This window comes from Eulemur rufifrons, chromosome 15, assembly GCF_041146395.1.
Source record: "Eulemur rufifrons isolate Redbay chromosome 15, OSU_ERuf_1, whole genome shotgun sequence".
Classification (NCBI taxonomy): Eukaryota; Metazoa; Chordata; class Mammalia; order Primates; family Lemuridae; genus Eulemur; species Eulemur rufifrons.
Genome location: NC_090997.1, coordinates 100,904,155 through 101,047,966, shown reverse-complemented (window position 1 = coordinate 101,047,966; position 143,812 = coordinate 100,904,155). Strand labels below are relative to the sequence as shown.

General features: G+C 47.3%; 2 protein-coding genes across 5 annotated transcripts in view; one reads left to right on the top strand and one right to left on the bottom strand.

Moving 5' to 3' along the window:
* SERAC1 (serine active site containing 1) overlaps nt 1-45,257 on the top strand; it is a 55,226-nt gene extending 9,969 nt beyond the window's left edge. The window contains exons 2-17 of one of the 3 annotated variants that reach the window (XM_069487274.1): nt 3,291-3,382; nt 5,105-5,141; nt 9,117-9,253; nt 10,464-10,553; nt 11,617-11,748; nt 13,229-13,350; nt 14,955-15,083; nt 24,312-24,425; nt 26,193-26,355; nt 35,908-36,058; nt 37,302-37,443; nt 38,494-38,588; nt 40,141-40,238; nt 41,480-41,662; nt 43,072-43,215; nt 44,783-45,257. In XM_069487274.1, coding sequence (XP_069343375.1) covers nt 3,292-3,382; nt 5,105-5,141; nt 9,117-9,253; nt 10,464-10,553; nt 11,617-11,748; nt 13,229-13,350; nt 14,955-15,083; nt 24,312-24,425; nt 26,193-26,355; nt 35,908-36,058; nt 37,302-37,443; nt 38,494-38,588; nt 40,141-40,238; nt 41,480-41,662; nt 43,072-43,215; nt 44,783-44,919 — 1,965 coding nt within the window. In that variant the 5' untranslated portion in view covers nt 3,291 and the 3' untranslated portion in view covers nt 44,920-45,257. Of the gene's footprint in view, nt 1-3,290; nt 3,383-5,104; nt 5,142-9,116; nt 9,254-10,463; nt 10,554-11,616; nt 11,749-13,228; nt 13,351-14,954; nt 15,084-24,311; nt 24,426-26,192; nt 26,356-35,907; nt 36,059-37,301; nt 37,444-38,493; nt 38,589-40,140; nt 40,239-41,479; nt 41,663-43,071; nt 43,216-44,782 lie in introns of those variants that run through there. The other 2 variants (XM_069487275.1, XM_069487276.1) reach the window with 2 other exon arrangements.
* Nucleotides 45,258-56,303: 11,046 nt separating this feature from the next.
* SYNJ2 (synaptojanin 2) lies at nt 56,304-142,767 on the bottom strand. 2 transcript variants are annotated; one of them, XM_069487487.1, is made up of 27 exons: nt 142,639-142,767; nt 119,041-119,127; nt 109,227-109,497; nt 105,573-105,798; nt 99,216-99,299; nt 91,246-91,307; nt 88,102-88,198; nt 85,778-85,950; nt 84,157-84,238; nt 83,327-83,476; nt 83,089-83,254; nt 81,472-81,663; nt 79,774-79,855; nt 78,798-78,938; nt 76,991-77,183; nt 74,842-75,000; nt 72,946-73,102; nt 71,879-71,996; nt 68,083-68,301; nt 67,903-67,981; nt 67,157-67,325; nt 66,623-66,796; nt 64,536-64,670; nt 62,975-63,087; nt 61,749-61,857; nt 60,042-60,217; nt 56,304-58,139 (listed from the first exon to the last, which is right to left on the bottom strand). In XM_069487487.1, exons 1-27 carry the CDS (start codon nt 142,763-142,765, stop codon nt 57,384-57,386), a joined length of 4,497 nt encoding a protein of 1,498 aa, XP_069343588.1. In that variant the 5' UTR covers nt 142,766-142,767; the 3' UTR covers nt 56,304-57,383. The 2 variants fall into 2 exon arrangements, with proteins under 2 accessions (XP_069343588.1, XP_069343589.1); XM_069487488.1 differs by lacking the exon at nt 56,304-58,139 and adding an exon at nt 59,420-59,542.
* Nucleotides 142,768-143,812: the final 1,045 nt, after the last annotated feature.

Below are 143,812 nucleotides of genomic sequence, written 5' to 3'. Positions count from 1 at the left end.
AGTATAAGCTTCTATGATATATATAAATATTGACTGCAACCAGGTAACAAAGCAAGTCTTCACAATTCCCAAGAATCTATGCCCTGTAGTACAATAAAAAGATAATCTTTAAAAATTTCATATGTTTGGAAACTAATAAAAACCATCTTCCTGAACAGTTAACAGATTAGAGAAAAATCACTGGAAATTTCGAGGGGGAGTTTATAGTCTTAAATGCACTTATGAAAGAACAAGAAATGCTCATATTAAGAATTATTAAAGAATTTAGGAAAAGGACAGGATGCAGCCAAAGAAAGAAGAAAATGATTAAGAGCAGAAATAGAAAACAAAACAATAATATAGAGACAATAAGCAAACCAACAGATGATTCTTGGGAAAAATTAATAAACAATTTTTATATTAATGAACCTCTAGAAAACTCAGAAATAAAAATAAGAGGCACAAATGTTAGGAACAAAAAATGAAACTTTAATGATATAAAAACTTAGGAATAGCATGAATAACCTTATACAATGATTTTGAAAACAAATGCACATTTTCTTGAAAATAGATACCAGGACCAATTCAAGAAGAAGGAAAAATCTGAATAGGCCAGTAATTAGGGGAAGTAATTGACACTATAAAAAAGGCACATTATCAACCAAATAGGATGTGTGGATCTTGTTTGAATCCTAATTCTAACAGATCAATAGTGCAAAAGAAAACAAAGTTTATGAAATAATGAGGATGTTAATCAGGTATTTGATGATACCAAGGAATTATATTTATTTTGGAGGCATAATGGTGGTTTTTCTTTTTTTCAGGAAAAGGATATACTAAAGTACTCGGGGGTTATGTAGGACATTTTGGATTTGCTTCAGAGTAGTTAAGTGGTGGTGGTGGTGAAAAGTGAACATGGGTTAGTTTTTTTTTTTTTTAATTTGTTTTTTTTTTTTGATGGGAGAATATTGGGCATCCAGTATTTTTTCAGAAAGAGCTGAATGAGGGGAAGAGTGTGAAGATTGAGAAAGGCAGGTAGTTGATGAATCAAGGTCCCTGTGGAAGTGAGATGAGATTTAGAACATAGATGGAACATTTTCCTTTGAGAAAGAGATGAGACCTTTTCCTCAGAAACTGGGAAGAACAATGCACTTGAAATTCTATTTGGAATCTGGTAAAGGTGATGCAGATAAATGTACATTTGTAGGCCAAGGTAGATTTACTGTGGAATTATGACATGTAAGGTTTAGGGTGCTTTACTTGCATTCATCCCTTTGAGTAATAGGCATTAGTAGGAGTTGTAATGTTCAAGGTAGGGAGGGAACTCCAGGTTGTAATCCAGAAGCATTTCTATGTAAGCATTTCTGATAATGAAATTTCAGAGGAAAGTTACCAAGTTTCTAAGATTTAAGCAACTTATCATGACTTCTTTTTTCATTTTAGATAACTTTCACTTAGTAGCTAATTTGGTATTTGTAACTTTGTGTTTCATTCTGTTAAAGAGTTCCATCCACCCCCCAATTTGAATGAACATTAAACTCCACAATACCTGGATTTGTCCCTGCTTGTTGGTATGGGGACAGACATTGAGGGAGTTCATAGTCTTCATTGTCTGAGTGAGGTAAGGGACAAGATGATCTGAGAAGGATGGAGGTAGGCTAGGAGGCCTGGGCGAGGGTGTGGATTGTTTAGAATGGTCCCTGTGGCACTGAGAAGAGATCTGACTAGGATCTCTGCTTCTGAGAGCCCACACTGAAGTTGTCATTTATTCCCCTCCCCCAGTTTTGGCTGTACAGGTGTAGGAGCAGAGAAAGCACACTTTTCAGATTAGGGTTCCAGGATAGTAGAAAGGGGGGTTTTTAGTATATTGAGGAAGCAAGCAGAGAGAGGAGTTAGAGTGGAGGCTGGCGGGGAAGGCAATACAGACAGCAGACGGTGCTCACTCTGGGAAAAGCAAGGGGAGGAGCATTTGTCCAGGCTGGAGAGTAGATGCACAATCAAGCCTTGATGAAATAATCAAGACCCAGATGAGGAAGTAGAGGAAGTATGTTTCCAGCATACTCAGATTTATACTCGGTGGAAGGGAAGCCTGCGAAGGAGGTGAGTTTGAGTTATTAATAACAGTAGGAAGGTTTTTAGGCCAGAGAAGTAATTGTAAAGGTTATTTGTGTAATGTCTTACACTTGACTGCTTTTGTAGATGTTAGAGTTGAAAGAAACAGTGTGTTTGCTCTGTGTTTTTTAGTATATTTTTATGTAATAACTAAAGTACAAATCTGTTTACCAATACTGCCCTGGTTTTGTGAGCACCTACTTCATCACTGTCTTTATATATCATTTTTACTGCTATGTGGGTCTTACAGAGAAGTAGCAGTAACCCACTAAACAAGAAAATAAGAAACAATGACTCTCAAAACAATGACCTTTACAAGTTTACTTGTTGCCTAAATTAGTTTGCTTAGGCACCAGTTGATGCAGTGGAATCACAATTAAGAAAAAATATGAAAGTTCTTCATTTTGTGTTATTTCTAACAGATATTTCTTACTCATGTATACCAGTAATTTCTACCATCCCTATAAAGCTGCTAGAAGTTTTTAATATGTTGAACCAAAGGACCATTTCTCACAATTGTCCCTCACGATACCTTCCTCCTTTACCCTTATTGCAAAAAGAAAAAAAAAAAGTCTCATCCAAAGACAATCTGTTATGGTTCTATAATACTGAGTTGTTCTAGGAATGACTATCATATTTACATCATCTTTACTCAGTTGATGAATTAGTTGGATGACAGTTCTTTTTTGATAAACAATTAAATTTTCAACATTTATTTATTTTTTATATAGGCCACCCTAATTTCAGAAAATTTAACAAATTTTAAACAATGTTGGATATCATCCTGAAGGAGCTAGAGAAAAGCTAAACACTGTTATGGATTCTAAGTATATCTTCTGTGTAGAGCTTCTCATTTCTGCAGGGTGTTCAGTCATCAGAGATAAATATGCATGTATAATATGTATATTCATCTTTGGTATTCTAATTAATGATCTATATATTCTTGTTACCTGTTAATCACTGTTAACAATTGGACGCAGTTTGAAGAAGAATAATGAAATTACTAGCAAAATATTCTAATAAATGTGTTTTAGGTTTTTAAAGGAGAAATTTTTTTTTAACTGAAAAGTTTTTTTCCTGGTCTTGAAAAACTCCTTGGGCAGTCAATCCACTGTGATGGTAACATGTTCTTATAGTTGAAAGAAATGTTCTGAATTAGATGCTGAATTACATTTGTTATAATTTTTCCACATACACAGAATGTCCCTGGCTGCTTATTGTGTCATCTGTTGCAGAAGAATAGGAACCTCTACTCCCCCGCCAAAAAGGGACACATACTGGAGAGAGATCAGTGAGTACAGTTTAAACAATAATATTTCCTTATAGAAACAATGATTAAAATTGTGGTTAAGTTTCCATGGTGGACCACACGAACTTATTTGTTAATACCTCATGATTAAGTCTCAGATTTGTTCATGACTTTCTGTACTAATGGTCTATCCAAAAATTGTAGGCCCAGAGCCATACATGGTCCTTTTTCTTAGAAATTCTTTTTCCTCCCCTACTTTTCCTGTCAAATTTCATACTTATCCTTCTAAACGTAAATGTAATTACATTCTTATTCAGGGAATATTTATTATGCTCTAGCAAAATAAGGTGCCAGGCAGATTAGGTTTGGGGAATACAGTGCTGAGCAAGGAGGATGTTGTTGTTGCCCTACTGGGACTTGGCATCTGGCTGTGATCTAGTCCCCACACTGTAGCCTTTCTCTAGGTCCCTGACACCCTACACCAGGTTGGAGCTGTCACTTGTCATTTTGTAGAGTCAATATAGAACTTGGTTAATTATCTGACTTAGCTCATAGACTGTAAACTCTGTGAGGGTAGTGTTTTATCTTGTTTACCATTATGTCCTAGTTGTTTATTCTTATATATGGCATATAGGTAATCAAATAGAATTGTTGAATGATAGAATGAAATAACCTACTTTCTCTCAGTACTATTTCCTTTATTTGTAAAATCTGATTGGCTACAGCTGTGTTGCACGGTTAGCCCTAACTACAGAGTTGTTGAGGAATTTGAATATTTTTAGGTGGTAATCAGGTTACGTTAGTACGGATTAAGAGGCATGTGTATTGGGTAGGCAATAATTAATAGCAGTGTCTGCCAGTAGGATTTTTTTTTAATATTAAAAAATGTTTTCTGGCCAGGCACAGTGGCTTACACGTGTAATCCCAGCGCTTTCGGAGCATGAGGTAGGAGGATCACTTGAGTCCAGGAGTTTGGGACCAGCCTGGACAACACAGCGACACCCCATCTCTAAAAAAAATTAAAAAAAAAACAAAAAACAAGTGTGCTGGCATGCGCTTCTACTCCTAGCTACTTGGGAGGCTCAGGGCAGGAGGAATGCTTGAGTTCAAGAACTCAAGGCTGCAGTGAGTTATGATCACACCACTGCACTCCAGCCTGGGTGACAGAGACCCTGTCTCTAAAAATAAAAAAATTATTTTCCAAGTTCCAAATGAACATGTATTAAAAAACTTGTAGAATGTAACCTATATCTTATCCACGAATTATAATTACTTTGGGAAACATTTTGTATCCCTACTTGACAACACAATCCCTTAATCTAGTCCTAGTAATCATAGGGAGCATTCTCCCCATTCCTTTATTTAATTGGTTGTTAACGAAAAGGAGTCAGAAGGTAAGTGAGTTTCCTGGACATTGCATTCAGTGGAAGCATAGTAGTCCTGGCAGTGTCACCGGGGAATGGGGACTAGGGACTCTAGTGATTTGGCAGGGGATGGAAGAATAGGAGGTAGAGGAAGGCGAGGAGAAGTATGAAGTGCCATGAATATAAGTTATATTTTTGAACCCAGCGCTTATTGATTGGTTTGTTTGTATCCGAGGATAGGAAACCATATGTTGATAGCAGCCAACTATATTAATAGAGAAATATTAATAACTTCTTATCTGATATCATATGATACAGGTAGAGACTTACACTGCCGCCTATTTCCTGTCACACTTTGAAAAATAAAATTCATCACATTGACTTTTCTTTCTTTTTGAAGGAAATATAATAAAATTTACTGGATCACTTCTTTTAGGGTAAGTTGTTAACTGACATTAATTTGGCTTCATTATAGTACTATTTAAAATCTTGTTGGAAGTGATTTAAGGGTGGCATGAGATAGTCAGAGGGTATAGGTTTTGGAATTAGACAGATGGATTTAATCACTGACTTTACCACTCAAATGTTATCGTGATCTGGTTTCTCTACCCTCTGAAGAATGTTTTCTTTAGATCCGAGTGTGCAGCAGGGACTCTGCTCGCCTGGCACTGTTGCTGTAAGGAAAGCACTCGACGTGTACACAGCAGGCATTCAGTTAGCTTTTGCACACTAAAAATCACGTCTAGTATTAGGTTCTAAAGTGGGTGAAGAAGGTGAAAATAGACTATAGTCAAAATTATTTTTGAAAATCTCTTAAATCACCATAAAGTGTTCATGATAGGAAATTGCAGCTGACTGAGAAAACCAACAGAATGACATCTCCCATTTCGTGCTCTTCCAGAGGCACATGCTTAAAGAATGGAGTGACCCTCTTTCTGCAAGTTGTTGTTTTTTGTTCTCTTTTCCATTTTGGAGGGGGGTGGGTATATATGTTAAATGTATATCTAATACACTGTATTGTGTTTGTTAATACTTTTTTCACTAGTATAAATATAAAATCAACTCTTAGATACTAAAATGACAAAGGAGATAACGTTTGGCATTTTATCCAAATGCATGCATTTCTCCATGACACTGTAATTAAGGCAAAATGTATTTAGATGATTTTTTCCCTTTGACTCATTGAGGGATAAATGTACATATTCCCTTTTCTGTAATATAGTTTCTTTGTCTAGACCACAATTATATTCAGGAATATAATGAAAATTAATCACATAATTTTAAAAGAATTTTATCTTTCGTGGAAAATATGATAAAAATTCTGAATACCTTTACTCCTTTTGGCTGTTCAGATAATTCCCCAAGAGAGCAGAGGATTCTGTGGAGCCTTGTCTGTACTCTCCTAGTGCTGGCCAGTGTCTGAACTTTCTTTCTCACCTGCTTGCTTTAGGGTAGAATCAGAGGTCAGGAGAAAGTGTAGGATACGGATGTTGCCAGCTCTGAATCCAGGCGGAGGGCAGCCTTTGTGTCTGGACTGAATAAATCAATTTGATTAGGAAAAAAAAAAAGTCTTCGTTTTGGGTTGTATATATAACAAACAACAGTTAAAAAGCTAATCTTTGTGGAAAAACAGTTTGACGTTATCTAGTAAAGTTGAACAATATTTATACTGTCACAAAGCAGGTAATTCTTCTAAATCTGTATCCTAAGGAAAAATACACATATGTACACAATATAGATATGTAAGATGTATGACAGCATTGTTTGTATGTAATAGACTCAAACTAGAAATGTCCTAAATGCCCATCTATGGTAGAGTGATAAATAAGTTGTGGTGTATCCATACAATGGATGAATCACAAAGCATATGAAAATATAAATGCAGGCAACAACATGGATGAATCACACAGACGTGAGGCTGAGCCAAAGAATACATATAATGTGATTCCATTCATATGAAGTTCAAAAACAGGCAAAACTAAGCTCTCTTGTTTAAGGATGCATATATAGATGGTAAAACTGTAAAGGAAAGTAAAGACATTATTATAATAAAAAATCAGAATAAAAATTACTTATAGAGATGAGTAGAAATGAGAGAATGGGTCAGGATCAGGGAGGAACACACTGTAGGCTTCTGGGGCAGTGTTAATGTTCTGTTTCTTGCCTGGGTATGATTTTGCAGCTATTTATTCATTAAACTGAAATGTGTGTGTATATATGTCAGTTTTCCTAATAAAATTGATTTACACACTTCCTAAATTCAGACATAAAGGCTGCACTCTGTTTGCATTCAAAACTAGCAACATTGGTATCCTACAGTTTCTCCTGACCTCTGGTTTCTACCCTAAAGCAAGCAGGTGAGAAAAGAAAGTTCAGATACTGGCCGGCACCAGGAGAATACAGACAAGGCTCTAGAGAATCCTCTGCTCTCATGGAGATTTATGTGAATGGCTAAAAGGAGTAAATGTATTCGAATTTTTATCATGTTTTCCATGAAAGACAAAATTCTTTTAAAATTATGTGATTAATTTTCATTATATTCTTGAATATAATTGTGATCTAGGCAAAGAAACTGTATTACAGAAAAGGGTACATGTACATTTATCCTTTGCCTGGTTATAATTATGCAGCTATTTATTATCCATTAAGCTGAAATGTGTGTGTATACATATATAAATACTGTCATGTGTCACTTAATGATGGGGATATGTTCTGAGAATGTGTTAGGGGACTTCATCATTGAGCGAACATCATAGAGTGTACTTACACAAACCTAGATGGTACGGCCTACGAGACACCTAGGCTCTGTGGTACAGCCTGTTGCTGACTGTACTGAATGCTGTGGGCAACTGTAACACAATGGTAAGTATTCGTGCATCTAAACATAGAAAAGGTATAGTGAAAATAGCAATGTAAAAGATAAAAAAAATAGGACACCTGTATAGGGCATTTAGCACAACTGGAAGTTGGTCTAGGTAAGTCAGTGAGTGAGTGGTGAGTGAACATGAAGACCTAAGGCATTACTGTATGCTACTGTAGACTTTATAAATACTCTGCACTTAGGCTACACTACATTTTTTTTAAGAGGGTCTCCCTATGTTGCCCAGGCTGGCCTTTAATTTCTGGGCTCAAGAGATCCTTCTTACTCAGCTTCCTGAGTAGCTGCGATTACACGTGCGAGTCACTGCACTCAGCAGAAATTTTTTGTTTCACTTTTTAAAAATTTTTGTTAAAAACTAAGACACAAACACACGTTAGCCTAGGCCTACACAGGGTCAGGATCATCAGTGTCACTATGTTCCACCTCTATATCTTGTACCACTGGAAGGTCTTTGGGGCAATAACATGCATGGAGGCCGGGCGCGGTGGCTCACGCCTGTAATCCTAGCACTCTGGGAGGCCGAGGTGAGCGGATCGTTTGAGCTCAGGAGTTCGAGACCAGCCTGAGCAAGAGCGAGACCCCACCTCTACTAAAAATAGAAAGAAATTATAGTGACAGCTAAAAATATATATAGAAAAAAAATTAGCCGGGCATGGTGGTGCATGCCTGTAGTCCCAGCTACTCGGGAGGCTGAGACAGGAGGATCGCTTGAGCTCAGGAGTTTGAGGTTGCTGTGGGCTAGGCTGACGCCACGGCACTCACTCTAGCCTGGGCAACAGAGTGAGACTCTGTCTCAAAAAAAAAAAAAAAAAAAAAAACATGCATGGAGCTGTCAACTCCTATGATAACAATGCCTTCTGGAATGCCTCCTAAAAAACCTACCTGAAGCTGTTTTGCAGTTAATATTTTTTTTCATAAGTAGAAGTACTCTCTAAACTAATGCTAAAAAGTATAGTATAGTAAATACATAAACCAGTGACATGGCTGCTTATTATTAAGTATTATGTACTATACATAATTGTATATGCTAGACTTTTTAAACATAATTGTACATATTTATCGGGTACATAGTTATGTTTCAGTATGTGTAATGTATAGTGATCAGATCAGGGTAATTAGCATATCCATGACCACAGACATTTGTTATTTCTTTGTATTGGGAACATTCAGCATCCTCCTGTGCTACACTTGTGTACGACTGGAAGTGCGGTAGGTTTATTTACGCTGGCATACAAGTAACAAGCAAGTAATGATGCACTACACTACAACATTGCAATGGCTGTTACGACACTAGGGGATAGGAATTTTTCATCTCCATTGTAATCTTATGAGACCACCATTGTATATGCAGTCCATCCTTGACCAAAAAGTTGTAATGTGTTGCATGACTGTATAAATATATTATATGCACATTATTGTATATGTGTTTCCAAGTAAAAAAGTTTATCTTGAAAAGCTTAATAAAGGAGAGTTGTTCTTGTGTTACATTTGGATCATGTATTTATGATGAATTTTTTTGTTTCTTTTTAAGAGGTTCTTTATTTCTTACATATGAAGTTCTGGCCCTGAAGAAATCTTTGACATTAGATACTCAAGTGGTAGAAAGAGAAAAAATGAAGTCATATATATATCTCCACACGGTTTCTTTAGATGAAAGAGAAAATCATGGTAAGTTTCTTGTAAAGTAATCCTATCTTTGTGGAAAATGGAATCTAGTTATTGAATTTAAAAAAGAGCCTATTTAAAATAATATTTTAGGATAAATTCAGCTATGTCTAAGAATCACCAAACCCTGTGAGAACCTAATTCCTAAAGAATTAATTAAAGACCAAATTTGGGACTTCTGCGTTTAACCCAAGTTTATAGCTTTCCTAGAACTAAGTGAAGTAAAGACTAGCTTGCTGTTTTAGTCTGAACTTGGAATGCCACACCTTAGTGGGGCCATTAATTCAGAGGCGAGCCCTCAGTTTGGCAAGTACAAAAATATGATTTTGTCATTTAGCTCAGAGATATTTCTGCTTTAAGGGATTTATTCATGGAAACAAAACTCATGAGATGGATTTATAAATCTGAATACCAGTTCATTTGTTATTATTTGTCACAAAGTCTAGAAAACCTGTCTCTACTAGTTAGGACATTCTCCTCAATATTTAGGTCACACAGAAGCCTCATTAATAATTGGCAACCAGATGGTTGCTTGGTGAACGTGAAATTTTAGAGTAGAGGAATGTATTTTCATCAAGATATGGGTAGCTCGGTGAGTCACCACACTTGACTTACAGCTGCCTGTTCCTACATTGTCAGCCAGAGTATGCCTGTTAGCACATGATGTTCCCTGAGTGGAGCAGGCTGTTCTGCTCCCCTGACTGTGAGCCGTATGTGTCACTACTCTGTGCTATTGGTATTTATTATCATATCACCGTGTTGCATTTCAGCATGCTTTTATGGTATGTTTACAATTTCAACTACACAGATAACTGTTATAGTTTATAATGTACTATAGTGAGGCTTAATCTCATTAGTAAGGTATCTCCAAATTTCAGTTTGAGGTGGGCTTATAATAAGGGGCATTCTCCTGGATAGTGCTAATTGTATGTTGCGTATGAGTATTTTGTTAGCTTTACTTAGGTAGTGTTTTTGTTTTGCTTTGTTTTTTCACTTTTTCCCTGACTTGAAGATGATGTTATTTTGAAATCCAGAGCTCTGTGTTCCCATAATGTGTTTTAGTTGCATTGATAGTGACAATAAGACAAAGATGCTATTTTATATTTTTTTATGAAAAAAAATTAGAGTTTAGTTTATACATTTCTTTTTGAAGTATTGGAGCATAGCATTAAGAATACATAGTTGGTTTTATTTAAGTTTGTAATAATTTTAGGGATTGTCTACCAGGCAAGAAAAGAACTTCACAAAGCAGTAAGAAAAGTATTGACAACATCAGCTAAGATATTCCGGAATCCATTTGCTGGTAAGTATGAATATTTAACTTGGAATCCTTATCAGTAATCTGAAAGTTACTTGATGATTATTGTGAGTTTTTTTTTTTTGGTCATTTTTTATAGCTATGGAAAATTAATTGAGGAACATCTCTTGCACTATGTTGAATTTTAAGGGCTTAATGCTTTGGGCAGTTTTCTTCCTTAGATACCTGTAAATAAATATGAGTTTAAATATACCCTATTCTATTCCTGAGTGTTTCATAATTTTAAATTTGTTAGAAAATCTGTTCCATGCCTTCCTATAATGAGAACACGATCAGGCAAAACTACTGGAGGTAGCTATAAAAGAGCTGAGCTGATCTCTTTAAAAAGTTGGCATCATGAAAAAAAAAAAGGTAGGAAAACTTTCTAGAATTAAAAGAGACTTAAGAAACTTTATCAGATTCTCTTTTTAAAAAGCCTTAAAGATATTTTTTGGAAAAATTGGCGAAATTTTAATAAGGAGTTAGACTGGATTTTAGATGATTTTGGTAGATTTTTGTTAATGTTCTTGGGTATGATAATAGCAGTGTGCTTTATGTAACAGACTACAGCCTTATCTCTAGGAGATACAGGTGAACTGTGAGAGGGCAAACTGTCATCAGGTCAGCATCTTCCTTTCAGATAGTTTAGAAAACTTTTTTAAAGGGATTTCATGGATATAGATGAAGCAAATATGGCAGAGTAATAAGTTATTGAATCTAGATGTGATAAGTTTATGGATATCAGTGTATCATTGTTCAGTTTTCCATATATTTGATCTTTTTCAAAAATAAAACATTTTTGTGGGAAAAAGAAAATAAAATGACCACATAGCACAAGACAACAGAGTATATAAAACAAAAGCACATACATAATACTCAAAGTAACTATAATAAAATAATATGACTGAACGGAGGACAAATATATCAATCATTATCAATACCTACATATGGATTTACCTCTCCTTTGCAAATTTCAGATCTTTATAAATTACCATCTTAAATAAAAGTGAGGATAAAAATGTTTTCTTAACTGTACATTATCTTTTTGTTTTGTTTTGTTTTTGCAAAGCCCCTTTTAGTACAGTTGATATAGAAGATCATGAGTGTGCTGTGTGGCTGCTGCTGAGGAAGAGCAGGTCAGGGGACAAAACCGAGCGGTTGGAGGCTGTGCAGGAAATGTCAGAGACCCACCACTGGCACGGTAATGAGACCAACTGAACAGGTGGCACACCCTCACCTAACTCTTGTTTCTGATATAAAAGAGAAGGGAATGAGAGTAAGGAAGGAAAATAACTCAGGCAGTCTTAATATATATAAAAAGTATTCTGGTTGGCCATAGTGGCTCACGCCTGTAATCCAGCACTGTGGGAGGCTAAGGTGGGAGGATCACTTGAGCCCAAGAGTTCAAGACCAGCCTGGGTGGCAACATAATGAGATTCTGTCTATATAAAAATATAAAATTTAGCTGGATGTGGTGTTGTGCGCCTGTAGTCCTAGCTACTAGGGAGGCTGAGGCAGGAGGATTGCTTTGAGCCTAGGAGTTCAAGGCTGCAGTGAGCTGTGATTATGACACTGCATTCCAGCCTCAGAACTAGACCCTATTTCTTAAAAAAAAAAAAAAAAAGTATTTTAAAAAATTTAAGGGCCGGGCGCTGTGGCTCATGCCTGTAATCCTAGCACTCTGGAAGGCCTAGGCAGGAAGATTGCTTGAGGCTAGGAGTTCAAGACTATCTTGAGCAAGAGCAAGACCCCATCTCTACAAAAAATAAAAAAAATAGCCGGGTGTGGTGGCACACTTGTAGTCCCAACTACTTGGAAGGCTGAGACAGGAGAATCACTTGGGCACAGGAGTTTGAGGTTGCAGTGAGTTGTGATAATGCCACTGCACTCTAGTTGGGGCGACAGAGTGAGACTCTGTCTCAAAAAAATAAAAAAATATTAAGAAGACACTTCATTGATAAAGAAAATAGAAAACTTGCTGACCTGGTAGTTAGTGTGTTTGGTAGGAAGCAGCCTCAAAAGTGAGGTGTACATATATTGGTATAACTTTCTACCAGGGCAAAGTTTTAATTACATATTTTCTTGAGAGAAACTCTTGATTCTAGTAGTTATTGCCTAATGTGCTTGCATTTTCTTTTGGTTCCTATTTAATGGGATTTTGTTTTTGATACGTAAGGAATGGCATGTTTAAATCAAAGTACTACCATCTGGAACCTCAGACTAAATATTCATGGACATCGTGGAATACCAAAATACCGTGCCATCACCACGGAACAGTAGACTTACATGCAACCTCCTGTGTTTTCAGTAGTGGTCAGAATGGATTTTGAATGCTGGAATTATTAAAAAAAAAAAGAGGTTAAATTGGTTCTGACTTATCAGTTTTCACATCTGAGCTTCATTTTTTCCAAAATGTTAGGCTGTGATCTGATTCCCAGATATATTAATATGTTAAGGAGCATTGTGAGATGAATCGTGGAAATGTTGGGTATCTATTATATTAATAGCTTATAGGTAATGTAGGTGCAGTTGTAGTTGTGAAAAAATACTTGGGAAATTTTGGATTACAAATTTGCAGAGTGGTTTAAAAATTAGAGTGCTTTCAAGTAGTTTGTTCATTTAATCCTTGTGACGATTATAAACTAATTTTGGTGTTAACAAAGGATACACTTTTTTGATAGATTACCAGTATAGGATAATTGCTCAAGCCTGTGATCCAAGGGTTCTTATTGGTTTGGCACGAAGCAAAGAGAGTGATCTTCGCTTTTTTCTCCCCCCGCCTCCTTTGCCAGCTTTAAAAGAAGTAAGTAAAAATAATCCAGAGAGTGAAAAATAGCATCATCTTACTTTGGGTGCAAAGTGAACTGTCAAAAAGTAGTTCTTGCCTTCTTTTCACAAGCAGGCAAACTAGGATATAAAACTAAAATTGTGGTTTTCATACAAAGATTTGCTTCCTCAGTGTTGTTCCTCTTATATTATTTTCTGCCTCTGGGGATTGAGAGTCTCTGTAAACCACTGGATGACTCCATAGCGTCACAGCATATCAGCATCCATGAGCTGATCCCTTCTAAGGCTGCTGTAGATCGGGTTTTCTCAGCCTCAACACTATTTACATTTTGGGCCAAATAATTCTTTGTTGTAGGAGGCTGTTCTGAACATTGTAAGATGTTTAGCAGCATCCCTGGCCTCTACTCCCTAGGTGCCAGTAGCACCTCCCAGTCATAACAACTAAAAATGTCCCCAGACATTGCTAAATGTTTCCTGGGCAGCAAAACAGCCCCTGGTTGAGAATCATTGCCACAGATTTGAAAGCATGTGTCTTGAGTACCTTACCTAGACTAGAATATGAAACTCTTAAAAATTCTATGTTAGCAATCAGTTTTTGAAAAGTAGAAAAGTGAATATACTAGATGTTAGGGTGTGGAAAGCCAGTGCACATGAGTTTTGAGAAAGATTTCTCCAGATAAGGTTTAAGATAGGAAGAAGAAGTTAATTTACTTTTTTCTAGGTGGAGACAGGGCCAGAAAAAGGACCAGCATGGAGGTGAAGAAAGGAAGAATGTGCTGGCCTCGAAAACCCACTATTCAGACTTTTTAAAGGTTATATTAAAAATTAGCGGCCTACAGTTGAGAAACTGCTGCATCTGCTCCTTTCTTTCTTCAGAAAGGGCGGCAGGATGTCACAATCCAAGAGCTGACTCCCTCCACCTTGCCTAGGAGTAGAGATTAGCCTAGTGCAGGAGAGGTGACTCGCCCTCGAGATACAGCTGAGGCCTTAGGCCTGAAACTCGCATCCTGCTGTTCATGCAGGAACTCTGTGAACACGGATCTTCAAAAGCAATCTTAAAAGAGAAAGATTTACATCTCTTTTCCAGTCTGTTCAGCTCTTTTCAGAAGTTGTGTACAACAGAACTCCTCCAGGGTGCCTGTTAGAGAACTCGTAGGATTGATCTTTAACTGTTACTAGGAAATTGCAGGATTAGGTATTTTCCTGTTAATTTTGCAAGGCTGCCCCTTTCACTAGATATTAATTGTTAGAAAAGTGAGATAGTAGTGAGCTCTGGGTTTAAAAAGCAGCAGCTTTACTTAGAAAAGGGTATAATAATCCATTTTGAGTCAAGATACCAAGAATGTCAAGGTGTCACCCTGAGGTGAAAATTGAGAGTTACAATTTGCAATAGGTCTCTCAGATTGAAGTAGCAGACCTGAAAATATAGAATTTAAAATTGAATGATTGTTTATTTACATGGCTGGGTGACTGTTTTCAGGACTGAAAGTATTTATCTCTGCTTATATCTCTCTCTATATAAATATTGTATGTATACATATATAGCCTTTGATTCTTTGAGTTTTTTTGGTCATGCTCAGTTATTGAGTTTATTTATGAGGAATTTCTCTTTTATTTCAGGATTCTTCTATTGAAGAAGAGCTCCGACAGTTGCTGGCTTCTTTACCTCAAACGGAGCTAGATGAGTGTACCCAGTATTTTACGTCCTTGGCTCTTAATGAAAGCAGTCAAAGTCTAGCTGCTCAGAAGGTTAGCTCATTTGTTCATTCAGTAAATATTTTTGAGTGTCCACTCTTTTCAAGATACTGTGCCAGGGGCTAACACTTAGAACCTTAGAATAGTTATTCAGCCATAACTGAGTGAACATACTGACTTCTGGGTTGTGCCCTGGGCTAGGTGTCAGGAATGACAAGGGGGAAGGTAGGTAAACAGTCAAAGAGTGTGTAAGAGATTCAGGTTCCTTTGAGAGCCCTTTACTCTGCTTAGGAGGTCATTTATAGCTTCACAGGAGGTAACTCCTAAATTGCATCTTAAAGAATGAATAGATAGTAATTTGTAGTTTTAAATATCACCTGTATGCTGATGCCTAAATTGATATCTCTAGTCCTTTGTTCTCACCTAAGTTCTAGATTTGAATATTCAACCTCCTACTTGATGTCTCTGCTTGCACATGTACTAGAAATCTCAGACTAACAGGTTGAATCTGCCCTTGCTCCACAAAACCCTTCCTCCTTTAGTATTTTCATTTTAGTGAATGGCATAGCAGCCACCTAATTTTCTTATGCTGAAGATGTGTTCAAATCCCATCTCCGAGGGGCTGGCTGGCATTTTACATTCTCAATCCTGTGTTTACCACTTCTGTTCTATGTTGTCTCTTCAATTCTAGCTCCCAAGGGTTTCCCTTTATTTCTTCTTTTTTAAAAAATTTTATTATTTTTTTGTAGGGATGGGATCTCACTATATTGCCCAGGCTGGTCTTAAACTCCTGGCCTTAAGTGATCCTCCTGGTTCAGCCTCCCAAAGTGCTGGGATTATAGGTGTGGGCCATTGTGCCCGGCCTGTTTCTTCTTTTCTTTAGACCTTGGCTATGTTTTAAAATAATTTTTATTGTATTTTATCAGACATTCCTAAATGTTTGTGGTGGGAGGGGTTCAGTAGAAGCCAAGTTCACCATCTTGTTGGATCTGGAAGACTTCCTCATCATTTCCCCGTCACCTCTCGGCTAGACCTTGCAGCAAGCTCCTAACTGGTCTCTCCAGTTCCATTTCCTGAGGGCAGCCAGAGTGATCTTTTTAAATACATCAGTTAGGAGACTATACTTTCAGGGATCGTTTGTATGGTTTGGCACTAAAAACAGCAGTTAGATCCAGTCACGTCACTCCAAATGGCTTCCCATCAAATGTTAAATCTAAGTCCTTTACTTTTTATACTCAAGACACAGACACGCTCTTGTCTACCGCATGGCTTCCCCCAAGGGTGGTGCCCCCCAGTGATAGTGATAAGATTGGCAGGAAATTGCCAGTGGGCACAGTTGTAAGACTAAAGTTTGTTTGGTGGCAAAGGGTGTGAAAACTGAAGGAGACCCTAACACAGGCCAGGAGAGCAGTGTGTGCTTGGCTGTGGGCACAGTCTCATCAGAGCTGTCACAGTGCCCTGCAGGGACACTCAACTGCTGATGTCACCCTCCTCTGGAGTAAGGTGGCCTTTGGATGTGAAAAGTCATTCTGGTGAAAGTTTTGCTGCTGTTTTAGCTGTGGGCCCATTCCCTGGATCTAAATAACTGGTGTGAACCGATGCCAATACATGCCAGAGGGCTGCTTCCCAGTGAGTCAAAGGGCAGAGTCCTAGGCGTAGCTTCCTAAACAGACTCCAACTCCAAGCCTCCTAAGAAGGCTGTTACTGAATTCCAGTATTCTTGGGGTATCATCTCAGCAAGTTTTTGTCCTAACAAAATCTCCTATCTCTAAGAGAAATCAGAACAAATAACCATTACTATTAACTGTAATAACTATATATCCTTAATAAGTGGCAAGTATTTTGTCAGTAAAAAAAATCACAGTATTTTATATTCTTTTACTATTTGAATGATTTATCTTCTCATTTTCTCTTTTATGAGAAATTAGGGACACATCAGTAGATACAACTTCTCTAGTAGACTTTATAATAAATTTCCCCTTTGGGGCCATATTTTGGAATTTCTCTAGTGAGTTATAATTGTTGTGTTCTTTTTGATGCTCAGAAGTCCATTGTGTGGCCACTAGAGCCCTTCTTTAGGCTGGCCTTCTTGTCCTTTTTAATTCTGTTCCCAAAGAGGCTATGAAGGCACCTTTGTTTTCTGACAGTCCCTGGCTCTGCTTGATTCTTCCTGCCCTTCAAGATTTGGCTGCTCCAATGAGATCTGGTTCTTCTTAGCAGAAAGTAGATTAGAGTCAACAACTCAGGCACTAGGTATGCGTATTATATTGTTCCACACTAAGATAGAGCAAATGGACCCAGGGCTCCTAGACACCTAAGTAATAGAACAATTAGATTTTTCTTAAAAGGCCTTAAATTCGTGATGACATTTTCAATCCAAATAACAGCTTTATTAAGATATAATTCACATACCATAAAACCCTTTACAAGTATACAATTCCTTGGGTTTTAGTATATTCAGAGAGCTGTGCAATCATTACCACTCTCTAATTCCAGAATATTTTCACCCTCCCCAAAAGAAACCGTGTAACCGTTAGCAATCATTTTCCATTCTGTGGCTCTGTAGCCCCTGGCAACCACTAATCTATTCCTTCTCTCTATGGATTTGCCTATTCTGGACATTTCATAAAAATGGAATTATCCAATATGTGACATTTTGTGTCTGACATCTTTCACTTAGCATGTTTCAAGATTCAACCACATTATAGCATGTATCAGTATTTCATTTCTTTTTATGGCTAAATAATATTGCATTGTATGGCTATATCACATTTTATTTATCCATTGATCAGTGATGGACATTTCAGTTTCTGTTTTTTTGGCTATTATGAATAATGCTTCTATGAACATTTCCTATTGGGAAAAAATAAACTGCACTGTAAAAGAGAGGGAAAAAAACAAAGCATTTTTCCTACTTTCAAACACCACTTAACACTTCTGACACCAGATGTGAGGAGGGTTTATTCTTATACACTAAGCAGTTCTCCAGTAGACACCAGCTGGGTGTCCTCCAATTCAGTTCTGACACTGTCTACCTGGAGATAGTGTCAGAGTCCATAGGTTAAGGGCTCAGTCCCATAGGAGTGTCCCCTAATTCAGATGCCAATAGCAAGCCCCAGGTTGTCACCTGTGCTTCTGATCAACCAGCTATAAATTGGGAGTCCCCATGACCCCCTGCTTGGGTTTGATTAATTTACTAGGATGGCTCACAGAATTCTGGGAGACACATTACTTTCCCATTTATTATAAAGAATATGACAGAGGATACAGATGAACAGGAGATGGAAGAGATGTATAGGGCAAGGTATGTGGGAAAGCACGTGGAGCCTTCGTGCCCTCTCCCGGTGAACCCCCACCAGACATCTCCACATGTTCAGCTATACAGAAGCCCTCTGAACCCTGTCCTTTGGGTTTTCATGGAGGCTCTAGTACATCAGCATGATTGATTAAATAAATCATTGGCCATTGGTGATTGACTCAAGTTTCAGCCCCTCTCCCTTCCCCAGAGATTGGGGAGTGGGGCTGAAAGTTCCTACTCTCTAATCATGCCTTAATCTTTCTGGTGACCAGCCCCCATCTGGCAGTTATTTAGGTGCCCTCCAGCCACAGTCAGCTCATGAGCATAGAGGTGTGAGGAGGAGACCAAATATATATTTCTTATTAAACCACAATATCAACATTCATGTGCAAGCTTTTGTGTGGATATATGTTTTTAGTTCTCTTGAGTACCTAGGAGTAGCATTGCTGGGTCATATGATAACTCTGTGTTTAACTGTTTGAGTAACTTTCAAATGTTTTCTACCGAGGCTGCACCATTTTACATTTCCACCAGCAATGTATGAAGGTTCCATTTTTTCCATGTACTCACCGACACTTGTTGTCGTCCATTTTTTATTACATCCATCCCATTGTGTGAAGTGATACCTTCATTCTGGTTTTGATTTGCATTTTCCTAACGATTAATGATGTCAAATATCTTTTCATGTGCTATTGGCACCTATATATCTTCTTTGGAGAAATGTCTATTCAGGTCCTTTGCCCATTTTTTGTTTTTTTGCTAAAGTGGTTTTTTTTTTTTTTTTTTTATGTTTTCTTGAAATGGGTTCTCACTGTGTTGTCCTGGCTGGATGGAGTACAGTGGCTATTCACAGGTGCTATCATAGTGTACTCCAGCCTCGAACTTCTGGGCTCTAGTGATCCTCCCACCTCAGTCCCCTGAGTAGCTGGGACTACAGGCGCTCAACACCATGCCTGGCTCCCTTTGCCCATTTTTTAATTGGGTTACTTGTCTTTTTGTTGTTGAGTTGTAAGAGTTCTTTATATATTCTAGATACAAATTCCTTATCAGATACATAATTTGCAAATATTTTTCCCATTTGGTGGATTTTCTCTTCACTTTCTTTCAGGGCCCTGGAACCCCCTGTCTCCAAATATCCCCACAGGAGCCCTGGGCAAAATTGACAGTGGGGATTCAATTGACACTAGCTGCGTGGAGAGAAGGGTACAGGGGTGCGTAAATATACCTATTTACACACATTTAACATTTTTCTCGCTGAACCATTTGAGAGTTAGGTATAGATATGGTGCCCTGAGGACAGTCTTTGAAAGAACCACAGTACAGTTATGAAATTCAAAAAAATTTAACATTGATGTAATATTGTTATCTAGTATACATGCCATATTTGAATTTTGCTGGTAATTCCTTTATGGCAGTTTTTTGTTTTTTAAAAATCTAATCTAGGATCTTATTTAGGATTAAGCATTACATGTGACAGTCTTGTCTATTTAGTCTCCTTTTAGCTGGAAAAATTCTTCAGCCTATCTCTGTCTTCATGACATTGATGTTTTTAAAGAGTACAAAGCAGTGGTTTGTAGAATGCCCCTGTTTAGTTGCCTCGTGCTTCCTCATTAGATTCGGGGCATGCATTTATTACAGGAATACAGTATAAGTGATGTCCTGTCCTTCCTAGTGGATCACACCCAGAAGCGAGTGATGCCAGTTCATCCCTTTATTGCTGAAGTTCACTTTGTTCACTTGGTTAAAGTGATGTCTGCCAGGTTTCTCTGCTTGAATGTTAATATATTTTTTATCTGAAATTAATATGGGATTTGTACAGAGAGGGGGGGATACTTTGAGACTAGGAGATAATCCTGTTCCTCTTCAAACTTTCAGCCAGTGGTTTTAGTATCATTTCAAGGAATATTGCCTGAATAACAATTATTGTTGTATGGTTGAAGAATGGTGACTTTTTTCCCAATTGTATTATTCCTTATTCAGTTATTGGGAAGTACTCGACTGTAAGGAAAAGCTTTCCTTCCTCCTTCCTTTCTTCCCTTCCTCCTTTCTTGTTTTCTTATCCATATGGGCTCATGCATTATTATTTTTATTTACTAGATTATAATCCATTACCATCCTCATTCATATTGATGCTCAAATTGTCCCCGATTTGGCTGTGGGAGCCGCTTCAGGTTGTCTCCCATGTCTTTTGGAAATGTCTTTGTTATTTTTTGAGCATTTCTGTATTTTCTGATATTAGAAAATATTCCAGGCTCATGTTAAACTTTCCCTGCTCCAGTGCTAGAATCAGCTGATTCTTCAAGAAGCCCTTGTTCCTTTTAGGGCCAGTAGTATTTAGAAATCAAGCTCTGGGTTAGGTAAGCTCATTGCTATTGGCATTGCTTTTAGGCTCTTTAAGTATGCAGAGCTGGGGAAGTGGCAGCTTCGTATGGTTCAATTCAATATGTAAGTTATATTTTTTAACAACATACCAGTATGAAGGCTGTTGTTGCTCCGCTGAATAAGAACATTAAACTGTGGACCAGTTTGTAGATCAATATTATTCACGTTACTGATCTCAAATAATTGTTGCTAAGGTATACTGGAAAGAAGGGTAGATTCCAGATCACCGGTATGAGAATGTGCAACTTCATTCACTCTTTTTTTTTTTTTTTTTTTTGAGACAGAGTCTCACTCTGTTGCCCAGGCTAGAGTGAGTGCCGTGGCGTCAGCCTAGCTCACAGCAACCTCAAACTCCTGAGCTCAAGCGATCCTCCTGTCTCAGCCTCCCGAGTAGCTGGGACTACAGGCATGCGCCACCATGCCCGGCTAATTTTTTCTATATATATTTTTAGCTGTCCATATAATTTCTTTCTATTTTTAGTAGAGGTGGGGTCTCGCTCTTGCTCAGGCTGGTCTCGAACTCCTGAGCTCAAACGATCCACCCACCTCGGCCTCCCAGAGTGCTAGGATTACAGGCGTGAGCCACCGCACCCGGCCTTCATTCACTCTTTGTTTGATAGTTGGCATTTAAAGGAATAATGAGTATAACCATATTTTCAGAAAGCTACAACAAATGAGATATGATGTGAAAATGTCTGTGCTTTCCATTGCTGACAGAACCGCAGAAACTGCTAATATGACTGTGGTTTATTGTCTGTGTTCATAATTGAATACTATGCAAAATTTCAGAGATTAGGAAAACTAAGGTGTAATTTTTTTTCCATTCAAGTTTACCTCCTGCCTACCATGAACTCTATTTGAGACCCTTAGGGACCCTGGTTTAAAAATTCCTGCTTTAGAATGAGCATTATTTTTTAAGCCTAGTTAATTTGCACAAATTGTATAGCTCGAAGGTTGTAACTTTTTATGAGGAAACACGAGAGATTAGCTCTTACGTATTATTGTTGCCTTTTAATTTTCATATCTTTTTATTACTGTTTTGAACATTTCACCTTCTCCAGCTTTTCCTATGCATTTCTTTAATCCTTAAGAAATTATTTTTTGTTGTACTTTATGGAATTTGATGTGTAGCGTTTGTTAAATCTTTATGGATTTATTTTATATTGTTATATCTTGATCCAGTGATAAAGTAGCAATAAATATGTACATTTATTTTTATGTTAGGGGTTAGAATATAATCCATACAACCACACCATGAACTTACTATACCTTTGTATTCATTCCTTTTGGCTTGTACTTCTTACTGCCACACAATGTTAATACCAGTTGGTAAGTAACAAGCTTTGCCAATAAGAATAGAATTAGAACTGTACTCTTATAATCACACTGCTGAAATGATTAAGAAAAACTATCATTTTTCTTCACTTTCTCCTCTTTTTTTCTTTGAGACATTTAGGGTAGAAAGAGGCCAGATGATTCAAGGGTGCATGGTGGGAAGAGGGTTTGGGGAAGCCAGGTTGGGGGATAAATCTTTAAGAACAATCTCCCATTCCCCAAAGTCCACCAGTCTACTACTTACCATTGTCTCTGCCAGAGAAGGAAATGACTTTTAATGAGTTAGTCCCTTCTCAGTCCTCAATTTAAATAGTGTGGATCTTTGCGATTCAAGTATGTTTAAACTTGGAAAAACAGAACATTAGAGAAGAAGGCATGAATAACATTTATAAAGTGACCAAAAATTATTTTTAGTATTTAGTTGGTTTACTGAACCATGGACCTTATAATTAACTCAAAATACAGAACCTTATGGATTATATTTCCTGTAGAGAACACAGGGCTTTATATATACATTTTTGAAAGACATTACCTTGTAGTTGTCTTTTTTTGCCACCAGGTGGTCTGTATGCACACAAGTATGACCCCTAGCTTGAAGGTGAAGCGTGTCAAAAGCACCTGCTTTCCATCCCTTCCATCTCCCCTGTCCTGACATACATGCACACACAGACACACTCTTTCACACAAATGGTAGCTCACGACACACACACTGTTCTGCACCTTCTTTTTCTTAAGGATTTATCTTGAGGATCGGTATATATCAATCTATGAAGAGACTCCAGCATTTTTAAACCTGCCTAGCATTCCATTGTACAACTGTACCGTAATTTATTTAACTGAACCCCTATTGGTGAATATTAGGTGGTTTTCAGTCTTTTGTTATTGCAAACAATGGTGAACAAACTTGTACGTCTGTTATTTTACCTGTGTGTATCTCTCTGTAGGATAAATTATTAAAGGGCATAGGCACCTGTAATTTTGATAGTGGTTGCCAAGTTGCCCTCTGTAGAACCTGTGCCTTTGGTACATCGATATCACCAGAAGCAGGGTGATAGGAATGCCTGTTTCCCCAGAACCCCCCTTGTCTGATAGGTGAAAACTGTAGTTTCTCAGTGTAGTTTTGACATGCATGCCTTTCATTATGAGCAAAGTTGAGTGTCATTTCATATGTTTTAGAGGCATTATGTTTCATATCCTATGAACTTCCTATTTATGACTATTATTTATATTTCTATAGCATTGTTGGTATTTTAATCACTAATTTGTAGGAGATTATTGCATATTAGTCACATTAACCCTTGATCTTTGGTAAGAGTTGACTTTTTTCCTATCTTATTTTATTTTTTATTTTTTTAAATTAAGTTTTTAAAATTTTATTATTATTTTTTGATACAGGGTCTCGCTCTGTTACCCAGGCTGGAGTGCAGTGGCACAATCATAACTCAATGCAACCTTGTTGAACTCCTGGTCTCAAGGGATGCTCTCATGCCTCAGCCTCCTGTGTAGCTGGGCGTGTGCACACTATAGGCATGTGCCACCATGCCCAGCTAGTTTTTAAATTTTTTGTAGAGATGGGGGTCTCACTGTGTTGTCCAGGCTGATGTTGAACTCCTGGCCTCAAGTGATCCTCCACATGGGCCTCACAAAGCTCTGGGATTACAGGTGTGAGCCACTGTGCTCAGCTGGCCTATTTTATTCTTTATAATATGTTTTAATATTTATTAGGAGTAGTCCCCACCATTCTGTTCCATATTTTTTATAACTATTCCTATTTATTTTTCCATATGAACTTGAATTTCAACTTGGGAAGAATTAAAAGCTCTGTGATCCTTGTTATCATGGTTTAATCTGTCCAATAATGCTTTTTCTATTTTTTATTATTTTGATTATTAGACTTTAAGTAGACAATTAATCTGGAAAATAATATACTGTATTAACTACCAGGAGCTGAAAGAAATGACATTAGAATATTTTGATCAACTCTGGGCTCATCTTACTTGATTAAAAAATTGTGTGTTGTCACACTTTCAAATAAGAGGATACAGAGGAGAGAATTGAGAAAGACTCAAAGATTGCTCTCTTCTAGGAATAATTCTGAATGTTTTATATTCTAATAAGCAACAGTTTGCATAAAGTTCCCTTTAAGTTTCTAAAGTATTCTGAGTCCCTACATATTAGTATTTTCTAATACCATATATAGTACAGAGATTTTTGTCACACAAAAAATATTAGTTTTTCAGCAAAATTTTTAATTATTTTAATTTTAGGGTGGCTTATGGTGTTTCGGAGGAAATGGACTTCCTTATGCTGAAAGTTTTGGAGAAGTTCCTTCAGCTACAGTGGAAATGTTCTGTTTAGAAGCTATAGTAAAGCATTCTGAGGTAACTTGCATTTTCAAAATGTGATTTACTTTTCATGATTATATTGAAAAAATTATACAGGTTGGTTCATGCAAGGGAATCATCATTTATTATAAAAGGAAAAAACATTTTCACTTGGTTTAAATTTCTGCTTTTTTTCCATTTTGTTAGAATTAATAATCATGATTTAACACCAATGTATGAGCTTCATTTTTTCCAAGTATTTCTAAAAATGGATTTAATCTTAATTGCATGTAAAGAAAACAACCTATCATGTAAATATGGCATTCACCTTTGAGTTATGCTGTCTTCTACTACCTTTCTCAGATTATTCTTATGTATAATATTTTTAGGTAAACAGTTTCCATTAAAACAACTGCCAAAGATGTGGCAAGATTTAAAAAAACAAGGAAATGTTAGATGACCATATGCTTGAATTATAACTATAGCACACATCAATGATTTTTAAAATTTTTGGTGTTGTGGAAACTTTCCTATCTTGATAACAGTTTAACTTGAAAAAAAGCAACAAACCTTGTGGTACTCAAGCAGTGCAAAAACATCACCCAGGGAGTTTGTTTAAAAATGTGTTTCCTGCTTGCCTTTAGCAATTTTAATTTAATAGATTTGCTGTGGAGTCCAGGAATTTGCATTTGTAGCCAGCATCCCTGGTAAGGTTAATGCAAGTGGTCCATCCCACAGCAGGAGAAACACCACCCTAGAGATTCTGAACTCTCCTGAAAAGCATGGGACTCTCTAGTCATCTTTAGTTCCCACCTGTGGAATGAGGCACCAAGCACGAAGCAGAGTGGATAAAGTGTTGCTGTACAAAAGGGAAGCGGGTAAACTACCTTCTGAGTATTTTCTGAAGCAATATATGTAGCTTCAGTAGAAAGTGCAGTGCATGGAATATAATAGTTAGCTCTTCAGAATCTCTCAAGTTATTACAGGTCTCTCTTGATACACAGTATGTCTAAAAGGCATATATTTTAATGCACTTAAAGTGTGATAAAACTTAATAAAAATTTAGAAAATGAAAATTGTCATGTATGCATGACTTGTGTCAGTGAACGAAACTAGTGATGGAAAGAGGCAAGGCCATTGCCTGGTGATGTTAGGAAGACTGGTTGGTCAGTTCTCTTACCTTACCTTAATATACATATTTCCTTTGGTTTTCTTTTTCTTTTGTTTCTTCTCTCCATTAAAAATTCAAATCCCTTTTTCTTTATTTTTGCTTAATCTTTCTGTTTAAAGATTTTTTTCCAGCTTCTGACTTTGGGCCAGCCTTGTAGCTGTGGGCATTGTGTGGGGTAGCACGTGGGGCCATGGTGGCTGCCTGTCTCTACCTGTGCCAGTCCTTGTTTGCTGAAGTGGAATCTGCCTGCTTGCACAGAGGACTGTTTTCTGTTATCAGGTGGCAGATGCCTCAAGGTTAGAGAACCATTTTATGGTAGTTTCAAGCCAAAGTATCACTATAAATTGAAACAGTTTTGTGATAATGACATTGTCAGGTTACATCCAACCAAGAGCTAAGCAGAGCAGGAATAACAGTTTTAGAAGTCCTGGTGAGAAATGCCTTCTTGCGATTTTTTTCAATAATTTTAAAGCATATCCCTCTTAGATAGGGATTGGCTTATTTATTTAAGCTGAGATGAGAGTTTTGAGTAGTCTCCCCACCTCTCTGTCCTTGAGCAGGAGCTACCTGGCTGTCCCCATCAGCATGCTGTGTCATCTCTTATAGTGAATTTGTGCAACACCAAGTGAGCTTTCATTCGTTTATTGTGCTAGATATCCACGCATTGCGATAAAATCAAAGCAAATGGAGGCTTGCAACTACTTCAGAGGCTGTACCAGTTTCACAAGGACTGCCCTAAAGTACAGAGAAATATAATGCGGATCATTGGAAATATGGCTTTGAATGAACATCTTCATTCTCCTATAGTTCGCTCAGGTAATACCTTTATATACTTAGTATTTTTATTCAGTCCTTTGTTCTCCTACCTCTAGCCCCATGATCATAAATTTTTCAAAGGACTTAAGACTCTGCTTAGGGTTAATTATGGGTCCTTAGAATGTATTATTTTGGTAGGGGCAAGGAATTGCTTGAGATTGTAGATAACCCATATTTAAGATAGTCACTGTATAGATGATCACAGGAGAGTAGGTTTTGCCATGGTGACCATCTAATTTGTTTAGGTTAACAAATTTTTAATATGATTTGGTTAACCAAGAGGCATAGTCAGACTAAAGAGAGGCTCACTGTATGATTAATGATTTTCTCCCTTGTAAGTAATAAACTGGCTGTGGGGAGATACTTAAGACCAGGCAAATATCCTGCTCCTCATCCTCTGAAAATTCCTGCCTGATCAGTCTTTACCTTGATGGATGCAGAATGATGATTTTCCAACTCTAGTCTACCTTCTTCGTTTACTTTTCAGCATTTGACATTCTACCGGAAGCAAGAGCCCTTCTTTCTCTCTTCTCCCTCCCTTCCTCCCTCCCTCCTTCCCTCCCACTTTCCCTCCCTATCAGTATGGGTACATGAATTCCTGTTTTTAATGGTTTATAATTTATTGCTGTACTTAATAATTTGATGCCAGATTATCCAGCTTTGGCTAGTTGGAACCCCAGCAAAATGGCCAGTGTCCTTGTGATATGCACGTATCCTTTCTGGTATAACAAGGTTAACAGGCTCCTTTTTCTGAGTGACCCTGTTCCCTTTTAGTGGAGAATATTAAAGACCAAGATCTAGGTGATAGGAGTGCCTATTATTCCTGGGGTGTCTTTGCTGCTTGGCTCTTTCAGTAGAAAGAGCTAGGTAATACATATATATATGTATATACATACACATACATACAAATAAGTACACATAAGTGCACATATACATATGTATATTCATATGTATACATACATTAGAGACTATGAATTTATACTTCAGATAAGTTTTTAGTTTTGATGAAGTGTAATGTAGGACTTTAAGAAATCAACAAGCTTTTTCTATAAAGGGCCATGTAGTAAATATGTTAGGCTTTGAGAATGATTCCTCTGTTACGTATTCTTCTGAGTTTTTTTTTTTTTTACAACTCTTTAAAAATAAAAAGACTGCTTTTTATTATTTCCTGCCTTTTACTTACTATGAATTTTATTTGTTCTTCTTTTTATAGCTTCTTTTTTTTTTTTTTTTTTTTTTTTTTTTTTTTGAGACAGAGTCTCACTCTGTTGCCCAGGCTAGAGTGAGTGCCATGGCGTCAGCCTAGCTCACAGCAACCTCAAACTCCTGAGCTCAAGCGATCCTCCTGTCTCAGCCTCCCGAGTAGCTGGGACTACAGGCATGCGCCACCATGCCCGGCTAATTTTTTCTATATATATTTTTAGCTGTCCATATAATTTCTTTCTATTTTTAGTAGAGGTGGGGTCTCGCTCTTGCTCAGGCTGGTCTCGAACTCCTGAGCTCAAACGATCCGCCCACCTCGGCCTCCCAGAGTGCTAGGATTACAGGCGTGAGCCACCGCGCCCGGCCCCTTTTTATAGCTTCTTAAGGTAGAAACTTAGATCACTGATTTTTAACCTATCTTCTTGTTTCAGTTGTCTATTACTGTGTATCAAACCACCCCAACACTCAGTGGTTCAGACAATGGTCATTTATTTTGTTTATGAATCTGGAATTTGGGCCAGGTTCTGTAGGGAACTTAGCTCTGCTTCATGCAGTGGCAGCTGGGCAGCTCAGCTGTGGGATGAGGATACACTTAAAGGCTGGTATTCGCTATTGGCTGGGAAGTCACCAGGCTGGGAGCTGATGATATTTGCTCCTTTTCACATGGCCTGGGCTTCCTTGAAGCATGGTGGGTTCCAGGAACAAATGTCTCAAAGGAGGAAGCCAGGCCTTTGGCCTTTTATAACCTATCCTTGCAAGTCATTTCCTCTGTAATCTGTTGATTAGAAGCTAGTCACTAAGGCTAGCAAGGGAAGGGCTTTAGAGAGGGTTAGACTCATCACCTCTTGATGAGAAAGTGTCAAAGGATTTGAAGACATATTTTTAAATCACCATAATTATTTTCTCACATTGGTATTTAAAACTATAAATTTTCTTCTAACTCTGCTTTAGATGCATCCCTCAAATTTTGGATATATTGTATTTTCATTATTTTTCAGCTTGAAGTATTTTCTTATGTCCCTTGTGATTTCTTTTTTATCTCATGTGTATGCTGCATAATTGCAAACATTAAGGGTTTTCTTGCTATTATATGTCCCTGATTTCTAATTTAATTCCATTTGTTCAGAGAACACATGCTAAGAGTTCAGTCTTTGGAAATTTGTTGAGGCTTATTTGATGGCCCATTGTACAGCCTATATTGGTGAATGTTCTGTGTGCAATTGAAAGGAATGAGCATTCTGCAGTAGTTGGGGAAAGTGTTCTTTACATAACAATTAAATCAACTTGATTGATAGTGTTGCTTAAATCTTCTCTAGACTTTTATTAATTTTTGTCTAGTTCTATCAATTACTGAGAGATGTGCTAAATTCTTCAGCTAAGATTGTGTATTTTTCTGTTTCTCCCTTCAGTTCTGTCAGATTTTTCTTTCTGGTAAACTGTTTATTTTTTTCAGTGGTTGCATATTTTTATTTAGTTACTTAAATTCACACATAAAAATTGTATACATCACATACAGCATGTTGTTTTCAAATTTGTATACATCGTGAAATGGTTAATGAACTAATTAACATATGCATAACCTCACATACTTACCATGTTTTTGTGGTGAGAACATTTAAAATCAAGAATACGATTCATTGTTATTAATTATAGTCACCAATGGATCTCTTCAACTTACTCCTCCTAACTGGAATTTTGTATCTTTTGACCAACATCTCCGCCACCCTCCCTCTTGTTCATTTTTTATTATTATGTAATGTCTCTTTTTTATTATATAATGTCTCTCACTGGTAATACTTCTTTCCTTTAATTCTACTTTGGTATTTAATTAGCCACACTAACTTTTTCTTACGCTTACTGTTTGCATATACATATTTTATCTTTTTCCCTTTTATTTTCATCTTTCTGTGATTTTAAAAATAAGTGTGTCTTTTTTTTCTAAGTGTGTTTTTTACAAACGGCATATAGTTGGATTTTTTTTAAAAAAAATTCAGTTTGGCAGTCTTTCCCTTTTAATTATAGTGTTCTGTCTCTTTATTCCTAATGTAATTATTGATATTGTATAGTTATGTTGATCATCTTGTTCATTGTTTTCCATTTGTCCCCTCAGGTTTTTTTTATCTTTTTCTCTTTTTTGCTGACTTTTCTTGGGTAAATTACTTGAACAGTTTTTATATTGGTATTTCTCTTCTTCTGTTTTCTGTACAGTTTTTGTGTATTTTTAATTAATTAATTTTTAGAGCCAAGATCCTGCTCTGTTGCCCAGGCTGGAGTGCAGTGGCACAATCATAGCCCACTATAATCTCTAACTTCAGAGCCCAAGTAACCCTCCCTAGTAGTTAGGACTATAGGCACGGGCCACTATGCCTGGCTATCTTTTTATAAAAAAATTTTTTGTAGAGATGGGGTCTTGCTGTGTTGTCCAGGCTGGTCTCAAACTCCTGGGCTTAAGCAATCCTCCTGTCTCAGCCTCCCAAAGTGCTGAGATTGTAGGCGTGAGCCACTGTGCCTGACCTTTAATTAATATATATTAAAAAATATATATTTTTTAATGATTGTATCCTTAACTTATCACAGTCTACTTTGAATTAATATCATTACCACTTCATATGATGTGAGAATCTTTTTGTTGTTGTTTTTTTGTTTTAAGCCATTATGTTTTGGTGTGACGTGAGAGTCTTACAACACTATAATCCATTTCACATCCCCTGCCATTCTTTGTGGTATTGTTATAATGTATTTTACTCCTACATATGTTATAAACTTCGCAATATGTGGTTGTTATTTATTTAGAAACTAGAAACAAGGTCTTACTCTGTTGCCTAGTCTGGACTGAAACTCCTGGGCTCAATTAATCTTCCTGCCTCAGCCTCCCTAGTAGCTGTTACTATAGGCATGTACCACCATACCTGGCAACATTGTTGTTATTTTTGTTTTAACAATTGTCTTAGTCCTTTTTGTGCTACTATAACCTGAGGCCACGTACACGGGGCTGGGTAATATATAAAGAAGAGAAATGTATTCTCTCAGCAGTTCTGGAGGCTGGGAAGTCTGAGATCGAGGTGCCAGACTTTGGTGTCTAGCATTTCACATGGCAGAGCTAAAGGGCAGGCTGGCCTTCACATATTCATGCTGCATGAAGCCTCTTTTTTCAATGTTTTTATTTAAAAATTTTAAGTTTTTGTGGATTACATAATAGTTGTACATATTTATAGGGTACAGGTGATATTTTGATGCAAGCATGTACATACTATGTAATGATCAAATCAGGGAAATTGGGATATCCATCACCTCAAATATGAAGCCTTTTTTTTTTTTGGAGATAGGGTCTTGTTCTGTCACCCAGGCTAGAGTGCAGTGGCATCATCATAGCTCACTGCAACCTCAAACTCCTGGGCTCCAGTGATCCTCCCGCCTCAGCCTCACTGGTGGCTGGGACTGTAGGCGCTCGCCATCACACCCAGCTAATTTTTCTATTTTTGTAGACTCGGAGGTCTTGCCATGTTGCTCAGGCTGGTCTTGAACTCCTGGCCTCAAGTGATCCTCCCACCTTGTCCTCCCAAAGTGCTAGGATTACAGGTGTGAGCCACTGCACTTGGCCTCATATTTATTTATTTATAATCTCCAATGTTCTTCCTTTTTTTCTATATATATGAATTTATATCTGATATCATTTCCCTTCAGCCTAAAGACATTCCTCAAGTATTTTTTGTATATTGGGTCTGCTGGCAACAGATTCTCTCACCTTTCATTTTTGGAAAATGTCTTTGCCTTTATTTTATATTTGGAAAAATATACTTTTTCTGGATAAAGAATTCTTTGTTCACGGTGTATTATTTTTTCCTGTCAGCACTTTAAAAATATCATCTCAGTCTCTCCTGGCATCCAATGTCTGATGAGAAGTCTCTTCTTAGTCCCACTTCTGTTCTCCTGTATATAATGTGTACTTTTTCCCCTGGCTTCTTTTAAGATCTTTATGTTTGATTTTCAGCAGTCTAACTCTGAAGTGCCTAGGTGTTGTTTTTATATTTATCCTGCTCAGTGGTCCACTGAGCTGACTGAATCTGTGCTTAATGTTTTTGATCAATTTTGGAAACTTTCCTGCCTTTATATCTTTAAATATTTATTCTTTTTGTCCTTTTTTCTCTCTTTTCTTCTTCTGGGACTATGTATATTAGACCTGTTGATTCTGTCCCACAGGTCATTGAGATTCTGTTCATTTTGTTTCAGTTTTTTCCCTCTGTACTTTACTTTGGATGATTTCTATTGACTTATCTTCAGCTTCATTGGTGGGATGGAGACTAAAGGATTCAAAGCAGGACAAAGACCTGATCAAGTCAATTATCTTACTAAAGAAAAAAATCACTATTTTTGAGTCCTCAGCCCTCCTGGTTGACTTCAGCATCTCCGCCTCTCAAGTCCACGACCTCATCTTCACTGACTTCCTTCTCTGCTCCTGCGCTGTCTGGTATCCACTCCCACTTCATACATTGAACTTACTCATTGCCTGAAAGCACTTCACCTAAAAATCAGTAATTCAGCTCCCTGAGCACATCCTCCTCTCACTCAGGCTTGTTTTTGCATCTACTCCATAAGGACTGGTTTTCTTCTCTACTGAAATCATCTGTCCACTGACCCCTTTATTCTCTCCCAAAACATCAGTCCTTTCTATTCTTCACTTCCCTCCTGACCCAGCTTAAATTCCTGGTCCATCCATCATTTCAGTAACATTCTTGCCAGTACCTACAGCTCCCTTTCCACTCTGTCCTTTTAGCATTCCTTGGTGAAGACCTCAGTCCCAGATGAAATCTACCACCTGCTTTTTCTATGGCTGAGCATAGAATCATTGTAGATTGGTTGTCACTGTGCTTATGAGGTCAACAAATTAAAGGACTCAGCAGTCATGTTTCTTCAGTCAACGTGCCTTAACTTTCTTAGCAATGACTATCCTAAACCTTCTCCATATTACTCAAACCTTCCTCATGTTCCTTCTCAGCAGATGACCTCTCTTCTCACTTTACTGAGACAATTGAAGCCCTAAAAGAAATTTTTCTGCAATTTCACACTACCAAATGAACAAATTCTGTTCTTTCCTTTTCTCATTTTGATAAAAGGAAAAGATGCCGCTTCTATAAGGCCTCCAGCCATGCTTCAGTCCTGTCTCTTTGACTGTCTCAGGAACTGCCACCGTTTCCTGGTCTTTATGGTCAGCTGCGCCCTCTCAGCCAGACCTTCTGATCAACACATTAGAAGAAGATGTGAAAAACAAACCAGAAGTCTTGACTCTACACTTCCCCCAACATCCATCCTCTTTCCTTCCCTTTATAGCTTAGCTTTTGAAGGCGTTATCTGTGCTTTGTTTTGCTCAGCTCCCATTACTTTTCAGTATTCCAATTTGAATTCTGCTACCTTACCCTGTTTTATGTTTTTCCTTAGGCATCTGTTATCTTTACCTGTTTTTATCTATTTTACATCAATCTTAACAGGATCAGGTCTGCAAATCTTTGCCTTCAGATTTACAAAAATTAAAAAGCTTGATATATCTACCGTTGGTGAAGGTGTATGAAAATTGGCCCTCTCATACACTGTTGGTGACGATGTAAATTGATGCAGTTTTTTTGTTGGGACTTAGCATTTGACCTAGTGGTAATTCTTCCAGGAACTTCTTCCACCTAAATACTCATGGGTATTCTTAAAGATCTGTGTTTAAGAACGTTGGAGTATTGTTTATAGTATGGAAAAATTGGAAACAAGTTAAATGTCTGCCAGTATGAGTAATGATTACATAAACAATCGCATACTCATACTATGTAATGCTGTAGTTATTACAGACAGAGTGAAGTTGATGTATACAGAGAGCACTCCAAGACATACCACTGAGGTACGAAATCAAGGCACAGAACAGTAGAGATAGTATGATTCCATTTAGATAAAAATTATGCATGCAGAGCTGTAATGTATATGTATAAACTGCATTTTTCAAAAGGTTTAGAAGGGTGTCCACCAAAATTCTATTATAATTTTGGTTATTCTGAGGATATAAATGGAGTTGGGAAATGATGGGAATGCTAAAGCAAGACTTTTGTCTTTAAATGCTGCTTTTAGTCATTTCTTTGTTTTTTACAATTAACATGTACAGACATGCATCAGCTAACAGTGGAGATACAGTCTGAGACATGCATCATTAGGCAATTTCATCTTTGTGCAAACCTCATAGCGTGTATTTACAGAAACCTAAATGGTGCAGCCTACTATTAGACACTTAAGCTATATGATACAGCCTGTTTCTCCTGGGCTGCAAACCTGTACAGCATGTTACTATACTGAACACTGTAGGCAACTGTAACACAATGGTAAGTATTTGGGTATCTGAGCATATCTAAACATAGAAAATGTACAGTAAAAACATGGTATTATAATCTTATGGAAACACCTTAGTATATGTGGTTAGTTGTTGACCAAAACATTATTATGTGGTGCATGACTGCATTCAGACATTATATAATTTTAAAACATTAAATATTAAAGACACAAGTTTTCCAAAGGGCGTTTGATATTTTGTTGAAAGGCAGACTGTCTTGGGCATTGTGAAAATATTTTGTCCACTAAAGAATGCCACAGAGATGGCTTGTACCATACTTTTTCTTGTGTTTCCTTTCTTGTGACTCCATTAACAATAAAGCCATATTTTTATACATAACAATAATATACTTGTATATTCTATTCTACAGGTAGAATTTTAAAATATTATTATAAAATCTAACAGATTTTGAAGAGGAATTTTTTGACCTTATGAATTTGGATATTGTTAAAGAATTGGTCTGAAGCTTCTTTTGGATTATTAAATTCGGGCTTCTTACCATCACAGTGATTCACAACACTTGTCATAATGAGTGGGAGAAGGACGTGGGAACAGCTGTCATCTGTTGAGTGCCTGCTGGGCCTGCCAAAAGGCCCAGTGTTTTCACATTTATTAAAACCTCCTGTAGCTCAGAGTTGCTCAATAATTTGACTGAGGTTCCACAGCAAGTAAACAGGGGACCAGAAATTTCAGCCCAAGTCTCTCTGACCTCATGGCCCATGTTCTTTATTTTATGTTATATAAATAATATATAAATAGATTCTCATTGTAAGTACCTCAGAAAACAGATATAGCAAAAAAGCTAAACCTACCTTTTTTTTTTTTTTTTTGAGACAGAGTCTCACTCTGTTGCCCAGGCTAGAGTGAGTGCCGTGGCGTCAGCCTAGCTCACAGCAACCTCAAACTCCTGGGCTCAAGTGATCCTCCTGCCTCAGCCTCCCGAGTAGCTGGGACTACAGGCATGCACCACCATGCCCGGCTAATTTTTTCTATATATATATTTTAGCTGTCCATATAATTTCTTTTATATTTTTAGTAGAGATGGGGTCTCGCTCTTGCTCAGGCTGGTCTCGAACTCCTGAGCTCAAACGATCCGCCCACTTCGGCCTCCCAGAGTGCTAGGATTACACGCGTGAGCCACCGCGCCCGGCCTAAACCTACCTTTTTAACATAGATCTCTTCCAGCCTACCTCCCTCCTAAGAAGTAATAACTTCATTAGTTTGGTATATCTTTCCAGATTTTTGTGTGTGTATGTGTGCACGCATGCACTTTTTCATACATATTTATATACATAAAGTTTTAAAAACAAACAAAAAATGAAATAATACAATATATAGTATTATCTATGCCTTTTCTGTTTGCCTCTTTTTCTTTTTCTTTTTTTTTTTTTTTATTTCAGTGTATTATGGGGGTACAAAAGTTTAGGTTACATATATTGCCCTTGCCTCTCCCCACCCCCCCCAAATCAGAGTGTTTGCCTCTCTTTAAAAAATAGTTTTTCTTTTCTGAGCTCCAAGTTTTACAGGACATTTGTGTATCAAACAAATCCATTGTTAAGAAATAATTTCCTCAGTTGTATTAAAGGCCGTTGATATGATTGCTGATCAGGATGAAATAACTAGTATTAACCCACTGAGTTTTATAATTCTTGCAAAAAGCAAAACAGCACACTATTTTGTTCACATTTGTGACCTCATCTCTAGTAATTGCAATTTGTTTTAGATTTTCTAAATAACGAAAATGGCTCTTGAGCCCCTCTATCCTTCTTTGAGATCCCTTAAAGGGTATGTGGTTGGGGATGTTATGGTATCGTGTCATGGGACTCTGAGGATCTTAGGAGGGTAGAATGGGAGTGCAGTGGTTGAGCTTTTCCATGAAGGACAGACACTCGAGGTTTGCCTGTCTCCATCACATTCAGTTTGAATCCACTCCCAACAATCTGAGACAGATTCATGTCAGTATTGAGGATGTATGTTCTTTTCATCAGGCTGGGTTTCCATCGTGGCAGAAGCAATGAAATCTCACCACATTATGAAGTCTTCACATGCTGCCAGAATCTTGGCTAATCTAGACCGAGAAACTGTGCAAGAAAAATATCAGGATGGGGTGTATGTGCTGCACCCCCAGCATCGAACAAGGTAAGAAAACATAAAGCCTAAGAGGGCTTAAATTTTTAATTTATTTCTGTATACTTTAGATAAGTTAAATACCTTGTAAGTCAAATATTTATTGAAACAGTTTGTCTGCCATAACCTCAGAAGAATTGAAGATGGTTGTGAAAAGTATGTGAACTAGCTGGATTATCACAAAGGGCTTATGATAAGGCCTTGCGGTAGGGCTGCAGTCACCTGTTATAAAGTGTTGCACTTAAACTTTGTAATACACATTTTCTTTGTTTCAAGGCATTTTCACTTAGATCTGAGTTAGTAACTGATTTGGATTCTAGAAATCAGTCTGAATAGGAAGGAGATACAACATTGTTGTCTGCAGGCAGCCAAATCAGCCTGGGCCTAAAACCCAAAGGACTGCAGAGTGTTGATGCTGGTGTCTAAAAGCACGTGTGGGAAAGACCGAGTGGTCGTACATTTGACTCAGGCTCCTTCTTAAAGTTATTTGTGGTCACTATATCTGGTTGTATCATTGCTGAGACAATATAGAAAGGATCACAATGAAAACCTTACACATTTCTTGGATTTTCATAGGGTACTTTTCAAAAAATACCTCAGAAAATAGTAAAAAACTTTTAAATTTGAAAAACGGATTCCCTGGTTAATTTGTTTATAAATAAAATATTATGGTAATATATTTTATATGTGTTGCATAATTGAGTGTGTACTATACATAGCTTGCAACTAAGATCCTATCTACAATTTTTAGTGTCCTATCCAAAGAAAGAATGTTACTTTAAAATCTTATTTTCTCTTTTTCTGATAAATATATTTTCCTTAATACATTTTGAAAATCTTTCATTTTTGAAAACCTCATACATACTGACTTAGAAACTATATTAGCATATTCTTATTTAATTTCTCAAATACTTTCATTGATTTGTAGGATATTCTCATGGAATTCTTCAGAGGGTAATCTAACTGTGACATCTGTCACTTGATTGATCACTAAGCTCATTATGATTGATTGTGGTGGGTCTGCCTGGCTAAATATGTTTCCATTTTTAGAGAGAGAGCATCAAGCATACTCTGTGTATGTCTTTGCCAAAACTCTTTCTAGGGTTCCTCAGCAAACCTGTGCTTGTAAAGCTTGCTTTAATTACGTTTTATTTTATGTCACATAAAACTGCTAAAGCACCGTCCACAGAGAATGCTGTGTAGATTCTTACCAAATGCACTTATTCTGCTTCTTTTTAAAACTCTCTCCCGTTAGTCAGCCCATTAAAGCAGATGTCCTTTTTATTCATGGCCTTATGGGAGCAGCATTCAAGACATGGCGCCAGCAGGACAGTGAGCAGGTTGTGATTGAAAAGGCTTTAGAGGATGAAGACAGGTATACAACGTGTTGGCCCAAGGTAAGGAAGCAGCTGACTCTGGCAGACCACCTTTATCTCATGACACACCAGTGTGTCTTTGGCTTTTGGGGCCCTCACTGTGACTTGCTTATTTTTCTCTTTTTACTGGGATTTTTGTTCCATGCAGTTCTTCTTTCACTTAGGGTCACTTGTAGTATGTTATGATAACAGCTGGGCTTGTCACCCTGTGTTAAGTAATTTCTGTTTAGGGTGTAGTCTATGACTTTAAAAGAATAGAGTCATGGACTATTTTTTAATCCATCAAGTAAAAAACCAGGGGCAAGGGCCAGTAATAGTTCACTTCCTTTGAAATATAATACAAAAAACACAGTATAACCACAATTATATTTGTAACTCCATGGTCTTAATTATTATAAAAATAGACTTTGAAGAAGGCATTCTACTTTGAATTCTTTGACATTATTTCTTCCAAAGAGCCTGGAATTTTCTTAAAGCTCATTTAAAAGCAGTGCTGCATATATGTGTGAATAGTTTCCAGGATTTTGTTCCGCTACTTCTTACTCATTCACACAAAGGCTTATCAAATGGAAAGAGTGGTTTGCACATTTTCTCTGGTGACACTGAAGTACAGAGATGACAGTAGACCCAGAATCCACAAAGACAGAACTGTGACTATTATTATTGGTGGCTCTGAATTAGTACCTCAGGTCCCAAGTCTGTCAGACTATACTGTCTGTCCTGAGATAATAGCTTTCTACTAAGTGCTTTCAAAAAGCCAATTTGATATAGAATCCAAAAAATCGGCCTTGCTTTTAGCTGTAGCAGATTAAAATTGAGAAAAATCTCTTGAAACCTTCATTGGCCTAATGCTATAATTATTGATATCTCTTTGTGACCAGAGATGAAAAAGATAAAATGCTAGAATTGTTTTTATAATCACCTTCAAACTTTATTCCAGTACTATCTTTAACTAGTTGACAATATTGCAAGAGGTCTTTAGTTACAAATTTCAAGTTATAAATTTCACTAGGCAGTAATTGGGTTGGCAGAAATTCATACATGTTCTTATGTACCTTTTATTTTTCTTAGACATGGTTAGCAAGAGACTGTCCTGCTCTCCGGATTATATCTGTGGAGTATGACACCACCCTCAGTGACTGGAGAGCAAGGTGCCCCATGGAAAGGTAACAGAGGGGATTTTAGACCAGGAGGAAGGGGAAGAGTTCAGGCCACAAGTGGATCCTCTGGGATGGGAAGTGATTCTTATGTTTGATGCCATAGGATTTCCTTATGAAAAACTAACCTAATGTTTTTTCCTCTTCCTTCTGGAAGGTGTTAGCTCTAAATAAACAATGAAATAGTAGAAGGCTTAGATACATTGTCAATGTTGGCATGTTGGCCTCTTGATGTGGTTCATTTACAAAAATTCCCTTTTTTATTTTTTATTTTATTTATTTATTTTTTGAGATAATGTCTTGCTCTGTCTCCCAGGCTAGAATGCAGTGGCCTCATCATAGCTTACTGTAACCTCAGACTCCTGGGCTCAAGCAGTCCTCCCTCCTCAGCCTCACAAGTAGCTAAGACGACAGGCACATGCCACGCCTGGCTAATTTTTCTATTTTTAGTAGAGATGGGGTCTTGCTCTTGCTCAGGCTGGTCTCGAACTCCTGAGCTCAAGCTAGGATTACAGGCCACAGTGCCTGGCTATTTACAACTGTTCTAACAGTTAAGGACTATGGATTCTATAGCAAAGTCTCCTTTTGTACTGGAAGTAAAAGTGATGTTTTTTGCTTTTGTGTTCACAATCATGTTGTCTAAAGTAAGCAAAGAAAAGGATGCTGAGCAACATGAGCTGCTGTATCCCTTGTATGTCCTCTGTGCCAATTGTATACACAGGAAGGAACACTGGATTTCTGAGTTACAGGACCGAGATTGTAGCAGGATTCTACATTTGACTCACTGCAGCCTCAGACAAGCCAGTTAACTTGTCTGGGAAGTTTTGTCTGCAGATTGAGAAAGTTGGTCTAAATCAGTGTTATCAACTGCTTTGTGATTGGACCTTCCATATGTGCCTGAGAAGGGTGTTTCGGGTGAGTGAGCAGAACCCCAGGTCTCCTTCCCCGTTCTACCCTGAGGAGCTCCAGAGAACGTTTATTTTAAAGATACTTAACTACAGATAAACAATTTGAAACTATCAGACTAGATAGTTTTTAAGTTCCATTTTTGTTTAAAAATCACTTTATTTGAATTCTCTGATTTTAATAGCTTCCTAGCATTTCTAAATAAGAAACCAAAATGATGAAAGATTAATATTTGCAGCATAAATACATGTAGGATTAAAACTCACAAAAGAGAGCATAGTCTTTAGTGATGCTTTCATTGTCAGGCTCTGGAATGAGAAAGGTCATCCATATCCTAAGTGGTGGGGGCAGGTGGGGTGAGATACGGGTTTGACCTGGAAAACTTGCCAGAAACATATTAGATGCTCAAACAATGCTTGTTTAGTAAATGAATGGTCTGTTCTGGGCTTAGATATTCCTAATTATGCCAATGTTAATATGTTACAAATAGAGATAGAACAATTTAAGAAATTGAGTGGAGAGAATAAGGGCATTCCTAACTCCAAAATGTAGTATGTAGCACTGGTCTCATAAACAAAAGTTCTTGACTAATTAGATCATAAAATTGGGGGCATCAACAGCCTCCTGTGTTGCCTGCTGTTTTTGTTTTGTTCAGAAAGTCCATTGCATTCAGAAGCGACGAACTTCTTAGGAAGCTCAGAGCTGCTGGTGTGGGGGATAGGCCAGTGATTTGGATATCACATAGCATGGGAGGTAAGTGTGGCTTCATCTTTGCAAAGTGACTGTTGTGAGGCTATTGGTAGCCATTGTGGCCAAGCTAAAGTTACTGCATCTCTCTTTTACTTAATAGCAGCCCTTTTCCCCCCAAAATTAATGTTTCTGGCTATGGCTAGGAGTTTTAAAATTACTACTCTCCTTCCACGCCATTTGTTTTTCTGGAAGGGAACAACTTGTAGCAAGCCATATAAGAGAGAGAGGGGTTTGACAATATAGTGCTTTCATGTAGTGGTAAAGAAGAAACATCAGAAGCAGTCCCTGGCTCATATAAGCCTGACTTGTAAACATCCCTCGGTATTCCTGGGTGGCCCCAGGGGCTTCCCTTTCTTTCTCCCTGCTCCCTCTCACCACTGTAGTCCGTTTGTTGCTTCGGTGCCCACAGCCCTGGCCCCGGCCCCTTGTGCCTGCCTATACCAGGCCAGGGCTGCAAAGTGGAGATTTGATTGCGTGTCTGCTCTTGGGGTCCTGGTGATTGCTTATTGAGATGCATCCTCTGTCCCTCCAGCCCACTCTACCCCTCCGGTTCCAAATTTTCACCATCCACCTGGCAGATGGCCTTTCTGCAGCCCCTGGCCTAGTTAATTGGATGAAACGCTGAAGATTGCCAACTCTGAGCCAGAGCTTTTTGCTGCAACAAGGATGGATATAGCCCTTTGTGGCCTCAGAGACCACTGTCATCGTCTGTGTGATCTCTGTGTTTCACTGTGGGTTCTAAACCTGGGGTTAGGAGGATGGAAGAGAAGGTGCCTTCCTAGGTGCAGTTCCCATAGAAGCTGTGTTTTCCATGGTGGACCGTGTATTTTTGAATGTCAGTGCTGTCCTGAAGGGGTGGTCATTAGCAGACTTTTACAGCAGGCAGGGGAGACTGCCGCTGCGTGTTCATGCTGTGCAGGAGCACCCAGCTCAGGCAGTGCCTCGCATTCCCTCTGTGAGACTGGAGATCCTGTGATACAAGTATCTGCCCTGCAAATGAGTTCCTAGAGTCTTACCTCTTTGTAGCCTTGTACTATAAATTCTAGAGGATCAGGAGTATTATCAAGTGTTAATATTTTAAGGCTCTGTTTCTTGTACTACTGTATAGAGAATTATTGTATTATACTGTACAGAAAGCATCTCTTTTTGTATACTTCTTATTTTGCATTTTAAAAAATTTTTTTAGAATAATAGAGGGAAGAAAAATAGCTTATGCATTGGTTTTCTTTCTTCTCTGTGGCCAGGTCTTCTTGTCAAAAAGATGCTGTTGGAAGCCTCTAAGAAGCCAGAAATGAGTACTATTATAAACAATACCAGAGGAATAATTTTTTATAGTGTCCCTCATCATGGATCACATTTGGCTGAATACTCTGTTAATATTCGCTATCTTCTCTTTCCTTCTTTGGAAGTCAAAGAACTCAGCAAGGGTAATACTTTTTGTCACAAAGGAAATGGGGGTTGTATTAACATCAGTTATACAGGAGAAGGAGAAAAAAAGTTTCTTCCTTGAATATTTTATTGTTTGCATATAATTGTGTCTGAGATTGTTGATGGAAAATTTTTGGTTTGGGTTTGACTTTTCTTTGATACCTCCTTTTTTTGTTCTTAAGCCATTATTTACTCAAGTATAGCAATAACTTTAATATTATCTTAAATACTTAAAATTAGAAAAATTATATAACATTTTGCTTTAAGTATTATTCCAAATTATTAAGAAACTGCTTTTTTCCCCATGAGTTTGGAAAATCATCAACTATTAAAATATAAATGAAGGCTGAATGTGGTGGCTCATACCTGTAATCCTAGCACTTTGGGAGGCTGAGGCAGGAGGATTGCTTGAGCCCAGGAGTTTGAGGTTGCTGTGAGCTCAGATGATGCCACTGCACTCTACCCAGGGCAACCAAGTGAGACTTTGTCTCAAAAAAAAAAAAAAAAAAAAAAAAAAAAAATTAAATAAAAAAATATATAAAAAGATGAGCTTTTGGGATTTTTAACACTCATTTTAAAGCACTATATTTTTCTTGATTGATAAGCATTTTTTTTTTTTTCTCTCAAACACCTGTTAGTCAGAATATGGACTTTCTGGCTTGAGCCTTAATATACCAGCTGTCATTTTGATTATGTTTTCTCTTTGTTCTGCTTTATGGAGAATTTCTTGATTTTATCTTTTCAACCTTCCAGTGAATTTTACTTTTTTGAAGTCAGATTTTATTTTCTACAAGCTCTTTCTTGTTCTCTGGTTGGTCTTTACTCTTATCCTCTTGTTTTGTGGCTCTGTTATCTTTTCAAATCATTCTAAGGATGCTGATTAGAGGAATCTTATGTTCTTTTCTGTTTCCTCATTTCGCTGCTGCTTCTGCGGCTAGCTTTTCTGTTTCTCTGGTCTGTTTCTTTAGATCATAGGCTTCTGCTAATATCTGGTGCTTCTTGGTTGCCCTTTCACATTTGAGGCTGAGCAAGTGGAGGGTGTGCTCTGTGACTAAACACAGGCTTGTTGATGGGAGGCTGGGCTTTAAGGGTGGGGTGAGGTGCCAGGCATCACACCGGGGACCTCTGTAGTCCCACGTACCAAACTGCCCTGGATACTGCTTCCTGTCAGCCAGGAGTGTGATCAGACCTCTCCTTCCTGAAAACTGGCTTCTCGGTTCTTTATTGAGTTAATCCTTTCCTTGAATCTTAATGGCTTCATGCCAGGGAGAGAAAATAAACATGTATACTCAGGCCACCATATTGAATCAGAATTCTGATTTCCTCTCTAAATTTGAAAGATTAATGCACTTTATTATGAATTGGGTAAACAGAACTTATCACAATTTTGTTCTGTATAATCTTACAGATTCTCCTGCGCTTAAAGCACTACAAGATGACTTTCTGGAGTTTGCGAAAGACAAAAACTTCCAGGTGCTGAGTTTTGTAGAAACTCTACCAACCTATATTGGGAGCATGATTAAACTCCATGTGGTGCCCGTGGAATCAGCAGGTATTTACTCTCTTGAAACTTGTTGGCCATTAGATGCTTAGTTGATTGTACCTAGCATTTGATTGTAAATGTCAACTTTTATATCCAGTTTCTCAGTTTTAGGAGATAGTTTTATGAAGATCTAGATTAGAATTCCATTCTTTTCAGCCATAGATTAAAATTTCTCTGCAAACATATAACCTTGGCATTATCCTTCCCTTTATTTAACTGATTAGATGACAAAGGTTAATTGGCTAACTCTAAGTTAGGCATCAACAGTGAACTCTAGTGCATTGAAGTAGGAATACAAAGCTTTCTGTCACCTACATTGAAAGGGGCATTTATTTAACAGGTAGTTATTTGTAGAAACCTTAAAACAATCAACTGAAGGTGTGGGAGCTTTAGTAAATAGATTTATGTGGAATATTCAAGCAGTGTTAAAGTACAATCTCTTCGTAGAGTTGAGGGAAAGGGCCAATACCTGCTACTCCAGTGTATTGTAATGCACTATAGGCTCTTTCAGGGTAGAGCCCAAATCTTCATTTTCTTCATAGTAGATAGCCTGTACATTTCACTATTTCAACTGTCCTTCCCTCAGCCACTTCCTCAACTTGCTTGCTGTCCCTGGGAACCCTCATCACCTCTGAGGCTGGGTTCTGTGCTGTCCTGGGGGCACCCAGCTGTACTGAGTCTCTGCCACGAGAGACGGTGTCTGCTGTGCCTGCCAGATGAATCTTCAGTCCACATCATGTTTTGTCCTAATTTCATTATATACTACCTAAATGAAATGAAAAATTCTTATTACTTTGTAGTGGATCCTAAGAAAATTTTAGCTCAAAGTAATATGCTGTAGGGTCAGGAGTTACTATTTAAAGAACTGGAAGAGTTCAAAGAACAGCTGCCAGATGTTTAAAAAAAGGACTTTGGAAGCTTGAAGCAAATGCAAAGTTTATCTCATAAACCAGCTGCTTATAGTGACATAGCCTTGTCCTAATTCTATCACCAAGGGGCTCTTCTTCCTTCATAACTACCACCACTTTCCTTACCTAGGTGCCTCACGTCACTTCCATCCAGGTCGACTTCGTTAGACTGAAATATCAGAAACCCTTCCAAGTCTCTCAAGCAGTAGGGCACTAAATCATCTTTCCTTGGTGGAGTGCATGGGGATTTGGGTGTAGAATGGATCCCATGTGAGACATTCCCATTCTTTTCATCAGGACAGGAGAGCTTGTCATGAAGTTTATAATATAAACTCTATGGGGTTATTTAGCAGAAACCTGCAGGTATAAGGAGGTTTTGAAGATGCTGGCGCTCAGGCTCTGCTCACTATTAAATTAGAAGTAGGTCAGAACATATACGAAAAATTTGTGAAAAGCATAACACTATGATTATACTTACTGAGAGTCTATTCTTGTAAGGTTCACCAAATGTAGTTTTACGCTACAAACTTTTAAGTTTCTGTATCTTCTAAGAGTTCTGTATCATAACCAAAGCAATATTTAGAACTACTTATTTGGCCTCTTTCGATATTGACAAGGGAGAAGCATATAGTTTTACTTTAGTTTATTGACATTTTTGTTTTCTTCAGATTTAGGCATCGGAGATCTAATTCCTGTGGATGTTAACCATTTGAATATTTGTAAGCCAAAGAAAAAGGATGCTTTTTTATATCAACGTACTTTACGATTCATCCGTGAAGCTTTAGCCAAAGACCTTGAAAACTAACATTTGTCTTCTGTTTTTCATATGTGAAGTCGGTGCAAGAAATTTGGTGTTCTCTTTCTCTTTTTAAGCTCTAAGCAATCATGCAAATATAGTCATTATGGCATCAACGTGGTCTGGAGTGTGTTGCAGACAACAGAATACTGTTCCCCACTGAAGCACTGTAAGCACCAACACAGAGTTGGCAATCACAGAAGGAAGGGCTAGATTGAGTTCCTTTGACTTAAGGAAAATCCCTTCTGTGCCACTTAACGGTTTGCTCGTGGCTAGAGTCCCCCTTTCCATGTGCCACTGTCTTGGCGCATCCTGGAGGAGCACTGGCAGGCTCTGAAGGGCGAGCCACTGTTTGTTTTAGTTCTGGGTACCCATGTACTATAAATTTTTAAAACATGTCAGTCTTTTAAACTTTTAGTTTTTTAACTTTCAGTTAAACATTTGTTTAACACATTAACTTTGTTAGACCTGTTCTCATGTATGGGTCAGTTCCTTGCATCTTTCCATTTTCATATTGCTGAGAACAAATCTTTTAAAAAAAATTTTAGCTTATAGTAATTCTTTTCAGATTGTAGCTACCTATGCTTGTAATTTGTCCTAGATAAGGATAAAGTAGCTAATGCATTATTGATCAAAGTTGAAATAAAACTATTCTAAGCCATTATATGTATTAGCAATACTTAACATCAAGATTCTCAGATTCTCTTTGGCTAAATAAAGTATACCTTTCTTTTTTGCTCATTTGGAAATGGTATTAATTAACCTCTAGCATGTGAAAAATAGGAAATCATGTGACTTTTTTTCTCTTTTGAGTAATAGGATTATTGAAATATAATTCACATATCATAAAATTCACCCTTTTAAAGTATATAATTCATTGGTTTTCAGTATATTCACAGAGTTGTGCAACTATCATTGCTATCTAATTTCAGAACATTTCATCATCCCAAAAAGAACCTTATACTTATTAGCAGTCACTTCCCACCTCCTCTTTCCCCAGCCCCTCGTAAACACTAGTTTACTTTCTATCTCTATGGATTTGCCTATTCTGGGTATTTCCTATTTCTTAGGATGTTTTCAAGGTTCATACATGATATAGCATGTGCCAGTACTTCATTCCTTTTTATGGCCAAAAATATTTCATTGTATGATATGCCACATTTCTTTATCCATTGATCAGTTGATGGACATCTCTTCTTTTCGTCTGTTATGAATAATGCTGCCATGACCATTTGTGTACCAGTTTTTGTGTACAGATTTTTTGTTTGAGAGACAGGGTTTTACTCTGTTGCCCAGAGTTGGAGTACAGTGGCATTATCATGGCTCACGGCAACCTCAAACTCCTGGCCTCAAGCAATTCGCCTGCCTCAGCCTCCCGAGTAAGCTGGGACTACAAGCATGCGCCACCACATCAGGTTAATTTTTTAATTTTGTTGAGACAGGGCGTTGCTATGTTGCCCAGGCAGGTCTCCAACTCCTGGCCTCAAACTATCCTCCCACCTCAGCCTCCCAAAGTGCTGGGATTATAGGTATAAGCCACCATGCCTGGCCTGGGCAGACAATTTTTAAAAGGCATTCTTCTAACACAGGGTTTGGGGCATAGAGCAGGAATTACATTTCTGATCCTACTTACCCTCCTTAGTTGGGTATCTTTGTGCAGGGTCCCACTTTGAGATAATTTGTAGAGTCAAAAGAAACCACCAAGAAATGGAGCTATAGTTCTGGCAAACGTCCAAGGTGAGGGGGACGGAAGTTGGTCCAGGGGTTGCCAGGGGAGTCTGATAGCCTCAAACATATGTTAAGCTGGGACTGCAAATGGCTGGCTGTATATACAAAATAAGAGTAACCCAGAAGGAAACATTCTGTGTTCATGACTCTTGGGTGACTCAGGGAATCTTAAGCCTACAACTTGAATTTAGAGGATCCCAGACTGGTAGTGTCCCCAGGCATCTGTCAAAAGCAAAGGAGGAAGATACATTCATCTCAGCTCTTAAATTATTCCTACAAATAGTTTTTCAAATGCCATAATCAGTGAATAGTCAAAGATAACCAGGCATATAAGAATATAAGATACTGCAACTGGGAACATTAAGCAAACAGCCCCCCGCAAAAAAATAAAAAAAACAACACAATTGGGATGGACGTATCAGATGATAAAACAACTGTGCTTACTATGTTTGTTTTAAACGTGGAAATATCTTCAGAAACAGAAAACTATATAGTGATTTTAGAAAGTACCAAAAATAGGTTCTAGACAAGAAAAATAGTTGAAATTAGATTGTACATACCTGAAGAAAATCAGTGAATTGGAAGAGAGGTCAGAAAAAGTATTCAGAATGCAGCACAGAGAGGCTAAAGGTGGAAAATACAGAAGAGGCTAAGGACACATGCAAGTAAAAAGAGAAGAAAGTCTGTCACAGCTGGGCGCAGTGGCTCACCCTGTAATCCTAGCACTCTGGGAGGCCGAGACAGGAGGAACGCTTGAGGTCAGGAGTTTGAGGTTACAGTGAGCTGTGATGACGCCACTGCACTCTACCTGGGGTGACAGAGCGAGACTCTGTCTCAAAAAGAAAAGGACAGACTATCACATATTTAATTAATTAGAGTACCAGAAGGAGAGAAGAAAAAGAACATCTCAGAGGCAGTATTTCAAGAGATAATGGTTGGAGGTTTCCAGAACTAATGAACGACACCAACTCACAGTTCCAAAAAGTTAACTAACCCAAAGCGAGCAAATAAAAATAACTGCACATCTATACAGAGGACAGGGAAAGCTGCTGAAAAGCCAAGACAGGAGGAAAACCTTTAAAGTAGAGGAAAACAGTTCAAAAGAACAACAGTTAAAATTGCTGCTTCTGAGAAGTCATCAATCCCATGGAAGCCGGAAGACATTGGAATGATATTGTCAATGTGCCAACCTAGAATTATATATCCAGTAAAAATAGTAAACATTTAAAATATTAAGATAAAAATACACGTTTTATGTAAACTAAAACAGTTTACTACCACCAGACCTTAATTACTGAAAATGTTATAGGGTGTACTTCAGGCAGAAGGCAAATGACCCAGCCAGAGGGACTGAGATTCAAGAAAAAAAATGCAGTAAAAAAAGAGGTAACTATTTGGATAAATTAAATGAAATTGATTTTATTGAACAATTTTTTTTTTTTTTTTTTTTTTTTTTTTTTTTGAGATGGAGTCTTGCTCCGTCACCTGGGCTAGAGTGCTGTTGCATCATCATAGCTCACAGCAACCTCAAACTCCTGGCCTCAAGCAATTCTCCTGCCTCTGTTTTCCGAGTAACTGGGACTACAGACGCTTGCCAGCATGCCTGGCTAATTTTTTGTTTCTATTTTTAGTTGGCTGATTTTTTTCTATTTTTAGTAGAGACAGGTCTCACTCTTGCTCAGGCTGGTCTTGAACTCCTGACCTCAAGCAATCTTCCCACCTTTGCCTCCTAGAGTGCTAGAATTATAGGTGTGAGCCACCAAGCCCGGCCAACAATGTTTTGAGTGGGTGTTAAAATATGTGAAATTAAATACACAGCAACTATAGCATGCAAGTGTTGAAGTGCTCCAAGGTTGTTGCATTATTCAGGAGGAAGGTAAAAACAATGATTAACACTAGACTTTGAGGATTTAATGATACATGTAATTTCTAAGATAACCAATAAAAGTACAAAAATAGTGGATAATGACTTACAAACTAGGAAAGCTTAAAAAGGGGATTGATAAAAACCCAAAAGGTGGCACAAATGGAGGGGAAAAGAAAACAGTTGATACAAAGAGAAAGCAGAAAATGGCATGGGAAATTAAAACCCAAAGATAGCAATGGTCGCATTAAATGTAAATGAGCTAAATGGTGCAGTTAAAAGATATGTATGTCAGGCTGGATAAGAGAGAACACCAACTGATTGCTGTTTATAAGAGACACATCTGCAGCATGAGGGTTCGGAAGGGCTGAAAATTAAAAAGATGGAAGAAGACACATCATGCAAATACCAGAAGACAGCCGGTGTAGCTGTATCGGACAAAACATACTTTTGGGCAGCAAGAATTATTAGAGAGAGAAGGGTCAATTCATAGTGATGAAAGATTAAATTCGCTAGGAAAATGGTAAACTTTAATTGTGTATGAATGTGAGTACATGGCCTCCAATTATATAATGCAAAAATGGAGAAAACTACAAAAAGACACCACAGGAGATCTTAACACACATCTCTTGGTATTGATAAAGCAAGCAAACCAGAAAAAAAGAAAATGTAAGATTTGAACTACCTGATTTCTACGTTTCCAGAACTGACGCACTGGAATATTCAGAGCACTGTACATATCCAAGAAATGGAGAATACACATTCTTTTCAGATGTGATCATATGGGCAAATGAACTAAGTATCCATATTAAGTTAAAAAATGAATGGTGAAATAAAGCCAAAGAAAATAGAAGGAAGAAATTTAAAAAGAACATAAATCAATGAAAAAAAAAGTCTCAACAAAACTAGAAGTTGGTTATTTGAAAAGACTAATAAAATTGATAAACCTCAAGTGAGAGCAATCAGGCAGAAAAGGCACAAATTAGCAATATTAGGGATGAAGAGATACATTTAATGTGTATATTTACACATTAAGAGATAAGAGAATACACATGAATACTTATAGGCAAATATTATTAAATTTTAAATGAAATAGAGAATTCCAAGGAAAATACAGTTTACCCAACTTGCCCTCAAAGTACAAAACATTACTAGTCAGTCCTCTATTAAAAAATAGAATCAGTGATTTAAAAATCTCACAAGGAAACCATAGTCCCAGTTAACTTTACTGGTGAGTGCTGCTAAAATAGTTCTAATATTGTCAAATTTTACCAGTTAATAGAAAAAAAGAGTGTACTGCCTGAACTCATTTTATGATGTCAACAAAACTTTGATACCAAACTGTATATAAAGACAATATAAAAAAGGGAAAATTACAGGCCATTCTCACTTATGAACATAGTTGCAAAAACCCAAAGGAAAAATACTGACAAACTAAATCCAGCAATGTTTAAAAGGATAATGTAATCTGTTCAGATTGCATTTATACCCAGAATACAAGGTTGCTTAGCATTGGAAAATTGAGCAATGTAATTCATCACATTAACAGGAGGAAAAGCCATAATCATTTCAATATGTGCAAAAATATCTTTGATAAAATTTAACCATTCATGCAAAAGGTAAATTTAGCAAACCAGGAAGATAATTTACTTAATTTAATAAAGGATATCTAAAAAAAAAATACTTAATGTTAAAAGTATTAACACTTTCCCTTAGAAAACAAGAATAACACAAGAATGCCTACAATCGGCATTTTTACCATTGTACTAAATGTCCTAGCTAGCTCTGAAAAGGCAAGAAAAGACAACAAAGACAAGGATGAGAAAGGAAAAAGCAAAATTCATTGTTTGCAGATGATATGATTATCTACATAGAAAATACAAAAGAATCAAATCATGTTTTATCAATTCCGAGACATGTTTTAAAATATTTTAACATGTCTGTAGTTGGGCTGCATCTCACAATACATGGTGAGTCATAATTTAGTTGGAAACGTTCTTAAAAATAATGGTATAGCCAGGAATGGTGACACACACCTGTAGTTCCACCTGTAGTCGGGAGGCTGAGGTGGAAGGATAGTTCGATCCCAGGAATTTGAGACCATAGTGAGAACCTGTCTAAAAAAAATTTTTTTTAAATGGTGTATAAATGGTGTATCTGTTAATGGATGGTATATTAGTTATATTAAAATATAGTAAAATTGTTACAGTTTTATGAGAGTTTGGTAAGTTTGCTGATGCAGTCAATATACAAAAAAACTTTTCTATATTTAAGTATACCAGCAAGAAATAGCAAGTTAATTTTAAATAAGACTTATTGTTAGAAATAATCATGATATTAAGGTCATGAAAGATGATGTTATTTAGAGATACATATTGAAAGTATTTCAGAGTCAAACAGGATAGCAGAATTACTTTAAAATATCTCAGCAAAAGAAAAAATATAAAGCAAATCTAGCAAAATGTTAAATACTCTCAAATCTATGTTTTAAAATTTTTATAACGAGTTAAAAACTTTGGGAAACATCAGTGAAGACCTTAAATAAAGAAATATGCCATGTTCTTGAAGATTATAAAGAAATCTATTCTATTCCAATGCAGTCCCAGTCAAAAACAGTAAAAAATTCCAGTAAGTTTTTAAAAATGGAACTTGATGAATTGAAAAATTTATATGAAAATGCAGAGTCAAGAATAGCCAAGATCCTTTTTTGTTTGAGAGAACGTCTCCATCTGTCACCCCGGCACTCTGGATAGAGTACAGTGCCGTGACTGTAGCTCACTGCATCCTTCAACTTCTGGGCTCAAACGATCCTTCTTTCTCAGCCTCCCGAGTAGCTGGGACTACAGGCATTGCCAGCATGCCCCACTACTTTTTCTGTTTTTTGGTAGAGATGAGGTCTTGCCCTTGCTCATACTGATCTCAAACTCCTGACCTCAAGTGATCCTCCTGCCTTAAGATACTCTTAAAGAAAAATATGGTGTGAGGGCTTGTTCTACCAGATATCAAAGTTAAATGAAATAAGACCAGTGCTCTGTTGGCACAGTGATAGACAGGTAGACCAATGGCACAGAACACAGAGCCCAGAGTTCGGAATTCTGAACAGCCGTATAAGGAGGTCAGGGAAATTTCTCCCCCAGAGAGATAGCTATTCAACCGGTCAAAATTAGCAAAAGCAATCATTCGGAGTCTGTAGAAATTAAACAAAAGGCTTACAACAAATTGTAAAGCATTTATTCAACAAAAATCTAAGGAATCTTGGTAGGGATAGTGGGAGGCCATCACACTGGAGCTCGAAACTAGAGCCTTCACCCATCCCACAGATCTGCCTTGCAGAAAGACCTGTTCCAGTGGGGTGTAGCGGAACTGACACATCGAATCAACCAGTCTTTCTCTCTCTCTCATGTACACACACACAAAATTTGTTTGCTATGACTAAAAATAATTATTTCATATTGACGAAATCAGCTTCAAAAATCAACCCTGCACATGGCCACAAGGCATTGCACTTTAATATTAAATAAATTTAAAAAACAAGATGTTTTCCTTCCTTCCTCCTCTTCCCCCGTCCCCCTGCTTTTATTTTTTTTGAGACAGTCTCGCTCTGTCGCCTGGGCTAGATAAGAGCAATGGTTTGTTATTTAATAAATGGTACTAGTATAACTATCCCTCAGGAAGGCGGCATGGAACCCCTACTTCCTATCGATTATAAACTATGTTCCAGATGCTTTGAAGAGTTGCTACTGGCCCAGGCAAAGTCTGTAATCTTAACCACTTTACCACATAGATTTATTTAGGTATTTCTACTACCAACTACTTCTATTAATCCACAGAATAAAAGTCTGAACTGTCATTTAAGGTTCTATGAAATTATCTTTCCCCATCAGCAAACATCCTTTCTATGTATATAAATCAACTTTGTTACGTTTCAAATTCTTAATCTTTCTGCTCTACAAAAGACAATGTAAAGAGAACGAGAAGACAAGCCACAGATTGGGAGAAAATATTTGCAAAAGACATCTGATAAAGAACTGTTATCCAAAATGTACAAAGAACTCTTAAAGCCCAACAATAAGACAATGAACAACCCAATTAAAAAATGGGCCAAAGATCTGAACAGATACCTCACCCAAGAAGATACACAGATGGCAAACAAGCATATGAAAACATGCTGAATATGTCATTAGGGAATTTCAAATTAAAACAACAAGATACCATTACCTACCTATTAGAATGGCCAAAATCCAAAAACACTGATACCACCAAATGCTGGAAAGAATGTGGAGCAACAGGAACTCTCATTCATTGCTGGTGGGAATGCAAAATGGTACAGTCACTTTGGAAAACAGTTTGACAGTTTCTTATAAAACTAAATATATTCTTACTGTATGATCCAGCAATCACACTCCTTGGTATTTACCCAAGTGAACTGAAAATTTATGTCCACACAAAAACCCGCACCTTGATGTTTATAGCAGCTTTGTTTATAATTGCCCAAACTTGGAGGCAACCGAGATGTTCTTCAGTAGATGAGTGGATAAACTGTGGTACATCCAGACAATGGAATACTATTCAGCACTAAAAAAATGAGCTACCAACCATGAAAAGACATGGAGGAAACTTAAATGCCTATTACTAAGTGAAAGAAACCAATCTAAAAAGGTTACATACTGTACAGTTCCAACTCTGTGACATTCTGGAAAGGGCAAAACCACAGAGACAGTAAAAAGGTAAGTGGCTACCAAGGATTGGGGGATGAGGGAGGGAGGAACAGGTGGAGCACAGAGGATTTTTAGGACAGTGAAACTCTCCTGGATGATACTACCATGGTAGATACGTGTCACTCATGATACATTTGTCCAAACCCATAGAATGCACAGCACCAAGAGGCAATGCTAATGTGAACTATGGACAATGATGTATCAATGTAGGTTCATCAATTGTTAACAAATGTACCACTGGCGGGGGGACGTCGATAGTGAAGGAGGCTGTGCCTGTGTGGGGGCCAGGGTAGATGGGAACGCTTCTGCTCAATTTTGCTGTGAACCTAAAACTGCTCTAAAAATAAACTTAAAAAAATTAAAAAATAGTTAAGAATTCTTAAAACTCTTCTCTCAAATCTTCCTTGTAGCGGGTTAACTGATAACAATTACTCTCATTTGTATTCTCATTATCTCTACGATACAGGCAAACAAGACAAGCCCCTGTGAGAATGAGGTTTAAACTCTCTCCCCGCTACTTTGGAAAGGAAGGTTCTGCAAGTGGCAGTTTTCTTCCCATGTCCCAGTGCTGTGAATTCAATATAGTACTCCTTACTGGTCAGGAAGGACTAGCCATATTTATTATTTTGAGCATATCAGATATTATTATTCCAGAACATCATCAGAGAACACTTATGACCTATATTTTGTGCATTAGTTAGCTTAGAACAAACCTAGACAGAACCTGTAGTGTTACTCCTTTCTCCTGCCTCTATGCAGTCATGTACTCAAACTATGCTAGCATTCAAAGCTTTTATACGTTTTTTATAAGATCTCACTGAAAATGAATTCTATCATCTCTCAAGTCTTATAGATAATGTAGCATAAAGTTATATATGTTAGGGCCATGATCCCTGCTAGCAGCATTCAAGTCAAATTCTTAACCAACTGGTTACTTTTCTACTTTCTCAACTTAATTTGATGGTTAAAAATATGAACCAAAAGAAGAACTCAGAGGAATAACTAGTAATTGCATGTGATGTAGAACAGAAGGCTAGCCAGAGAAGATATTCCATGGTTGTCTTCATAGCTGAAAAGAAATAAGCCCAATTAGGAAAAAAAAAAAAAAGAAAAAAAAAAAGACAAAAACATTTAATAGGTATTATGTATAACTTCAGTACAAATTATCACTTCAAAAAATATTACAGGGTTTTTATTAATCCCTAGTCCCCCAATAAATAATTTTTGCAGCTTTCCTTCCCATGCAAAAATGACTTCATTATAAAGTGAATGTTTTACTACGTGACTTTGTATATACTTACATGCACATCAGGGAGAATATTATTAAGTGTCTTAAACTTCAGCTTTAAACTTTTATAGGAATTGCTTGGGCAGATGTCCCAATTTCAATCACTTACTGGAACAAACTTAAAAATTAAACAAGAAGACTGAGAAGATTGTGTTGTACCAGGGAATTTAACAGAGACAATGTTGGGTTGAAAAGTACTGTACCTAACATACTCCACAGTGAACTGTATCATGTCAGAGGACGGCAATAAAAAGATAAACAAGGTCACAAGAAGTCCTGTATAGTAGCATCAAAGACAGACTAAAAATAAAAAAAACACAGAATGAAATCACGATGGCAGCTGCCCACTGTCGAGATTATTTAAGCAACTCTGCTGCTAACGTGAGAAACCTACCAAGTAGTAAGCATTGATTTAAAAAACAAGGCAATTTAACGTTGTTTTTCCCCCTTTTGTAAGAGAACTCTGGTGTGCTCAAAATCTAGTCTATATTGTTTACCAAATTTGAACACACCCATGATCAAATAATATGTTAAATTTTTTTTTGAGACAGCATCTCTCACTCTGTCGCCTAGGCTAGAGTGCAGTGGCCTCATCATAGCTCACTGCAACCTCGAACTTCTGGGCTCAAGTGATCCTCCTGCCGCAGCCTCCGGAGGAGCTGGGACTACAAGTGTGCACCACCACACCCAGCTAGTTTTTCTATTTTCATTAGAGATGGGGTCTCGCTCTTGCTCAGGCTGGTCTAGATCTCCTGACCTCAAGGGATCCTCCTGCCTCAGCCTCCCAGAGTGCTAGGATTATAGGCATGAGCCACTGCGCCTGGCCTCTTTGTTCAATTCTTAATGTGAAACTACTCATAATTTTCTTGTCACCTACCTCCTCAAGTCAACACAATTCTCTGTGTTAATACTTACTGTCACACTCTTATGAGCTACTTGTGTGATATCTTAACAGAAATTCTGTTCTCTGTACCATTTATTTGCTACCTAGAACAAAGAAGAAATCTAAAAATTAGGCCTAGTCCCAGCATTGTAAGCAACCTGAGTGGAACTCACTTATCTCCTGCTTTTCTGATTGGTTGTTACATATATCTACTTTCAAATTCACCTCTTTTTTTGGGGGAAAAGAGGTTATAGGGAAAAGAGCATTTGAACGAAGAATTCTTCAAATGTGCATCCTGGCAAATCACTTAACTTCTCCAGGAAACTCAGCTTGCTTTCTTTCCCTAACTCTTTCAAGGGTTATGTTGTTTACTTCTTGTGTTTGTTAGAGGTAAAAAGTTGTATAAAGTACTTAAGTGCCACTGAAAGCGTCCCGATCACCTAAATACTGTCATTTATGACTGGTCAACCATGCATATTATCTGTTTAGTTCTGTGGGTCACTGATTCCTTTTTCTTTTATCAGTTTTCAGATGAAAGATACACGTATTTTTGTTTTTGAGTCCCAGATTTAAGTAATCTGCAGCATGTCTTGATAGTATCAGTGAAAACTAATTCTGAAGTCCCAGAGGTCTCATTGGTGACGAGAGAGTGGTCTATCCCAGGCAAGCTGATCCTTACCATCCTAACCTCAGCATTTAGGACAGGAATTCCCCGGTGAGGGACAACATGGTATCACTGCTGTACCATTCTCTGATGTGAAAGACTCCTGAGCATGGTACGTGGTACAATGAGATCTTACTAGTGAACTTATTAGCAAAAATATGATATCTGCTCCAAATGGATTCTAGACCTTATAGTACTACTTTTAAAATATAAAACAGTATGGTAATGTCTTTTTCAATTATTGAATAGGTGAGAAGTGGTGCTGGAAACATGCAGGAAAGTTATATAAGCAAAAAAAATAAACCGAACAAACACATAGACAAGCAAACCCAGAAATGCTTCCCTGGGGGTTCTTGTATGCAGGGACACGTGGTACTTTCCTTGCTGAAGCTACAGCCAGGCAGACCAGGCTACAACCGACATTCTTCATATTATAACAGTGAGAATCAATGCCGTGTGCCAGCACGTGTTTTCACGCTTTGTGCTTTTGTGGGGTGTAGAATATAATGGGAAAAAGAATCCTTGAAGTTTCATTTAATAAGGACTAGATGGTAGATAAAAACTGGTTTAAGTAGCACACCATGGCATAGGACTGTGGCAATTGACAGGGCATGCAATATCTAAGACTCAGCACAGGAGTCTTCAGCTGGTTTAAGCTGAGGTTAAGCTACTGGTATATACTTTAGAACCTAAACTCTACGACATCAACTCCCACAGGATTCACACATAATCAAGGCTAACATACATGTGCATACGTAAACACAGGGCTCACGGGAATGTATAGTCTAGTGGTTTGGTTGACCTATTTGCTGCTTCCCTCCCTGATTTTTTTTCACCTTGGTTAAGTGGGCCAGGACAGCTACTAATGGTCCCACTTCCCTTTTAATGTAATCCTTATTTTCTGCATCAACCTTCAAGTGGCTCACCAAAAAGTTATTTCAAATCTACAAAATACAAATAAAACAAAAAATCCCTACTACGTACACACACAAATCGAACAATCATTGACAGTTCAATGGGAAAGAACTTCTTGGGCTCCATCAGTTAGATTTCCTTTCTTAAAATCCACACACTGAATTTAAAAGGACTTTCCCATTCCCCTAAGAGGAAATGTAAGATGTATAAGTCTTGAATAAAACATATTTTGGTGGCTGAATAATAATCTTACTGAATAAGAGACATAATTTTTGTAAACTACACAAGAGTGACAGATGCACAAATGTTTTTTCAGTGTGCCTTTAAATAGATGTCTCTTTTGACCCGGCCAAGTAATGCCTGTAGGAAGAAGGTACACATTCTACCAAAGAGTGGCCTTCTGAGTAGCTCAGTCATGTTTCTGCCAGTGGGTCAAACACCTGCAACACCGTCCTCTTGTCTTTGTCACTGATTGTCATCCAGTGACTGAAGTTTTTTTGCCCACGGTCTGGTGGCAGCTCCACCTTGGCAGTTGAAGCACTGACTTGTGCTGGGTCTGTGTGTGCCTTGTCGGGGCTCCTGGTCCCCGAGTCCAAAGGGTCAGAGCTCTTGGAGAGCCAGGAATTATTCAACAGTTTAGGATGGTGGAGAAGGCTCCAGAAGGGATCCTGATGATCCCCAAGAAGGGAGGCTGTCTCTGACTTCAGCACTTTGGTGCCATCAGTTTCAGGGCTTGTAGCAGGTGAGGTGCCAAGAAACTCCACTGGTGGAAAGAGAGCGCCCACGTCAGCCGGGGGTCCAGAGGGACAGCCGCTGCCGCCACTGCTGCAAGTGAGACCCTGGAGAAGCTGGCTGTTGCTCTGCAGGACCTGCAGGTGGAAGGCTGCGGGGGCTGACTTCTTCCTCCTCGGGGGGACCTTGGGCACAAGAGATGGAGCCTCCGGAGATGGTAGCATGGTGGCTCCTGCCACAGGAAGGGCGTCGTCTGGTGCAGGCTTCCCGCTGTCTGGCCTCCTCTCTGCGCCTTTCCCAGGCTGAGATGTTCTTGGTTTGGGAACAGGAGGGACTAGAGGAACTGTGGCTAGAAGAGGGGTTTCGAGGCTTGTCTCCGGGGGCCCAACTGTAAAATGGACAGTCTGCGGCTCAAACTGTTCATCCGGTGACAGGGGCTGAGAAAAGGCAAGACCGAGAAAGTAAGGAGCCAACACTTGGGAAATTGGGAATCAGAGAACACTCAGTAGTCAGCAGGGAACATGGATGAGACTAGGCTGACATTCTAGCAAATTCCAGATTTGAGAATGTCTGGGATGCTGAAACGTGACCAGGTAAGAAAAAGCACAGGAGAAACACACACATTGATCAGGTCATACCAGCATGTCCAACAAAAGATGACTGGGAGGTTTAAAACCAGGGCCACAGTGAAGAATTTGAGACAAAGTTTTCTTCGTTACTTTAGGAAATGGGGTTATGCTCTTCCGTTATTAAGAGCAAACCTCTTTGAAAAACATTCTTTGAAGATGCAGCTTGGCCTGATAATTATACAGTCTGTACCATGCTAGCGTGAAGTAACATGTTACAGCATTAAGCTAATTGAAGCACTAATGGATGTACTTTCTCCTTGAATCTTTTGTATTTAAATACAGAAGAATGGACAATTTTACACAGGGACTTCACTTCTTTGGTTATAATTTAAATCTAACACAGAAAAACCCCAAACAACTGCACGGTGCAAACTGAAGCTTTTGTATAGAAATGGCTATCAGTAGAGTAGTTAAGCATTGGCATTTCGGTATTTCCTTTGGTTCTTTAGAAAACAAACTAAAAAAATAATCCCTTCTCCAACAGCCTTTTACTCTAACTTCTATGTGGCAGGCTGGACAAATGAATCCATTTCTGCTCCTGGCTTTTAAAAGAAAAGACAAGACAAAACAGACAGTCCCCGACCTAGCATGATTTGACTTAACGATTCTTCAACTTTAAGAGGGTGCAAATGCAATACATGTTCAGTACAAAAGCATACTTCAAATTTTGATCTGTTCTTATTATTATGAAAATAGGCTTTGCGTTAGATGCTTTTGTCCACCTGTAAGCTAAGATAAGTGTTCTGAGCACATTTGGGGTACGCTAGGCTAAGCTATGCTGTGCAGTGAGTTAGGTGGATCAAATGCATTTTCAACTTAAGGATATTTTCAGCTTAGGACAGGCTTATTGGGATGTAAGTCGAGGAGCATCTGAACGGGATGAGGAGGGAAAGGTCCATTTTGTAAAAGGCATGGCAAATGGACAGGTGGCAATGACCCACAGTGGAACAGAAGAGCAACCCAGAAAACACGAGGCCAGCTCCGTCGGGAGCGAGGGGCCGAGGCGACCGCCCACGCTCCCGGGCGGGCAGGCAGCAGCCACTCTATGAGCAGACAAGGATTACCGAGGGTCCACTACACCACCGAGATCAAACGGAAGATCCAGATGTTTCTATAGGTGCCAGTCTTTGGGCTGCTACTGTCCTTACAAACTCATGTCTTTGCAGCAGTAAGCAAGGCCGAGAAGCTTGAGAGCGAGAACAAAAGACGATCTGCAAGAAAAGTGGCGAGGAAAGCTGCCCGACCTCCAGCAGCCTGAGGCCACGTGCCAGCCTGTCAGAACTGCTCAGCTGGGAGTCGGTTATTGTTTTCCTAAAGCCAATAAAACCTGCACATGTGAAACCATGTGCACACGACAGACCACACACAAATGGGCAGTACTGGAACACGTGGGGAAATGCATCCCACAGTGGTTCCCTCTGGGGACTCAGAACATTTAGGAAGTGTGATACCTCCAAGCTGTTCTTGTCACAGTGAGAATCTGCGGAAAGACAGCGAGCTCCTGTTGTGTTGCTCAGCCAGAGCTGAGACACAGCAGGGATGTGCGGGAGAGAGGGGTTGTCAAGCCTTCCCTCAAAGACGCGGCTGTGTCTGGTACCACCGTGTGTACGTAGAGACCAGTCGCCTGGATTTTGTCTATGAGATGCAGTTCTTATCTAACAGGACATTCCAGCAACTTAGCAGTAAGAGGTTAGGCGACCAGGTTTTTACCTTTCCTGTCCTTCTCAAGGTTGGCTTCTTGATGGCGGGAACTCTGGGTGGGGGCCGCCGGGGCAGGAGTGGGGGGACCTGGGGAGTCTCCGACTTGGCCACCCCTGCTGTGGACTCTGGTGTGGAGGATCCCTTGTCCCTCAAGGCCATGGCATTTAGGGCTTCTTCTGGGGTGCCTGCAACGTAAAGTCACATGGCTGAAGTGTAAAGGATGAGGCGCTCCAGTGCGTGATTGACTCTTTAGACAATCTCCATCCTGAGGATCATTAACTCATGCAATGGATTTCCTTTTTTCTAGAAAAAAATCTTTAAAGAGTGTCAGGATCGACTAGCTAGGTTTGGCCCCAGCTTCTCCTGCTCGTCAGGGGGTGGTGATCTAGGGCCTGTGGGTGGTCCGGGATCGCAGGCAAACCTTTCTCAGTGGAGATGATCCAAAATGCATCAAACTCTCACTGGGCCCACAACCAAGAAAATGTTAAGTTGGGACTGCGGGTAGATTTCAAACCTGTCCGAACATCTACATCTCCAGAACTTTTTTTTTAAGAAACAGTTTTATTGAGATATAATTCCATACCATGAGATTCACCAATTTTAAGGTACCATTAGTGTTTTTTAGTATATTTACAAAGTTGTGTAACTAGCACCACTATCTAATTCCAGAACATTTTCATTACTCCAAAAAGAAACCCTATCCCATTATCAGTAACTTCCATTCCCTGGAAACCACTAGTAACTTTCTGACTCTATGGACATTTCATAAAAATAGGATCATATAATATGTGGCCTTTTATATTTTCTTGGTTTCACTTAGGATAATGTTTTCAAGGTTCACCCAGATGCAGCATGTATCCGCACTGTGTTCTTTTTATTGTTAGAGCTGAGCAGTACTCCATTGTGTGCTATACCCAGTTCTGTTCATCTATCCATTTATCAGTTGATGGACACTCGGGTTGTTACATCCATAGTTTTAGTTATTTTTTTTTTAATTAAAAAAAAAAAGAAACCATTTGTGGCAGTATTATCCTCCAACAGTGTTTCTCAACCTCTTAACTCGTGCCCTCCTTAAATACTATTGGAGAATTCCAAAGAAGTTAATACACTGGCTAAAAGCAAATTAGATACCTTTGATTGTGTATGTCCTTTCAAAGGGCATGATTTCCCTCAGCAAAACAGATTTTGGAACAAAGTCAAAACCCATTAGTTACCAGTGATTTTGAATGAATGATTTTAAATGAAGGTGGTTAACACGGGTTAAGAGGAGAACAAATGGTGGTGAAGAGCTTCCTCCCTGCCTGACAGTAAAGAATTTATTCACACTTGCCAGTGATTTAAAAGGTAGATTTTGTGCCTGAAATAAGGGCACACACCTTAACTGCCTCTTTTTTACAGAGCTGGCATAATGACCTAGTGCCTGATACATTAACGTTTTTTAAAATTCATTTTTGTTTATTTCAGTCTGTCTCTTAAATGTTGCCTAAGAATCCCAGGATTATTTTTATGTATTTACTGAATTTTGAATATGCAATTTTAAATGGACAATAAATCTTAGTAAATTATATAAAATGTTGCTAAAGGGTACTTTAATACTGCCTCCAGAAAAATGAGGAAAAAATTTATTTTCTTTCCTAGACCACTTTCAGTGGGAAGATGAAAAGGAGAACCGTTGTTTCTCCTTAGCCACGGAGTAGAGCGCAAGAGAGCACCTACCTCCTTTGGCTTCCAGCAGACACCGAATCGCTGCTTCCGCCTCCTGAGCGTTGGTGGTTTTGATCTGCTTCACGTTATAAGGCTTACTTATTCCAGTCCTCGCTTTGGGCTTGCGGACAGAATTAGGAGGAGAGGTGAATTAGCACAGGCCAGGGAACAGCCTTGCGTGCACATCCGCTACCTGCTGGTCCACGCCGAGTGTGGAGCTTACAGAGCGCTCTCAACATGAGAAAACAAACTCCCATCTACGCCGCCCTCCACCCTCCTTCCCCCAGGGGCACTCGCATCCCAGAGGAGGAATGCCATGATACTGAGAACCCACCGCCCTCGTCTCCCACACCGGGCGGTTACAGGTTTCCGTATGTGGACAAACCGTCCGTGTCAATAACCAGGTAAAAGCCAGAAGGCAGAATCAAGGCCACTCCTTCCATGGTCTGGCTGAGTTATTAAAACACTCTTCAGATACATGTTTCCTTAAAAGTGCTTTTTCTACCTCTTCACCCAGCGTCTGGGTTGTCCTTGACAATCCCCCTTCGTTCCCGTGACCACTGGCATCGAGTCAACCCCTCCACCTGCCGCGGCTGCTTGGGCACCGGCCAGGCCCAGCTCTCCTGCCTTTCGAGTGGCATCGTGGGGCACAGCAGCTGTCACCCAGCACCCGGCTTCCTGGCCCACCCTCATTCCACTAACCTCCACCCACACTCTGAACCCACAGCTCGTGGAACTCTCTGGAACCCTAACCCTCACCTCCACAACCCTATATGACTGTTACTCTTTCTCGTGTTCCTCTACTTTGTAACTTAGGTTGTACGTCTCTTTTTAGTTTCTTCTGTCAACCAGCTTCATGCCAGAACCATCATCATCTTCTCAAGATCTGAATTTCTCCTACCGACCTCTGCTCTGTGCGCCAAGGGCAAAGGCAAGAATCAGAAGGGAGAGACTCAGATGGGTGTAGAACTAGCAGTCCCCCCTTGCAGGGACACTGGGCATTTTTTGGTCATCAAAAGTGATTTTCTCTGGAACACTCTGTACAACCATCTAAAAGCCCTAGAAAGGACCTGCTACTAAGAGTTATGGGGTCTGGGGACAAGGTGGTGGATAGGTAGAGAGTTAAAGAGACATAAAACTATTCATTGCAAAGAGGCGATCCTGCACCTTCCGGGGACAAACACTCGGGGTTGGAAAGGCCACCTGTTGGACTCTGCGCCGAACACGGAAGGACTCACCGGTTGCTGCAGTGCTCCCGGCAGGAGTTTCGCCGTCTGCAGAATGGAATACTGCCCGTGGGTGCCGGAGGAGATGGACGCATCGGAAGCCGACTTTTTCACCAGCAAACCGGCTGCAAAAACCAACGAGAGCAGAATCTCAGCGAAGCCACGACTTCCCTGCCAGGGCGAGACAGCTGAGCGGGCCAGGCCGGAGGTGCCGGGCAGGCGGTCCGTGCGGGAGGCGGGCGGGTGGGCGCCCACCGGTTGGGGCCCCCAAGGATCCAGGAGCTTCTGCGATTCTCTCACGGCTCTGCCTGGCCATGCGCGTGCTCCAGAGAAGCATTATTTGAATCCAATTTTAATCTAATCTAATATAAAAACCAACTGATTTTTAAATGGTTTAAAATGTTAGTATTATTAGGACGAAATTTTTAAAACATTTTGTGGGGGGAAAAAAAAAAAATCCCAAAGCAGGGAAACAAATTATGTTAATTGTACTTGCAGCCATGTTAGACTTGCATCGTTTTAGAACATTTAACGACACAGAAAATATAACATAGTAAATGAAAGACAGACAACTAAGCAAAACGGACATCGAGTTTATAAAAAAATAAAAATTTTGTGTAGCTATAGATATATCTAACTGGAAAAGGGCTAGACGTCCTTTGGTTAACAACTATTATCTGTAGGTAATCGAGTGAATTTTCAAATTTCATTCTTCATTATAGTTCTCTATTTTTATAAAATGTCCACAATAATACATGATTTATAAATTCTATTTTTACATTAATATTTTATTTTGTTTTTTTCAGAGCATAAGCTCAGAAAAGCAAAAATATGCTTAAAAAGTCTCGTGCTTCTGGCTTGCCACAGATCACTACTGTGACTCAAGCCAGGATGAACCCGATTCTGAAAGTGACGGCTTAGATAAATCTAAGTCTGACGGTCACATTTGTTGTGGGGGAGAAGTAAACCGTAGTGGTAACATGAAAGCTGGTCCGAAGCACATCATGAGTTTATTTTCAGGTTATTAAGCAAAGTCTGATGGGCAGAGCACTGTCTGCAGAGCAAGAAGAAAACCACGATGCCATGGCAGCCACGCTGGGGAAGAGTTGTTCTCCGAGTCCGAGGAACGTTGGTAAACAAGAATCCTCGGATCGCAGAGGGTGAGCCAGGTCACCTTCAGGTTAGGGAGCTGGGATTACTAGATCCTAATAAGCAGAGGGAGGGCCGGGCGGTCGCCAAGGAGGGACGTGCCTGACTCCGCAAAGCTAGACAAGCCCCTCCCGCGCTGCGGCCCCCGTCCCATTCCATGAGGCCCCAGCTGAGAGCAGCCAGCAGAAGCGCAGTCGCTGGAGAACAGCTTTGGAAGGAATCGTGTCATTTGCCATGAGAAGCACAAGGATCTCCAACACCAAACACGTCCTGGACTTAAGACAAAAAGGAGCCCGGCGGGGGAGAAGCGCTGTGGGGACTCAGAGGCCGGGAGAAGTAGATTTGGAGCCAGGTGTTCGGCAGCAGGAAACAGGCAACCGTTCCCAGCAGGCATCGGGGAAGCCGAAAGCAAGCAGAGTCTTACTTGGAGGGGGGGGTCTCTGCGGTGGGTGAGGAGGCCGAGGCCTATTGGGGACCGACAGAGACCTGCTTGGAGAACGGTGGCGGAAATCCCCAACTGCTTCCAGCTCCTGCTTTAACTCCACCAGGTCCGCGTCATCTGGAGGACATGGTGGGTCGTGAGGAAGACGGTCTTTTCCAAACACGCGTGTCAGACCGGGGTGTGCACACAAGCTGACTGTGGCGGTGGACCCGCCGCAGGGCAGCTCAAGGCTCTGCGGAAACAGCCGCCTTCCTGCTGGCGAAGGCAGGGGAGAGGCACCCAGCGCCTGCTTGGAGCGTTCGATAAACCAAGGTTCATTTTCCAGACATGAGAGACACTGAAATACTTTAAAGCGAGGTGTGTTTCTTTGTGAAACAATCAAAAAGCCACATAGAGAGACGCTGAAAACCAGAGCCCCGAGATCACCCAACCACGGAGAGACAAGTTTTTAATTCCTTACTTTAAGACATGGCAACTGTGTTGGAAGCTGAGAATATTCTCCCTTCTCTGGCAGCAGGGCAGCCTGGCATCCATGACAAGCTCCTAGGGGTGAGTATCCTGCCCACTCCCCAAATCCCGTAAGCCCACTGCCGCGTCACAGGTGTGAGCCGTCCTCACTCGCCCTGCACGTGAGGCCCCTCTAAGAAGCTGAGAGGGGCCCGAGGAGGCGAGTGCTCCTGTTCGATTTCACGTAAACTCCAGACTTCTCTCGCTCACCACAGCGCAGCCCTCTGCGTTTCATTTTGACTCAGACACTCCAGCCTCACATCCAACAGCTCCGTCTCGGGTATCTTTGAGGCTGGCTCTGGGGAGAAGCAGTACTTCTCCTTCTAAAGGGAATGGCTGAACGCCCACAGCATCGAGGACTGTCCTCCTGATGCCCGCCAGCTGGCAAGGCCACCCACATCGCCCCATATTGCTCTATTAGTTTCTTCATGCAAAGAAGGCATTTGCGCTCACACCTGCCCTGGCTGCAGAGGCAGCCTGAATGACGGCCACCCTGGAGAAAAGGGCCACCTCTTCTCTGAAGAGCACACCCCCTCAGTCACTTCAACCCCAGGGCCTTCTGCACGAGCAACTTGCAAAACCATACCGCCATGCTTCTGCATTGGGCAGTAGCCCCCAAATCTGGCTGTGCGTCCAAACCCCCTGAGAGCGTCATGAAATACCAGACCTGCAGGGTCCCACCTTGCCCCTGCCAAATCCAAATCTCCATTTCCGAGCTCAGCGATCTGTGGCTTGGCACAGGCAAGCGATTCATCAGTCTGGGGACTGTTATACAGACAAAGGGGCGTGGGGGTCTTTGAACCCTCCCTGGGAAACACCTTAATTCACTTTCAGCCCTATTCTCCGTTCTCAGCCGTAGCTCAAGGGTCCCAACACATGGCTAAGCTCCTACACCTGCTGGTTAGAGCTGTCCTCTGACTGGGGACACGATGGGCTGGCAGCTGGAGGCATTCTTGGCTGTGGATGGGACTGCGTCGGCGTAGCTGACGCTGAAATACGAACTACCCCACTTGCCAGCCATGTAACTCTAGTGGGTTTTAAAACTTACTGCCAAGAGTTACTGTACCATTTAATCTTGGGGTGTGCAGTTCCCCCCATATGACCTTTCAGGCTCTCTTTACTTGAGTGCAAAATGATAGAACGATGTGAGTGAATAACGACTGTATGACAATATTATATGAATATAACAACATGCCAGCAACTCAGGTCACAGACATTGAATATGTCTCTGATGGGATTGAAGCAGAAAAGTTTTTGGGGAAAAAAAAAAAAATCACAAATATAAAACCAGTTTGGAATCGTGGCCATTTGAATATACAGAGGAAACAGGAATCATCTTGAATCTGATATGCATTAGGGGCACAAGTTGTAAAAAATAAAGTAACTAGAGGACATCAGTGTGTGGCAGCTGGACATGTCCCCAGAGCTCAGGCCCCACCCTCGCTGCGCCTCCCCCGCTCAGGCCTGTCCTGGGACCCGCACTCTTGGCTGCTGAGGGAAAGAGGAGCCTGCCCTGGGTGAATCCCATGCCAGAGGCTGCTGAGAAAAGGAGGCCGCGCTACCTTTGTACGTGGGACGCTGCTTCTTTCTGGTGAGTGCAGGAGACGTGCTGGGAGGAGCCACTGCCGTGGAGCCAGGGGCACCGGGAAGGTCGTCTCCCCCCAGTTCACCGTCTGAGACCACAGGCTGGCCGAATTCATCCACCAAGTAGTCTTCGTCCTCTTCAAAAATATCCCCTGGGAGAAGGACACGAACCACAATGAGAAGGTAAATGACTAGGGCAGAGAGCACAACCTTCCTGCCGGGACCCCTCCCCGCAGCCTAGGCCCCAGCAGGACGGACCCCTCCTCCACTCACGCCCCCGCCCTGACATCCTCAAAACTGATGCTCATAATTAAGCTCAGCTGTCTCCGGGTCCCACGTACCACTGCGGGCGTCCCCCACGTGGACACCGCCCGCCCCATCACACGGGATGGCATGCCTGCACTGTGACATCCTCTGTAACCGCTGCGAGGCAGGCCTCCAGAGCAGACCTGCAAAACCTCACGCCTGCTGCCGGGAGAACCGCTTGCCTGCCCTCCCGCAGGGTCGCTAACCTTCTGACTCATAGTCCAGACTCGTGAAGTCAAAGTTTTCCTCCAGCAAACGGGAGTTGGCGGTGGGAGACACGGGGGCCATGCTGTCCCGTTTCTGAATGATCTCCTCGCGCAGGCCTTTCAGCCAGTCCTTCGTCTTTGGTCGAATCTTCACGGCTCTGCCTTTCACCTGTGAGGGCAGCGTGGCATCCACAGGTAAATACAGAAGTCGCGACGACGCCGTCTGATCACACGGTGTTTCTCACTCAAACCCACGCACCCAAAGCAAGGCCAGTCTTCTTGTTTAGTGAGAAAAATAGAAGGTCCAGACCCCGCACGGGCTCAGCACGGCTCTCACATGTGTGGCCTAACGTTCAACTGTTGTCTCCAGCTTCCCATTCAGAGCAAGTTTAAAACCAGGATATCGTCAAGATAGAAACTACCTATGAGCTGCATATTCCACACTACACACTCCGAAGAGAAAGAACGGCACGCTCTCGCACACGGGGGTGTGAGCGAGGACACACCAAGTGACTCAGGGGGAACTACACTCTAAAACCTTCTCCTTCTCCCCAATTCTGCAAGTAGTGAGGCTGGACACGAGACAGCTCAGAACCGGAACGAAGCATGCAGCTCCTTCCTGCACGTGGCGCCTGCTCAGGGGCACAGCGGGGCACAGGCCAGGGCAAGAGGAGAGGGGAAGGCATGACCGTGTGGAAGTGCGATGGATCCGACCCCACCCCACAGCACGGCCAAGCACGACATACCTTCATGCCGTCCACATGCAGGACGCTGAGAGCCGAGTGACTGTCTGCAAAAGTCACCAGCATCTGCCCGTGGTTGATCCTGGAATGAACGAGGGTTGCCTAGTCAGTGCCAAGCACGACTCGGCAGCTCTCACTGACACCCCCCCCCACCCGGGAACCCGCAGCAGGGGCAGTGGTTACCTGACGAGGACAATTGTCCCGTAATTCCCCAGTGTCTGCATGAGTTCGGTACGCAGGTCCTCAGGAAACTCGTTTTTCTCTTCTGAGGTTGGCGACTGAAGGTTTACTACGACGGTGGCATCCAGGGGGCCCTGGAAAGAGGACACTTCCTGGAAAACCCTCTCTCGAGCACCTGCATCGACTTCTTGTACTTCCACCTCCACGATGGCCAGCACGGGTCTGCGTCAGAAGGGAAGAGGATGGCAGTGAGCCCGGGACCACGCGCACACACCCCCGGCCTCTAATCTGCAGCCTCGGGGCCCAGGGCTCTGCTGCAAACAGTCCACACCGGCCACCTGAGGGTGTGGCCGTCAGCGGTGAATCGGCAGGTGACTGCAGGCTGGGAGCCTTGTCCTAGCATTTTAGTCTTTTTCTTTCTCCAATATTAGTGTTACTTTGGCATTGTTACCTAAGGATGGTTTGGGGGAAGAAAAATACTGCAGAGCACTAAAGATGTAACCCAGGACTTGAAAAATAAGCAGCCATCAGCAAAGATCTTTCACGTGGTCATCCCTGGCACTGCCGAGGTGTGGGGAAGGGGCGTTCTCACTCCGCCAGGGCTTCGAGCTCTTCACACGGCTACTTGGCAATTTGAATTAAGAGTCTCAAAAACGTTCATCTCTTTTCACTAGTACTCTCACTTCTAGCACTTTATTCTAAGGAACTGATCAGAAATCCAGATAAAGATTTGTATGCAAGGTTAATCATTTACAACATTGCTGATGGGATGGGAAAAAGAGAAATGATCTAATTGTTCTGTAATGGGGAAGCAGTCCGTATAATAATATGCTATGCAATCATTAAGAATAATGTTGTAGAAATCTATTTGATACGCACAGGAAAATAGTTTAGCAGGAAATAATGTAATCATCATAAATAATGTTGATATACGGATGGGTGTTACGCCATAAAAATTTAGAAAATCCTATATTATGAAGATTAACCTTATCGAAAGCATTTATAATACAATATTAACTGGAAACAAAAAATAATATACAATAATATCCAATATGGTGGCAGCCTTTAAAACTAGATAATACTGTAAAAATTGAGATATGATGGGGTGATAATATTAATAGTATCCTGCCCAAAATTTATATTACTATTGTTAGATAATTATTATTTTTTTTTTTTTGCATCAGGAAAAAAGATAGCTAAGAAACTCTGACACAGGGACATGCATTAAGGTGAGTGATTTTTATTTTTTATTTAACTAAATTAAATTAATTTATTTTTCAGACAGGGTCTTGTTGTCACCCAGGCTACAATGCAGTGGCATCATCATAGCTCACTGCAACCTCAAACTCCTGGGGCTCAAATGATCCTCTTGGCTCAGCCTCCTGAGTAGCTGGGACTACAGGCACAGCCAACATGCCCAGCCAATTAAAAAAAAAATTTTTTTTTTTTTTTAGAGATGGGGTCTTGCTATGTTGCCCAGGCTGGTCTTGAACTCCTGAGTTCAGGCAATCCTTCCACCTCAGCCTCCCAAAGCGCTGGGATTATAGGCCATGAGCTTCTGCACCCAGCTGTAAGTGATTTTTAAAAATTTCTTTTAGCAGAAGCACTTTTGTGAGGAGCCCAATGTTAGATGAAGTGGCATATCTCTGGGTAAAAGCAGGAATGCATGGCGGGTAGCTTCGTTCACCCAGTGACAAGAAGGAATGACCTACCGAGTCACACGTCCACCCAGGGGAATCTCCAGAGACATATGCTGGGGGGAAGCCAGTCCCAAGACTCTGATTCCATTTGTATAACATTCTTGAAATGACAAAATCATAGACCAAGAGGAAAGCCGGGTGGGGGAATGAACAGGGTTACAAAAAGGCACCAGAGGGAGGCCTGGGGGACGGTCGGCTTGAACTAGAGACTCAAAGGGTGTCACCATCGAGGCAACTGGGCGGAGGGCAGGCAAGTTTAATTTAAACAATATTACTGTAGTAAGTAAAAAAGCAAACGCTAAAACAGTTCACATAATATCCTCCTCATCCTTTTATATGAATTTTACATCCGTGAGCATGTGTGCCTCTATCGCACCTGGAAAAGACAGCGGAAAGACACATAAACCACTGCTGGACATTGTCTCGGGGTGGGCGCGTGGATGCTTCGTTTGTGTATATTTTTCCCTAATTATCAATAATCAAGATGCTCTACTTCTGTAATTAGGAAAGCAATAAACATCTAAAGTGCCTCTCACACCAGGGCGTCTAGGTCTGCGGCTCCACAGTCCTCCCCAGCCGCGCCAGTGCTCCTCCACCTCCCCCCAGCTCCTCCTCTCTCACACCCCCAGCTCCACCAACTCTCCACCGACCAGCTCCAGTGGCTCCACTCTGTCTACACAGCCAAATACTTCTCACCACCTCGACCCACAGCCACCCTGGCCCAAAGCCACCACTGCACCCTCGCTTGGTCACTGCAGTCGTCCACTCCTTAGCTTGGAGCAGGAGCCAGGGAGCTTCTGACCGCCTCCCGGGCTCCACGGAGTCCTGCGCCTTCCCCTCTCTCTCTGCTCCAGCCTCTCCTCTCTCCGGGCCTCCAGGGCTCACTGACAGGCCCCTGCCCCAACCGCACGCGGCTCACACTCTTGTTTCCGCCAGCTCCCTTCTCTGAGGTCGCCCATCCGAGAGGTCTTCCCTGGACAGCGGGTAGAAAACAGCCCAAGCCTGGCCTGCCGCAACTCTGCTTTCATTCACAGCACTTATGTTTGCTTGGTGTCTGTCTGTCCTCTCTAGAAAATTCCATGAGAACACGGTCTCATCTGCTTTGCTCATTGCTTGCCTCCAGTGCCAGCAGCAGGGCCTGATATATAAGGACATCCAGTAAATACTGGCTAATAAATGAAGGTTTCTAAATACACTCATTGCACTAGCAAATCTTAACACCACACATCTGAAAATTCCCCAAGATTCATTTCCAGGTATATATTGGCAACAATAGGCATCTAAAGGATGTACAAGGATCTAGAGCTTTAGACCTACTGGCTAACCGACTGTTCACGGCTCTTGTTCTTAATTTCTTCCCTTGTAAAAGTTGAAACTGACATGACAGTTTTGGCGGCAGCCTTGGGAAGACCAAACTCATCCTTATCCACACCATCAAACGCCATCTCCTACAGTCTGTTAAAGGACGTTCCGAAGATGAGTCCCCTTGCAGCAGCCCTAGCGCACATCCTGGTGAGCACCCCAGGCTGACAGCCCCTCGCCCGCCGTCCCCTGCTGCCTGCTGCTTCTTCCCATCCTCAATTCATGATGCCTGAAGCCAAACTAGCAGTGCAGAACATTTAAAAGTCTGAGTCCAAGATTTAAAAACCCTATAGGGTTTGCAATAATAAAATATTGGGGAAAAAATCATCAGTAGCTGAATGGGTAAATCCCGTGGATCTGTTTAGTGGAATGCTGGACAGCAGGTGCAAATGAATGAACCCGGTCTATAACATCCACAGGATCGTATCTTGAAAATGTTAAGTGACAGAAAAAAAAGTTGCGCAACAAAAGATACGATAGAGGTTGTATCTTTGAAATTTTCATAAATGTCATTTATGATACAGAGCAATGACAAATGCTAACAGTTATTTATCCTTGGGGGTGGGTACACAAATATTAATATTTGTTGTATTATTCGTTATTCTTTAGTGAATTGTGCACACACACACACACACACACACAAATTCTATGGGGACAGCATGCCGGTTCCCTGTGGAGAGGAGGAGACGCTGCCTTCCCCAGCAAAGGCAAAAGTGTCCTTGGAGCCAGGACCTTACCTGTGATCAGACGCTTGTAGCTCCGCGCGGCCGTAATACCTGAGGGCGCCAGGGGACCAGGTGTGTCTGACTTTGGTGTCAACATCTAGATCGTTGTCTAGAAGGCTGAGTTCTCCAGCTACTCATGGAGGTTCCACATGCAACACAAATCACAACATACAGGAATGCGATTACGGAACTTGCACAAGAAAGATCCATATCACAACCCACCTCGCGGCTCAGGCTCATCCGCTTTGCCCCCTTGAACTTGAAACCAGGCTTTGGCTGCTGTGGGTCTGGGGTTAAATGTTCAAAACAGTAGTGACCATGACCCCCTACAACTCTCCCCAGCGTGGGGACTGTGGGACCCACACACTGCGCTGCAGGTCTCTGTCCGGGGCCCAGGAGTTCCAGGACAGCTGCAGACGCCCTGCCTGTGTGCTCGGGGCCATGCAGGCTCACAAACCTCTCTGAAGTAAAAGTCATCATTTCTATCTACAGAGGCAGTTTCTTGGCTTTGAAATCTCAGCAGACATCTCCTCTTGATATGTGTAATTACTGTTTATGTTCTAGTCTATAGGTGTTCTAACTTTAAATAAACTTCACTTCCTAGCTGGGCGTCAACAATTGTTCAAAACACCCTTGACGAACGACTTTTTGATTTAAAACAAAATCAACTCTTATTTGCACTGTGTCTTGCTCATGGTTCCATGTGGAACCGGGGCTTTAGGCAGAGAAGAGTTTGGTGGAACACAGTGGCTGCACAAAGGACGTGTGTGAGCAGGGGCGTCACGATGCTTTGCTCCTCGTTCCCCGGAACACGGGCGGGGAGGCAGCCGTGGCACAGGGATGGGGACAGCCAGGACCAGCCCCATTTGCAAGTCACCATCCCCAGAAACAGGCCAGAGGGGGAACTTGTCCAAAGCACAGCTTCCAAAGCTTAGGGGTTGATATCTGAGATGACTTTTGTGTCATTCCAGGTTATTAAGAAAACTGTAACTTACATAGCAGAGCACTAGGCTGAGTAAACTTGAGTGTTTTCCTCTCCGGGATTTACCATTCAGCCTGCACGGCTCTGGGACACTCACCTGTCTTGTCAAAAGGATGCTTCTTCCTCCACCACAGAACCCTGTCTGTCCAGGCCGGGGTGCGGCATTTGTCGCTTGTATCGTAGGCGGCTGAGCCAACGTCATACTTGTAGGTGGGCCCAAAATCAATGGTTCCTTCATGAAAGTCCTTAAAAATCTATTGGGAGAAAAAGAAGTCACAGACTACCTTAGTTCTTCTAGATTCTGTATGTTCTATACAAAAACAAAATAAAAAGGCACTTTCCAGAGTGTTCTATTCCCAGAAAGTAACAGAAGCTACATTATACTTGCAAATATGTCAAAACTGGACATATATGTGCCCTTTAACTAGCAAAAGAGCAGTGACCCTCTGCTCAGCCTGCTGACGGACACGCCACCCTTGACCCCTCCCCCCCAGTGTCCGATCCGTCCCGTCCGCCGGTGGCCCCCAGGAGACGGCGGGAGGCCTGAGGTGGGGTCAGTCGTGCTCTCGGGCGCAGTCCAGGCCTGGTGCAAGGCCCGGCCCACACCCAACGAGCCTTCGTCTATGCTTGTTGAACAGATGAATTGAGCACCCAAAGGCAGAGCAAAAGCAAGCTCTCCTCTCCTTGTTTAGCTTTGCATTGTCCTCAGTGCTGTGGGAAGAGACCCAGGAACAAACAATCACCTGTTCTCTCAGCACATCACTGAAAGGGTGTGAGAATACCGGCAGGAGGAAGAAAGGACAACCTGTTTTAGGGGGCTGGTGTGGTCCCTTGTCCACCTAGCCACCCCTCGCTGACCCACATACTGGCAGGGGCAGAGGTGGGAAGCCACAGAAAACCTTGAAGAACGTCCGAATCTCACTTTAGGAGAGACCTTGTCTTCCCCAGCCTGGCGCATTTAACCAGCCTCTTTCTCAACAGCTACATTTTACACAGACTTCCCTCGTCTTAGCCCATCCTGCTAGGACGCTAACAGACACTGAAATAAGCGAACAGTATTAGCTGGAGGAAAACATAAATTCTGGACATTTGGACGCTGGCCGGTGTGACCTTGAAGAACAGAAGACATTCCATGGTTTAATCTTTCCTATTTATGTCACAGCCTAAGGAGTCCCTAAAAAACCGTACATGGGCCACGTAGGGGGAAAATATGTGCTCTGTAGATTGATAGTATTGGACCAAACCATGGCTCTGTGACCTTGGATAACGTATGTGACCTTGTCCTCAGTTTTCTTTGTCTATAAAATGGGTATAATATTAATCTGTAGGGTGGTGATGAGGATTACATACACAAATTGTATTTAGATAGTGTTATAACTTGTTAGTGTTTTTACTAACGAGAAATAGTGACATCGCCAAAAGAGAGTATTTTGAGCACAGTGCAAAGTGTCACTGGTGCTTTATTACATCTGAAGTAAAGCCGCTTGCACCTGAGTAGGAGGTGAGGTGGATTTGGTGTATGTGGACTCGTGTACGTCGGCATTCAACATCCCCACGCAGTGAAATGCTCGGGTGCTAACACTGGGGCCACGTGAGCTGGACACAGCTACTCCCTCGCTGGTGAGACAGAGGCGCCTGGGCTCGGCCCGTCTGGAAGCGGGAAGGACGCAGGTCCACCTCCGAGCACGGAAGCGCGTGCCCAGGCCGGGCACGGACACTCCTCGCCGTCAGCTCCCAAGCTGGCTTTCCTGTGCAGTGGCCCCTCCGGCCACGGGACACCCACATGTGGCAGCCAAAGCCCGTTAAGGAGAGGCAGGAGGTGTGTGTGAGTGGCCACTCCCGTTACTGCTGTAACGTCACACTCCCCACGTTGTCTACAACAGCAGCAACACTGTCAAATCCACTCATGGAACCGAATCTGCTGAACACTAGTGTATACCTCTCATTCCCTATTGTAGAAGCTGCTACAAAATATTTTAAAAGCACAACTTACTTTTCCACTTGATTTCTGTAGCTGTAGTTGATCAAATTCCAGAAGTTTCTTCCAGTCTTGGCGTTTAACAAAATAGAAGACTTCTTCGTAAGTAAGGTCGATGCGGTAGTTGAAATCGCCACACCAAAACACATAATCGTGAGAGAAGATGTTTCTCCCCTAAGTTGTAAAGAAGATCACAATCACTCCAGCCCATCTTGCAGGGAGGCAGGAGAGGGGAGAAAAAACAAGCTCACTGGGGAAGTAACAAGCAGCAGTATTTTTTATTAAAAAGTTACTTTAAAAAAAAGTTTTCTACTAGAGCATCTCATTTTTCACTAATTTCCTAAACCTACTGAGGAAGTTTTATGCGGTTCACTTTATTTTAAACAGCGTTTCTGAGTGATTTGGAGAAAGCTCGGTTGTCACTGGGGAAGCAAGGCTGCCAGCGCTTCCTCTGCAGGTCCCGTCTCCGGGCCCGCTGTGCTCTTGCACTGCTGCGTCTGCTCCCAAGAATTGCCCGATCGCTCAGCAGCACGAAAACGAGATGTGAGGAGAGCAGCCTAAGTGCTCAGACCGTGCACCTTCATAAAACTTCGTGACTTCGGAACATTGTTACCCCCCACCCCCTTCTCACTCCTCCTCCTTCAAACCTGCCCAGTTGCCAGGAACCCACAGCCCCGCTGGCCCTGGACAACTCCTGGGGTCCTTACCCTCCCCTGTCCCTGTCCCCAGAGACCACAACCATGACAGCAGCTCCTGCGGGTCAACTACCTACAAGGGCCGGGCTCTGTTCCGGGCGCACACTGTCCTCACCGCAGCCCCTGCGTAGCAGATACTACTGGCTCTGTTTTAGATTTAAGAACAAAACAAACCAAGTCCAGAAGCAAAGTAACTTGCTGAAGGCTGCACAGGTAGCGCACGATGAAGATGAGACCTGAGCTCAGATCTGCCGAGCTCCAGAGTCTGTTTCTGTTCTCCCACATTATGTGGCCTTCCCGATCTCCTGACAATAATCTGGACGGAAGATTAAAATGATCCCAGCCGAATGAAACGAGTGCCTAGATAGCACTAATAGAACTTTCTGCAGCACTGGAAATGTCCTCGGTGCTGTGTGACGAGGGAGCCACGGGCCACATGCAGATATTGGGCACTTTCAGTGTGGCCTGTGCAAGCAGGGAGGTATTGATTTTAACTACATTTATCACCAGTGGCTACTGTATTGGATGATACTAGTGTAGAAGATTAACTTTTAGGTACCCTCAATATTTCTGTTGTTGGAAAAAAAAGAGCTATCTTGCAAACCCTTCGATTATTTGGAGTGCGTCCCATGTTTGCATTTGTAAGTGATGAGGGTTGGACTTTCTTTTTCTAACTACATTACATATAATTAAAAATCTCTGAGCTCATTTATTTGTTTCTTCTTTAACTCAAGAAACAAAAACTGTTACAAGGATCATGGCACTTATTAATGAAAACCAAGGCATTTCTGCCTCGAGTGCTCGTGCAGCCCAGTACACAGGACGTCAATTTTAAGGCAGACAAGCCCTGTGACCCGACTCGCTGTCTCCCAGACGCTGGACGATTCTGTGGCGAGAACAGCTGAAGCCTCCCAGGTGGGGCTGCCTGCACCAGGCTCGAGGAGTGCAGGGGCTCATCTCTACGTCTCTACAAGGGAAGGGGAGCATCACAATCTAGGTCTGAAGGTAAAGCCCCCCCGGCTTCAGAGCGAGAACTCCGGACGGCCGCGAGAGGGCGCAGGTCGCCCACCGCGGGCAGCCTCGGTACGCTGGAGGCTCCTGGGCCAGGAGTTCAGGGTTTGAAAGAGGGTGAGCGTATCTGAGCCACAGCTGACTGTGAAGAGTGCTCATCTCAAGGAAACGGGGATTTCTACTGTCTGGATGCCACTGTTCCCACCCCTTGGACAGGACAAAGCAGGAACACGTCAGTTTTATTTCCCTAAAGCATCACTTCAATGACAGAATCGGAAATGCACATATGAAACCCTAGGGTCCTACACACACTCGGGGACTGCTCAGGCAGGAGGGGACAGAAAGTTGCGGGTGGCCTGCCCCGGGCACACCGCGTACACCACCCGTGTGCCCCGGGCCAAGCCCTCAGGGCAGGGACCCTCGTGTGGCCGTGTCCCTGGCTCCTAGCAGCAGCTCACCGTGGGGAAGCAGAGCTTCTGCGTGATCTCCCTGTAGTCCTCGTTCCTCTCCTTCACCTGGGACTGGCCGGCGGTCAGGTGGCTGCACAGGAAGCAGAAGCTGGTGCTGTGGAACTGGAAGCGGATGCCCACGGCGCCTTTGTTCCCCGCCTTCCCGCCCATGCCGGTCTTCACCGTGTCAATCGCCACGTCCCTGCAAGAGAAGAATGTGCACCGCCGGCACTCAGTGGCCGGGAAGGGAAGCGTGAACCTGCTCTGCTGCAGAGAGAGCCCGGCAGTAGGGCCACACCCGCCGCTCAGAGAGCTATTCCATCACATCTCCAGCGGCCACGCAGCAGTGACCCATGTGACCGTCACCGGCTCCACGGCCAGGAGGCCGCCTCCCTCTCGCTGCCAACAGCTGCCAGGAGCATCTTCCCCACGCCCCGACTCCAAAGTGCTCTGGGCTCATACGAGCACCCCGAGCACCTGGTGAAGCTGGAGACACGGCAGGCCCCGCGTGGGCCCCGCTGTCTCACTGCCGGCAGGTGCAACGTGGATGTCACAACCTGCCACCACCCCCAACCCCTGCGCAGCCATCACACAGGGCACAGGAGAGCCATCCAGGCATATCTTAAGTAGTAGGAAACCACCAGTCTCTCGTGCTGGGCCGCGCAGTGGCGTCAAACTGACTTTTGTGCAATGCAGGCTCCGGCTGGCGTTAAAACGCCAACTCACAACGCATGCGAGTGAACAGGGAGGTCACAGAACCGTTTCCGTGACCATGCCACAGACTGAGGCCTACAGGCACATCTGCTCCCTGGCAGACAAGGTGAGGGTGACGCCTTGCCAAAGGGGAACAAGCTGCACAATTGTGGGACCAAAGGAGCAGGGAGCCGGGGACACAGAGCAGGGAAACCTGGAGCTGCCCGGCACTGCTCCCTTCTCGAGTGGCTTGTCTTTGACCCTGACCCCAGCCTTGCCCTTCCTCTAACCCTCACTCACCTGCAGCCACTAACTTGGGACGCTGACCAACTGCCACCGAACACAAGCAGAGGAACATGGACTTAAACATTTTCCGAAAGTCACAGGAGAGGATGATGAACCCAGACCACAGTCTTGCTCCCCACATGCTGCCATGGGGGACGCCTGTGGTGCCCTAAGCTCGTGCAGCGGCTCAGCCAGGCATCAGCCTGCTCGGCGTGGGGGGAAGGTGAGCTCGTGCCTGGCAGCAGCAACCAGAAAGACGAGGACATTCTACGGCCATGAAGCCAGGCAGCAATATGAGGCCACCGGAAAGTTGAGGGAAAAGCCGAGTTCCTCCAGTATCTTCAAACCCACACCCGCCCCTTCCCAACAGGAAACGCATTTCCTAAGATTTCCCCTTTCTGACACTCATAGAGCTGTCACTCTGAGAAAACAATAGCGGACAGGCAGTGGTGGAGGCCCCCACATGTTCCCTAGAATTCTTCCAGAAAGAGACAAAAGAATTGTAGTTTCCTGGGAGTTACTCAGCTCTTGGTCACAGGTTTCCTGTCTGTAAAATTCCACCAGGGAGCTCCTTTCCCTGCACAGGGCTGGGCTTGGGTGAGGACAGTCATGGAACACTCTAAGCAAGCTCAGCTTCCTGGGTCAGAAGTTCCCCATTGTGGCTTTTTAATGGCCAGACAATATGCTATTCAGCCTGGTTTTTCCTTGGGGGTTTTGCTAACACTTATCTACACGTCCCCATTCCTGCTGCAGAAGAGGAGGAGGAGGAAGTCATAGAACAAAACACAAAGACTAACAACCCCTCGTTCCCCAGATGTTTGTAAACAAAGGTTCTTACCTGATGAACGGGACATGGTATGGACGTACAAAGATATAAAGACAGACGCCCACCAGCTGTGCCGAAGTCAAGAGAATGTACCTATGAGAGCGTGAGATGGCTTTCTGAAGCTGCTCACCCCACATCTTCCTGTTGGTGGTGCTGGAGAGGAAAGACAGGAAGCGTGGCAGCGCCATCTCCCACCCGCCAGCTGCCCGGCCCTGCGCGCATTCCCGTCATGGAGCCGGTTTCACGCTGCCCGCGCCCAGCGCCTGCCCGCCTGCCTCCCGCGGGCGGCCTGCGTGTTTTCGGCTGTGTCTCTCACATCACGGCAGCCCCCTCCTCCACTCCGACACCCAGCATGGGACCTTCTCGTAGGAGCTCCAGAGAGTCAATTTCATTTATTTGTTCAGAAAATTCCTTGAACTAAAGCTGGGCAAGTTGGGGGGGAGGGCAGAAAGCCCGGTTGACTTTGCACCAAATGTTAATCCAGTGGTTTCAGTAGGGTTTGACTTTACTTAATTTTTTATTTCTTTAAGAGACAGGGTCTCTGTCGCCCAGGCTGGAGTGTGGTGGTGCAATCACAGCTCAATCCAGGGGTTTTGATTCTTCGTCCTGGTGTAAAGGAGGGGCGTGCCTCCGCCCTGCACGCACGCCTTCTCGCCTCTCCCCAGGAAACATGAGTCAGCCACCGTCCCAGCCCCGCCCTGCGCCCCAGGTTCGCACACACCCGCTCCTCCCGCAGTGCGAATCGGCCTCCACGTGTGGCTGAGGCCAGACAGCCCAGAGAAAACAGCAGTGACCAGCCCTTCTCTCCACTGCCTTCGTTGGCAGGGAGAAGAGAACAGGGAGGTGCGTACGTGAGGTGGGGGACGCAGCCAGGGTCACAGTCAGCTGTTCAGACGCAGGCTGGCTTGAGGAGAGCCTTGGGGGCCCTGCTCCCGGCCAAACACCCGACTCAGGAAGACCCCGCTTGGCTCCCCGCACGGCCCCTTACCTGGCATTGACGATATTCCCTGCACTCAACTCCACCATCTCTTCAAACCCCACAGCAAATATGTCAGCTGGGCTGCTGTCGTCTGGGGAACAAGGCAGGAGATGAAAGAAATCAGAACCAACAAGTCCTGCACAACTGGATTGTGGGGTCCCCATTTCCCTCTCCCGAGCCACACTGTCCCCTGCCTGAGTCCAACTCAAGGTGGCTGCCACCACTCTCGGGAGCTGCTCCGACGGAACCCGCTGCAGAAACGCCTGGTGTGAGTGCGCCCCAGCGAGCCCAGAGGTGCTCTTTGCACGTTCCGCCTTTGTTGCCTGCGAACAGGGGCGTGTAGGGCCTGGTGCAATCCCTGCAGACAGTTACTGACCTCTCCGGTCACCTCAGACACTCGGGTACCTCCGCCCTCAAGCCCAGACACGGTTCCAGCTGCTACAAAACGTGAGGCACTCGCCTCCTTGGCTCCAGCTGGGGAAGTGGCCTCCATCAGTGACAGCCAGGCAGGCTGTCCACTTCCTTCTCTGTGGGCCACACTGGGCAACCTGGAACTTCCAGCTTCACCAATCTTGTTAAGAAAATAATGCCTGTTCCCGCTTGATCTGTTTGGCAACAGTAACTACAACACCTTCCTTTTCCTGAACCCAGTGGCTTTCCAGAGGTGTTGCTGGTGAGCCCACTAATGCCTACGCCAATAAAATCCCCTGCACGAGGGCAGCCAGCCTGCTGAAACCACGCAGCCTCTCCTGCAGGCAAACAAGAGGAGTCGCTGTAGCATGGGGGAGGGGCTCTCCTGTACTGATGTCCTCAGCATCACGGGGCCTGCTCTTGTGGCACTCGGAATGGTTTCTGGATGCACGACAAACACCCACATGGCCACCACTGACGTGGAGGACCCCGGAAACGGTCAGCTGCGGACTCGGCCACCTGCCCTCTGAGGCGGAGAGGAGGGTGTGGACCGTGTGTGCTGCAGAAGAGGAAGGGCCCGAGCGCCGCACACCTGGGCAGCGTGGAGCACGTACGTAAGCGCAGGCCACCACGTGTCCCCTGAACCACAAGCCACTACGCAACAGGCAAAGAACCAGATCACAAGTCTCCTCTTGAGCCCCAAGGAGCAGACGCAGCGAGGCCCCGAGTGAAGGCCAGCTGGACAAGAATCCCCTGTCCCTCACGTCCTGCGCTCCGAGGCCATTCGACACCTCATACTGCATGACGTAAGATAAAAGGTGAGGTGTCAAATTTGGAGTCATTTTATTCTTAAAAAGTACACAAATCCTTTCATGACTCCTTAAAGCAGATGACAGAGCTGGTTTGGGGAAGGGCCAGCGTGGGGGTTTCTGGGTCAGCAGCGTATCAAAGCCACACCTGGCCCAGCCCGACAGGGACGCGGCTCTAGAGCCCCATCGTCCTCCTGGCCACAAAGAGGTTCTACTGCTCAAAACCCGAGACTGCACAATCTCTACGTGAAGAGCAAAGAGATTCAGCCCTGACGGCTCTTCTAAACATTGGGAAAACAAAAGGAGTCAGGGAGCTAATTTGCTGGGCAGAATTCTGGAAGTCAGACCATGGTGCTTTTTCAACATTCTGAGGAATGGAAACAGCAAACACTAAACTCCACGAGGCAGCGGCTACTGCAAGGGTCAAGCCTGACACGTCGGGGTGGACGGACTCCCCGTCTGTCCCCACCGCGGCAGCTGCCCTCACCCTGGGGCCCCACGGCGCCGGCCAGCTGGGGCGCGTCCAGCAGCCAGTCCGTCAGCTCCGCCGTGCCCAGCAGGTTGCTCCGGAACTGCTTTCCCCCGTTCACGTTCCACGTCCCCATGGCGATGCGGACGCGCTTGAGATTTGTGAATTCAGACTGGCGCTCCGTCATGGCTTTCAGGATCCTGGGAGTCACTGTTGGGGGCGTATAAAAAGACATGTTGCTCTGACGTCCAAAACCGCAGGCACCCTCCAAAAATGGGGGGGGGGGCCGCCTGTTCCAGAAGACGACCGGAGAGCCTCTAGCTATGCTCCCTAAAGGAAGATAATAAAAGGCTAAAACCACAGAAACCCCTGTGCTTCCCTCCTGGCATTTCTGCATAAAGGTGTGGAGACACGGACTGCAGACTCACCCCCCACACCCCTGCCCCAACCGCAGCCACAGCGGCCAGCGGCCGTGTGACATCAGATCACCAGGAGCCTCAGACACAACGGGGACAAGCCCTGTCCCCAGCGCCCACCCCACACGCCCTGATCCCGCAGAAGAACAAGGCAGCGGAATTTAAGCGAGGGACACAGCAACTGACCATATTTAAAACATATAAACACACACACACACGTAACTTTAAACGTCTTACCAACCAACACACCCATTTTTGCATTTTCCGCCTTCCCTCCTGCGTGCCTGAAATGTTTTCTTTATCTCAGACTTAATTAAGGCTTTAAAAAGTCATTACAGAGAACCATCTCCATGGTTAGATAGCCAAAACATATTTGCATTTTTAAACTAGTGACATGACCCAAATCTAACCGGAGTCTGCCCCGCCACTAAGCGAGACTCACCGCGCTACTCAGCTCCCCTCGGCGTTCGCCTCGCGGCCACCAGGGCCAGGGGAGAAGCTACTTATCACCAAGGCTATCAGAAGCCAAAATGAGTTCCCCCGATGACGGAAGAATGAGGGTAGAACAGGGCTATGAAACCATTGTAAACACGGGCAAATTCATTTTTCAAAAACACCTAAACTTTCTAAAACAAAACTTAGAAGGACAAATGCTGAGGGCGCTTTCCTTGTCCATTAGGCCTATCATGTTGGCAGGCTCCGGGTGACAAAATGCCATTGAAATGTCCCCTAAGAGACCTCCAACTGTTGAGGAATCATGACACTCTTGCTGCTGGGACCAGAAGGTGCCTCACCCCGAGGGAGGACAGTGTCTCCTCCTCTGTCTCCACAGGCCCTCGGGGCCGGGAGAGAAAGCGGAGGCCGACCTCATGGAAAGCCCCCGCGTGATGTCGGCTGAGGTTTCTGGGGTGGGTTAATACTGGAAGACGCCACCACTTTCAGGACAGCACGCTGGCCCTGGCACAGCCCTCTGGGTCCCTCCCCTGCTCTGGCACGGAAACACAGTCCCAGCAGGAAAGCAGAAGCGCGAGTTCCCGCTCTCGGTCAGAGAGAGCAGCCTCCCAGGAAAGCGACAGCTGTCAGCCGCGTAGGTCGCTGGTCAGACCAGGAGACCAGCCAGAAGCCCAGATGCCCCGGAGGGTCCCCCACCCGCCGCCTGGATACGTGAGGGGAGTGGGACACGGGGGCAGCGAGCCCCCCAGCAGGCCGGGAGCCCTACCCAGCAGGGCCGTGTTGTCCAGCAGCATCCGCCCTTTGTCCGCCGCGTCCTCGCCGCACACGTCCCCCACCAGCAGCAGCCTGATGGCCTCCTGCTTCACCCCATCGAAGAAGTTGGACTGGATAGTGCGGGACATGGACCGGGCCCCGTCCTTCAGCTTCCCCACCTGCCAGGACCAGACCGCAGGCGTGAGAGGGGCCCACGCGCCCCTGCCCTCCCGCCCTGGGCGGGCCCCTACCTTGGCCTTCCCCTCCAGGGCCCTGCTGCCTGTGAACACTTTGCTCAGGCTGTGCCCGTTCAGAGACCACATGGCTCTGAAGGACTCCACGAAGCGGTCAACGATGGGTTTTGAACTCAGCCCCAGGCTCTTGAGCTGCAGGTGAAGGACCTGGGGCAGAAGTAACAGACAGTTGTCACTGACGTCTCCCAGGGAGCCCCCACCAGGTGTCATGCCAGAAAGTCCCTTTTTCAGCAGAGCCTGGATGACTACGCACACCTCCCGAGGAGGAGGAGCTCACCCAGCAGAGAAAGTGGCTTCCCGCCACAGCTCACGCCAACTTTGCTTAGTGTTCCCCAGCCCCTCCCCTCTGACCCCCTTCCGCCCCCGCCACCAGGGGCTGGACAGCAAACAGTGGTGGACAGTGGGTGGCGCTGACATGCCCCGAGTTCCAGCCAGGAGAGGTCAACCAGGCAGCTGGGACAGACTCGGGTCTCCTCCCCAGCTTCAAATGCAGCCTCATCCAGCGGCCTCACGTTGCCCTTGCCCAGCGGTGCACCCATAACAATGATCACACGAAACTACTGGTTCCTCCAGGGGCACCTGGAGCCTTTGGGCACCATGTCTGGGATGCGTTGCATAAAGGGTATGAGAAAGTGTGCCCAAGACAAAGGAGAGGCAGTGGTGGCACCAGCAAGCCAGCCACCCAGGGAACGCCTCTCCAAATGCCCCAGCACATCCCTGTCCACCTTGCCCACAGTTAGAAGGTCATCCTGTATTGCCACCCTCCTCTTGCTGCTGAAGGCACAGGACACGGTACAGATGGCCCAAGAGGCCAGGCAGGGACACACCTCCAGCGCAATGAAGCTCTGCACGGTGTTGGTTCGGTCCAAGCAGTCAAGACAGTTCATCCGCACAGTACCCTTCTGGAAACTTAGGACAAGAAGAAGAAATGTAAACAGTTACAAGTTGCGTGCGAAGTAGCAATTGCCGTAGCACAGCAACCTATGCCTGACCCTCACTCCCAAGGAGACTTGTTCCAAGAGGGAACCCCTCACCTCCTCCCTAGCGGCCCCCAGGAACCCCAGTCCTGATGGGTCTCAGCACTACTGGATGGGCAGGCAGAGGCCAGCACACACTCTCAGCAGCCTGCACATCTGGGTCATCGTAAGGATAGTGGCTCCTGTCATTCACAGCAATTATGTTCTGTAAAGTTGCGCGAACACTGAATTAGCCAGCACGGAAGCATGGCTCCTAGAGGAAATACAGGGTCAGGTTCCTGTGAGCCTCCGGTCACAGTTTCACCAATTGATCAATACATGACCTCGTTCTACGTGTTTCTGTATAAAGACGTATTATTAAATAAACACGTTCATTGTCACACCTGCAACACCGTGACGCAGGCCCACACAGAGCTCCTTGGACGGGTTTTCCCCAGGAGGCCTGTGGCCGCCTGCCTGTGCGTGGCGGTGCCGGATAGCACCTCTGCACGGTGCCTGGGGCCATTTTAAACTGTGAAATAGCCAACACACACCGCGAAAATGTGGAAACATGACGCTAAATCACGAAGAGGACATTTGCGTACAGTATGAGAGCTGAAACGAGACGGCAGAGCGTTGCCTCGTTTGACCTCAGCCCGGAATGTGCACACGTGGCAACTCCGATTTTTCACCGTTCTCAGGCCGGGCGCAGTGGCTCACGCCTGTAACCCCAGCACTCTGGGTGGCCCAGGCAGGAGGATCACTTGAGGCCAGAGTTTGAGACCAGCCTCATCCAGAGTGAGCCCATCTCCACAAAAAATAGAAAAATTAGCCTGGTGTCGTGGTGAGCACCCGCAGTCCCAGCTACTCAGGAGGCTGAGGCAGGAGGATCGCTTGAGCCTAGGAATTTGAGGCTGCTGTAAGCTAGGCTGACGCCACTGCACTCCAGCATGGGAGACAGAGCAAGACTGTGCCTAAAAAAAAAAAACAACCTTTTTTTTCACTGCTCTACATGTCTGTGAATGTCCTTGAAAGTGCTATGTTGATTTGGGGGTTACAAATAAGCTTTAGTGAGTGGGTGAATTAAAAAATACGAGCACCTGCTACAGATGGCTTGAGGGCACTGGACTTCCTTTTCCTCCTTGGCTCTGACCAGGGCCGTCCACACCCCCGTTTCCTCGGGCCACGTGGGTCTATCCAGCTGTCTGCTTACGACCAGTAACAGCATCCCCCACCTCGCACAAGTCTGCGTCACAGTGTGGCACTCCACATTGTAACCACTCCCTTTATTAGTACATCTCTTTTGCTAGGAAACCATGTCTTCCCACCTACTCACAAAATCCGAAAGCAGGTCTGTGAGGCCAGGGAGAGGACAAGACTGGAACCCCAGGTGCCAGCATCACCGAGCCTGTGACCCAGGACGCTCTGCACAGGGTGGCTAAGCAGTGAGGGAAGGGGGCCCTCCGTGACGGGGCACCCGGGCGACACTCACCGTGGACTTACATTCTCGCCCCTCGCGAACACGTCCAGGTCCTCCCAGTGCAGCTGCAACTGGGGCCTCAGCAGGTTCTCCAATTTCTCGAGCTTCCCGCCTTTGGCAAACTGATGGAAGTCAAAGTTTATCATAGGCGTGTCGCTGGCGTGGCAAGAAGCCCAGAGCAACTTCTGAAAAGGGAGAGGGGAGGGTGGTGAGGGGAACGGAAGGAAGGGAGGAGGGTGCCCACCGTGCAGCTAACCACAGCCACTCACTAGAGCGCGCGGTTTAGCTCGAAAGCTTACAGGGGACCAGGCTGTGGACCTGTCCTGACCCTGAGAGGGAACCCCAGGACAAAGGCCTGGGGGGACGAAACCCATAGGGACAGCTTGCCTGCACAAGGGCAGTGGGTCCCCCTTGGGCAAAAGGAGCCAGAGCAGCTGCGGCTCCCTGGGGACATCACACTCCTGCAGAGTCTCCGGAGGGCACAGGTGAGGGGAGGTCACTTTGTTCTCCTTGTAGCCTGAGCGCCCCAGGCCCTCAGGGACAGTGGCACTGCAGGCTGCGGAGCTCATAATCCAGCTCACTGTTGCCCTGGTAACCAGCCAGCCCATCCTGACAAGCACAAGCTCCGTGTGTGTGTGTGTGTGTGTGTGTGTGTGTGTGTGTGTAGGGGGGCCCTGAGTGGCCAAGTCCCCAGGCTGGGAGACTTGGGGGGACATGAAACCCAGTGCAACTTCAGGGTGGGGAAGACGGTGGCCTGGGAGCTGGAGTGAAGGGGGCGCCGTGGGTGGCACAGCACAGGCTGCTGATGGCGCCACCATGCTCTAGAGCCTTCTGCACGAGGCTTCCCTGGCCAGGCAGCTTCTCAGCTTCCCCACCACAGCCCGGGGTAAAGAACATACTGGCCGCCTTCCCAGACCACCCTCCTGCACCCAGGCCACGTGGCTTCACCTCAGGTCGGTCCAGCATTTGCCCAGCCAGAGGTTCTAATGACACTGAAGGACTAGGAGGACTTTGGGTCATCCGGCCTGGCACAGCTCACAGTGCCCATCCCCCACAAGCCACAGTGTAAATGGAGGCACAGTTGCCATTGCCAGGAAACGCCTGCTGTGACAAGGACGCTGGCCGACCTGCACAGCGCGCCCAGTGGCTCAGTGCCGTGCACGGCGGAGCGGGTGCCGTCCAGCAAGACCAACAGCGCCAGCCCAAGCAGGCAGCGCTGACAAGGCCGAGGGACGCCAGGCAGGGCAGGTGTCCAGCCAGGCCGCCGCCCCTTCCCTACCTGCCCAGCCACCTGCCCGCCCCACCTGTGCCCCAAGGTGGCCACCATCTCCCACGCCTCTGGTCACAGTGCCAGGGCACCTACCTCCACCAGCTGACGGGAGGGGCCAAGGCCACCCTGTCCCCAAAACTCAACGCATAGAGGGCAAAGAGATGTGGGGTTCTTCCTTTTTTTGGCTTGCATTTTTTTTTCTTCTTTCTCAAAATAAGCAGCCAGCATCGCTGCCAAGACGGGTGGGAAGGGAGATGCTTCTGGAGCTTGTCGCTAATAGCAACAAACCAAACAGGAAAAGCAGGTCTGGCCAAATACAACTGGCGGCCAGAAAGTCCCCGCTCCAAGCCTGTAGGTTTTCTCAGCAGAGGGAAATGAGCCCAGCTGGACTGGCTTCAGCCAGCCAGGGGTCAGGGGTCGGCCACAGAGGTCAGCCCTCACTCCCTGCTGAGGTGACTTCGAGCCTTGCCTGTAAGGGGCTTCCCTGAGCCTCAAACAACCAGAGCTTTTCTCCTTCAGGCAGGAGACGTGGGAGGCTGGGAAAGGAACGAGGAGCAGCCACAGCTCGTTCTGGAACGTCTTGTGACACAGCGGCAGGCCAGGGAGAGCGGGCGGCTGCATCACCTGCTCCCCCACTCCTGGCCTGGCCGGCCTCTCCCCACCTGCCCGACAGCCCCAGGGAGCCCAGCAGCCGCCTTGTAAGAGCCAGCGGGGAAGCCACGTGAGCTCGGCTCTGACTCAAGCTCTGAGGCCGTGACCTGCAGGGCTACCCTGGAGTGGGGCTGAGCTGCCAGGAGGAAAGAGGCCACTTGCCCCTGCTGGACTGGGAGGGACTCTTGGAGAGACCGTTAGCCCGCAGTGCCCCACGGGGAGCCCAGGGGCAGCTGGGGACGGAGATGCTCTGACTTGGAGCCCTCCTCCCTACCATCAGCTTGTAGAAACGAAGCTCACCGCACCATCAGCTCGAGTCACCAAGTGGGGCTGGCCAAGGTCTTCAGTCCCCGCGGGAGCCGCCTGCCCTCACCACTGCACCAGCCCGAGTGTGCAGGGGCCCCGGGGGCCTTACCTTGAAGGCTCTGTTGAGCACCTCCTCTCCTCCTCTGCTTCCCAGCAGGTTCACAACCACCTGCTGTCCGTACTGCTCCTTCAGAAGTACCATGTGCCTGCAACGGCAGTGGGGCAGCGGTGACGCGGGCAGGGCGCAGATGGCTGCCCCGTCCTGCCCTCGAGGGAAGAGGGCCAGAAGGGGCTGTGTTTTCTCGGTGCCAGAGGCCCAGGGCCAGCCAGCTCCCGTGACCCTAAGTGTGGAAAGGGAGCCTGGGGCTGCAGGGGACACTCCCTCCCAGCCGCCATGTCGCTGGCTAGTGTAGACCTCCACTCAAGTCTGGCATCAGAGAAGACGTGCAGCACCTTCTACAAAGTACCGCCATTGGCTCCAGAACAGCTAACCTGACCTTTCACAAATAGAGTCTTATAAATGCAACGTGCACGTGTGTGCAATTAACCTCTTATCTCGCTTCATACCCGTCTTTCTCAAAACTAGACAAACTGGTGGGAGAGCTCCCCACCTCGGCATCCAGTTTTCCCTCTAAGTGCTGCATGTCATTACGCATGAAGCCACAGCACGGCTTATCAGAAACCAGGCCACGTCTGATCATCTGTCTGGTTCCTGCACCTGCTTCTCAACTGGTTCCAAATCCCAGGCTGGAAGAGAACCAGTATTTACTCAGTATTACTCGTTATTTACTCATTATTACTCTATATTACTCATTATTACTCCATCCTACCACCAACCCCGAACTCCCCTGATCCAGTTATTCATCCTCTCTGAGCTCCTTCCTTTATCCGTATGGCGAGACTGCTCCCCTTCTGCAGGGAATGGCCCTGAGGACTGAAAGGGGCGAGCGAAAGTGACAATGACAGTGCTCGGCGCGTGGGAGCTATATTTCTTTCCTTTTCTCTAATGTAAAAATACGATAACAGACTTGTTACTGATAAACTGAAAGACTCCTTTCGCTGTCCAGGGCGTAAGGGAGGTCCTGGCACCCACACCAAGGTCAGTGCCGCACAGCCTTGCCGCTGGCCTGGGTGGCGCTGCGCGTTCAGGCCTTTTGTTCATCCCTCTGACCCTCGGGGAGGGACAAAAGCCAAACACACTCTGACGCGCACACCAAGGCTCCAGACACAGCAGCCCTGGCAGGCGCGAGGGTGACGGAGAACAGCTTCACTGTGCCGTGAAGGGAGACCCAGGCAGCGTCTGTGAACGGTGACTCATCACCACGCTGAGATGGCAAGACCCTGCCTGAGCAGCTGCAGCCAAAGGCCTGCTCCAAACAGCCCTCGGACACAAAGAACGACAAGAGACAGCCTCCACCGAGGGCACCCATGCAGCCCCGGCAAAGGAAACTGAGCGTCCTCCGGGTAGGAAAACTGTCCATGGAAAGGAGTTTTTGGAGGAAAGAAGGGATTTACTCTAGACCAATGCATCAAAGAACCGGAAGAACTTGAGAGCGCAGCGAAGGCCAGAGAGGAGGACTTGGAAGCAGAGAGCATGTGCCAGTCCAGGGATGCCTGGCCGTGCTGGGGGCCGTCACAGCGTCCCCGTCCCCAGACGGATGTGCCACCTCATTTCTACATGCTACTCTAGAATCTAGCACAGTCAGCACTTCATATGAAAGTGGCAGCTCCTGCAAGGGAACGTGTGGGCACACGATGCCAATCAAACGCTGTGGTCAAACAGCACAGAGAGGAGCTTCCTGTAAGCCAACACTGCAAACAGGAGCTGCCCGCGAAAGGACGTACGTTCCAGCAAGGCGTCCCAGGCCCTGCAGAAGAGACCTAAGTTCACCCCTAGACCTGGGGACGCTGTCCAAGGGCAAGGCAGCCTCTGGGGTGCTTGTGGGAAGACAAAGCTCCCGTTCTCTCGGGTAGCGGCATCACACCTTGCACTCCCAGGATGCTAAAAGGTCTTCAGTCTTGTAAATGTGCTTACACTATATGAGTGTATTTTTTTTTTTTTGAAGTTCACAAACACATGAGGGTTTCTGAAATAAGCCTGGGCATAACCCTTTTCTCTTGTTTTGGGTCAGCTTCAGGGAGAATTTCATTTTTAGTTATATATTTACTATTCCCTAAAACATTTAGAACTACGTATGTACAATGCTTAGGACATACCAATAATGTTCTGGAAAAAGGCAATAGCATTTTTATCACTATATTATACATCTCTTTATAGTAAAACCCATTATTTGTAACATTTTTTGGTAACATGCGAATTAGGCAGTCACAGCTGGGCTCACATTACCAGTGTTATGTTCAACAGAAGAACATGCAAGCAAATTTACAGTCCAAATAAAGCTTCAGTCGAATGACAAAAGACATTTTCAAAATTAATTTTTCTTTTTTTTTTTTTTTAAGAGATAGGATCTTACAATGTCGCCCAGGCTGGTCTCCAAGTCCTGGCCTCAAGCCATGCCCCAAGTAGCTAGGACTATAGGTGTGTGCCACCATGCCTGGCTAAAAAATTGTTTTGGAGAATTTTTGTTATATTCACTAAGATAATTTTAAAAATTAGTATTTAGATTAAAAAAGTAAATATTTTAAGAAGCTATTAACTATTTCAAGTACATACTACAAACAGTTCAGCTTAGCAATGGTGTAAGCAAGCTGCAAAACAGTAAGTGTATTACGATCCAATTTGTGTTTTAAAAAACATGTATGTATGTACCAAAATTTTTTCTGGAATAATATGTAAAAAACTAACAATAGTACAATCTCTAAGAGTGGGAACTGGAGTTAGGATACTTTTATTTTTCACTTTATACCTCTCTATACTATTTAAAACCTGGGAATCTATTACCTTTACAAAACAAAAACACACAGCTATAAATATTCTATAATTTAGGTTATCCCTTACTAACCAAGGCAAATGGATGAAGTTCCATTATAAGAAGTAACTGATAAGATAAAATAATTGCCAAGTGCTACCTGAACACTGATTGATTAACCTTCAGGAAACCTGAGAACGAGTGAAAATTCCATTTTGCAAACTCCCTTCCTGCACAAAGGACCAAAGTAAAAGGCAGATTGAGGTTCAGGGTTTGGGGCGTTTCCCTTCCTGCCACACCCTGTCCCCTGCGCCACTGTCTGCTGGGAGGAAGACTCCTGAGGACACGGACGACAGGCTCGGGCAGTGTCAGACAACCCCTACCTGTCGAAAGCAGGGGCGCTGGCTTCCAGGCCTCTGTGCAGTCTCAGATGGTGGGAGCCGACCTACAGCAAAGAGAGGTGACAACAGTGAGTCTCCCTGCCGTGCACACGGAGACAGCAATGGCTTTCTCATTCTCCTCGCTGCCAGCCAGGCCACTGTGGCAGCCACTCGGCCACCTCCATGGCCCCTTCACAGCTCAGGAAGGCTGGGCTCCCCGGACTCTGCAAACAGTGCTCTGAGCTCTGCCCAGTCCCAACTGCAGCAGGACCACGTCAGCTGGAATTCTTCTACAGACAGAAGAGAAGTTCCAGGGTAGGACCATGAGGCCGATGTCAGACCCCCAAATTCCCACTGCAGAGGTCAGTCAAGCCAACTAGGGAGACAGAAACTGCTTCCCGGCCTCCTCTACTCCTTCAAGGACCTCAATTTTCCCCCCAATCTGAGATATCCTGATGATCTAATTTGCCTTATTATTTAGAGCTATTTATTTAATGCTCAATTTAGTCACTGAAGCCAGCTTGTAGGGGCTTTCACTGGCCAAATCAGGGACAATTTGAGCATCAAACTATAATAAGAACAAGAATGGATTATAACCTGATGAATAAAATAGGAATCCAGAAATCTATACTGATGATAGTTGGATGGATGGATGACTGGGTGGATAGAATGGATGACTAGATGGATGGATGGATGAGTGGACGGAGAGAATGGTTGTTTGGGTGGATGGATGGATGCTATGGATGGGTGGGTGGGTAGGTGGATGGACAGATGGGTGGATGGATGGGTGGGTGAGTGGGCAGGTAGGTGGATGGGCGTGCGGGTGGATAAGCGGGGAAGAAGGGAGGGCTCTTCCTTATATTAGAATACCAACTGATAAATGTGCAGGAAGTAGTGGAAAATCACCATTTTACAACTGTCATAGTAAAGACTAGCTCAGCAGAACTCATCCATTGATGATAAATCTTAAGAGAAAGTTTGATGAGAAGATGCTAGCATGGGCTAGAAGTGTCTCCCATAGATTGCTCATTAGCTGAAAGGGAAAACACATTAACTGTAAGTGGATAATGTGAATAGCACCTCGACTGGGTGACCGAAATCAACATCACTAATGAGAGGCAGAGGGACACCGTGTGCCTCCAGAAGGGGTGCCCTGCAAAGGACATGGTGTCACTTGGGTACCATTCTGCCCAGGGATCCATACGCTGAATCTGATCACAGTGAAACCCCAGGAAACCCCAAAAGGGGGGACTCTCAATTTAAAGAAAAATAAGGCCTACATTCTCCAAAAATGTCGATGCCATGAAGGACGGAAAGGCTGGGGAACAGATCGAGACTAAAGAAGACTAGAGACGTGACAAGTAAATGCAGATGTGACGCTGGATGACAGGGATGTTGCAAAGGATGTTACTGAGACAACTGCTCAGCCTGGCATATGGACGGCAGACTAAAGCACGGTGTCAGCGTGGCACTCCACGCGTGCACCTGCGCCATGCTGACATGAGACAGCGTGTTCTGCACTCACGTGAAGGGACACGGTGTATGCCACCTACTCTCCGGTGGTTCGGAAGATAAATAATAGCATGTACAGTACGTGTGCGACACAAGGTTACAATGTCGTGAAGGACATATGGGAGCTCTCCCTTCTGCTCTCACGACTTTCCCGGAGCTCTGAAATTATTTCAAGAAAAAAGTTTTTATAAATGTACGGCTTGGTCTTGCTTGCGTTTGAGTGTTGTGAAAGCGATGTCACTGGAGTCACCCATATTATTGGATGTAGCTGTTACCGAGTATGTATCACATATCATTACACAACTCAGCACCGCGGGTGATGCATCTATCCCATTTCAGACTTGAGGGAAGTATCATCTACAGAACCGGTTTCTCAGCATCAGATTTAGACATTTTCTACATAAATGATTCGACAAAGACCCAAATCCCTTGTGGCCCTAAGACACGCCGGTCACGAGTCAGTAAAAGGAGGCATCTCAGCTGTTAGCTGACGGGGTTCCTGAGAGAGGCTCAGCCCAGCACCGAGTGACTGAGCACACCCGAGCCACGGGGTCCCGTGGACAGACAGGAAGGAGACGGGGACGCTGAGTCCCCCACCTGGGATCGTTACCACCCAACCAGGATCACCCAGGAAGGACCCGACACTCGCAGTTTCTAACTAGTCTGCATAACGCGTGCAAATTGATTTGACGGAAACTGCGCGCTGAAGTACTGGGCCCGAGCAGCACGACAGGGCAAGGGGAGGCATCTCCCTATTGTGTGCTCCCCTCAAGCACAGCAGTGTGGCTCGGGGAATGTGGGGAGCAGACGGGGGTGGGGCCAGGAGCAGCAGGGAACAGCAGGAGAAGGCACAGCCCAGACCAGAGCTGAGCACGACTCTCCAAGGCCTCTGGCCTGTCTCTCATCCTGGACTTAGACACCCCCCTTCCATGTGACAGGCCAGGCCCGAATGTCATAGGCACGGTCACGTCCCCACCACGGCCAGTCCCACATCACAGCTGACAACAAACCTTTCCACCTGGGAACACCAAAAAGTCAAAGGCACCACCCCCAGGTGAATGACCAGGGCAGGAAATGGGCAGAAATGATCTGTCTGTCTAGACCAGTGGTTCTCAAAGTGTGGTCCCTGGACACCCTCTGCGTGCCTGTTAGACATGCAAAGTCTCGAGCCCGCCGCAGATCTGCTGACCCAGACTCTCTGGTGCACACACACTAAAGTTTGAGCAGCGCTGGTTTTGACTCATTTCTTGCCTCCCTGCGTTCCCTTTCTGCTCAGGTTGCAAACGCCTGGGAAGGGGTAGAAGGTGCGGCAGGGAGACGCAGCTCCCGGGCCACGTCCACACACGCAGAGCCGCAGGGGACCCCCCGACCAGGCCCAGCCCGAACAGCTGCTTCCTCTGGCCTCGGGCTGGGTCCCTCCATCTCCTAAAGTGGACGGGGCCACGGGCAGAAGTGGAGGGGCCGGGGCCCCACGTTCTCCCAGGAGGCCGCCCTCCCCCATCACCGCGCGTATCTGTTTAGTCTGGATTCCTTAGGCCTCATGTCCTTCCTCCACCTCCACCCTGCTCCACCACGGACCACATCTCCCTCCTCTGGTGTCACTTAGTCCTGAGGTCTCGGTGTCAGAAGCCCCAGGAAGGAGCTGCAGTTGGGGGCAGAAGCCACCACTGCTGCTGGCCGGCCCACAGCAGCTGACTGCCACTGCTTTTTTTAGCTTCTCCTCCTCCTCCTTCACCTTGTCCTCCTCTCTGGCTAAAGGACTCCTGTCTGGCCCCTGCAGTCATTAGTTCAATCCTATCGACAGAGACCGAGTTTACGGGAGTCGGCCATCGGAACAGCAAGGCCTCGAGAACTCCTGGCCGTGAGTCCCAGCAGAGTTGCCGTTAGCACCTGACAGGGCCCCTCTCCCCTGCACCCCTGCTCCTACCCTACCGAAGGCCGCCAGCAAATCTCATCCACAGCAGCCGCCATCCGGCGTCCGTCCCTGCAGTCTTCCCCCGTGGAACAGAACCGTCAGACCTACGTCTGAACCCAGCACCCACCCTGCAGCCCTCCAGTGCAGCGTCCAGTGTGTGCCGGAGCCAGCTCACAGGCCAACTGCACACGCGGCTCTCCCCAGCTTCAGGTTCAGTGACGCAGTGACGTCGAGCTGGTGAGGGTGGCTGTGATGGGTGCTTACGCCACAGCAATGCACAAATGCTGCAAGTCCAAGTGCCGGCACCCAGTCCGACCCCAGTAAAACTGGTTCACCAGCATCTCACTTTCCTGCACACTGGGGTCATCTAGGAGCCTTCAAAAGGACTGCTGCCCGGCTCCCAGGCCCCCGACACTGTGACTTGATTGCACAGTAGAGAGCTGCCTGTCAGGACAGTTCAAGGCTCCGTGGGTGATTCTAATGTGCAGCCAAGTTTGGCGCCACTGCTATCGTGGCTCCTGGGATGGAATGTGGGCTCCTCAGTGTAACACCCACCACTGTCTTGACCTGGCCGCTGCCTCCCTCCCCCCTCCCCCGTGGCTGCGCCCCCATGCCTGGGCTCCAAGCAGCTGCCCCGGTGCTGCTCTCCGGGTTTGCCGCGGTCCCAGGCTCACGGCATCTGCACCTGCCGTTCCCTCCGCAAGGCCAGGCTGGCTTCCCTGCCTGAGTGATTCCTCCCATCCCTCCCGGTCAGTCAGGACAGGAATCCGGAGGATGCCTTCTGGACCCCGGAGCAGCCACCCCACCGCCCTCAGCCCGGGAGGGCCACCCTCCGAGGGGTCTCAGCCTTACTCTGGTCACGGCTCCAATCACACCACACTGACACGTCCCTGCTCCGTGAAGGCCCCCTGGGGCCCCCACACGCCCAGCAGATGCGCAGTGGGTGCCTGTGGGATGAATACGTGGCTCGATCTGGGGCTGCTAATCTGTGAGAGACAGTGGACGGAACAGCCTAGGAAATCGTCCTTGTGCGCCACATGTCGCAGTGTGCCCAGGAAGGCTTGGGGGACCCCGACTCCGTGCTCAGGACGCAGAGAGCTGCGCTTTCCCCCCGCGGGGGGAGCTTGTCTCCCAGGTGTCATCCTCTATTCCTGTTATTATCCGTGACAACTACCACTTCTCAGTACTTTTTAGGCTCCAGACTGTGTGCTAAGTGCTCCTACGATCTTTAATCCTATTGCCCTGTGGGCAGGTACTGTTAACCCTGTTTTACAGAAGAGTAAACTAAGGCTTAGCAAAGACAAAAACTCAAAAGTATGCGCTTGCCAGGCTGGGGAGCCAGAATTTGAATTTGAACCCAGGTCTGTGCAGCTTCACAGTTTATTCCCTGCATCGCTAGCACAACCCTCCTCGCCATGAGGTTCTGTCCGTGGTGGCTGCCGGGAAGCTCAGGACAAACGTGAGGCTCCGCCAGGCAGGCACCCAGACCCACGGCACGCGGCGCAGGCTCCGGTTCATCTCCACTAGGGGCATGCGTTGCCTTCACGCCAACCTCTTCACATACTTGTGAAACTGTTACGCTATGAGCCATCTCACATCCTTTGGGGAACAAAGAAAGGTGGAGACACAGTAAGCAGCTCCCGATGGGGCGCTCAGTAAGCAGCTCCCGACGGGGCGCTCAGTAAGCAGCTCCCGACGGGGGGGCGGGGGGTGCAGCAGGCAAGAGGGCCCAGCCCGCTGTGCACCCTCCTCCCGTTGGTTCTGTGACACAAAACTGCAAAACAGACTGAACTCGCCCATGCAAGACACATGTCTGCACATGCGTGTTAAGGGAGGAAGATTCTACGGTGACAAGGGGCGCACAGTCTTCAACCAACACAGGATCATAAACAGGCTCTGTAACTAGCTGTACCAAGGACACGAGTCATTTTAAGGGTAAAATTTCAATGTTGCTATTTGTAAACTACACAACATATTTACGTGGTAAAAATGAAATTGTTAAATGTACACGGTTGGCAGAAAGGGAGTCAGATGTACTGAGGATGCCATTCTGGTGAAACACGCAGACAAATCCTCCCCCAAGGTCCTCCCTGCCTGCCCCACCCCTGAAAGGCTCACGGTTCCCTGGGCAGCCCCTAAGAAGGCACAACTAACTCTGCAACGTAATACGTAAGCTATCCACCCCCAAATTTTTGACCTTTTCCTCTAACCTAAGTGAAGGAGGAAGGGAAAAGGTCAAAATGGAGAAAAACAAGCAGAACCGATCCTCAGGCTCGATACTGACGACAGGTGACCCGAGACCACCACCGCGTACAGCTGCCCTCCTGGTCCCCTCTGAAGATGACTTAATCTCTCTTTGATGGTAGAGGATAAACACGGGTATTAGGCCCAAAGGTTAGCAAATCCTTAATAAGATTAACGAACACTAAAGCCTTTTGAAACTTGTTCTGAAGACACCATGGAGGCTTTGGTGAAGCACAAGTGTTTGGAACCTCAAAGGGTGACACGGCTGCCCACACCCTGCGCCACCCAAGGCCCCCTGCCCCGGTCCCTGCTACATGGAGGCACAGTCGTTCCACGGCATGTCCGGTTGCGTCCGGAGCATCGCAAAGGTCAAGCTGGACACCAAAATTAAATGAAAGAGGGGATGACAGACGAGTATGGCCTTTTAGATAAGGGGGATGAGAACACTGAGAGCCCTAGAAACAGGACGGAAGGTGGCCAACGGCATCAAAGGCCTTAGGGAAGGCAGAGGAGGAGGGGACCCAGGAGACGCCGCCTCTGAGGTCTGAGGGTGAGTCACGTGGGAGGAAGACCAGACCTACTCCCGCCGCCCTGGACACTCCCAGGGTCAGACGGGCCCCGCGGCACAATCTAAGGACAAACTCGCTGACAGTCAGAGCCGTCCCCAGTCGCAGCCCCTGGAAGGAGGACCCTGGAACCGAGGGAGGGAGTGGAGCGGACAACCTTCAAAGATTCTAGAATTTGGGAGAGATCCTATCAGGACCATGCCCCCAAGTTTTGGATTTTTTACAAACTTTATGAGAAACATAACAAGGTCTCCCTGTTTCCTTTCTGTACTAAACTCATTTGACCAATTTTTTCATTCTCCTAAATATAGAGCTCAAGAAGTTTCCAAAGGAAACTTCTGAATCTAAAGAAAATCAAGTTTCAAAACCCCTTTTGGAATGTCCCTAACGGGAAATCTGTAGAGACCCAGAGTAGATTAATGTCGAGTTGGCTAATGGGCGTGGGCTTTTCTGCAGCGATGAAAATGCTCGAAAATAGATTACGGAGACGGTTACCCGGCTCCAATGCACTGAAAGCCACTGAGCTGTAGACTTTCAGTGGGCGAAGCTCATGGTATGTAAGTTTTGTCTCAATAAAGCCGTTTTTCAAAAACACCTTGCTTGGGCATCACTGCTCCAGAGGAATTTCCATGTCAGAACTGTCCCCATGAGTGCTCTCTTGATGCCACCGGCCATCTCGTGCATCTCGGCTGTCCCTTCTTAGAGGAAAGACTGAACGTGGCTAAAGCCCTCTCCTCCCCCCAGAAGCCAGTTCACCCATCTCACTCCACGAGCTGACCCGGTTGCCACCAACGCCATCGGTGTGGCTCGCCGGTGGCCGTGGGGGTAACTCACCCACTGCTGGCCCTGGGGCAGGTCGAGGGCCGTGCTAAGAAGCTGGACCTAAGCTGGGGACTCAGAACCCAGCTGCGTCAAATACCCCGAGGAAGCTGGCAGATGGTGCCACCCTGGGCCCCTTCAGCCACTGGCCGACGACCCACCTGCAGCCCCACGAGAGGCCTCGGTGAGAAGAGCCAGAGACCACACAGGCCCCGGCCTGGAAGCTTCCCGGACGCACCCACGTTCCCTCAGGACAGGGAAGATGACGCAGGGTCAGCGTGGCGGGATGTCCATCCGCTCGGCCCACAGCCCACCTCGCTAGAGAAGCCACCGGGGGAGGCAGCGCGTCATTTCATTGACGGCAGATGTCTTCTTGGGACGTCTTCCCACCCCGCGCTCTGCCCAGGAGACGGAAAGCCAAATCCCCCTGGCACTGGCCGGAGCCTTTTGTGGCCGGCAAGGGGTATTTTTAGAAATCACAGGAAAGCTGCGCAGTCCTCACGTGGCCCCACGACAGGCAGAACCAATGCCAGACCCACCACACGGCCACGGAGGGCCCGCAGCCTTTCTGGAGCAGCTCTCAGAAATGTCCCCAGTACCCAGAACTTAGGGTCCAACTTGAGGTCACTCTACCCAGGCGCACAGCGTGGGTCACCCACTCAGCCGGCGCCACTCCCGAGTGCGCAGTGACCACGCCACAGGCCTGCCGAGCAACAAGCCACAGACCGCGTGCGTGTTTTCTGTACACACACACACACACACACACACGCACGCACACGGCTCAGCTTAGTCCAAACGGGCTGAGGAAAAAGACCAGCAAGGAAGGAACATGTCAAAAGAAAACAAACCACAGCTGTTGAAGAGAAGGGCAGAGTGAATAGTAACACGGGGACAGTTTCCTTTTTTCAATCACCTACCTGAAGCCCTGGCTGCTCCCAAAACAGCGGAACGGAGCCTCTGATCTGGACAAAAGACGACACTCCATCATCCATGTAGATCGTCTGCAGCACAAGGGGACAGAAGGGGAAAGATGTTCCTCAATGAAACCGAATGTCCTGGCTGGTAACGGGATCCGCCGCCTGCGACCCGACACCGGGCAGAGTGAAGGGCAGACAGTGGACTTCGGTGCCCTCTGCTCCTCCGCCGCGGCTGGCGCCGCTCCCTGACCACGGGCTGGCGGCGGGCGGGCACGCTGGCAGCTCACCAGCCTCTGAGGAGGGGTGTGCAGGGGGCCTGAGCCCCTCCAGGCCTGCCGCCTCCCCAGGGTGTGTGGGAGTCCACGCTCCCGGGGCACAAGCTCACCCACCTCCCTGCAGAGCCCAGCAACGCCCCCAACCCGTTTCAGGATCAGAGCCAGAGTGCTCTGGGCTGGAAGTGCGACCTTTCTCAGCCCCCTGCTTATACCCCGTCAGCTGGCTAAGCACCAGAGAGCTACCGGAAACGGCTGAATGAAATAAAGTGAGCAGGCTGTAGCCAAAAGACCGAGCTGACGACACTAGTCAGTCTTGAACTTGACAACACAGGTCAAGACTCAACTTGAACTTGTACTTGGCCCCGGCCCTGCCCCACTGTGTTCTTAAACAGGCCACTCGGTCAACACGCAGCACACAGTTTGCACAGGCTGCCAGTGTGACAGCACCTGCAGAGAAACAAATGACACGCTTTAAAACATGTACCTCCTCCCCCACCCACACACACAGCTATCTCAGAGTGTGCCTGCAGGCCTCCGCTGGTCCCGGAGCCCAAGGGAATTTTAGAAGGACAACCAGTGCCGTCCCGAGCACCAGCAGGGCGAGGCGGTTATCAGATCTCGGCTTTATCTGCGCAACTCTACCCTGGCCTGGCGGGGCGGCCGGGCACCGCAGCGGGGCCTTTCCACTTCTCGGCAGCCTGCTCCATTACCGGGTAGCTTTCCACGCGGGCGAGATCACGCTCAGATCACACATGCATTAGTAATTCCGCAGTGGAGGACTTGAACAGTAGAACCACAGAAATTATGTGAGCCGGGGGAAACACAGGAATTCCTGAGCCTGGTATCCATATTGCTGAGCTGGAATTCTATCCTCAATCTCCTAAGGAAAAATGCGCCAGGTTGAGGACTTGCTGTCTGTTTCCAGGCATCGAGTACCAGGAAAGTTGTTATCCTCCACTGTTCTGCTAATGAAAGCAGAATAAAATAAGCAGGTTGTTTAAACGACCGCGGGCATAGCTAGCCACCCTGAAATTAAATGCGTACAACTGACCAGCACGTGTGGCCTGCACCAGCCCAGATTCCTGGGAAAGAAACCAACTCGGCCAGCATTTTTATATAAAGACAACTCTTAACAGTGCCCAGGGGCTGATTACAGCTAAGGATTGCCATCCTCACGCTGACTACCACGTGCCGATAATGCCACTTGCAGCATCAGACCAGACCCCCCTTGCGCCAAGACTTGCACAGAAGCAGCTTCTGCAAACCCCGGCAGGCCGGCAGTGCTCCAGACCAGCCCCACCACCGGGGCAAGAAAAAAGGATGTTCCAAAGCGGATTTGCTCCTTCCCATCCTAAGTCTGTGTTCCACGCTACCAGCGGGATCACCTTCTCTGTTCCCAGGGCGATGGGCATAACCCGCTGTCAAACGCCAGTGATGCATTTCCATGCAGGGGGAAAGAACACAGCGACACCAGTGGAACGTGCAGCGTCTCACCTCACAGATGTTATTTTAACAGAGGGCATTTAGGGTCCCAGCGGGCAGGCAGGCAGGAGGGTGGAAAGAAGGTGGATTCTTGGATAAGCCCAGGCTGTGTCTGACAGCCACTCTGCCCAGCAGGGCGGCCTGGGGTACATTACTTAACCACCTGCAGCCTCTGTTTCCCTCTCTCTAAAAGGAGTTAATGTCACATGGTGCCCAGAGAGGGGACGTGCCGTGAGGGGTGACGAGAGCAGGACGCCAGCACGAGTGGGCACTGAGAGCACAGAGCTATCTTCTCTTCCCGAAGGAGTGTGTCCCCTGTGAGCTCAGGCACAGCCACCTTCTGGGGGCAGGTGGGACTTAGGGGTGGGAAGAAGGGATCCAGGAAGGAAGAGACGAGAAGTGGAAGGGAGCCAGGGAGAGCCGCAGGGCCCGGAAAGAAAACAGGGAGCCCCAAGTGATGCTGTGGTGAGGACAGGCTGGGGCCCAAGCCCCCAGTGGAGCAGGGGAAGGAGACCCTGAGCCTCGCTTTCACAGCAGGTGGGAGCAGAAACCAACGGTCACCACGAAAAGAGAGGGATGAGGCCAGAGAACTCGCGCCTGTGTATATATGCTCTTAGCTAACAGGCTTTTGCTGCACTTCTACTTCTGGATGCTGTGTTTGCAAACCAACTCTTTCCAAGTCTGCAATTCTTGGGGGTCATATGCAGTCATCCTGATCTCCCTGGATTAGTCAGTGGCCTTATCTTCAATAGCCAAATATTTATCTTGGATCTTTTTTTTTCTGATAGACTGAGGGGAGTTTTTGGTCTTGCTTTCCTGCCTGGTGAGTCACCGCTGCAGGGCAAGCCTACCAGGTGTGACTCACCAGAGCTAAGAGACTCAAGTTCCTCCCAAGGGGACTGAGATGCTGTCCACACATGCACACTCATGTACACAACACACATGCGTGTGCATACAACTCACAGATGCACACACTGTACATACACATACGACACACAATACACATGTGACAAATACAGTGCACTTATGATACACCACACAAATGCATGATACACCCGACACACAATGCATGCACAACACAAACGCACACAGTACACACACAGCACACACAGAACATACATGCACATACAAGTATACACACACAGCCTGCTCTGAAGGAGGAAGATTTATTCCTCTTAATAAATAAAAGATGCAAAGCCGGGCATGGTGGCTCAAGCCTGTAATCCTAGTGCTCTGGGAGGCGGAGGTGGGAAGATGGCTTGAGGTCAGGAGTTTGAGACCAGCCTGAGCAAGAGCGAGACCCCGTCTCTACTAAAAATAGAAAAATTAGCCGGGGGTGGTATTGCACGCCTGTAATCCCAGCTATTCGGGAGGCTGAGGCAGGAGGATCGCTTGAGCTCAGGAGTTTGAGGTTGCTGTGAGCTAGGCTGACGCCACGGCACTCACTCTAGCCTGGGCAACAGAGTGAGACTCTGTCTCAAAAAAAAAAAAAAAAAAAAACATCCAGTGACTCCAGAGACAGAGAGCAAGTGGCTCTCTTGCTATGTAGGAGGGAGGCAATGAGTTTCCCATTCCTTTGGGGACATTTGCTTCCCTTTAGCCATTTCTGCTCCTCCCATGGCCATACTGTTCTTTGGGGACACTGACCACCGTCAGGACCATGCCCAGCCCGTGTGCGTGCCTTGGCCACAGGCGTCCCTTGGAAGCAGAGCCTCCACTGCTGTCCCTGCTCCTCCGTCTCCTCGCTCCGGGGTCCCAGCTCGCCTGGCCCGGCCTCCAGCACACGCCTCTCCTGCCCTCACTCTGCCGGGCTTCCATCTCCCTCCAGAAGGGCAGAGCCACCTGCCAGGGCCACCCTGCCACCTCATTCCTGAGGCATCCCCTGCAGCCCCTACCCACTGGGGAGCAGAGCCCGGCAGCTGGCAGGCCTGCAGGGGGACTCTGAAGTGTCACCTCCCCTCCCGTAGAATGGTCAGGCCATCTAGGGGCTCTGCCGCCATGGCCCAGCCTGGGCTCCCACCGCCCACCAGCAGCAGCCTGAAAGACCCTGCTCTGGGTGCCAGGCCACACCCCTCGTGTCCCATGTGTCCGGTGGAAATGAAGTCACCACGGGTTAAGTTACAGTCCTTGGGGTGGGGAATGGCAGCTGCGGCTGCCCGCACCTCTGGGTAGACAGCAGATGGTGCTGTCCCTGGGAGCGAGGTCGGGTAGGGACTTCACAGGGAGCAGCACTGCCTGGCCCAGGGCCCGGAGCCCAGGGGAGGAAAGCGGGATGAAAGACACAGGCCAGGAAGACCACAAAGGCACACAGGGGCCAAGAAATCCCTCCCTGACCCTGAGAAGGAAGCGGGGGAGGGCAATGTAAACAGCGTCGGGCTGAAGCCCAGGAGCCGGAGGCGCAGGCTGCCATCTCTCTAAGGCCTCTCGGGCCACCCCGAGGGGGGGGACTGAGGTGACATGGGGCCCTAATGAGTGAACTGGGAGCACGGTGTGAAATCGCAGAGCCGAATCCTCCACCCCAGCCGTGGGAATGCTCAGGAGTCTGTAGAAAATGAACAAAGCAACGATCGTGGGGGGATTTTCATAAAGCTGAACGCACTGCGCACGGGGCACAGTCCCCTAACAGGAGGGGACGGCCCTGGTATGGGCTCAGTTGTGTCCCTTCCAAAAGAGAGACGTTGAAGTCCTAACCCTCAGTACTTTAGAAGGTGACCATGTGTGGAAATAGGGTCCTTGCAGACATAACTAGTTAAGGGGAGGTCACACGAGGGTAAGGTGGGCCCTCAGCCCAGGGAGAGGTGGCCACGTGCAGACAGACACAGAGACTGGATGATGCTGTCACAAATCTAGTTACGCCTGGGGCCACCAAGACCAGGGAGAAGTGAGGAAGGGCCCTCCCCTCGAGGCTTAGCAGGGAACATGGCCCTGGCGACAGCTTGATTTCAGACTTCCAGCCTCCAGAACTGGGAGAGGATAAACGCCTGTGGTCTGAAGCCGCCCATCTGGGTGCCTACCATGGCAGCCTCTTTCCATTTTCAGTGTTAAACTGCCCTGTCTTTCAGCGAAGGATGGTGATGGTGGAGGACAGCTGTTTCCCCAAGGACCTACTCAATATGACACAGTAGATGAGACGCCAATTTTTTTATACTAGTTGATATCCAAAAGTCTGGGGCCCATGAACCCCAGGACCAGACCAGGGGCTGCCTGCCAGGGGCCAGACGGAGAGCGAGGCCCGGGCCTCATTGCAGGGCCCGACGGGGCCTCGACTCTGGTTCCGTCGCCAATCCCAGGGTCCCCGGCACTCCGATTCATACCAACATGCTCTGCACCTCCGGCTCCCTGTACCCAGCCCAGCACCCAGCCCCTACAGGTGACAAATTACAGAGATTTGCTGAGCGAAGCAAAGGTCTCAGGCTAACAACCGAGGGATAAAACAAGGATGGAAAGTGGCAATGAAGTGGGGGATGGGGCGAAGGGAAGGACTTCCCTGCGGCCAGAGCAGGAAGAGAGGGATCGGCCTCCACCCGGGGGCCACACATCCTCTCCCACTCCCTCTCTCGTTTTTAACGGGATATTTAACAACCTTGTCAATATCCAGGAGCTTGAACACTGTGGCCAGAATCACAGGCAAGTAATTGCACCAGCTGTCCCAGTGCCCCTCCTACCGGGTGCCTGACTCCAAGGGGCCTCCTCATCTTTGCACACAGCCCTTCTGGGAATCCCAGCAGGCAGGCGCTCCCACAGGTGGAGGCAGGTGTGCAAAACTGCGCTGGATTAAAGCGGCCAACGTCCTCCCAAGGAAGCCCTCTCACGGCGGCAGCAGTAAGGAGGGCTGCAAGGCCGCACCTGCACAGGTAACACAGGGGGCTGGAGCTGGCCACAGGCAGCAATGTTCACCTGTGCCTTTGTGGGGCTGTTCTTTTTTTTACAGTTTATTCCACCTATTATTCTACATGGTGACATTATCCTGCAGATTGCAAGTTAGAGCAAAAAAACAAAAACAAACAAACAAACAAAAAAAAAAAACAGTTGTAAGACAGCATCTCTGGGAATGAGAACAGAATTTAGAAAAGAAAACAACGAAAAATTGAGCAGATGGCTGTATTCTAGGGGAGCTGTCAGCAACTGCTGCTCCACATGCAGATTTCACAACTCCAGGTGCTGATACTTCGAGGATGAAACTTCAGTTGATTTAGGATACAGAGTAAGGCTTCTTCTCTCATCCTTCCATTGTACTGATCGATTTATTTTTGTCCTAAAAAAATTTTCAAACCCTATTGGTTCATCTGTCAGCTGCTCTCAGAATAACTGCCACCCCCGTGACCACGGCAACAATTTCCGATTCCTTTGGGTTAAAAATACCTTGGGTGAGCGGCATTTCCCCAGCATGAGACGTGAACCAGAACGGATGCACCACGCAGGCAGGGGCCGCGCTTCCACGCAGAGCTCCACTTACACGTGCGCTCCACTCACGGAAGGAGTCACGAGCAGAAGCCACCACGAACGCATCAGGGCCCCTTCTGCCCCAAGTGGAAAACACGCGTGTACCGGCTGCAGCCACTCTGACCCACTGGGTCCACGGACGGGCCGGGGCACTGACCTGCTCCGTCTCCACGAAGTTGGACACGTGGCCATCGTCGTTCACGCCGCGGGTGTGGAATCGGGCGCCGGCGCGCTCGCAGCTGATGCGGGAGATGAGGCAGGCCTTGGCCTGCTTGTGCGAGGCATACACCGTGCGGATGGCCACCACCCCGCAGATGACCTTCAGCAGCCAGTCACAGCAGCTCACCTGGTGCTGCCTCAAGGGCACGTGCAACCGCTGGTTCCTGCAAAACGGAGGCGAGCACCGATTCAGGTCCCCTTACGGCCCCCGGCAAACGCTGCCCCCGCAGCAGGCGCCAGGGAGGCAGGCGAGGGGCCGGCGCTCTGGGTCGGAACGGGGCAAGTGCACACTCCTTCCCGGGACCCTGCACGCAGGATGTCCAGATCTGGGGAGTTCGCGTGCCTTGGAGAGCAGCACAAACTGTAGGGCCGCTGTGATGCGTACGGGAGGACGGGACAAGGAGTCCTCTCGAACAGCTACCACCAGGTTGTCACTATCGGCAAATGGAAGCTCGTCACGCACCTTTCAGGGAATTCCAAAGGAGCCTGTGTCCAGCCCTGTGGCCTCCACGTATTTTTATCACAAGCCCCATCAGTAAAAAACTCAGTCATGTTTTATGATTAAGCAATGATCATGATAAATGAGACAAATGATAAAAATAATCACATTAAATACAGCACACTTATTTAAATTACACACACACACACACACACACACCCCAGGGGCTACACACGATGAGAGTACAGAACAATCCAAAACAAAGAAAGGAAGATGAGAATATAAGTTGAGCGGGGCTCCGGCATCCCCTCCCACACCCGGCGGACCGTTCCGGCTCTGTAGTCCGTGATGATACCAACCGGGCAACAGCCACCCTGAGCACCATTCCAAGTGTTTTGGCATAGGTTTTATCAGTGACCCCATTTTACAGATAAAGAAACTGAGGCACAGAGAGGTGAGGAAATTGCTCACAAAGCCAGGCCGTGGCAGCATGGAGCTCGGAGCCTGTGCTTTCAGCCCGAGCTCCCCTTGACGAAGGCCCCACGTTCCCATCCGCGCCCACCACCCAACCACATCATCCTCCCACCCCCGACTCGCTCGGCCTCCCCGGTCCCAGGGGACCTGAGCGGTGCCATTCTGAGGCCTGTAACCCACTCCCAGGGAGGTAGGAACCGTTGCCAGGAGACTCGCTCCCTCAGGGCACCGAGCAAATCTAGATCGAGATGCCCTACTTGTTTAAACAAGGCAACCCGATTCCTGCCCTTGAGCCTTCCTCAAAGACAGCAGCGTTTTCTCACTGCTGGCAATCCACGCCGTGAGCAGGGACAGACGGGGGCTTCTCCAAGCTCCCTGCTCGCAGGCCGGGCCCCCAGCCGTCGGCACCGCCCGTCTGAGCTCATGCGTACGGCCACAGCACTGCCACACTGGAAGGGCAGTGATCACAAAGCACCTTCTCACAGACACACGTCCCTCCTCTGAATCACTCTCTAAAACTCAGCGGAACCAGCTCTAGAAACACACAGATCGCATCTGCACGTGGACCCAGGCACAGCCTCCAGAACATCCCAGAGTCTGCCTGCCCCACGGCTACGGCAGCTGTCGTCAGGAGTCAGGAGCAGAAACCTTTTGCCAAATGGGCAACCCTCAGATAACCCCTCTTTCTGGTGACATGTGCCTGGCCCTCTGGGGGAAGATGGCTCATGTCCTGGGAGGAAGATCCCCAGATCCAGGAAGGGAAACAGAGCTTTGAGTTTCCTCCAGGACCTGCCTGTGCCGGGAAGCACTGTCAGGGCGGTCAGAAACCAGCCTGGGAAGATGCTGAGACTTCACCCTGTCACTCCCCACAGTTTACTGGCCACAGTCAGTGCTGACCCCATCTGACCCCTGCTGTGGGCCTGCAGACCCCAAACGCCGGGCCACAACACAGCGGTCTCAGGCGGCCCAGCCCGTGGCCACTCTGCCCGGGGTGACTCGATTGTGGTCAGTTCTGGGGGCGGAACCCTGAGCCCAACCCTGGTGCCTAGCACAGCCAAGCAGCCTGGCAGCTGCGGAAGTTGCTTCCTCCTCTCCTAGGCAAGATGTGGTCTGGTGCCCATTTCAGAAAGGGACACCACAGCCCCCTTCCCCACGTCCCTCTCAGCCTGCACCTCGTCCTCTTTGCCTCACTGTTTGCATCCCTCACGTCACCGACCACAGAGCAGGCACGAGGGAAGAGCAGTTACAAAGGTGCTGGGGAATCCAGACACCCCAGGGATCTCCTATAGTTTCCAAGGAATGTCACACCACTGACGGCCACCACCTCCGCTCACCCGACAGTCTGGTCTAAAACGGGCCAGCAGCGCCGGCCGCTGGGTAGAAACTCGGGACCTCGGGCCCAGCCCTGCTGTATCAGAATCTGCATTTTAACAAGCTCAGCAGGAGAGTGGCATGGACTGCAGAGTCCGAGCACATTACGGACCCTCGAGCTCAACAACGTCAGGGAACCAGAGAGGATCAGGGGCGAGGGGGCACCAGGGTGCACACGGGGACGTGGGCAGGTCCCTCTCTCCAAGCAGGAGTCAGAATTCCCTGCGGGGGGCTTGGAAGCAGCAAGAACAGAACGCTTGCCGCCCGATGGAAGCCTGTGACAGCCTCTGGGTGGGCACAGGGAGGAAGATGCAAGTAAAGGTCAGAAATCGGCCTCGCCCGTCCCATCCCAGGGCTGGGACAACTGATGCAGCCCAAAGGCAGACCCTGGGATTCCAAACCATCGCATCACGTGAGGTTTGTTGGAACGACTCCCCCAGCAAGATCTGCACCCTTTTTGCTTCTGCCCAGCCTCGCAGGCTCCCGCGAGCACCTGAGGGGACGGCACTGCTGACGACCAGGCCAGCGCACCAGTCTGAGATCACCACCACCTGCCCACAGGACTTGGTGGTCCTGACCCCGGGGCCCAGAAAGGCCAATAAATAACGCTTAGCTCTGTCCTTACTCAGAATGAAGGGCGTCAGGTGGTCCTAAACATGCAGAAATCCAGCCACCTTTGCCCGGACGTCAGGGCTTTCCTTAGCCTGTTACTACAAGTTGCCTCGGGCAAGCTGACTCAGTTTCCCTGTTGACCAGGCTGGTTTAGCTTATGATTACCAGTTTGGGATCTGGAGCCAGAATGCCTGGGTTCAAATCCTGGCTCTGCCACTTACTAGGTGTGTACAGTTTAGCAAAATTCCCTCACTTGTTCATGCCTCAGTCTCCCTATCTGTAAAATGGGATAACAGACCGTTCCTCATAGATTGTGAGGGTGATACGAGTTATTCCCCAAGGAAGACAGTGACTGGAACGCAGGTGCGTACAAGCGTCAGGGCCAACAGCTGCACACAGAGGGTAACCGGGATCGCTGAGGAACCAAAAGGGCTGGTCCGGGCGAGGGCGCCGGGGTGCACTCGGCAGGTGCTGCTCTTACGCACGGTCCTCACGGGCCCGCTGTTCTTTCCTCAGTCTGCATCAGACCACTCTGAACACACCCGAGCCCGCGGGGTGGGGAGTCTGGGGCCCATTTTCTCCTCAGGGTGCGGAGCCCGCAGGCAGGGACCACCGCTCTCCAGAGGTGACCCACGACGTGGGGACAAGGGACTGAGGAGCCAACCGGAGCCCGTCCTCCATGGGACCTGCCCTCACCAGAAGAAAGAGCTGCCCCACTCGGCGCTGTCATCGCCCTGCTTCTGCGTCCGCACGGTCAGGTCGAAGCGGGACCCGTCATTGGGCCACGAGAAATAGAACACCCCCGAGCTGAGGATCTTCCTCAAGGCTGCCAGGCGCTCCTCCTCCTTGGCCTCCTCCTGGAGCGGGTAGAAGTCGGTGGCGGTGATCTTGTAGATTTCGGCATCTGGGATCCTGCCCACAGATGTGCAGCCGGTCACCAACACCAGGAAGCTCAGGGAAGTGTCCCCTGGAAGGGAAATCAGACACGAGAGCTCAAGGTCACAGTCGGCACAGCCGCTGAGCAGCTCAGGGAGACACAGAGGAACAGACAGCAGCTGCAGCCGGGAAGGTGACTTCCCAGGGACCTGTCACCTCCCCCTCACATTTCCACACTCACTGGCTCAGGAATCTGTCCGTCACCCGCGCTGAGGGTGCAGTCCTCTGACCAGCAGCTCCTGCCTGCCTGGGAGCAGGCTAGAAATGCAGATGCTCAGCCCCGCCCCGCTATCAGGGTGGGGAGCCCCCTCCCCACATTCGCCACCAAAGCCTCTCCAGCCCATGCTCCCACTAACTCCTCAGCCACTGCCTTGACTCAGGACCTCCAGCATGGGGTCCATCCTCCCAGCTCCGTCACGGGGGTGGCCTTCTCAACCCATCTGATCACAGCCCTCCCCTGCCCACGTCCCTCCCACTCGCCTACAGGACTGAGACGGAAGCTCCCCACAGGCCCTCTGGCTCCACAGCTGCCCACCCGTGTCCCTGCCCCACACGTGGCCGGCCGCTGTCACGGGCTGGCTGTCCTCTGCAGCTCCTCCAATGTGCCACATGTCCTCGCACCCTGTGCATTTGCCCAAGACATTCCCTCTGCCTGGGACATGCTCCTGCTGTCTGCCCAGCAAGGCCTCCACCACCCCTTCCCTGCACACCTTCCACCTCGTCTCTGCCCATGGTACCGTGGGCTTCAGGCCCAGCCTCCACCTTCTGGAACAGCACGAGCCCCCAACATGCTCCACGGTGACCGCCCCGCCTTTGCCCTCACCCTTTACCAAGCGAACTTCTACTCACACATCTGGGTCAACCTGGGCCCTGAGCATCACCTCCTCCAAGAAGCCTCCTGTTCCCTCCCGAGATGCGGTTAGGTGCCCCTGCTAGGTGCTGAGAGCATCCTGGGCAGCGCTCCTCACACACAGAGCCACCGACATCCTTCCCTGTCTGTGTCCCCCTGAGGATAGGGGCTCCCCGGGGGCGGGGCTCTGTTCATTGCTATCTCCTGGGCCTGCACAGTCGGTGTTCGATGAATAATTCCTGAATAAATTCCTGCCAAGCGCCACCCAGACCACCTCCGACCCTGCTGCCAGGCGAGTGCGGCACCCACTCTGGGCCCCACACTGTCCCTGCCGGCTCGCTTTCTGTTCTGTGGTTCCCGCCAACACACGCAGGGGCCCCACACACATGCTGTGCCCCAACACTTAGCTGGGTGGACAGCTGGCCTTGGGGCTGGCGTGGCTCTGGCCCAGAGGACACTCTTCCCACCTGCCAAGGTTCAGGGGACCTGCGCCCAGCAAGATCTCCTGCAAAGGACCGGTGGCAGCTATGGAGTGATGGCTTAGAGATGGTTCACACCTCTGCCACGCTGAGAAAGGCCCAGAGACAGGCAGTTCCTTCCCGCAACACCTCCCCCGACTTCCTCATCACACCCACGGGAAGTGCCGGCCGTGGGCGAGGCGGCACCGGGTTTTGCTTAAAGAAGGTTTGCTGGACGAGTGGGTCAGGGCTCCCACATGCCACCGAGATGCCATGGGGTGTGGCAGTGGCTCCTGTCATGTCTCCCCAGTCACATCAGGGAGACTACTTTAAAACTCCACAAGAATAAAGGCAGGTACCTGAGGACAGAGAGGGCTGGGGACTCTTCGGTGGGTGAGGGAGTGGACATCCTAGAGCCATGGCCTCGGGGCACAGAGGTCCCCAGCACCCTCCCGCCTCTCCTGCGGACCCAGCCCAGGGAAGTGCAGAGCTCAGCAAACTGCCCCTGGAGGGGCAAGGGGACAGCCCCCGTGGCCTGGGCCAGGAGCGGGTTCCAGCAGCAGCATGGAAAATTCTGCTTCACATCACTCCCTGCGAGTCATGAGGCTGGTTTCCAGCACACTCCCTCTCAGCCTCTGCGTGGGGGACCCGAGTCCCTGGCAGCAGTCCCAGGTTGCTGTGAAGGCAGTGGCATTTCCTGGGCAGGACAGCAGCCTGGGGGAGGATCCGGAGGGGCGGGGCGTGCCACAGCAGATGGGAAGACATCCGTTCCCCCGAGAAGGGGCAGGGGCTCCGGGGTGTGGGGGAGCCGGCACCTGTGGGCGCTGAGCCGCGGCTTCGGAACAGCCGGTGCGCAAGCAGCGCTGCCGCCCCACGCACGGCTCAGGCTCTACTTACCCCCCAACAACCGGGGGGCGTCATCAGCCCATCTTACAGGGAGGGGAGCGGAGGCACAGAGAGGTCAAGCAGCCTGCCCCAGGTGACGGAGTGGGGAGCCGGGACTCAAATCCACTTTCTGGCTACACCACCTGGGCAAGTTACTCAAGCTATGCCTGGCTCCACCGCGGGTGCTCCCATCTCCCTACAGATGGTTTCGCCAACCGCCTAACAGCGCTGCTCTCCGGGGCTACCGCCATCTCGCACAGGAGCCACCGTGCCCCAGGGAGCTGAGTCACCTGCCCAAGCACTTCACTGGTCGTGTGGGAGCCGAGTTGCAAATGGGGGGTCCGCCGTAAGCCCACGCTCTGCCAGCAGTTCCCAACCAGGCTGGACTGTCTTTAAAAGATTCTGTACAGAGTGTGACCAACCAAGAACCTGCTACTGACTGAATGTGTGCGGCCCCCCGTTCTTATACGCTGAGACCCTCATCCCCAAGGCGATGGTATTAGGAGGTGGGGCCTTTGGGGGGCGATTAGGTCATGAGGGTGGAGCCCTCACGTTTGGGATCAATGTCCTTATAAAAGAGACACAAATCAGCTCCCTCGTCCCGTCCGTCCCTTCCGACATATGAGGACGCAGTGAGAAGGCACCACCTACGAACCAGGAAGCAGGGGCGCCTCACCAGCCACCGAATCCGCCGGTGCCTTGATCTCAGACTCCCGGCCTCAGAACTGCGGGAGACACATTTCTGCTGTTTGTGAGCCACCCGGGCTACGGGACTTGGTCACAGCAGCGCAGATGGACTAAGACAGCATTCCCTGCTCATTTAAAAACTGACACCAAGCATTTTCTTCATTAACTAGTTGTAAATAATACATTTTACAGCATATCCTAAACGCTGACATGTAAAAATAAAACTGCAGCTGCTGTCTTCAGCAGTGCCCGGTGGCATTGCCACAGTGATTTGACACTCATCGCCACACGTTACTTAAAGGAACACATGAACGAGTTCTTTGACAGATGGACATTTTGCTCGTATTTCCATTCTACTTCCCGACGAATTTCATCCTGATTGATGTAACATGATCTGTGCTTCCACATCTTCTATTGGGCACCCCAGCTCACCGCGCAGCAGTTGCTTCCCAAACGCAACGTGTTTAAAAAGAGTTCCTTCTGAATGTAAACAGGACAAAGTAAATAAAGCGTTTTGAAAAATTGTCATTTAACATAAAGAGCAAAAATTTGTTGGAAAGGCCCCTCTTAGTGAGATGAATAAATATTATTTATCGAAGGAAAGAAAGTTTTGTACCAATTCTAACTGTATTTTTCAGATGTAAACATTGAAACCTTGTTTCACATTAATGTGAAACCTTGTTCACATTAATTAATAGATGGGAATAGAAATAGGTTCATATAGAAATGTCACACAATTCTTCAAATTCCTTCTGAGTTTGTGCTAAATAAAACCACAATGACCTTACTGACAAAGTTACTCTCGATGCTGTCAGCCGACAGCCCACTTCCGTTCTCCTTCAATTTTGTGGGAAGCAAACAATTAGATTTCCCCTGACTTGCAAACCTTTCGTTACCTAGTCACTGATGTGACCGATTTCAACGCCGTTGACAGCAACACTGGAATTGTCCCCTGGCTTGGCACCCTAGAGGGAGCTACTTCCTCGAGCAACATACTCGGAAGATTCCGGATGTGGGCAAGGCCCGCTTCCCTTCCTGACACAGAGGCAGGAGGACACCGAAGGGACAGTGCAAGCCAGAAAACTGCCCTCCATCCCAGGCACTCGACGATCAGAAGTGCTGAGGGGCAGGATGTTGTTTTCCTTAGTACTGGTCCGTGTGACCACAGAGGAACGCGTGCCCCGCCTCAGGACAGCTGTGGAGCCACTGCCTCTCGGAGGGCCACCTCACCCGGCACGCGGTCCCCTTCCTTCCAACCTGGCGTTACTCTGTCCTGCCCAAGCTTGCTCAGCAGCCCGAGCGTGCGCTCCGTGGACCACGGGAGCTAAGGAAAGGTCCTGGTTCCAGCCCAGCACCAGACCGCTGGGGTCACCGTTGGTGTGGCACAGGCCAGTGAGCCCCCCATGGAGAAGGTGCCTCTTAGGGGAGGGATGAAGGTGAGGTCCGCGGGACCCACCTGCCCCAGGCACCTGAGGCCTCTCCCAGTGCTCACCTTGAGCCCAGGATCCTGGCTTTGTTTTTGTGAGCAAGGTTTTGTTTTCCAACAGCAAGAAGCTAACCAGGCCTGGGGAGGGTCTCCGAGTCCTCAACTGAGGCTGCGTCCAGGGCCTTGAAGCCAGCGGACCTTGTAGCAAGAGAAAGGCTGGGGCTGCCAGTGGCTGTGGGGGCTCAGGCAAGGCTCTTACCCTCTCTGGGCTTCACAAGGGGACATACCAGGTGGTCTCCATCTCCCTCTCAGGTCGAAGGCTCTGGTTTAAGGGCTCCGGCCAATGCAAGACCTCGCAGGGGTCAGGGGGAGCCGCCGGAGTTAGGTGGGGGGACAGGGGAGGGGCAGGCTGTGGGTCACAGGCTAGAAGATACACTAGACCTGGGAGGGGACACACATACACGTCCCCTCAGAGAGCAGAAGGCTCAGAGTCCAGACGGCCCCATGTGGCACCTGCACCGCAGGGTGGAGGACAGAATGCGCCAACCTCTCTGTCGTCTCACGGAGACAGAGTCTCAGCTTGGGAAGATGAAACGAGTTCTGGTGACGGATGGTGGTGACGGCTGCGTAACGATGTGAATGTGCCTAATGCCATCGGACTGTACACTTAAAAATCATTAAAATAGTATATTTTATGTTACATATATTTTACCATAAAGAAAAAACAAAATCTCAAACCTCAATATCCACTCAGACTTTCTCCCCCCATCAGGGCTGCCTTCAAAACCCAACTGAGTCAAGCTTCCAACGCCCCCTGACCCTGCAGCACCAGGGTCTGCGTCTGCCTAGTGGTGGCCACTTGTCACCAGGCTGTGAGGGTTTGGCTGTCGGGATCCTGAGGCGTCACACACAGACACGACACCCTGTTCATCGGACAGCCGGGGCCCTGCTGCACCCCGCGCTGGCACGGCCCAGCCTCTGAGCCTGCCCGGTGCCCACCCCACCTCCTCTGTCCGCGCTCAGACTCTCACGCTGATGGCGCTACACACAGGACTCGGAAGTCTCAGCCTTACCACCCTCACGCGAAGCGAGGACCTCCAACCTCGAGCCTCCCCGCAACACCACAGACTCTAAACACCATGTACCTGTGGGACAGTCTCAGGTCCCTCTCACCCCCGCCCCCAGCAGAACACAAGCGCGGTGTGGACAGCGGGTGCTGGAGCCAGTACGACAGCTCACGGCCACCCACGGGGCCTGCCCCTCCCCAGCTCCACACTGGTGGCCTGAAATCAGCCCAGCTCGGTGTAATCACACCATGGAAACTGGCAGACACCGCATATTGGAGCTTCCCCCAAGACGGCTGTCAAATATTCACCAGCCCACCCCTGGGCATAGGCATTAAACTAAATTATTCTAAGACTGTCAGAGGCCAGTCCATTTCAAGACTTGCTAGAGAACATTGCATCCCAAAAGACTCAAACCTCCCTCTTCAGAAGATTCTCGTTCCGAGAGGACTGGCCACTGGAAATCAGCCCTGTGTTAGCCTGTGTGGCGTAATCCCCTCCCCCACAGCGTCCGCGACCCAAAGCCACACAGCCTGGCCCCTTCCCTCACACCAGGTTCTCCCAAAGTGACCCTCTGCAGGCCAGGCATCCCCCGCCACTCAGCACCTGTGGCCTCCCTGCAGCCCTCCCAGCAACTGAGGAACAGGGACACAGAGCCCCTCAGGTGGAGGTGGGGAGCGTGGACTGCGCCCCTCGGCCCCGGAACTGCCACTATATCCAGGTCACATGCTAACAACCTGCCCAGGACCGCCTGCCTGGTGTCTGAGGAGCACTCCAGACTCTCCAAGACAACCGTGTTCGTCACCTCATGTAGATCTCTTAAGAACTATGTAAGCTAGAGATGAGGCAGTTTTCCTAGTTTTAGAGATGAGAAAACAGTCCTAGAGAGATCAAATGAAAACAAAAGATCGGCTGTGAAGCTGGAACCAGAATCCAGGAGGACTGTTTGGTAGAGTATTTATAGGCTGTCATGTACAGTGCCACAGGCTGGCCACTGCACAACTCCAGGAGACACGATTCATTACAGTCTGGGATTTGAACACAAATCCCCAAGGCTATGAAACAGGGACGCCTTGACAGCTTAGGTTAAAGAGGAGTTAAATTCCTGAAATCACTGAATTCCTTTTTCTGCTACATTCTCACTTTCTACGCTTTGTACTGTGTGTACTTCAGGAAGCCTGACTCCCTGGCTAATCACGGGGGTGCCAACCCCTTCCTGCTGGCATTTCAGGGAGAAGTGAGGGACTCTGGGCTCTCTATAAAAACCTAGGAAACTGGGATAAAGCTGTTATGCAATTATTGTGCACGTTTCTTAACTTCTAACGTAAAAGGCCATTTTCATTTAGGTCAGTTGAAATTTGTCCCAAATTAGGAGCCTGAGGAGAAGCCCCTTTCTTTGTACAAATACCCTCAGCTAAATACGTCAAAAGGGAGGCCCACTCGTGACCCAGCTGCTCATCCTGGTGGCAAGCAGAAGGTGGAGTTCTGCTCTGTGCTGCCCAAACACGCTCACAGGTGAAAACAAAACAGATCGTAGTTCTGGGTCAGGGACTTACAGGGGAAAAGAAAGTCAAGTTAAAGTCAAAGGACCCCCAGTGTAACCAAAGGGGATCTGAAAACTTGATGTAAAGGCCCAACCCTTACATTCTTCAGACGCCCTAGAGCATCGGTCCCCAACCCTTTTGGCACCAGAGACGGGTTTCATGGAAGACAACTTTTCCAGGAACAGGGGTAGGGGTGGATGGGAGTGATGGGGAGTGGCTGTAAATACAGATGAAACTTTGCTCTCTCGCCCACCCCCACCGCTCACCTCCTGCTGTGCGGCCTGGTTCCTAACAGGCCACAGACCTGGGTGGCGTCCACAGCCTGGGGGCAGCACACTTTCTGGAATGTGTCAAAAACAGGCCAAATAATCCTGACATTCTAAAAGTCAAACCTGCCTGCACCATGCTCAGAGACTTCCAGCCCACCCGGGAAGGTGGGGCTGGGGTCTCAGAGAACATCAGAATGGGGGCAGGGACCTAACGCCCCACCCCCACCCCCACCATGGCCCACCAACGACGACGAGGACATGGGCTGAGGGAGGGGGAGGGCCTTGCCTAGGGCTGCTCCAGGAGTTGGTCACCTCTCTCCACACTCCCTGTCCCCTGGGCCAGGGACCCTGAAGATACCCAGGCTCACTGTGACAAGATCTCTTTGGGGGCTGCCACTCCTCTCAGTTAGGACCAACCAATTCCCCATAGCTGATCCTCGGTCACAGCCCAGGGAAAAACACTGCTCCTCTGGGACAGGGAAAGGTATCGCTCTCCCCACCCCCTTGTCAGCCCAGCAGCCTGCCCCTTTCGGAAGGGCAGAGCCTGGTGGCTAGAGGCGGTCCCTGGTGCCACAGGCATGAGTTGAAGACCCAAGTCACCAGTTGAGAATGGTGGGACCTTGGGACAGTCACTGAACTTCACTAGATCCCAGTCCCCGTCAGATGCAAAATGAGTCATTTGTTATTGTAGCAGAAACGGTTGTCAACTATTAAATATAACTGTAAGATGCCCAGGACTGTACCACATCCTGAGGGCCTAGATGTCACAGTGTAAAACATGAGTCTTAGAGTAGGCAGGCGCGGTGGCTCCCACCCGTAATCCCAGCACTTTGGGAGGTGGAGGTGGGAGGATGGCTTGAGCTCAGGAGTTCGAGACCAGTCTGAGCAAGAGCGAGACCCCCATCTCAAAAAGAAGAAAAAAGAAAAAAATGAGTCTTAGAGTAGACAAGCCCAGCTCCTAAGCCTCTGAGCTTCCCCTGCTGCACCTGCAAAGCAGGATGACGATGGCACCATGTGACAGGTGGCTGGGACAGCACAGCTAACAGATTGGACACGTGAGGCAGTGCCCGGCACATGGCAAACGCCACACAAGTGAGGCCACCGTCCTCACCACCACCATGACAGGGGCAGGGGCCACGGGATTTGTAACCTCAGAAAGACCACCGCGGAGGGAAATGCCCCTAGAAAACTGTGGGCAGACAGCACATTTCCAGGGAAAAACAAAGTGTCTGGAGGCAGCGACATCTGGGTCTGAATCCTAGCTAACTAAGCTTCTCTCCTTAGGCAAGTTACTTCGACCCCGAGCCCGTTTCCTCTACTGTAAATGGGACAAGATGCATCACCACATTGGCTTATTTTTAGGATTAAATAAGTTAATGTACATCTAGCCGTTGGCACAGACATTTCATAAATGCGTTTTGTCATGTGGGCACTGCATGTTTTTCCTAAACACTATTTGGAAATGATCAACGTGGTGACTGTAGTTCAGGATTCTAGTTTCCATGACAGAAATGACCCCAGTAAGTAACGGCAAGCATAACAGCGCCTCTCTGCCGGCTTCAGAAATCCTCTGTCTCTGAAAAGAGCTGCCGTGTGCCATGAGGGGAGCGCGACTCAGCCCGGGAAAAGCCCGAACTGGGACAATTCACAGCCATTCCCATCTCGACCAGGTAGGACCAAGAATCAGGAATGCAACCCGTGCTCTGGCCTTGGCCCCAGAAGTCACTGGAGATCACAGCCAGGTGGCTGATGGCATGGGGCGGGGCCCGAGGGAGGAGGAAGGAAACGGCGGCTGCAGAACCCCAGGGCTCCCAAGGTACAGGAAGAGCAGGGGTGTCACAGAGGTGGCTGTGCCCCTTTTTCCTCAAATTCATGTCCCTCACACCCCACAGTGAGGGTCTCACAGTCAGACATTGGCTGCTGTTCTCTCCTGCCAACAACTCCTAGCCCACCCCTCTGCCCTCCGGATACGCCCAGAATCCAGAGATGTGGAGCCTCCGGCATCTGCCCTGGTCCCTGTCCCCATCCGCCCACCTCGATGCCCTTTCTAGAGTACAACAAACAGCCCAGGGCAGGAGCCGCAGACCAGACTTGGGAAACACTTAGGTCCTTGTGCAAACAAGGAAGGTGAGCCGCTCTGGCACCAGGGCTGCAAGCCACGCCCTTCTCCACCAGCACAGACAGGTGACAACCAGGCTACGCTCCCCTTTACACTCCCCCCCACATGGAGGAACAGGTTCCGGGGTACAAAGAAACATGCTAAGAGAGGAGAGCAGTTAAAACAGAAAGCCTGAGCCCCGCAGCCTCCCCACGTGAACACAGAGAGGCTTCTGCCCGCCGCGGTGGCAGCGGGGGGCTGACAGCTGCTCTCTCCGCTCAGCCGCTACTCACCAGATTTTAACCTGAGCTCCCCCAGGCAGCCGTAAGCGTCCGTGAGCTTGCCATACTGTCCTTTAATGACTTCCTTTTCTTCCGGAGCTGGGGAGAGAAACACATCACAGAAGACATCAGCGACAGTCTCCTGCTCGTTCCTGTTCATTCACACCCGGTTTGCCAATCTGGCTCCCCACCCACTCGAAAAAGAAAACACACAGACAATAGCTCGGCCCACAAACACAGAGTGTGGAGGTTCTGTGCTGCTTGGATCGCAGCGCTGCGCGGCTGCAGACCTTCCCATGAGCAGCCTGCTCTCTGGAAGCGCCGACAGCTTCCTGGGGGCTGCAGGAGGTGGGGTGAGTGCCAGGGTGGCCAAGGCGCTGGGATTCTGGGCTCGGACTGGCAATGGGCACCTTGGACCTGGCCCTTTGTCACCCTCCACAGGCTCAGAAACAGGACTGAATCATCGTTAGTCATTTGTGAGGACCTTTCTTCCCGAGTGTGACCCGCCGAAGGCCTCATCCTGGAGGTGCCTGCGCCCCCAAGGGACCTGCTGCCACCTGGGGGAGACAGGGAGGGAGGCCTGGGCACAGCGAAGCCCGATGAAGCGGCCTGCCTTGCCCGCTGGGTCTCCAGCAGTGACCGTCAATGCCCAAGCAGAGGACAGCCCAGTGAGAAACCAAAATGACAGAGGGAAGGACCTTCAGGTGCAGCGAGCCCTCATCCCTACGATGATGTCACAGGGCCCTCTAGCCAGGACAGGGGCGGGCCCTTGGACCCCTTCTCAGATAATGTTCCAAATGCATAGAATGAATTATTAAATATAAACACAGATGAACCTTGAAGACATTATGCTACATGAAAAAAGCCAGTCACAAAAGACCTCATAAATATTCCATTTACGTGAAATGTCCAGAACAGGCAAATTTAGAGACAGAAAGCACATCAGTGGTTGGCAGGGGCCGAGAGTGGAGAAGAGGGAATGTGGATTATTGCTAATGCATATGGGGTCTCTTTTAAAGGGGACAAAAATGCTCTAAGTTAGACTATGACGATGGCTACACAACTCTGCAACTCTGTGAATATACTAAAAAAAATGACCCTTGAATGGATAATTACATTGTATGGTATGTGAATTATATCTCAATAAAGCTATTATAAAAAATCAACAAAATAAATAGGATTGCAAAGGACGCTAACATTATTGAAATACAGTTATCAAGATACTTTTTAAAATGATACAAGATGGCCATATAGGTATCTTAGTATTAGTATTTTATTTTCTTTTTTTTTTCTTTCTTTTTTTTTTTTTTTTTTAGTTTTTATTTTATCAGTTTGCATGTGCATCTTCTGGAAAGTATTAGCATTTTAAATAAGAAGGTCTACTGGAGTCTGTTAACCACATTAATTTCAAACTAGCAACAAGAATGAACACTGTATTGAGGTATCTGCAACCATCCTAATGTGATGTGAAAATATCTGTCATTGCTATCGGTGCCGGAGTGAGAGACGGCTGACACACACTGGTGACCAAGTCGGAGATGTAGCACATACTGGTTTCACTGCCTGCCTTCCTAATTGAATGAAATGCTAAATTTCAGTTAGGATTTATAATAAAGATGGACTTTCTCCCCTATGCAAGAGAACCAACCCTCGAGCTCTAGGCAAAGAGCCGTCAGCAGCCGTGGCCCCCGCACGAGAACCCTGGGGCTGGAAGAGCCACCTGCACATCATCACGAAGGTAAGAGACAGAGCAGCTGACTCCTTCTCCGCCTGGTTCTCCCGAGCTAAAGAAAGGAATTCTCAGACTGCCTCGACTCCCAGAGTGAAGGAGTTTCAACTAGGAACTAAGATCCCAAAGTGAAACGTTAAAAAGGGAGAAAATGACAGAAAATAACAGACCCTCACACCAAGCCCCGAGAGCAGACGCTAGAACTGTCCGACTCCCATCACTTCCTGCTGTCTCTACAGATGTGGATTCAGGCAAGGCCAGGGTAGAAGCTTAGACAAGCATTTTAAGTGGGTGAACCCAGCTTTGGCTGGCACTCATCCTGCACCCCGGCTCAGATGACCCGCTGCCCCACATTTTCCCGGACAGACTCAATTTCCGGGTTCCTCTCAACCATCCGCCAAAGTGCACTGTACTCATCAGACCATGTGTCTCAGCTGAGATTGGAAATACATCAGTCTGACAGTCCTGCCTCCCCCCTGAAGCTCTTCCCACTCTCAGCCCCCAGGGGCGGGCCCTGGCAGCCCAGGGGCCAGTGTGGGCTGTTCCCGCCTCGCTATGCAGCAGGCCCAGGAGGGCAGAGGGCAGGCAGCAGGCTCTCACCGCAGGACCTGCCACCACTCACCAAGCGGACAGTCTGTCCAGGCTGGGGCTCGGGACATAGCTGGCAGGGCAGAGAAGTGGGACAGACCCCAAGACCAGAGACCCCCTTCTCCATTCTCCAGGGAGGACTGGTGACAGGATGTGATTTAAAGACAAAGGCTGATTACCAGCACAGCCAGAGAGGCCAAGAACCTGAAAACACACTCGATTCTCATTACTCTGTAGTTCTGTTCTACAAAGTCACTAGCAGAAACTGAGGCATCGCTCCTAGAGGAAATACAGAGTTAGGGTCCTGAGAGCCTCCGGCCACAACATTTTTATCAGCCAATCAATACAGAAACTTGTTTTACGTATTTCTGTTAAAAGACACCCTACTGAATATACAGATGCTCCTTGACTTATGATGGGGTTATGTCCCGATAAACCCATTATAAGTTGAAAATACTGTAAGCCAAAAATGCATTTAATAAACCCAACCTACCGAACATCACAGCTTAGCCTCACCTACCTTAAATGTGCACAGAACACTTAAATTGGCCTATAGCTGGACAAAATCATCTAGCATAAAGCCTAATTTATAATAGAGTATTGAACATCTCATGTAATTTACTAAATACTGTACTGAAAGTGAAAAACAGAACAGTGGTGTGGACACTCGAAGTTTCTACCACACGTGTATCACTTTTGCACCATCGTAAAGCAAAAAATTCTAAGTGGAACCACCGTGAGTCAAGGACTGTCTGTACATTGTTGACTCAGTAACACTGAACGCAGGGCCAGCAGCCCTATCACTCAGACCTGAATAACGTTATCAAACACAAGTATTTTCTCCGTAAGGCGCATCGCCGCCTTCTTGTGCTTAGAAACACAATGGCTGAGGGCCATTTTAAACAGCGAAACCACCAGGAAAAAGCACAAAAATGTGACAAACGTGGTACTAAATGTTAAAAATCATGAAAATGAGTATTGTTTCCAGTGTGAGCACCGAAACAAGCATCGCCTTGCTCAGGCTCAGCTGGGAACAGGTGCTCAGGCGACGCCAATTTCACCACTCTGTTTACGTCTGTGAGTACTGACCTTGAGGTTACAAATTTTAGAGAGCAAGTGAATCTACAAGTATGGAATCCACAAACAATGAGAAGAGGATGTTATCCTATTAATACAATTTTATATGTATTTCATGGGGCTGGGATCCATAGTTTTCAGAAGAATCTCACAGGGGTTAGTGGCCCCCGAAATGTTAAGAAGCAGTTTAATGATTTTTTTCCCAATACTGGCTTGAACTTCATTGACTGGGGTTGTAGGGGAAGGAAGAGGGCAGAGTAACCTAAAGATAACAGTGAGATCGCCTGGAGCTGAGGACTGAGCAGCCTTTGCCGGCCGACAGGGTGGGCTGGGGGGTTACTTGCAGCAAACAAAGCTCCTATTAAATTAGGGTGTCAAGGTTGCTTAGACAAGGACTGGGAAGCCACAGTCCCACTTTTCTACCTGCCCTGAAAAGCCAGGGCAGCTGAGAGAGGTGGCAGAGTGACATATTAGTCTCCTGTGGTTGTTCTGTGGGTGGGAATTCTGAGACGGGCTTCACTGGGCTCAGACGAAGGTGCCAGCAGTGCCACGTCCCCCGTGGGCCGCAGGAGAGAAGGCCCTGCCTGCCTCTCCCAGCTCCCAGAGGCGGCCGGCCTCCCCGGCTCGGCTCGCAGCCCCGTCCTCCCTCTTCAGGCTGCAGCACGTCCAGTCTCTCCCTTTCCTGCCTCCCTCCTCCGGCTTCAAGGACCCTGTGAGTGCACTGGGCTCACCGAGACAGTCCAGCGTCCTCTCCCCCTCTCATGGCCCTCAACCAAACCACATCTGCAAAGTCCCTTTGCCATGGAAGGTCCCAGGCTTACAGGTTCGGAGAAGGAAGACACAGACCTCTTTGGGGCCCAGGGACGGATACAGCCCACCGCTTGCAGCCCACAGGTGCCCTGCTCCCTGCTCGCCCACTGGCGGGGTGAGGAGGACAAGGCGTCCTCTCTCCCCGACCCCCGTTGCCACATCCACCTGGAAGTGCTGAGAAACCCACTGCTAAGGCGTCCAACTATGCCATGCGCCTGCAGAGCCCTCCTACTCTATGGCCTGTGAGACCCCAACCTCACAGGCAAGGAAGGTCCCTGCCCCGGGCCACAGGTGCTGCCCGCAGGCCGGGGAGAGGCAAGCCGGCAGGTCTTGGTGCCGCATCTCCGCAGATGAGCTGATAAATGCAGCAACATGATTCTGACACCACAAATATTTACTCCAGCCCTGGCAGCCTTATCAAGCCTTCACACAGAACTCCTAAGCCTTAGCACTATCTGGCTCTCACTTTGTTAACCATGCCACAAAGAGCCCTTTGTGCATTCATTCAACTATGCAAATAAACCTGACCAAATGACACTAAGCGACAGGAAGTTGCTAAACAAAGTGGTGTGGTCAAACCCACACTCCAGCGGTGGGAACATGGAAACAAAACTGCCCCCTTGCCCTGCTGGATTAGAGATGACAGGGGTGGACTTCACAGCCCTGTCACTGGGAAAATTAAACAAGTTAAAACAGACTTTTCATCCTAATATTTTAAAACCAAACAAACAAAACCCAACGGGGCCCCTGTCCCACTCCAATCCTGCAAATGATTGGGTCCCTCGTAAAAGCAACTTTACCCTCGACTTATAATGTAACTCAAAACACACTACACCCTTTGTGGATATGACAATCACATGAGAAGACGCTGTTTTTCTATCACAAACAGACTAGATGTAAACAAACCGGCAGGCTTAAAACAACACATTTATTCTCTCAAAGGTCCAGAGGCCAGAAGTCTGAAATGAGGTGTGGGCAGGGCTGCAGTCTCTGAACCCTGCAGGGAGGACCCCTCCTCGCCTCTCCGGCTTCTGGGCTTTGCCGGGCGTTCCCTGGCAGTGGCTCCATCGCTCCAGGCTCTGCTTCCATCGTCACAGGCCCAGATTCTCCCGGCGTGTCTGTCTTCTTAGAAGAACAGCAGTCACACTGGGTTCGAGGCCCACCTGCTCCAGCACGACCTCATCATCTCCAAAAGAGGTCCCATTCTAAGGTATTGGGGGTTAGGACTGCAACATGTCTTTCTGGCGGACACAGTTTGGTCACCCTTTCATCGGTGAGCCAGTCCTTTCAAAGCCCGACTTCCCTGAAGACTGTCTCTGCCGTGAGCTTCATCTCCAAGTCCCCCCCGTGGCCCCTCTGATGTACAAGGCAGGCACAGCCCACCGACAGGACGTAGGGTCCCCTTGCTGCCCACTGTCACCCCCAGCACTCCCAGGGGACTGCTCCAAAATCACCCCACCCTGCTTGCCCCAAACGCTGCATTTTCTCAACCAGGCTTGAAGGAAGGGGACATCCTTTCTGCTCTCCACAGACGTCACAGAGCAGCCACCCACACACACCAGGCAGGCAGCGAATGAATGAAGCCACCGGAAGGAGCCGTGGGTGCCCAGAACACACCCCCTCACCAAGCGGCCGATGGTTACTTGTAGCCAGTTGCTGGCAGAGCTATAAGGTTTTCAGAGAAACACTCCTGATTTTCCAGTGTTGGCCCCCAATCCCGGTTTATTTTCAGCACTGCCCCAGCTGGATGCCCACCTCTGCACGCTGCACCTGGCCATCTGCAACTCTGCCCTTCCGTCTCGGAAACAGACAGAACCTTCCTGTCTTCCAGACTTTATGTTGCATTTCAAGCAGGTTTTTCCACATGAGAACGTGTTTGCTTCCCCTCTGCTGGCCATGAATTTCCGGCCTGTCAGGGAAGGTCCCTGCATCCACTCCCCCAGGATCCCGTAAGCACCGGCTGGCCCCTTCCAGGCACAGGGACACGGCAGTGAACCAATCGGACGGAAATCATCTGCTCCAGGGCGGAGCTGAGGCCGGCATTTGGCAGCAGCAAAGAAGGGACAGGGGTAACAGATGGCTGAGTGACAGCAGGCAGACCTGGTGGGGTGGGAGGCTGGGGCAGTGGCACCGCCGGGCACAGCCACGAGGGGCAGACAGATGAGATGGATAAGCACAGCACAGACAGTGACACGAGCACAGGGAAACAGTGAGCAGGGAGGGGGTGGGACTTATTGGCGAGGGGGGAGGTCGTGGTGAAATTTCAGGTAGTGCAGTGCGAGAAGCCCTCACTGCAAGGGCGACATGTGGATTCAGACCTGAAGGAAGCGAGAGACAGCTGAGTGGAGGACAGTGGCAGGGGACACCACCGGCCTAGAAGGGCACGTGCAAAGGTCCCGAGGCAGAAGCATTCTTACCGTGTCCAAGGGCCAGCAAGGAGGTCTGTCCTCCCAGAAAAAGAAAAAGAAATACAAATTACTGGCCCCGGCCCCAGGCCTACTGCTGCTTCAGAAACTCTGGGCTTGAGACCCAGAAATCTGCATTGAAATGAGCCCGCCAGGTGACTCTAATACCGAAGTTTGAGAATCACTGCCTCAATTATCCCGAGTCAATCCCAGACATATTATTTCATCTATAAATATTTCAGTAAGAATCTCTAAAAGATAAGGCCTCTTTTTAAAAGCATACTCAGGACACCATTTCCACTCAGTTCCTCAACATGATCGAGTATCTGGGCACATCGGAAGGCACAGCCTTGGACAGAGACAGGACATGGGATATGGGAGAGGCAAGGTTCAAGGATGACGCCAAATTTGTCACCTGAACGAGTGAAGGGACGGAGAGCCTGGCACGACGGCAAAGACAGAGACGACAGGTCCCTGGGGACAGAGCTCTGCGGGTCTGGAGTCCAGCAGAGCGGCTGGTGGGAACCAGCCCAGGGATCCCTGGCCAACAGAAGGTGTCTAAAGTCAGGAGATGAGGGGTCCCCAGGGGGCAAGTGGAGGGACACTAGCCTCTGGGTATGTGTTTGAAGGACAGAGGGGTGAGAAGTGGCCAAAAACACGTAAGAAAACACAGATGCAGTGACTTCACTTAGTCCCTGGTGACCCAGGAGGAGCAGTTTCAGTAAAGCTGGGGGCAAAATTCTGCATGGAGAGCTCGAGAGAAAATGGAGACAGAGGGGACAGGCAAGTCTCTGAGGAACCGTGTGTGTGTGCGCGCGCATGTGTGTGCACACGTGTATGTAATGTGCGTGTCAGCATGTGCACGTGTGTATGAGCGTAGAGAAAGGGGAGGCTGCTGGCGAGGGACGGAGGGTCAAAGGCTTCCCCTGCAGGGTGCATCGCCACCCGGCTGTGCGCTGGCAGAGACATCCCAAGACAGCGGTCGGCACCCCGGAGGCAGCCAAGGGACCGACGCACAGGGGGGGCCGGTGTGTCCGTGGTGGCAGGAGCGCAGGGAGAGCCATGGGATGGACGTGGTGGGGGGGTCTCTGTGGCACACAGAGCTGTGGAAATTCTCTCCTGGTGGCTTCAGTTTTCTCAGTGGATGAGAAGGGACAGCGTTGACGCGAGGACAGGGGGAGGCGCGGCAGAGCTGAGAGGAGGGAGGCGTGAAAGTGCCATCTGGGAGGGTGGGAGTGTGTACTGGGCACAGAAACAAGATAGAAGGGCCCCCCTGGACTCAGGGGTGGTGAACTGATGGTGAGCCCCGTCCGCCTGGCAGTGGGGCTTCTCCAGAAACTTCCAGCCACACCAAGGCCGGCACAGGCATGGGGAGTGGGATGCAACCAGGCCCAGGTCTTGCCAAGTGGGCGAGAGCCAGCAAGAGGGGCAGGCAGGGGAGGGTGAGCAGGAGGCAGGCTGGGCGCTGGCAGGTAGAGAGAGAGGAGGGCACAGCCGGGGCGAGGGGCTGTGGAAAGGCCACAGCTCAAGGGGCCGCCATCCCAGCGGGGTCAAAGATCACTAGGGGGCGAGTCACAAGACGGAGGTGGCAGATGAGGAGTGGGATGTTTGAAACAGATGACGTAGGGCCCAGGGTGTGGCCGTGGAGTGAGTGGCTGCGGCCAAGGTCTGCAGAAGGATCAACACGGCCACCGAAGGGACCAAGAACGAGGGCAGGACTGACATCCGAGAACTGACAGAAAGAAGCAACAACCACCGAGGACCCGGATGATGGCAACAGGAGGGGCAGGGGCCAACGGTCAACAGAGCCGGTTCCCTTTCAGCAAGAGAATTTGACCGTAGGTTGACTTTCTAGTCCTGTTTCCCTGGCAACCTGGGAAAAGTCATCTATGTGACTCAACAACACAGCTATGACAGAAAGAGCCCCGACTGCCAGGCGGCCTCTGTTGTGAGAGGAACTACAGGTGAGCTGGGAATAGCGACGGGCCTCGCGGAGCCTCCAGGAGACTCTGGGAGCTCCGCACCCCCAGGTCCCGTGGTCCAAGGGGTGTGGAAGAGGAACTGCCACCACCCGAGGCTCCAGGGGAATGGGGCTGGCCCCACAGCAGAACAAAGCTGGCCCCCAGATTCTGCGTCCTAGGACAGAGCTCTGCGGGTCAGACCACCCCCAGGCAGGTCCCAGCGGCTGTCCCGGTGTCTGGTCTGCACAAGTGCCATGCCGCGCAGGCTGTGGTCCTGGCCAGCAGGCAGCCAGTCAGCTCAATAGCCAAGCAAACCGCACGCTCTTCTTTCTTTAATAATATTTTCCACACTAATGTGCCATAAGGAAATGCCGGCGAAACCCTGCCCGCAGCACAGGGAAGTAAGTGGGTCAGTTTAACGGTGCAGACGGCCCAGGCTGAGGCACCGGTGTGGCTACGTTCTTGGGCAGGATATTAACCCATCTTCTTGTATTTCGGGGTCTCAAGAGGACAGGGCCATCCAGATTGAGGCCAAAGTCCCCTTCACGTGCTAATTCTGGGCTCGGTTCACGCTGGCTGGTGCCGCCCCTTCCAGACCTGGAGCAGCTCTTCAGAAAGACCGTGGTTTTCCCGGGGCAGGGCAAGCTGCCAGACACGGGGGATCAAAACGTCTGTTTGAAACAGACGCCAAGAGCCAAGAGAAATCTACCTGGCCAGACATGCCAGCGCGCCCGGGGACTCTGCTGTCCTCCCCACGGCCTCTCCCTCCCCAGAAAGCCCAGGCCACGTGAAAGACACAGGGAGGGGCATTCGAAAAGTCACTCTCAGCAAACAAATGCACCACCTCACACCAACGCCGACGCCACACCTGGTGCCACACCTGGCCAGAGAAAGTCGGGGAAAGTTCAATCTCCTGCAACCAGAGCCAGAAACCCATTTCAGGGGAGCCTTCTCCACCCCCTCCCTGCGCTGAGCCACCCACCTGTCCTGGCTGACACGACCTGGCTGCAGGGCAGGCTCCTTGGACGAGAGGCTTGAGCACAAGACTGGCCACTGAGTCTTTGTAGCTGAGTCTTTTTTTCCTTCAAAAGAAGGAATCCAAGAAAGCAATTTGTACCTTAAAAAAAAAACAGCTGACACAAGGCTGGACATGCTTGTGGCGGAGCCAGTGACGGGCCCAGTGCCACCGGCAGCTCCTTACGCTTCAGGACAGGCAGGGCCGGGCGGCTTTTGGTCTCCCACCGATAGGGAACAAGAGAGAAGTGCAAAAACACCCACTTCTCCACTTATGTGTGCATGCGACGTGCCACTCCGGGGTCTTCAGTCTCCCCCAGGGAAGTCCTGGAACCAGGCTCTGATCCGTCACTTCCCCACGAGACAGGCTCACTTGAGACAGGCTCACTTTGCTCCCAGTCGCCGGCAGTCAGGTCCCGGGGCCCTGCGGCTGGAGCGGCAGGAGCGGCTGGAGCGGCTGGAGGTTCTGCTCCCGGCTACTTCTCCTGGCTACTTCTCAGCTTTCTTCGCTCCCTTTATCCCAAACCAGCCAAACCTGCTCCTCAGTTCGCCTCTACTGCTTCTCAGGTGATTCTGCTCACCTCGGTGCCTCCTGTTTCCAGGCAGGTGCAGAGAACACGAGACCCACACGGCCCTTTAGAGGCCACGTGGTGCGACCCACATGGGCCCCTACTGCTATAGAGATGGGGTGGGGGGCGGCTGGCCGAGGGAAGGGGAAGCCACAGTCCCTTTCGCACCTCAACCCCACCACTCCACAAAGATGCTAGACGCCTACTGTGTGCCAGCACTGGAGAAAAACAGGCAATGAGGAAGGAATATGAGGGCAAGGAGAACAGAGCTTCACAGAAGCCAGGTGGAGAGAACGCTTCTAGAAGCAGGTGTGAGCCCCTGGGGGGATGCCTTTGGAGGGAGGACTCAGCAGGGGAAGCCCGTGGGGACCCCAGGAAGGTTTCAGAAGAGCAGGGAGGGTGGAGCCTGGCTGGAGCTGTGTGGAGGGAGGTGGGAGGAGGCAGACGGCAGGTGCAGATGACCCCTTCTCACGGCCAGCCAAGAGGTGAGGCGGGGACCACGGCGCAGGCTCTTGGCAGCCTTAGCCTCTGATGACCACAGTGGCACACGGGTCCAGGAAAGACAAAGGGACAGACAGCCAAATGAAACCCCGAACAAACACATTAGTGACACTTCATTATTCACATCCCCCAACACGTCATATTCTGGGCGCATATTGTGACTATTTTGGCCTCTTTCTCCATATGTGCCTGTTGAACCAAACACACCTGCTTATTCACAGGGCCCTGTCCAACATCAGGGGAAAATATCGTGCTATTTTCTACAAAAGGGTAAAAGAAACCTCCTCAAGTGACCCTAGTTGTCATTTCATGGATTTGGAACCTGCTTCCTCCAACCCACCAGCCAAAGGCTTTCTCTATACCCGGAATTAGCTCCTGCCTTGAGAAAGGAAAAGCCTCTTGGCTGGGTGCGAACCGGCCCTAGAATCCTGATCACGCCGTCACAGGGATTCCCAGACCGCGTCCCGAGGGACACAGGTGTGCCGGAAGATGTCGCCAGGTGTTCTATGAGCTGAAGGTCAAACGGGTTTGAGAAACACCAAGCTGAGCAGGTGTATCAACTGCGGGGCCTCAAAACCTTTCATGAGCTAAGAGGAGCTGCACGTCCCTAGAGAGAACTGGTCTCCCGGTCCCCTGCGCGCGAAACCCTTCTGTCCGGGGCCGCCTGCCCCACGCCGGGCCAGACTCCCGCGGGGGCCTGCCTTGCCCTCACCCTGCCTTCACCCATGGGGACCCTCACGTGCCGCCTGCCCCCACCCCTCCACACTGCGGCCCCCTCCCGACCACTTCTGCCACCGGCCGCTTGTTCGAGCCTCAAGCCCCCAAGCCTGGCTCCACAAGCCACGTCTCGATGTCCCCACTGGAACCCAAGTGCTGGTGCTCCCTGGAGGACGAGGCCCACCTGGGCTTACCTGGGAGCCTGCGAGGCAGGCCCAGAGCCCGCACAGAGAACCAATGAACGGGTCAGGCTAAGGGGAGGGAGACAGGTGCCAGGGCACAGCTGCAGGCCAGGAGCGAGGGTGACTGCGCAGTGCCACCTGGGGCCTGCGCTCCACGTGGGCGGCACGGCAGAGAACCAGCCCCCCTACCCGACACTGGCCACACGCGGACGACCGTGCTGGGCAGAGCCGGCTGCACTGGCTCCATTGTTCGGCCACTTGCGTTCTTCCTTTGGAGAATTGCTTATTATGTCCCTGGCCGATTTTCCTGTTGGACTGTTTGTCCTGCTTCGTATCTACAGGAGTCTGTTACACGCTGTGAGCATCAGCCCTGGCCCCTCTGTACGTGGCAGAGGACGGACACGCTGTGCTCGCTGGGCGGGGAGTCATGGAGCCGCGCACTTGGAGTACGTTCGTGTTTCCATATGTAATAATTCAATAAAAAAACATTTCTTAATTCTGTCAGGTTTTTCCCTTTATGACTTCTGAGTTTCATGCTTTGCTTAGAAGGTCTTTCCATACCATGAAACTGTGAAAGCAACGCCTACAGTTTCTTCCAATATTTGGAAAGCTGGACTTTTTCTTTTACATTTAACTATTAAATACTTCTGAAGTTCATTTTAATGTAAAATGCAGGGCTATGTGTCGATACGGATAGCTGTGGTCACAGACTTAATAAAACCTTTTCTCCCTCCTGTATGACAATTTAACTTTCTAGGTCTGGTTCCCTGGGAATCCCAGTCAAGGCAGAACGTCAACTGTTACCAGACAAAGTCGCTTATGGTGAAAATGACCTTGATTGGCAAATTGCTTCTGGACAGGAAAGACCCACAAGTGAACTGTAACCTCCCCATGAGGATGCCGGGCACGGGGCTTTATCAGTAACTCTCCCAACAGCATGTCCTCGCGTGAACCCTGGAATCTATACAGCAGGGAAGGAGCTGGTGACCAGAAGGACAGCTGCGTGCACAGTCACCTGCATGAACTACCGTGAAGACCACTCACCACTCTGGAGAAGCAGCCGAGCTTCCTGGCCCACTTCTCTCTGCGCAGCTGCGGCCGGGGGGCCTGGTCTGAATACTCAGCTCCGTAAAGCAAGAGCCCTGCGCGGGTCCCCTGCACCAACACCACTGAGAATGCACCTGTCCCTCTTCCCAGCTGCTCTCAATCACCACCTTAATGACTCACCAGATTACTTTCATCATCCAACAGTGTTTCTGAGCCGCTTCCCCACACCAGGCCGTGCTGGGAATGTGGAACTGACTGAGACATGACCCCTCTGCATCGGATTCCTGGGGCTGGCCTGAGAAGGGGCCACAGACGGGGGGTGGGGGGGAGCTTAAAACAGCAGCAATTTATTCTCGCACAGTCCTGGAGGCCGGAGTCCAAGATCAAGGTGTTGGCAGGGCGACCTTTCCTTGTCTCTCCAGCTTTCAGCAACCCCAGGCATTCCTTGGCTTTGGCAGCATCACTCCAATCCGGCTGTCTTCACACGGCCATCTCCCCTCTGCGTGTCCCGTCCTCGCACGACATCCTCCCCCTGTGTGTCTGTCTCTGCATCTCGTCTTCTTAAAAGGACACCAAGCACTTTGGATTAAGGGCCCACCCTACTCCAGTATGATGTTGTCTTAACTTACATCTTAATTACATCTGCAAAGACCCTATTTCCAAATAAGATCACACTCCTAGGTACCAGGGTTAGGACGTCAACATATCCTTCTGGGGACACAATTCAATTGGCAGCACCAGTGGAGGCTGCATCCGGGTGGTGGCTCACAGAAGACACACACACAAGCAGGGGCATAAGGCAATTTCAATGATGAGTGCTACAGAGAAAGGAAACCAGGCGACAGGGCAGTCACAGCTGGTGCATGGAAGCCACAGCCTATTCCAGACAGAGTGGCCAGCAAAGCCTCACTGACATCTCTGAGCTGAGCGCGGTGGAGGTGGCAGCAGGCAAATCCCTGGGGAAGGGCAGTGCCGGCAGGTGGGGTGGCAGGTGCGGAAGTCCTGAGTGGTACAGGTCAGGCTGCGTGGTGGAGAGAGCTCAGGGGATGAGGTGGACAGAGAGGACTGGGCCAGGGGACAGGGCCGTGCTGGCCACCATGGGGGACAGGGGAGGGGCCCGGAGACGAGTTGGGGTAGTTCCAGGGATACTGTAAAATCTGCCCATTAAGTTTTAGATAGAACTCCTGTTGGACCTTAATTGGATTTTACTCACAGATAACTTGAATTTGTAGATCCACTGGAGAAGAACTGACATCTTTACAGTGCTGATGTTCCTGTCCTAAGAATGTGGTACACATTTCCTCGGATTCAGTGCTTCAGGAAAGTTTTATAGCTTTCTTCTCCTAGGCCTTACATATTTTGTTTAGTCTGAGAAATTGTGGGGAATGGAACTTTTTTTCCCATTACCTACTGTAATTGATTAATGATGGCAGATGGGAAGGTTATTGATTTTTTTATCTGTTGACATTGAAAAGCAGCCACCATATGAATCACTAGGTCTAATGCACCACCATGCAGCTCGCCGCCCAGCTCCAGGAGTTGTCGACATTTTCCCACTGACTTCACCTGCACCCCTCCCCGAGTGTGCACGACGCCCGCGGCCACCCGCCTGCTTCCTGGGGTGCGCCAAGCAAACCCCAGACATGAGGCTCATTTCACTCAGATACTTCAGGATCCAACTCTTGGATTTCCCAAGTGTGCAGTCTTATCACCTGCACCAAAAGACTTTAAGAGTGTTCAGGAGAAGAATACAGAAGCCACAAAACAGAGGGCTCTCCTAGGAGGGCCCAGGAGAACCGAGGGGACACAACTAGAGTGACAAAGTCCACCGTCTGAAGCTCACACACTTTTTTTTATAGGATCACCCCACAATTCTTTGTTCTTGGTCTAATTTCTCTTTTAAGGCAAAATTCTAATAAGCTCTCAGTAACCTCATTTTCCTGACAGCAAAGTGAACCAGAAACCTAAAAGAGGAAGATGCTGCCAAAGTCAGACACACGCTCAAAAACCCTAGAAGTCTGGAGCCGTCCGAATGCAGGATCATGTTATCGTATTTCCTCATTTCATATACGTGGCCTTATGTGATTTGCTCCTACGCTGTAGGGGTGAGCTGCAAACACCACGTCTGCAGCTGGACTAGCCACCGCCACACGGGCTGGAGGAAGGCCTTCCCAGCTCCACCTGTCCAGCAGCCCAGAGCCCCAGGGGCCTCAGGTGGATTGGACGCAGCATGCCCTGGGCACGTTCAGACAGTCACAGCCTGGAAAGCAGGTGGCAGGCAGGGCAAGGGGGGGCACTCCCGGCCAGGAAGCCCTGGGGGTCTTCAGAATTGCTAATATTTTTAATGTCCTAATGGAAATTATACCTCTTCCTCTGTCAATAGAAGTCAAGGTCTATTGTTTCTAGTTAAAATCAATTTATACTACCAGACACATCTCTCAGTCCTCACCCCAAAACACTGTTTTATATATATAGTCCGTCTGGAGGGGGAGGCAGGTGGCCCTTTGAAATAAAAATATAAGCTCCCGTTTGTCCACTCTGGACACATGAGGTTCCAACTCGGAACCCCGTTCCCGCAGAGCTTTGCGAGGCCTCCCGCGTTACCCACCCAGCCGTGGTTCTGCGCGAGGCCTCTCCCTGCTGGGTGGTCCGGGAGGAAGGAGGCAGATACACCCACCCGGAGGAGTCTTGTTAAGGGGCCTGGCTCAGGCCTGGGGCCGGCCAGTCATTTCCAGCCCTGGTTTTCCATATTCCTTTCTTGATCCACACCATTTACATAAAAACAAATAGCCCTGATTGTTGACACAGACTGTGACAGCCAGTGTCACTGTTCTGCTGGCTGGGGCACATGTACTGCCACCGCGTGTGACAGCATTCCCATCGCTCGTCTCCGCTCCCCTGACCTCAGCTTTGCTGGATTGGCAGCGGGAGCTGCAGAGAACTGTCTCCTCCTCTTAAGGAGAATTTTTCCAGCATACGATGTTTATCAGTCATTGATAAGATTCGTGGTGAAGCTAAGTCCATGCAAAGTACAGTCAGCTAAAATAGATTAAAAAAACCCGCACATTCCTAGACACGTAAACTCCTCCCTTCCTAACCAAAGGACAGTCCAGCTTATTAAAGACAAATTGCTCTGCAGTGATGAAAGGCGTTGTTTTGAGAATGTCATGGCTCTTGATAAGTGTCTGCTAAAGCAGCAGGGAATTAGCATAGTTCATGATAATTTAATAAATACCTTTGTCTTCTCAATTTAAGCTTGAATTGCTATTGTTTTCGATAAGTTTTTGTCGGCTGTATGAAAGGGCAGAATCAAGGAGAGAGAATCTCACGTATTTTCATTAATTCATAAGCACATCCCATAAAAACCACATAGCATCCGATTTCTGGGTTTAGCTCAGCCGCAAAGCTGTCGTAGATTTTGTCTTGCCAGATCACTTCTGCTAAGATTCAAATTTCTGGGTAGTTTAAAATTTTAGGTGTGTGAAGTAGTGATGGTGCCTCTGCTTAGTTTTAAGCCTTTTCTTTTTAAGACACATGGAATCCCAGAGTAGGAAAGGCAACGCAGGCTGTAATCCATTTGCTTTCAGGTTAATATTCTGAGGCCTTGGAGGGGCTAAATTCTCCCAAGGGGACAATCTGCCCTCTCCCACCCTGCACCAGGTCCACACCAACACCAGGCAAAGAAAGCATCTGGAGCTGGCGTTCTCCTCAGGGAGGCCACATTCTACTTCAAAGGACCCTGGGGACGTCTGTCTTCATTTCTTAGCACCTGCGATGCCCTGACCTTGCAGGAGTGTGTGGGATGAGGCCCTGTTCTCAGGGACCTGACCCGAGACAGAACCGTGGCTGGCTGGCATGCTGCACCCGGGACCCAGGAGAGCAGGCAGGTGGCGACATCAGCCCCAGCCTCAGGGACGGGGGAGGCCGGACAGAAACAGCCAGAGCTGCAGGAATACAGCAGTTCCTCAAAAACCTGCCCTGGGATGAGGTCACACCCTCGCATTCGTGCCCTGGGCCTGCTCCCGCAGCCCAGCCGTGTGGGCCGTGGCACCTGCCTCCAGGGCTGCTGCCCGCCCAGCGAATCCTCACTCCGAGTCACTCACTCACTCTCACTCTCCTCACTCACTTATCGAAAGTCACTTTCTGAACCAGGAAGCTTCATGAGCAAGTGGCAACGTGCCGGCCTCTCAGGCCATGAGCGCAGTTGGCGTGGCCCGTGGGACCCCGCCTGCCGGGGCGTCCAGCCTCCCGCACAGGGCACAGCCCTGACCCATGGCCACCGCTCTTCCCCGTGCCCCTGGGGCAAAGCACATGTCCACCCACCCACGTGGCAGAGCCCCCAGCCCCAGAACCGGCCAGCAGCATGCAGGGAGGTGCACCCCCATGGGGGCCCAGCACCCTCACTTCAGCACGCCTCTCAGCTCCAAACCAAGGAGATCTCGGGGAAGACTCGGCCCAACATTCTGTCTGTCTGACAGGCCTCGGGCGCTGGGGAGGATGCACTTCCTCAGCACCTTGAGGCCGCAGCAGGCGCTGTTCCCGGTGCTGGGGACGGCCCATGGCTGCACTCGCACCCACGTTTTTCATAGACATGGAGCCTCCCCTTTGTCACGCTGCACCCTCTGCTCGGAAAGCGGCTGACTGGGTCCCCATGTAGGAACCTCCTTGATCAAAAAGTGTGTGTCACATGAAACCCAAGATAACCTAGAGACAATGGGACAAAGTGAGTCTTTTTCCATATACACGGGACATTCCTTTCCTAAGAATGAGATTTCACCGAACCTAGTGTTCTCTGCAGCCTCCAGCCTTGTTCAAATCCTCGCTCTGCCACTAACTAGACATGGCTCCTCGGACAAGTTCTTAAGTCACTCTGTGCCTCAGTTTCCCCAAGTACAAAATGGAGATTATTAGTACCTGCCTCAAACTGTGAGGATTAAATAATATAATACCTGTATCCCTCTTACATCAGCACCTGGTACACAGTAAGCGCTCCAGAAATGTTAGCTGTTATTATCAAGATGAACCAAAGTTTATTTAGCCAGTTAAAAATTCACAACAGCTTGCAACAAACATCCTTGAAGCAAAATGGTCTCATGATCCCTGAATACTTCCTGAGTTAAACTCCTGCAGGCAGAATACTGGATCAACGACACACGTACTGTTAAAGGTTCTCATTCATTTGTCTAAATGTTCCTCAAGAAAGAAAGACTGACTGACACTTACACGACAGAGCTGGAAAGCTGCTTCCAGGAAGTCCCTGGAAAGAGGACGTGGCCTTAACCGGGCAGTTTGCTGCTGACCTTGAGGGTGAACCCAGCCTGACCCCTGACAGCCTCTGGTCACCAGCGTGTGGATATGGCAGAGCAGCTCTGGGGTCTCCTTCCGAAGCATCAGCTTCCTCCAGCCTGAGATGAGTTTAGCCACCACCCCACCCAGTCCCGCCAGGAAACGCTTAGGGACCCCAGTGTAACTCCCAAGTCTGAGCCTGGGTCAGTTTACCCAGGGCTTTAAAGACAATTCACATGGAAAGAAAACAGAAAATATTCCCCATCCTCAGGTAGCAAGAGTGAAGGAGCCCAGCAACAGAAACTGAGCAGCTGAGGCCGGGCAAGGTGCTCACACCTGTAATCACAGCACTCTGGGAGGCCGAGGTGGGAGGATCCCTTGAGGCCGGGAGTTTGAGACCAGCCTGGGCAACATATTGAGACCCCATCTCTACAAGAAAATTTTTTTAATTAGCCCAGGAGTTTGAGGTTACAGTCAGCTATGACCTCACCTCTGCACTCCAGCCTGGGCAACAGAGCAAGACTCCATCTCTAAAAAAATAAAAAAGAAACTGGGCAGCCAAAAATCACAAAGGGAACCTGAGCACCCAAGGAACTCTCCAGAAGTGAGCACAGACTCACACGGGGGCTCAGGGCAGGCCTGCCTGGATATTCGCAGGGCTGGGGCCAGAGTACGAGTGGAGCTCTTCATCCCATATGTCAAGCTATTTTTAAATTTCAAATCAAGCTAATAAACGCTTCAGTAAAATACGTTTTATCCTCCTACCTCAAGAAGTACGCCCCCAGCACTCACTGGAAGGCCTGGCCCATGAGGTGGCCGTCGGGGACAGCTGCCCAGGCCTGGCCTCCTTTTCTTCCCCTGCTCCCACCGGGGGCCTCATGCACACACAAGGATGCCCAGCCAGTGTGTGTCCCCACATACCCACACCCCTGCCACCCTGACCCCAGGCCTGGGGTGGACACACCACTGCACAGGCTGTTAGGACCCCAGGAGGAGGCCTGCGCAGGCCGGAAGCAGGCTGGGCGTTATCTGCGGAGCAGACTCCAGGGTCCCGAGTAACAGGAGTGCCATCCAGCAAGCGGGGCACAGAGGCCAGGTGGCCATGGCCCCCGCCCACTTGCCCGGGGCCAGAGGCCGTGCTGCCAAAGGGCCCAGACCTTCTCCTGAGCCCACTGAGGACCCTCCTAGAGGACACACTGCTCTTACAGCTTCTGGTGTTCTCTTCCCAACTGGTCACTTTGCTTTATAAATGTATCTCGGCCAAACCTCAGAATCAGTTCACACCATTGTTTCTGGTATTGGTCACACGAAAATCTGTCAAGCAATTTTTTTTTTCTTTAGAGATGGAGTCTCGCTCTACCACCCAGGATAGAGCACAATCATAGCTCACTGCAGCCTCGAACTCCTGGGTTCAAGGGATCCTCCTGCCTCAGCCTCCCAAGTGGCTAGAACTAGGGCGCACACCACCGTGCCCGGCTATTTTTTTTCTGTACAGTCGGCATCTCACTATGTTGCCCAGGCTGGTCTTAAACTGCTGTCCTCAAGCAATCCTCCCACCTCGGCCTCCCAGAGTGCCGGGACTACAGGCATGAGCCATCATGCTGGCCTGTCAAGTAAATTTTGAACTGACATACCCTGGTAACTATAGTTAATAATGATGTATATTTCAAAATTGCTAAGAGAGTAAATTTCAAATGTTCTCACCACAAAAAATAAGTATTTGAGGTAAGGGATATGTTCATTCACTTTATTTAATCACTCTACATCATATACATACATCATAACATCACTTGTACCCCATCAATATATGTAATTTGTGAATTTACAATAAAATAAAAAAAATTAAACTTACATATATAAATGCAAGTCAGGAAGAAAAGCCAATCCTAATAAATTATAATATTGCCTGGTATTAAACAAACTAAATTTAAGGAGATTCATTTTTTTCATAAAAAATACAGGGAGGAGTGAAATAACATTAACAATAACTAATCAGTGCTGACCAATAGGTGCCTGCGGGTTCATTTTTCCTCTACTTTTATGTATGAACATTTTCACAATTAAAGGTTAAAAACAAAGTTTATGAGCCACCCAGCTCAAAATCTAAAATCATGATCTTACAGGTTAGTTACAAAAAAGACTATCCCAGTTTACATTTTGTCAAATATTATGCTGAGAAAAGCCACACAAGTCACATAGGCAAACAGGCCACTGTGGCCCTGGGAAGCTGCTCGAGTGTCCCAAGTCCGCGGAGCCTGCAGCCCCCACCTGTGCTTCAACCTTTCTCCAGGTCAATTAATAAAATGGCTACTCATTTGATTCTCCTCAATGCTCTGGCACAGGCCAAACTTCCCAGTCAAGGCCAAACTTCCCAGTCAAGGCCAAACTTCCCAGTCAATGGCCAGATAAATCCAGGCCACAAAGCCTGAGAATGGAGCAAGGCCCTGCAGCCATGTCAAGGCCCTGAGGCCACCTCACCAATGCAAACAAAGCCATGTGGCCTCTGCCCAAACACAGCAGCTGGGAGAACCCAGTCCCGCTGTTTACACAGAACCTTTCCCCAGAAGCTCAAAGTAATTTAGGGACACTCACTAATTAACTTAATTAAGTCTCTCAAGCCTCCTCCTTCCCTCCCTTCCTCCCGGCTGCCTGCAATGCCAAGCAATGCTTGGGGAGTGGGGAGGCAGGTTCCACTTGCACAGGAACCCACGTGTAAACACAGGGACACTCTCCAGCCGCCCTTCCTGGGGGCTGTTTGGAGAACATTGAACTTTGGAGCATTGACGCTCACTCTGAAAACAGATAAATCCATTAACAATAAGCACATTGCCCTTTACCTGGTCCACCCTAAGTCTATAAGAAACAGAGAGACAAAAAGACACCAAGGACTTTCGGCCCAATGTGCGAGCAAGAGAACACTGTGTACTAATTGTGGACGGTGGGCAAGGGATGCTGTTACATGCTGTGGCTTCTCGCCCGCACTGAAGAAGCCTCCTACCACTGAATCGGGTTACCAAGAAAACTCTGAAAACCTTTTAAGCTGGTGCTAATACGTTTTGTTTTTCTGCCTCTGGAATTTCTGCTCCCACTGATCCACATAAAAGATAGATTCTCAATCTAATTCCTTTAGAAGCAGAAATTTGGAATTATTCCTTCAACATCCTCCTGCTAGCAGGCCAGATGGCCTAGTGTGCAGAGTTCACGTTAAAACATGAGGACAGGTGAGGACACGTTAGAACAGGTTAGAACAGGGGGACAGATTGAGACGGGAGGAATTCAATAATCAACCGCTCATGGACAATCCGTCTTTCCTGAATATCACAACACAGTTCAAGACCCTGACCATCTCCACGCACTGCCCCAAATCACTAAAGAATTGCTGAACCCCTTCGGCGAGAGGCATTTTTCAAGTTAGGATCTTTCAAGGGCAAATTGTGCTTTGAGGGGGCTGGGCCCAAGGTCAGAGGGCACGTGCTTACTGTTGTCAGGCTGACTCCCCTAAATCTCCTGTTGCTCCCAGTAAAAGCAGCAGCGGGGCCAGACAATAACCCACAACTGTAGTCTCAGCCCCTGGTTGCTCACGGGGAACCCATCACAAACCACCACTGAAGTGGAAGGAAGCCGCTCCCCACACTCCACTCTTGACCTTGTCAAGGAAAGGAAAGCAAAAATGCTAGCCCATCCTTTGGAACACAAATGGGAATTTCAAGTTCAGAGCTCTTCTATCAACAGTGATACGTTTAGGATATTTTAAAAGTTTTAAACAACTTTCTGGTACCCAAAGGCTCTCTCCTACAATCCTCTGGTTCAGCAACACCACCGAATGCTACAGCTGCTTCTTAAAAAGTTTCATTTCATTTAAGCAAAAGAGACTTTACAAAATTAACTTTTCAGCCCACTGTCTACTGAAAAAGGAATGCGAGGTTAAGTGACATGTGGACAGCACGTGAGCTGAGGAGGAGCCAACTCCTTTCATTACACCCTCTGCTCTAAAACCCCGAGTACTGTCATCACCAACATAGTGTAAGTGCATCTCAGCCCAAACTTCATTTCCTAATGGAAGATATGCACTATATTACTTTCATTAATCATTTTAAAATTTCCACTTTTGAAAAAATAATGTATTTTTTCCCAAGTGGCTTCAAAGGAACTCTTAAATGTGTATGAACCTTGCCAGCTGAAGGATACTTTAATCTCTTTGATGAAACAGTAGTTTGTATGATGAAATTAATCTCTCAGTTCTAACAAATGGGGTATGAAGTAGACATCTAAAATGGAATGGAAATTTCTGTGGTTTTCTTTCAAAGCCATACCAAATGACCAAACTTGGACTTTTCAGGACAGAACACAAACTGAAATAATCTGAAAATAAGTTAATCCATGATTTGCTCTACACTTTTGAGTTGAGAATACTGCAGACACTGTTTTAATAATCAAGTGACTGAAAACAAGCTTGGATAACTACACGTTAATGAAATGATTCTGGAAGCGGAAATAGAAGACATGGTCCTTCCAAGATGTATATCAGAACGGAGGTCGACACATACAAATGTGACAAGACTAGAGACATTTATAAAGCATTGTGGAAACACATGCCTGTTACACTTGCTGACCACCTAAAGTACAAGTGACTCTGCTCTGCACCGTTCAGTTAAGAATACCACGGAAGATGGCCTAGCTGGATACCTACTGGAATAAGCCTACTCTAGTGTTCATGTTTAAAATTCTAACAGTCCTACCTGGTTTCACCAGCTTTGGTGCCACCTAGGTCTTCCTCATGATTGTTAGCCACAAAACAAGGGACGAGGAGGTTGGCCATACCAGGAAGTCATACATTGCATGACATTACAGAAATAGACACTTGGAAGTCAGGTGAGCTGTTTCACTTTGGGCAAGCAAGTTTCTTAGCCTCTTTGGGCCTCAGTTTGCTCATCTGTAGTACGGGGACAATAATAAGTCTTTTGCAGAACTGTGAAAATTAGGTGCAATTATGTCTCTAAAGTCCTTAGCACAATGCCAGTCTCAAGGCTTCCGAAGCAAAGCTTCTGAAGCCCATAGATGAAATATACCAGCTTGGCATCATCTAACACCCAGCATAAAGGGAGAGCCACTAGGCAGTATATTTGCTTAGAAGTTCCATACATTGCAGTACTGAGGCTTCTTGACCAAGTACTTTCGTGAGACAAAGGTAAGAGACAGCGGTTTCTCTGGAGTCTATATTTTGGTGCTTTGGTCCCCATCCCCTCCCAGAGTGGAGGCAGCCAACAAAAACTAAAGGGTAATCACTGGTTTCACCAACAGGTGCAAAAGAAAAGGCGCCAGACACACGATGGGGCCGGCTCCTAAGTGAACCCCATGGGATCATCATGAATATGCAGTGCACGGCCAGGGCCAGGTGTGAAAGATCACAGCCGCCTCTCCAAAGACCGAACCCTCAGCGGAGGCCGCGTGGACCGCAGACCCCGAGGAGGGGCTGCCGGCCTCCGTGCGCCACCGGCCCAGACGGAGAGCTCTCTGGCGTCCTCCGCGCCACTTCATTCAAAAAAGCCACCCCCTTGCGCGCGATCGATCTCCAAGCCCCCGACGTCCCCGCGCCGCCCTAGCCTGGCCACCTCGGGGCTGGGAGGTGCCCATCGTCCCCAGTGTCCACGAAGACAGGCGCCGTCTCCTCCGGGCGTCGCCGCCCCGCGGGCAGGACAGGCGGGGGCGCGGCGCGGCACTCACCCAGCGTGGCCACCGTGCCGGCCTCGAAGAGCAGGCAGTCGCCGCGGCCGCGCGCCTCCAGCAGGACGCTGCTCTCCCCCGCGGCCTCCAGGCGCCCGAACAGCCGCAGCCCTTTGCTCAGGGCCATGGGCGCCGGCGCGCTGCGGCGGGGACCGCCGAGTCCAGCCCCAGCGCGCTGCCCGCGACGGCGCCCGCGCCCCAACTTCCAGGAGTTTCACTTTGCGCCGACGCTCCCGCCCCGCCAGGCTCCTCCCCGGCCGCCTCCCTCTCTTCCCCCTCCCTTTCCTCCTCCTCCGCTCTCGCCTCCTCCTCCTCCTCTCCTCCCTCTTCCCGGGCAGGTGAGGGCGCCGCCGCCTCCCGCCTCCCGCCCGGTGACGCTGGGCTCGGGGCTGACCAGGGCCGGGGCGGGGTGGGGAGGGAAGGACCCCCGCGGTGAGCGGCCCGGGAGGGAGATTCCGCGCATTCCTCGGCGCGGAGGAGGATGCTCGCGGGGGCCTGGAAACGCCCCGGTCGCCCGCGGCCTTATATGGGCAGCTCGGCCCGGAGAGCCCCGCGGGGCTGCAGACCCCCTCCCGCCGCCCTTTGCCGTCCGCTTCTGCGACCCTGGACGAGCTGCTCCGACTCTCTGTGCCTCTGTCGCCCTGCAAAGCCGGGGGCGGGGGCGGGGAATGGGGGGGCTGCTTTACAGGGTGAGGGCGAGGACACTGGGTTACTCGCTAAGGCGCCCAGTGAGCGCATGGAAAGTGCTGGATAAATGTCGCCGTGTCCTAGCGTTCGATGCGTGAGGGTGTTGCGGTCCACAGTCCCCGCCAGGCAGAGCTGTGGGGGATCAACGGTGTGTTGTCGCGGAGAAAACTGGGGCCCCGATCCCCGGACCACGATCCCCCTGGACCCCGATCCCCCGTTACCACGTGCCCTCGACTTCTTGAGCACCGTGTTCCTCAGTGTCAGATGGTGACGGCGCCTCGCCCGCGGCCCTGGACACACATCTGCTCGTGTCACGTTGGAGGGTGCGGCCTGGCAGAGAGTAACCTGAGGCACGGCCCGCTTGGCGCTGGGTTCTGGCGCCCAGGCCAGGCCCGGTCAGACCTTGCCTGCAGAGGAGAGCGGAGGGGAGGGTTTCTAGGCCCTGCGTGGCATCACCCTCTGGGGCAGTCTGGAGGTTTAGTTTCCT

Bases quoted from the DNA above. Each gene is read 5' to 3' on its own strand.
- SYNJ2 (XM_069487487.1), bottom strand. From the start codon at position 142,765: ATGGCCCTGAGCAAAGGGCTGCGGCTGTTCGGGCGCCTGGAGGCCGCG. The intron at 99,300-105,572 runs GTCAGTGCCCCG...CTTGTGCTGCAG, and splicing joins ACTTCGTGGAGACGGAGCAG to ACGATCTACATGGATGATGG. The intron at 88,199-91,245 runs GTAGGGGTTGTC...CTGCCGTTGCAG, and splicing joins AGCGCCCCTGCTTTCGACAG to GCACATGGTACTTCTGAAGG.